Source organism: Eubalaena glacialis, chromosome 2 (genome assembly GCF_028564815.1).
Source record: "Eubalaena glacialis isolate mEubGla1 chromosome 2, mEubGla1.1.hap2.+ XY, whole genome shotgun sequence".
Classification (NCBI taxonomy): Eukaryota; Metazoa; Chordata; class Mammalia; order Artiodactyla; family Balaenidae; genus Eubalaena; species Eubalaena glacialis.
This window is the reverse complement of record NC_083717.1, coordinates 147777289-147880116: the sequence shown is the minus strand read 5'-3', so window position 1 is coordinate 147880116 and position 102828 is coordinate 147777289. Positions and strand designations below refer to the sequence as shown.

The 102828-nt window shown below is 35.9% G+C and overlaps 3 protein-coding genes across 4 annotated transcripts; 1 reads left to right on the top strand and 2 right to left on the bottom strand.

The window, feature by feature from the left end:
• Positions 1-27908: 27908 nt before the first annotated feature.
• Positions 27909-42307, top strand: GNPNAT1 (glucosamine-phosphate N-acetyltransferase 1). Of its 2 annotated transcripts, none has more exons than XM_061182567.1 (6): positions 27909-28158; positions 35975-36142; positions 37149-37211; positions 38728-38855; positions 39786-39847; positions 41142-42307. In XM_061182567.1, the coding sequence occupies exons 2-6, from the start codon at positions 35989-35991 to the stop codon at positions 41287-41289; spliced, it is 555 nt and encodes a 184-aa protein (XP_061038550.1). In that variant the 5' UTR covers positions 27909-28158; positions 35975-35988; the 3' UTR covers positions 41290-42307. The 2 variants fall into 2 exon arrangements, with proteins under 2 accessions (XP_061038550.1, XP_061038549.1); XM_061182566.1 differs by having other exon boundaries at positions 27909-28168.
• Positions 42308-46669: 4362 nt separating this feature from the next.
• On the bottom strand, positions 46670-80619 carry STYX (serine/threonine/tyrosine interacting protein). Its single transcript, XM_061182565.1, has 11 exons — positions 80293-80619; positions 69606-69638; positions 68112-68165; positions 64246-64343; positions 61369-61429; positions 60933-60969; positions 60464-60503; positions 60321-60371; positions 58132-58204; positions 49925-50018; positions 46670-47437 (listed from the first exon to the last, which is right to left on the bottom strand). Exons 1-11 carry the CDS (start codon positions 80347-80349, stop codon positions 47364-47366), a joined length of 672 nt encoding a protein of 223 aa, XP_061038548.1. The 5' UTR covers positions 80350-80619; the 3' UTR covers positions 46670-47363.
• A 1974-nt stretch (positions 80620-82593) lies between these two features.
• PSMC6 (proteasome 26S subunit, ATPase 6) lies at positions 82594-101366 on the bottom strand. Its single transcript, XM_061182564.1, has 14 exons — positions 101233-101366; positions 100149-100228; positions 100013-100052; positions 99715-99767; positions 96927-96994; positions 96201-96315; positions 94316-94403; positions 92579-92640; positions 92368-92491; positions 91939-92000; positions 90250-90370; positions 90026-90106; positions 85945-86016; positions 82594-83087 (listed from the first exon to the last, which is right to left on the bottom strand). The coding sequence occupies exons 1-14, from the start codon at positions 101357-101359 to the stop codon at positions 82969-82971; spliced, it is 1212 nt and encodes a 403-aa protein (XP_061038547.1). The 5' UTR covers positions 101360-101366; the 3' UTR covers positions 82594-82968.
• Between the last annotated feature and the right edge of the window lie 1462 nt (positions 101367-102828).

The window sequence follows — 102828 nt, the reverse complement described above, 5'->3', positions numbered from 1 at the left end:
AAAACTACAGTCTGAGATGGCTTACTGGACAAGTTCTATTAAATATTAAAGAAATAAATAACTCCAAAATGTTTCAGGGCTAGTGTAACATATAAGTGAGAACCTATAGAAACAGTAAGAGAAAGGACAATTACAGGACAATCTCATTCACAAACACAAATGCAAAAATCTTTAGCAAAATAATAGCAAAGCAAATCAAACAAAGTATAAAAAGGAAAATCTAACATGACCAAGTTGGTTTTATTTCAGAAGTACAAAGTTGGTTTCACATTAGAATAAAAACCAAACAATGTAATTTACTACATTAACAGATTAAAGTGAAAAATCATACAAATATCTCAACAGATGCAGAAAAAAGCATTTAATAAAATTCAACATTTGTGACTTTTAAAAATCTTAGCTAAGTAGAAATAGAAAGGAACAACTATTTGACACTGCATTGTAGCTCTTAAACAGTGAAGTAGAGCAAGAAAAAAATATATATAAGGATTAGAATTAAAAAACCAAAACTATCATTATTCATTATTTGAAAATGATATCTAAGTAATTCAAAATAATACTTCAATTAATTATTGTATAGGAAAATCAATATACAAAGTTACTGGGTAGAAAAATCAATATGCAAAATTTATTTTTTTCCTTTATACTTGCAACTCGTAGGTTAAAAAAAAATACCATTTGCAATAGCATAAAATTATGAAAGCTAGGGAATAAATCAAACTCTAAATATTAGATTCTATGCAGAGAATTTATGGAGAAAATTTTAAAAGTTTATTTAAAATCTCAAGAAGACCTGAATAAATATACAGGAATCGGAAGATTTAGCATCATAAAGATGCTAAGCTCCACTACTGATCATAAAGTAAGTGGCACAGAACTTGCTCTTCCACAGTAAACAACCAGAAACCTGGACAAAAGATATGAAACAACTGTTTGCAAATGACAGACAAAGACTCTGATATCTGAGAGAAGGAAAATAAAATGCTCCAGCTTCCTACCTGGTGGCAAATTTGAGACTACAGCACAGCAAAGAAAAACTCAAACAAAGCACAGTGGTCTCACTAAATTGAGGAGATAGAGACTGGATTTTTGGGAGGGGAGGGAGCTGGAATTTGTGGGACAAAGTATCAGAGAGGAGGGAGCTATACAGAGAAAGAGCTTCCAAAATCTGCACAGGGGTCTTCTTGAGTCTTTGGCTGAATACCAATCTGCACAAGCACAGAATGAAACTCCACAAGGCTGGGCAAAGAACTACTACCAGAGGCTGTAAACTGACCATTTCTCAGCACACAGAAGATTAGAAGATGTTCAAATTCTAGCCAACCAGAGTAGAGAGACCTCACTGAGCCATAGGGCAATCAACAGAAACCCTGGAGGGGGTCACGGCTTAGTATTAAAGCTAAACTAGCCCTTGAATAAAGGCTATTCTAGGCACACTCCAACAAAGCTTAAAATAATCCTCAATTATCAGGTTGACCCACAACTAACCTAAAGATTAACCTGTGCGCCAAAACAAACTTCAAAACTCTTTGAAAAAAGACAACAAAAGGCAAACATTCAACAGCATAACATTTATAATCTATGATATCAAACAGAAAATCACTAGACATAGAAAAAAGTAACAAGTTCTGAACCAGAAAAAGACCTGAAAATAATATATATAAAATATTATATATGTAATTTTCATATACACATAATATATACATGCATGTATTGTATACACATACATACACATTTTTTTGTTCCAGCCCTTTTCACTTTGACTTAACTTCAGTGCTAATACCATCAGATTTCCTGATAATGCAAAAGTGATCATTTCATGTACATAAAATTTAGTTCCCTCCATGTTTACAATCAAACAAAAACAACATAAATATTAGTGAGTATGGAAAAGGACAATCAACTAATTTTGCTTATTTATGTGTCTTAAGCCCTTTAAGACTAGTTAAAAAAAAAAAAAAGATAAACTTTTTTCTCCCTATGTTTTCTTTGGCTTTACCTATTCCCAGTACATTGTCCTTATCCCAGGGGTATGCATCTAGTGGTGTGCTGGAACTGGCTCTCACCAGCTCCGGAGAGCCAACTGTTAAATATTCAGGAATTTCGCAATCCAATTGCTAAACTGTTGTAAGCTTGAAATCAGCTATTTCATTGGCAGCATTTAAACTCCCCAAATTGACAAACAGTACAAATCAGGGCTTTATTTCATCATGCTGATCTGCTGGTACACTACTGTGTGTTTTTCAGTTTAAGAAGTATCCCCTAGGGAGTTCCATGGTGGCATAGTGGTTGGATTCCAGGCTTTCACTGCTGTGGCCGCAAGCCGTGCGGCGCAGCCAAAAAAAAAAGTACTGTATCCCCTAGAGAGTGAGCAAACTATGGCCTCCAGGTCAAATCTGGTCCATCGCCTGTTTTTGTAAATAAAGTTTTATTGGAACCCAGCCATACCCATTTGCTTACATACTGTCAATGGCTACTTTTGTGCTACAACAGCAGAGTTGAGTAGTCATGACAGAGACCACAAAGCCTAAAATATTTACTATCTGGCTCTTTACCAGAAAAGAGAGGGTAAACAAAAGCTATATCGAGCAGAAGTACTAGTCGGACATGGCAAATAATAATAAATTATAGTTTGAACAGAATTCATCAAAAGCTGCCATCTTGGAAAAGTTCTTTTTACACATTCTGATATACAAAAAACTTAAAATCCATAGCCATTCTTGTTAATAGTCTCAGATGTCTAACAGTAGTATACATTTGGTAGCCTAATCCCAGGAAATACCATCATCAAATATAACTCTTTCATTTTTGGTTTACCTAAGCAGCTTTGTACAAATATGTAATATTCTCTAATAATGTATATCCAATGATGGTGCCATTCTCTGGTTTTCTTATCTCAAAGATCCTACCAAGCATGGTCATACACAGTTTTTGTTGTCTTTATAATTTGAATCAACATTTGTATAAGAAGAGATTTGGCATAAAAATCGAAACTCCCGATGTCTTTTGAAAAATCAAAATATCTGAAAACATCAGGGCTACTTTCCTGTGACAAGGCGCAGCTACCCACTTTGGAGGAGACATAATTTCCAAAGTACCCATCACTCCCTATTAATTTCTGACACCTAAAACCTTCCAGTTCACTCGTTTATATTTCTTGTCTCTGCACCACCTTCTCCCATCCCCAAGGCAGCTGATTTCACCTGTTCTTCCTCTCTACTTCCCAGTTTCTTTTGCAAGTTCTTTTCCTTCATCCATCTCTTAAACATTAGTGTTTCCTAGGGTCTCGTTTTTGGCTCTCTTCTCACCTTTTGTAACTCTCACTGGACAACCTCATCTATACCCGCCATCTGGACTTGAACTACCAGGCCCAGCGATAAGGTTAAAGAGCACGGACAGCAACCTTACACTGGTAGGGATCACCAAGAATTTTCAGTCTTTTTTCTCTAGTCCTGACCTCCTCTCTGAACCCTTGTTCCACCTTTCTATCTATAGACATCTCGCAGCAACTAAGACAACATGCCCAACACTAAACTATGAGCTCATTTCCCAAACCAGTTCCTCATTATTTCCTCGTATTGTTTAATCACACCATAAACCACTCAGTTATCCAAGCCAGACTCTCGGGATTCACCTGTGACTCTTCGCTCATGTTCATACCCATATCCAATTTTTACTAAGTCCTAGCAATTCTATTCCATTAATATGTCTAAATATTGCCCCGTCTTGTTCGTTCCCCTTTGAATTATTTAGTTCAGACACTCCTTACCTTCATGTAGAGCTATAACAATAACTTCTTAATTTGTCTCCAAGCTTCTTGTTTTGACCCCCTCCGATTCATTCTCCACATTGCTGGCAATGTACACCTTCTAACAGTGCAAATCTGATCATGGTGCCTCTGCTTAAGCTCCTCCAGTGGCTCCCCATCACTTATAGCATCAAGTCTAAGCTCCTCTGGATGAAATATCTAACTTCTAACAATCTTTACAGCTTCATTGCCCACCACTCCCCCACATGTGTCTTGTACTTCAAATATCCTGCACAATTTGCAGTTACTAAATGAGTCATGATATTTTTCACCCCCATCTTTGCATATAATGGTTTTTTTTGTTTGTTTTTTTTGCTGCCTGGGATGGATTTTTTTCATTCTTCCGTCTGCTTTTTAAAGTCCTGCATAAACTCCAAACTCAGTTCAAATGTCACATCCTCCAGGAAGATTTCTGTCATCTTCAGAGTTAAGTGTCTCCTATTCCCACCTCTTCTAGTGAACTTTCCACATTGTTCTAATGATTATTTATTTTAGTCGAGGAGACAGACAAGCCTATGGAACTGTTCTTTCATCAGTGGTGAGGAGTAACTATGCCAGCTTCACTCTCTCAACTGGTACATAGTTCAAGATTTCTTAAACTAGGGTCCCCAAATTCCCGATTGTTTTTAAAACAGTTGTTTACCACTTATAAATGATTTCTCATCAGAATTCACAATTAAAAGGTATTTTTATACAAAAAGCCTTTTTAGCTTATTAAGTCAATATTTCTCTGCTAACATATTCTTAGAGATTTACAAGGAGTATTTATGGGAGGGCTGTTTGTTTCTCAAGTTTGAAAAACACTGTTCTGAATAATTGGCTGAGGTATTTATAACCACGTCAGTTTTTCTCTATAAAAATCTAAGTGATCAGTACAGAATAAAACCCACACTAACCTCATTGTCACTACCTTATTTACGGTATACTATTCACAACCACCTTTTGAGTACATCAGAAGTCAGCATTAACAAAATTGACACGTGAATGAAGTATGTCTTATAGGTTAATACTTCTTAATTTAGAAATTCGAGATGTTTAGGAACAGAAGGAAGTAGATATGTTTAAGAAATATGATTATCAGCATTCTAATCTAAATTAACCCTATCAACCAAAAAATAGGATGCAGTAGTGCAAATGAGAATTATATCACTGTATTAAAAGAAAATCTGGGCGAGTGGGGAAAGACTGGAGATATCCTTTGGAGAGAGAGAGAAGCATTAGTTACAAATATAATTTTAACCATTTGAGTGCAAGCTCCACACAGGGTGGGACTCTGAGCATCCCTGTTACCTGCACCGAGGGCATCTCAGGTGGCCACTGCTGAAGTGGAAGCATATTTCCCTCCTTCTCTATCCTTGGTAGCCAACGATTTCAAATTCAAACCACTGAATTCAAACCATTCAGTTGACAAGGGGCTGGGAGTAGGTGGTGAGTGCAGCACAAGTCAGGTGTTGCACCAAACTAAGGAGCTAGCTAACTCACTCACCAACCTGGCCCCGCTACCACACGGGAGAAGTGGGCTCAGCTGTCCCTTCGGAGTGTCTCCATGTGGATAATGCCTCAACCAACAAAAAATTTTCCCTTTACCTCCCTCCACCTTGTTTTTTGTTCTTATTTTTTTCTTGAACTCCCCGCTTCCTTCCTTTACCTCAAAATATACAGGCCCTATCTCCTCTGTGATCTTTAAAATCCTAGACTATTCCCCTCCTCCAATCCAATTTTCCCTTGCTCAGTAAAGACACAAGGGGTCATTCCTTCAGTAGATATTTCCTGAGTGCATACTGGGTACCTGACACTGTGACCAAGAGAGGCTTACTTCCTTTATAAGGGTGGTGTTTGACCCACAAAGTCGACAGACAAATTAAATAATTATAAATTAGTACCATGAAGGAAATAAATAATAATGGGAAGTGGGGTACCAATTGGATGGCCAAGGTAAATTTCTCTGGGGGGGCTGAGAGCTGAAAGATGAGAAGGAGCTAGATTTTGCAAGGGATGCTGGAGGAGAACGTTCCGGGCAGAAGGAACGACTTGTTTGAAGGCAAGAAAGATCTTCACCTGTGAGACAAACTGAGCAGTAAGGTTTGGCTGGAGCACAATGAGAGAGAGGAACAAGACGCAGGACGAGGGTGGATTAGAGAGGAAGGGACCAGCTCACCTCAGGCCTTATGGGCCAAGGTACCGAGTCTGACTTTCAAGAGCCATGGGACCCCATCAGAGGGGTTTTGTTGGAGGGGAACTGCCTGATCTAATTTGTTTTGAGAGGATCATTCTTGCAGCTGTGGAGAACAGATTTGAAGGGGGCAAAAATGATATCTGATAGAACAGCTAGGTACATTTATTGCTTTTTAACATTAATGTGCATACAAATCACCTGGAGATCTTGTTAAAGTGCTGTTTCTGGCATGAGGGGAGGGGGAGGGCGTCTGAGATCCTGCATTTCTATAAAGCTCCTAGCTCCGAGGCTGATGCTCTTGGTCTATGAGCCACACTTTAAGTAGTAAGTTAAGTAACTGGGAGACCTTGCAGTATCCAGGTGAGAGATGACAGTGATTAGGAACAGGATCACGGCAACAAAGACGGAGAAAAGTAGGTGTACCCAAAACATACTTCATGCTGGATTGGAAAAAAGAAACATCAAGATAGGTTGTAACCTTCTCCTTCCACCTTTTTTTTTTTTTTTTTTAAATGAGAATTCTCACATTGGGAGGTTGGACTTTAGGTCAAAAGCTCTCACTAGGACTATGTAGAAGACTCATCCAAATGCTAGAGAAACTTCTGGACCTTACTATGCCAAAAGAGCATTTCTTCTTCATAAACGTGCATTATAACATCTTTTCCTATTCACATTTATTGGGATTGCCATTCCCAATCACTCTTCCTACTTCCCAGGACTCCCTACCCCTCTACAGCAGAAAGTATGAAATTAATAATACCCAGGGGCTTCCCTGGTGGCGCAGTGGTTAAGAATCTGCCTGCCAATGCAGGGGACACGGGTTCAAGCTCTGGTCTGGGAAGATCCCACATGCCACGGAGCAACTAAGCCCGTGAGCTACAACTCCTGAGCCTGCATTCTGCAACGGGAGAGGTCGTGACAGTGAGAGGCCCGCGCACCGCGATGAAGAGTGGCCCCCGCTCGCCGCAACTGGAGAAAACCCTCGCACAGAAACGAAGACCCAACACAGTCAAAAATAAATAAATAAATAAATAAATAAATTTATTTAAAAAAAAACAAAAACCCAGAACAGCAGTTCTCACAGTGTGATCCCCAAACAGCAGCATCAGCATCAAATGGGAATTTGTTGGGAATGAAGATTTTTGGACTCCACCTTACACGTACTGAATCAGAAGATCTGAGAACGGATTCCAGAAATCTGTGCTTTAACAAACCCTCCCGGTGATTCTGATGCTCATTCAAGTTTAAGAACCACTGAATTAGAAGATTAGAAAATATTAGTGTATATGTTAGTGGACATTAACATCATGGATTCAGGATGTTTCTGAGTGAATCTTTTGGAAAGATAAGACAAAGAAGATAGAACAACTTTAACCAAACAAATTAGATAACCTGGAAAAAACAAAAACAGGCCATCTGAGCCTCTTAGATTATGTGTATGGGCAGCTTTCACTATTACCGTTTGCCCTTTCTGTGTGTTACTACGATGACAAGAAGAAAATTAGGAAAGAAAAAGAAAGCCCTGTCTTCTTCCCTTTAAAATAAATTGTTTAATAATTTTCAGCTTAAGCGGGTATTTGATATTTGCTTTGTGCCTCTCCTTTCTTTTAGCCACAATTATGAATTAGGGGTATGAGGATGGAGGAATATGAGAATCATCTACGAAGCTTTCTCAAAATATGTATCCCCCTCCCCTCTCCCTTCCCCAACTGAGATGCTGATATAGGAGTGTGGGTGAACTGGCACATATATCGGAGGAATCTTCCTTGTGGTTCCAATCTACTTCCATCCTTGACTCTCTCCACATCCCCCACCAGCTCTCTTAGCCTCTTCTCGATGCAGGAGGAAGTATCAGGACCACCAAATCTGTCTTCTGTCTTCCTGTACTTACTAATATGCACCTACTACAGCTTTAGCACCATGCTGTGAGGTATGGTCTCAGCCCTGAAGGCTGTAATAGTCTACATAAAAGAAACAACCAGTGAAAAGCATTAGACTAAATGCAATCAGGTGCTATATTGTGTGATGGAGACTTCAAGACTATGAAATTTGGAGAACAAGAGCTAGGCTTCACGTTCACTTTCACAACGTTATCTTCTCACCTTGGAACATTGGGGCCAGATGGTCTGAGCTGCCAGAAGGACAAACATATAGTCACATTCCACTCATACATATAAACAAAAACAGCAGAAGGGAAGAGTACTTTGTGAAACACACCTGAAAATTACAGATGCATTAGGGCCAAAGCAACCTGAGAGAAGACAAGAAAAGTCTTTTAAGAGCCACTGTTGAGCTTATGTGTATTTCATGTTTCTCCTTTCCTTTCTTGTTGCCTGATCCTTAACCATTTTGCTTCTTGTTTATTCTTTCAGTGGTGGATACGTAGGACAGGGGAAATAGCAAATAAACTTTAGTATACTATATCTTGTACTCTTTAATAATAAAAGGTATAGTGACGAGAACATTTCAAAGTGTTAGCTAAGCTTTGTGTACGGATATGGATGTGAATTCCAAGATACATTGTTAAGTTAAAAAAAAAACAAAACCCAAGGTGAGAATAGTGTGTATTTATGTCATTTCTGTTAAAAGGGTGAAAAAGAATATTTATATTTATGTATAAATGCTTTGGTAAAGATACACAAGAAACTGGTAACATCAGTTGCTCCTGAAAAGAGGAATTGAGTGACGGGTAGACAGGGTTAAAAGGAGAGTTTTCACTGGATACCCTTTTGTTATTTCTTGAATTTTGAACCATGTGTTTGTATGACCTATTTTTAAAAAACAAATAACCTTTTTTAAGAAAATTGGCAAAGAGGAGATTTAGGAATCTCAATGCTTTCTTCTAAGAGGTTTCATGGTATAATAGAAAGAGCGTTGTTTTGGGAGTTTAAAAAAAAAAAACAGATCTGGTTCCCAAACCTGGTCTGCTACTTACTACTTTTGTGACCTTGGCCAAGTTCCTTAAGTTAGCTGAATCTCAGTTTGTGCATTAATAAAATCAGTATAACAAAAGCTACTTTGTGAGGATTAGACATTATATAAAACTGCCTTGTGCTTACTAAATGGTAGCTATTATTCTGTGGATTTCAATTATCCCTGCTATTCATTTCTACCAATTATGTGTTGGATGTTGATTAAAGGGAACCTGAGGTATGAAGGAGGTCTAAGAGAGTCTTAGTTTACAGATATCAATTAACTACCTTTGGGAGAAAACCGATCGTTCTTTTAAAAATTGTATTCAGGTGCTTTTTGGGTCTTTGGATATAAAGTCCAAGGGCTTTTTAAGGCTTCTTAAGGACTATTTCAAGAGATCAAGCAAGCAATGGCATTTAATAATGGCCAACTCCATAACGCAATTTCGTATTGGTTCTCCCTCCTTCCTTGCTTCACTCTTTTTCTTATTCCTGTTTCTTGGACCGGCTTGCCCTAATAAAGTGATAGCACATAAGCCTTTTGCCTCAGGCTATGTATACTTGCTGGGGAAACCCAAGCTAAGACTGGGGCCTGCCTAATACTATTGAAGAGAGTCTGGGACTGTGCAGCAGGTACTATTGGTGCCCTGACCATATGCCTTCAGGCCTCAACATTAATAGGGCTTGCTTTCCTGACTGCCAGTATTTGCATCTCTTGCACTACTAGAGAGCTTTCTTTGCCACCCTCAACAAATATTTTCTGCCATTCTGTGGGGTGTCTTTAAATTTCTTGATGGTATAGTTTGCCCTATAAAGGTTTTAATTTTGATGAAGTCCAATTTATCAATTTTTTTTTTTTTTTTGGCTGCACGGCACGGCATGCGGGATCTTAGTTCCCCACCCAGCGATCAAACCTGCGCTCCTTCCATTGGAAGCACGGAGTCTTAACCACTGGACAGCCAGGGAAGTCCCTCAAATTTATTATCTTATCACTTGTCCTTTTGGTGTTTTTGGTATCTAAGAAATCATTGTCTAACTCAAGGTCACTAAAATTTACTCAGTGTTTCTTCTAGTAGTTTTATAGTTTCTTTACACTTAGATCTAGATCATTTTTGGTTAATTTTGTGTATAGTTGAGGTAGGGGGTCCAGTTTTATTCTTTCATATGTGGATATCCAATTGTCCCAGCCCCATTTGTTGAAAAGACTATTTTTTCCCCATTGAATTGTCTTGGCATCCTTGAGGAAAATCAGTGGACCACAAATGTAAGGGTTTATTTCTGGATTCTCCATTTTCTTCCATTAATCTATATGTCTATCCTATGCCAATACCACACTGTCTTGATTACTGTAGTTTTGTAGTGAAGTTTGAAGTTGGGAAGTGTAAGTTCTCCAATTTTGGTCTTCTTTTTCAAGATTGTCTTGGCTGTCATATTTGCCTTTTGATTTATACTTTTTGGCTCTTCTTTAAGAAATCCTTTTGGACTCCAAAGCCATAAAATATTTTTCTATGTGTTTTTCTAAAAGTTTTATTATTTGCCCTTTTCAGTTAGACCTTTGATCTATTTGGAATTTATTTTAGCACATGGTGAGAGGTAGGGGTCTAGCATCACGCATTTAAATTGTATTAACACTTTTTTTTAAAGTCCATTCTTTCTTCAACTGATCTGCAAAGCAAGCCTGTTACAAATCAATTTTCCATTTAGGCAGGGTTCTGGTTGGGTGTTCTATTCTGTTCCGTTGGTCATTTTTTCTACCCCTGAACCAGCATCACCCTTCCTTAATTACTACGTATTTTAATAAGGTAATCTGTAGGGCAATTCTGCCCATCTTGTTCTTCTTCACAAGTGTATTTTTGGCTCTTACATATCAATTATGGATACAGCTTGACACATACATATACACACACAAAAACTTCATTTGGATTTTGACTGAAATTGCACTGAATCTATAGATCAATTTAGGAAGAAATTATTTTAAGAATAATATTGAGTCTTATACTCAATAAACATGATACATCTCTTTATTTCCTTACATTGGGCCACAGTGTGGTAAAGTTCCAGGGGTGTCTCTCATCCTGAGATCCATTTAGATCTTCTCTCCTTTATGCTACCTGCCTTGTTCCTGAGCTTAAAGAGAATGCTTTCAACATAACAAATTAAGAATAATGTTAGCTGCTGTATTTGGTAGGTAACTTTTATCTGGTTAGAAAGGTCCTTTTTATTCCTTGTTTGTTAAGAAGCATTTTTTAAAAATCGTGTGTTGAATTTTATCATACATGCTTTGTTTCTAATATTAAACTAATCCTGGATTTGTGAAATATACCCATCCTGGTGATGATGTGTTATCACTTTTACATACGTCAGATTCCATTTCCTAACTGAACTTATTTAAGACTTTCACTATTAACATTTTCACTCTGGTCAGGACAGGTCCTTTACCGTCTTAAGTTACACTGACATATTGATATCAAAGTTATATCAATTTTATAAACAGAGTTGGGGAGTTCATCTCTTTTTCTATTCTCCGATATAGTTTATATAATATTGGAACTGTTTGTTACTTGACTGGTAGAACTCTGGGTCTGAAGTTTGCTCTGCAGGAAGATTTTAATTGACTGACAATGTATTTCATGGCTATAGAACTACTTTTCAGAGATTCACTTTCTTCTTGAGATAGCTGGAGGAAGTTATATTTTCTAAGACTATCAATTTTCATCTAATTTTCAAAGTTTTTAGCATAAACTTGTTAATATCTTATCTTTTTAATGTTGGAAGCATTTCTAAGCCTCCTTTTTCATTCCTATTATTGTTTACTTGTGCATTCTCTTTTTTTCTTGATGAATCTTGCTAGAAGTTTGCTGTTGTTATGACTCTTACATTGGCCTTGTATAAATTTGTTTACATGTTATTTTCCTCTCTTATTATATTACTGTCTCCTTCCATACATTTTGTTTATTCTGCTGTTTATTTTCTAACTTCCTAAGTTTTATGCTTTGAGCATTAATTTCCAGCCTTTCTTCAATTCTAACAGAAGGAGTTAAGACAATAAATTTCCCCTGAAGCTCTGTTTAGCTGTCATTTTTCACTTACAGAATTTCCACTTAGTTCTGTTTTTCTAGTTTCCATTTCTCTACTGAGATTCCCCATCTGTTCACTCACACTTTTCAAGAAAAACTTCATCTTTTGCTTTAAACCCTTGAACATATTTATAACAGCTGCTTTAAAGTCCATGTCAACTTATTCCATCATCCAGGGTCACTTATGTTTCTATTGACTATCTTGTCTCTTGATTAAGGGTCACATTCCCCTGCTTCTTGAGTTACTTTTCTAAGAGTTTCTTCCTGTATGTGGAACAATTTTGGCTGCTACACTGTGAGGAACTGTATGATACTGTCTTTCTTTAAAGTGTGTTGAGTTTTTTTTCTGGCAGGGTTGTTGATTACACTGATTCACCTCGATCCTACGCTGGTTTTGTCCTTAATGTAGGGCATGGACCTTACTGGAGTTTCAATTGAATGTTCAAGGTACTCAGTAAGATCCCTCCAGTCTGAATGGATTGGATTCCACACTCTTTCAGCACTGGTATTTCTGTTACGTTCTTAGTCTCCTAACAGTCACTACTGGCAGGCCTCACATGGTCTTGACTTGCATATGGGCAGTCCAGCACGTAGCCATAGTCCTGAAGATGACCTCCTATGAGATTACCCTCTTCACATCTCTGTCATTTTGGGTATTCTGACCCACAAATTGCAGCCACCTCAGCAGCCCAAATCTGACCTCTGCCGCTGCTCTGCACTTGGGCCCACCTCCCTGTACCACACATCAAAAAGCGCTCCCGTTCAGAAAGGCAAGGCAAACATGCAGGTCACCTCCCATGTTTCCCTTATGTTAAGGATCATTGCCCTGTGCTGTTGTCCACTGCCTGAGAACACTTGCTTTGTATATTTTGCTACTTTCATAGTTGTTTGTGACACAAAGCTAAGCCCAATATTAGTTACTCTAGCATGTCTAGAAGCAGCAAACCCCATCATTTTTTAATATGCAATATTTTTATCATTCAGTTTAAAGATTTTCAAATTCCCATTATTTTCTTAGTGGTTCATAAGTATGTTTCTTAGGCACCAAACATGAACTTTTAATATTTTTTCAGTGCATATTTCTTATTTAATCCCAATGTGATCAAAGAAAGCAATATATATGATACCATTCTTTGGAAATTTGTGCAGACTTCCAATATTTGGTCACAAATATTCCGCTTGAAAATGTGTATTCTGCAATTTTGGGGTGGAATGTTCTATATGTGTCCATTGAATCAAGTATATTCATTGTTTTGTTCAAATTTTCTATATTCTTGTTGATTTTTTTTTTGTCTGCTTGATCTTTCATTAAGAAATGGGTGTTAAAATCCTTCATTATGATTGTGGGATTTGTCTCCAATTCCTTATTGTTCCTGGTGATTCTTTTATAATATCTAGTGACCTCTTTATTTTTAGTAATGCTCTTTGCTTTAAATTCTTACTTTTTTCTGATATTAATAGATTTATACTAGCTTTTCTATTTGCCTGATATATCTTTTCCATGCTTTTGTTTTCAACCTTTCTATATTCTTACTTTTAGCTATAGCTTTTGTGAAGATTTGTAGACATTCAGTTCAATCCTGTTTCATTACTGTGAAACAGGTGTCCCCCAGCAACATTTGGCAATAATAGTTTGTCATAAAGATATGCTTCTTCCTTCATAATAGTTTTCTCATTTTTTGTTCAGTTTTGGAAATTGGTAAAACATAGGGAAGATTAGCAGCTGGAGGGTAGAAAGTGATTGAGTATATTAGAATGCCACGGAGAAAAAAAAGTATAATAAATGAAGAAAATTCAAACTGTGGGAGTGATCTTCAGATGAAATCAGACATTACATGAGAGATTTAACGATAAGAGAAAACAAGAAATTATGGTTTTAGAATCTGTAAGAAAGGGTAGGCTTTAAATAGTGCAATTTCAAGCTAACGCCAGTACAACACCCAATGCCTGGACTAAAAGGATCTGAAATGCCCATGAACAGGACTGTGAAAGACCACTAAAAGGATATAAATATCCAAAACTTATAAAGCAAGACTTGGGGATCAAGTAATAAGCATAATTTTGATGAGAACCTGTACTTGCATATCTATATGTAATCTGCACCTGAGATTTTTGTATTCTAAATGGCTTATTGTATATGCTATGTGCTGGTCAACTATGATTCACGACTCTCCTTCCCAAACCTTCTCTTCTTCCAGTATTCCTTATTTAAATAAATGACATCCCCCCGTTTGGTTAAGCCAGAAGTCTGGAAGTAGCCTTGATTCATCTTTTCCTCGCAATCAAAGCCTATTGATTCTGTCTCTTAAGTATCTCTTGAATCAGTCCACTTTTTCTTCCTCTTCTCTTCCAACTTCCTAACTCATTTCCTCTAACTGCCTCCTAACTGGTTTCTCCACATATATTTGTACAGCATCCTCTCCTCCATTCTGTACATAGCGCCTAGAATGATCTTTTAAAAATGCAAGTGACTATGTCACTTCCCTGCTTAAACATATAAAACAAAAAAATTAACAAACAGAAAACTTCAATGGCTTCCCTCCTATTACTCTCAGAATAGAGACCAAACCTACAATAAAGCCTCAGAGATCTGGCTCCTGTCTCTCTCACTGCAGCCCTGCTGGCTTTCCTTTCAGTACTTCAAAATCAGTTCAGTGCTGTTCCCTCTGCCTAAACCACTTTCCCCTCTATTCTTCGCCCAGCCCACTCCTCCTCATTTTTCTTGTTTTAGCTTTGATATCTCTAAAATCCATTCTGACCTCCCAAATAGGTTACATAATCCCCTGTTGCTACTGCACAATCTCAATGCACTTATAGATGCTTGTATAATGTTGGTGGCCCTTGCTCTCTTAACAGTTCCATGAGGGCTGGACCTTGTCTATCTCATTCCTCTTTGGATCACCAGTCCTTAGCATATTACTTGGCACATGGTAGGATCTTAATATTTAGCAAACGATCAACACACGAAAAGAAAGAAAGAACGAATGATCATTGAATAGAGAATTTGTGATATGGTAAAGGAGTATAAAGCAAAGCTCGAGTCCTCAGGTAGAAATCTAAGGAAATTCTCCCTTCAGAGGAGGATTAGTAATTAACATAGGAAACAATCTTTTGAAGGGCCACATGAATGGTTCTTTTATGATTCTTTATTTTTCCCTTTGTTCGGGTTTCTGCCTGGAAGAACCAGGCTCAGGATTTTGGTATACTCAAACCATACCAGTAAAATGCAGAAGGAAGGTAATCTGTATCCCTGTTTTTCAGATGAGGCAATTAAGTTCAGAGATCAAAATTACTGTTCACGGTCTCCAAGAAATTTTGTGACCTTTGAACTAAGATGATGCTATATGTTTCCTGCGTTTGACATTGAGGTATGGCCACTATTCTAAAACTGTTTTTATGATTAAATAAGGCCTGTGAGTAGACAGTCTGATACTGAGAAATTAATCATTCCAAATCCTAAAAGTGTCTCCAACTGAATGTCAGTGTAATGCAGTAATCCTTCCTTCCTGAGGTAACAACATTGTTCTCAAAACGGAGATCGTGCCTCATAAAATACATCATGACTACGGTGAACTGAATTCTGAAAACAAAACTTTTTAGGCACCAGACTTCCAAGTTATCTGTGTCACCGAAGTGCAATTCTCTCTAAATTTGTAATTCTCTTTTCCTTGGCCCCAGCTCTTCCAAAATAGCTTCTTAGCAGCGTCATGCATTTTCCTTTAAACATGATGCTCTGGTTGTGTGGCTAACACTGACCAAATTTGCCCTTGACGAGAGTCTTCCTCACTGCTTGACCAAGCCTGTCACCACTTCCCTTAAATGCAGGGGTGTTCAGTGATCTCTCAGACACTCCTCCTTGGGGTCTGGGTGTGGCCTCACAATCTAGCCAAGTCAGTTTGAGAGAGTCCAGTAAACTCTTTGGGCTGAACCAGGCTGATTTCATTTTTTTGCTTCAGTCGTTATCATCTAATTGTTGAGACACTTGGTCATTTTAAGGAAAAACTGACAGAATTTACTCAAAATGTTTGTGCAATGTAGCCTAGTTCCATGGCAACGGAAAGCAAATCACTGAAAGAACAAAATTTTTAGTGGAAGAATCATGATAAGAATATGACTAAGAAAAGTCTCTATTCAAACTATACCTCACATCGGCCAATTACTTGAAAAAAGTACCTAAAGTATTTTTGAGCCAGCTCTCTAATCCTCAAAACTTTTAAATTGCTTGTGGATGTACTATTTCGTGCAGCTTACTTTTTTCTTTCTTTTACATTCTCAACACAGCAACATGCTGTAAGAATGATTAGGGACTGATGTTGTATTTAACAAGGTCATCACTAAGTTTTATTTCTCAATCTATAATTTTCATAGAGAATGTATCATACGTCTAATCACATTAAAGGAATGATAGAAAGGGAGATAAAAAGGTAATGATTAAGCGTTTAACAAATAATAAGAAAAATAAGACTAACATACACAAGTATGCAGGGATAAACAGCAATATGTAATCAAATGCTAGATTGTTTAGTACCCAGAGTTAGTGAGGATGCAGAGAAATAAACAAGTTAAAACATTGTTTCTGAGGAAGTAAATTGATAAAATCTTTTTTTTTTTAATTGAGAAGGTCTATTAAATTTTCTATCATGATTTTGTTTTTCCAAAATGCAGGTATAAAATTTGGATGTGGGTTTTACAACCAGGGCTACTTTTTCATCTTTAACTTTTTTTCATGGAAAATTTTAAACACATATGAAAATAGAAAAATGCATTTTCATGTACACATCACCAAACCTCTAGAAATAATCACAAGGCTGACTTCTTCATACCTTTCAGAGTTTAACTCAAATCACCTCAAAGAGGCCTTCCATGATCATTCTATTTAAAACTGTATCCTCAGAACATCCTCTACATTTCCCTTATTTCCCACCATAATACTTATTACTTTCTAACATATTATACTTTAAAAATATTATATTTCCTATCTATTTGCAATGCAGTAAACTATATGAAGGTAGGGATTATCAAATGTTTTCTTCATTGGTATATCCCGTACCTAGAACAATGTCTGACACATGGAAGGGCTTAATAATGAATGAATGAATGAATGAATGAATATGTACTGATATGGAGAGATGTCCATGATAAGTTTAAAGAAACCGAAAAATTGCAACACAGTTTGAGTAATATTATACCATGCTGAAGGGAAAGAAGTAGATTGTGACAGAGGTAGTAGTACTCACCAGATATTCTTCACTCCACACTCCACATTTCCCAGCTTACTTGCAGCTATGACCAATAAATTGTAATTGGATGTGGAGAATTATGGGCTGAGGCAGTAAAAAGTCCATGTGAGATTTTACAGTCTATTTTCACTGCTATGGTGACTAAAGGGGCCTTGTATTCCAGTGTGTGACCACAATGTGGTGGAATCTCCCTACCCTGGGTCCCTGAGTGACTGCACGGAGAAACCATCCTGCCAATCTGTGTAAGACATGCAGCATTGGCAGGAAATAAACTTTTGTTGTGTTAAGTCACCAAGACTTTGGGGGTTGTTTGTTATTGCAACATAATCTAGCCTATCGGGATGAACACATGTACAAAAAATTGTATTCATTAAACACTTAATGAATAGTTAAGCAGGAACCATTATCTTACATATTATCTTATTAAACCCTCACAAATCCCTGTAAGCCAGTACTATTACAATGAGGAAACTGAGGCAGCATGAGGACAAATAACTGGTCCAAGGCTGCCAGCTAAATGAAAAAGCTGGAAATGGAACCCAGGCAGTTTGGAGTAAGAGCTACCAAGCTGTTAACAGTAGCTATCCCTTACAAAACAGAAACAGACTCACAGACATACAGAACAGACTTGTGGTTGCCAAGAGAGAGGGGGGAGGGGGTGGGATGGACTAGGAGTTTGGGATTAGCAGATGCAAACTATTATATACAGGATAGATAAACAACAAGGTCCTACTCTACAGCACAGGGAAGTATAATCAAGATCCTGGGATAAACCATAATGGACAAGAATATGAAAAAAAGAATGTGTGTATGTGTATAACTGAGTCACTCTGCTGTACAGCAGGGATTAGCACAACACTGTAAATCAACTACATGTCAATAAAAAACAAATAAACAAACAACAAAAAAAACAGTAGTTATCTCTGAGGGCAGGGTTATGGGGACTTATCACTCTTTGTTCTTCATTTCTGCAATGTTGCAAATTTTTAATCATTCATTACCTTTGCAGTAGGCAATAAACAAATAGATAAATTATGTTTAGATACTTCAAGACTATGAATTCAGAGATGGAAGTCAAGTGACCACTGGAGCTTGGCATAATTAAGAAATGTCTAAAAATGGCCCTCTACCATCTATAGGCATACCTGGTTTTACAGGTGAATTTCAGCAAATAAAGTGAATCATATTATATTTCACAACAAAACTGGATTCGTTTCGTAGGAGAAAAATACCCCTATATATTTTAACTTTTGGCAAGGAAGGAATTAATAAAATGGCCACGCCCATAGCAGGATGAATGTTGTAGTTTTGGGGATGTTGTGTGGTTTTTCCCGTATTGCTGTCTGTCCCTCACTACCTGCAGGGGATAGGTTCGAGCATCCCTTGTGGACACCAAAATCCGCAGATGCCCAAGTCCCTTATATAAAATGGTATATTATTTGCATATAACCTATGCACATCCTCCCCATATACTTTAAATGATCTCTAGATTACTTATAATACGTAATACAATGCAAATGCTATGTAAACCGTTGCCGATGCATGGCAAATTCAAGTCCGGCTTTTTTGGAACTTTCTGGAATTTTTTTTTTTAAGTTTTTGATCCACAGTTGGTTGAATCCATGGATGCAGAACCTGTAGATACAGAGGGCTAACTGTACTTAAGAGCGTTCTTTAAAAGAAAAGCAATAATAATAAAATAATTCCTTACAGTTAAACCTGGCTTTATTAAGTGTATATTTTAAATATTCTATTCAGCCATATTTAAACAAAATATATATGGCATAATATACAATAATCCAGTATACATGTAGTTTTGCTGGCTGCCTAGGCTCTGAATCCCCATTTGGGGAATTGAACAACATATGACTTTTGACAGGAGGAAATTGAAAGGCCAAAATACTGGTCCTCCCAGACTCTGGGCAGCTAACCAGGTTCTTGGGTACCTGGACTCTCTTGGCCTCTATCATTTTCTGAGGCTGGTTCTCGCCAGCCTTCGCACCGATTCTGTAAACTAACAACTCTTCCAGAATTGGTTTCTTTTGCATGGAAGCAAGAACCTGACTACCAACCAGGTAGTAGCTACTGACAGCTATATAATCTGAAGGCACAGTATTAGGAGAAAATGAGCCACCCTTGAAGGATTCAAGAACAAGACAGAAATCTATAATCTGATAATAAATGCCATAAAAGCACTTTGACCAGATTTGAGATACTTTCATATCACCACATTTCTCCCAGGCTTGATCTTTTGTTTCCTCTCCAGGAATTTCTGTCGTATCTGAGTATTCCCTGACTCCACACATAAAACACCTATGCTTAACTCCCATCTTTCATCTTTCATTTATAATATCCCAGTTTCAAAAAGGTGTCATTATGGATCATGATCTACTCAACAGTAAAAATGCTTTAAATTTGTGGTTGAATGTTACAGAAAACAAATCACTGAACTGTTTTTTTAGGTTAGGTTCAAAAGTATAAAATAAAACACCACCTCACCTATAAGAAAATGAAAATTACCTGAGTTTCATTTGCCTTATCTCACAGTATTCATATGAGGATCAAATGAAACAATTTATGATCATTTTTAGAGAATTATTATTTTAAGATATGAACCACATTTCATTAAATCTTAAGATACACCTATTGTAAGATGCACTATTAGTTTATTATATACCACTAAGAAAGAAAAATATGGCCAATTAAAAACTGCAACACATACTTTCTTATCACTTGAACAATACCATTTAGTAAAAGAGCCCTTTATACTTAACTAGACACAGGTTGTTATATCTAGTTCTTGTGCACATACTGAGAGAAAAATATGAATGAAATAAATTGGTTAAGGTAGTCTTAAAACTTCTCATTGAGTCCAACATTCCTGAATCATTTTTCAATTCAATCACTGATATTCATGTTTTCCCACATAATATCAATACCTATTCCATCAAGAATGCTGGCGATGCAGCATTTCTTGTAAGAATCTGTAAAATGTTCTTCTGGTTCAAAATGGCAACACAGGAGAATCCTGAACTCACCTCTCACAGACACACTGAATCTACACCTACACACAGAACAATTTCCTTCTAAAGATATCCAGAAGCTAGCTGAACAGCTCTTACACATTAGAGGAACCAAAAAACCCACATCAAAACGGGTAGGTGAGACACCATCTCACCATAAACCTCACCCCCATGCAGTGACATAAAACTGGGAGAGAACTCACAACTCTCGGCTTCTCCCTGAGGAGCGAAGGGTTTGGACCCCACAGCTGGTGCTACAACTTTTAAGACTTCCACCTCAGAAATGGACCCCAAAACATCTAGCTCTGAAAGCCAACAGGGCTTGCATTCATGAGACCCACAAGGCTATAGGGAACTAATCGAATAGATGTTCTTAGAGTGCGTGGATTCTCGGTGGCTAATCCTCCAGGGCCCAGTGCAGAGGCAGCAGGCTGAAATGCCCAGTCTCTCCAGGAGAGAGGACTATCAGCTTGTTAATAGTTGCGGCCTGAGGGGCTAGCTGCACTCCTCTCCAGAGACCAGGGAGGCCCATGGGGGTCACCTTCATGCTCTCTCTCTGCCCTGCTCCAGACTGCTGGTGCCTCTGAGAAAGGAGCTCATGCACACTTCTGCCACCCAGGGTTCTGGGACTGCCGCAGAGAGGACACACCTCCTGCTAACCTGGCACTGGTGACCAGCGGGCCTTGTGTTCATGGGTTCAATGGGATGATAGCAAATAAAGAAACAGTTTTAGACGGGATATCCCCCCCAGGGCTCAGCGCAGAGGGCGAAGACAGATACATCTCCTAGTCTTTCCCCGAGGAGGTATATTTACACCTTTAAAATGTGCTGCCTCAGGGTCTGGCTTCCATTCAGTCTGCGTCCTGGTGCTAACTGAGATCCTCCCCTTTGGGACGCTGACAGGGCTTGGCACACCCTCAGCTACTGGGAGCCTATAAAAACACGGAAGGCTGCTGGGATAACCACAAAGGTTTAAGAGAAAAGCATGAGCTAGGGCAGGGCTGAATGATAAGGTGCATCTCCTAAATGAGACCACTCCTTTAAGACTGAGAGAGGTGGCATTAGAGCCAACATAGAGAGTCAAAGAAAATGGAAGACACAGAGAAATACGTTCCAAACAAAGGAACAGGATAAACTCCCAGAAAAAGACCTTAATGAAATGCAGTTAAATTCAGAATAATCTAATGTTGTAATGGTGGTAGGTTAATCACTTATAAACCTAGAAAATAACTACAGCTACTATAATTTGTTAATGTGTACACAAGATAAAAAGATATAAATTGTGAAATCAAAAATATAAAATGTGGGTGGGGGGTAAAAAAGTACAGCTTTACAATGTGTTCAAACTTAAGTTATTATCAACTTAAAATAGACTTAAAAGATATTTCATGTAAGCCTCATGATAATCACAAAACAAAAACCTATAGTAGATACACAAAAGATAAAGACATTTAAGGTTACCACTACAGAAAATCATCCAATCACACAGAAGAGAGCAAGAGAAGAAGAAAGGAACAAAGGAATTACAAAACATCCAGAAAACAATCAACAAAATGGTAATAAGTTCATACCTATAGATAATTACTTTATATGTAAATGGACTTCAGAAAATTCTCCAATTGAAAGATATAGAATGGCTGATGGATTAAAAACAACAACAACAACGAAAAATAAGACCCAAATATATGCTGCCTACAAGAGACTCACATCAGCTTTAAGGACACACACAGACAGAAAGTGAAGATATGGGAAAAAATAGTCTATGCAAACAGAAACCAAGAGAAAGCTGTGGTAGCTATACTTACATCAGACAAAACAGACTTAAAAACACACCTGTAATAGGAGATGAAGAAGGTCTTTATATAATGATAAAGGGGTCAATCCAACAAGAGGATATAGCATTTGTAGATTTACATGCACCCAACATAGGAACACCTAAATATATAAAGCAAATATTAATAGACTGAAAGGGAGAAACAGATAGCAATATAATAATAGTAGGGCACTTCAATACTCACTTTCATCAATGGATGCATCAACTAGACAGAAAATCAATAAGGAAACATTGGACTTCAAAAACACATTAGACCAGATGAACTTAACACACAGTTACAGAACATTCCATCCAAAAGTAGCAGAATACACATTTTTCTCAAGCACACCTAAAACATTCTCCAGGATAGATCATATGTTAGGTCACAAAACAAGTCTCAATAGATCTAAGAAGACTGAAATCATACTGAGCATTTTTCTCTACCATGGTATGAAACTAGAAATCAATTACAAGAAGGAAACTGGAAAATCCACAAATACATGCAGATTAAACAACATGCTACCAAACAATCAATGTGCCAAAGAAGAAATAAAAAGAGAACTCAAAAAATATCTTGAGACAAATGAAAATGGATATACAACATACAAAAATTTATGGGCTATAGCAAAAGCAGTTCTAAGAGGGAAGTTCATAGTGATAAATGCCTACATCAAGAAACAAGAGTGATCTCAAATAAACAACCTAACTTTACATCTTAAGGAACTACAAAAAGAAGAACAAACTAAGCCCTTAGTCAGTAGAAGGAAGGGCATAATAAAGATCAGAGTGGCAATGAATGAAATAGAGACTAAAAAGACAACAGAAAAGATTGATGAAACTAAGCTGGTTCTTTGAGAGGATAAACTAAATCAACAGCTTTAGCTAGACTAACCAAGAAAAAAAGGGGAGAGGGCTCAAATAAGGTCAGAAATGAAAGAGGAGAAATTATAACTGATACCACAGAAATACAAAGGTTTATAGGAGAATATGATGAACAATTATATGCCAACAAATTGGACAACCTAGAAGAAATGGACAAATTCCTAGAAACATACAATCTATCAAGACTGAATCATGAAGAAACAGAAAACCTGACTAGACCAATTACTAGTAAGGAGATTGAATCAGTAATCAAAAACCTCCCAACAACGAAAGTCCAGGACCAAGTTGGCTTCACTGGTGAATTTTTCCAAATTCAACAATTTAATACCTATACTTCTCAAATGCTTCCAAAAAATTGAAGAAGACAGAATGCTTCCAAACAAATTTTACAAGGCCAGCATTACCATGATACCAAAACCAGACAAAGGGCACCACAAAAAAAGAAAATTACAGGCCAATATCCTTGATAAACATAGACACAAAAATCCTCAACAAAATATTAACAAACTGAATTCAACAATACATTAAAAGGATCACACACCATGATCCAGTGGGATTTATTCCAGGGATGCAAGAATGGTTCAAAATCTACAAGTCAATCAACTTAATACACAACATTAACAAAATTAAGGATAAGAATCATATGATTATCTAAGATGCAGAAAAAGCATTTGACAAAATTCAACATCCATTCTTGATAAAAACACTCAACAAAGTGGGTATAGAGGGAACATACCTCAACATAAGAAAGGCCATATATGACAAGCCCACAGCAAATATCATTCTCAATGGTGAAAAACTGAAAGCTTTTCCTCTAAGATCAGGAACAAGACAAGGATGCCCACTCTTGACATTTTTATTTAACATAGTCCTGGGAGTCCTAGCCAGAGCAATTAGGCAAGAAAAATAAAGGGCACCCAAATCAGAAAGGAAGAGTAAAACTGTCTTTATTTTCAAATGACATGGTATTATACATAGGAAACCCTAAAGTTTAAAGACTTCACAAAAAAACTGTTAGAACCAACAAATTCAGTAAAGTTCAGGAAACAAAATCAATGTACAAGAATCAGTTGTGGTTTTCTACACTAATAACAAACTACCAGAAAGAGAAATTTAAAAAACAGTCTTATTTACAATTGCATCAAAAGAACACAATGCCTACAAATATATATATATATATATATCCAAGGATGTGAAAGACCTGTACACTGAATACTACAAGACACTGATGAAAGAAACTGAAGAAGTCACAAATAAATGGAAAGATATTCTGTGTTCATGGATCAGAAGAATTAATATTGTTAAAATGTTCATACTAACCAAAGCAATCAACAGATTAAATGCAATCCCTATCAAAATTCCAATGGCATTTTTCACAGACATAGAACAAATAATTCTAAAATCTGACCCCGAAAAGCCAAAGCAATCCTGAGAAAGAACAAAGTTTCAGGCATCACACTTCCTGATTTCAAACTGTATTACAAAGCAGTAGTATCAAAACAATATGGTAGTGACTTCCCTGGTGGCGCAGTGGTTAGGAATCTACCTGCCAACTCAGGAGACAGGGGTTTGATCCCTGGTCTGGGAAGATCCCACATGCTGTGGAGCAACTAAGCCCATGTGCCACAACTACTGAGCCTGTACTCTAGAGCCCATGAGTCACAACTACTGAGCCTGCGTGCCACAACTACTGAAGCCCGCATGCTCTAGGGCCCATGTGCCACAACTACTGAGCCCGCATGCTGCAACTACTGAAGCCCACACGCCTAGAGCCTGTGCTCCGCAACGAGAAGCCATCTCAATGAGGAGCCCATGCACCACAACGAAGAGTAGCCCCTGCTCACTGCAACTAGAGAAAGCTGGCACGCAGCAACAAAGACCCAACGCAACCAAAAATAAATAAATAAATAAATTTATTAAAAAAACAATACAGTATTGGCATTGAAAACAGACACATAGATCAATGGAACAAAACAAAGAACCCAGAAATAAACACATACATGTATGATAAGTTAATTTACAACAAACAAACAAGAATATGCAATGGGTAAAGGATAGTCTCTTCAATAAACAGTGCTAGAAAAAGCGACAACTACATGCAAAAGAACGAAACCGGACCCCATCTTACATCCTACACAAATATCAACTCAAACTGGAGTAAATACTCAAACATAAGACCTAAAACCATAAAACTCCTAGACGAAAACATGGGGGTAAGCTCCCTGACATCAGTGTTGGCAGTGATTTTTTAGATTTGATACCAAAAGCAAAAATAAACAAGTGGGACTACATCAAACTAAGAAGCTTCTGTACAGAAAAGGAAACCATAAACAAAATGAAAAGGCAACCTACCAAATGGGAGAAAACATTTGCAAACTATATATCTCACAAGAGGTTAATATCCAAAATATATAAAGAACTCATACAACTCAATAGCAACTCCCCCAAAACAAAACAAACAAAAACCCTCCAAAAGACAAAACCCCAATTTGATTAAAAAATGGGCAGTGGAGCTGAATAGACAGCTTCCAGTGTAGACATATGTAAGGCCAACAGGTGTATGAAAAGGTGCTCAATTGTCACTAATCATTAGGGAAATGCAAGTCAAAACCATAACGAGATATCACCTCACACCTGTTAGAACGGCATCATCAAAAAGGCAGATAACAAGCATTGGTAAGGGTTTGGAGAAAGGGGAACCCTTGTGTCCTACTGGTGAGAATGTAAATCGGTGCAGCCACTATGGAAAACAGTATGGAGGTTCCTCAAAAAATTAAAAATAGAACTACCATATGATCCAGCAATCCCACTGTGGGTATTTTTCCGAAGGAAACAAAATCTCTATCTTATACATCAAAAGATATATGCACCCCCATGTTCATAGCAGCGTTACTGACAATAGCCAAGACATGCAAACAACTTGTGCATCCACTGACAGGTGAGTAGATAAAGAAGTTTAGGCACACACGCACATGGTGGAATATTACTCAGCAATAAAAAAGAAGAAAATCTTGCCATTTGTGAAAACATGGATGGACCCTGAAAGCATTATGCTAAGTGAAAAAAGTCAGACAGAGAAAGACAAATACTATATAATTTCATTTATATGTAGAATCTAAACAAGACTAATTCATACATAAAGAGAACAAATTGGTGGTTGCCAGAGTAGGGGGATGGAGGGTGAAATGAGAGGAAGGTGGTCAAAAGATACAAACTTCCACTTATAAGATAAATAAGGTCCAGAGATATAATGTGATATATGGTGACTATAGTTAACAATACTGTACTATATATCTGAAAGTTGCTAAGAGAATAAATCCTAAAAGTTCTCATCACAAGAAAAAAAATCTGTAACCATGTGTGGTGATAGACGTTAACAAAACTGATTGTGGTGATCATTTCCCAATATTTACATATATCAAATCATTATGTTGTACACCTAAACCTAATATAATGTTATACACCAATTATATTTCTATTAAAAAAAAGAATCCATAAAATAAATAAAAATCACCAGAGGACACACCAACGGTTCTATTAAACTAGAAGTTGACATTGTCACCTGGCTACCTTGGGCTGCTCATTGCAACAGTCAAAGAAAGAGGGTCACTGTCTGGTCAGAGTGACTGACTTTGTTGAAGAGGAATTGGGTTCCTATGGCACAATGAGGGTAAGGAGTAGTATGTCTCAAATGCAGCTCTTTTGGGGTACCTCTTAGAACTCCTGTGGTCTCTGATACATTTTATAATTAATTGTTTCACTCTGATAAATGACAAAATTTACAGGGTTCTTTTGCTCAGGAGGAGCTCATTGTAAACATAGGGCCAGAAGTCTGAAAGAAAACAAGGCTATATGTTTCTTAAGATTAGTGGTGTTTATTTTTGTTTATGTCTTAATTCTTTTGTATGTTTAAGGGTAAAAACAAGGATAGATAGAGATATTTGAAGTTATGAGAATACATCAATCAGCAAAAGAGTTATCTGAAATTTAAGTCTCACAAATAAGCAGAAAATATTATTTCTGGCAGACTATATATGGTGTTAATTCTTTGCACCGTATTAAGAACAATTTCAATAAGTTGAAATTTATGGTACAAGGCAAGGAATGGGAGCTACTAGTTACGTAACTTCGGCAAATTACTTAACATCTCTGAAACTCTTTCCCAATCTGTAAAATGAGGGCACGTGCTAGTTAGGTAAGACGCTTTGTAAGTGGGAGTTCAGAGAAAAGTCAGTTTTCTTCTCCTAACCCAGGGTTTCTCAACTTCAGCAATACTGACATTTCAGGCCAGGTAATTCTTTATTGTGGGGAGCTGTCCTTTGTATTGTAAAACATGTCGCAGCGCGTGCCTGATCTCTACCCATATCTACCCTCTATCATCTGGAGAGATGCCAGTAACACCTCTCTCCCAGACTTGAGGTTGAAAATGACCACACATTGCCAACTGCCTCCTGGGAGGCAAAATCGCCACAGCTGAGAATCATTGTCCTAACCCCCGTGTTCATCCAAAAAGGATCTGAGCGAGAAATAAAACGTAGTCTCGGAGTAGAATGCAGGGGTCCCACCTCACAGAGGCAGGATGTGTGACTCAGAAAACTGGGGATGAGGAGCTTCGAGCCTCCAGCGAGTAGCCGAAGTCCTAATCAATGAATGAACTGACTACGAAGGGAAGGTGCAACGAGGGGCAAACGAAGAGGGCAAGAGGCCGAGACTCTGGTCTCTGAGAACCAAAGATGCACACACTCGTCACCACTTACAGTGCTTAGCTGACTCCGAGGCAAAATTATGTCCAGTTAAACCGAGACGCTGAGGCCGCGGGGTAAGCCTTAGGGAGCGAGGAGCAGGTGCCGCGCGGGGCCGAGATTCCTTGCCGGCATTCGTTGCCGGCACGCCTACCTGGTGGAGTCCCCGCGTCGTCTCCGCCACCGCCTCACGTGCTGACGCCGGCCGCAGGCCCCGCCCCCGCCCGGCCCCAGCCTCTCGACCCCGCCTCCGCCCGCCGTCGCCTCCTCCGCCTGCGAGCGGCCCTGCGTAAGCGGGCAGGGGCGGGCTGGAGGTGTCGGTGCTGCCACGTCTTGGCCGCGGCTCGCGGAGCGGCGGCCTTGCGGGAGACTGTAGCGCCGGAGGTGGAGGAGGTGGGGCTGCCGCTGAAGCCGGATGTGGATCTAGTGCTGTGTACCCGGGTGGGTGAGAGTCCGACGGGCCTGGAGAGGAGCGCCGACTGCAGGTCTCTACGGGTGAGGGGGACCGGGGGTCGGGGAGAGAGAGCGGGGCCCGGCCGGATGCCCTGGGTGCCGGCTTGGGCCTGCCCTTCAGGTATCAAACAGGTGTGACTGCTACCCCCGAGCGAGGCGAGCTAGGCCCTGTCCGGGGCGGGGGGAGGTTCCGTTCGGGGAGCCGGGCATTTATCTTCGCTAGCTGGGTGCGTATGAGGGCGTAGAGGGCAGTTTGGAGCAAGTTGAGCGGACACACGCGTGGAGCAGAGGTTAGGGGTGATGGCCAGTGGTCCAGCCGTGCAGGAGGTGGCCCTAGCAGGCAGGAACAGAGACTGGGGTCGAAACTAATTCTTCGTTCGTCAGGCTTTAGCGTGGGGGATTGAGACAGTTGTTCACAGTCTCTGCCGCCATCGGTTTTGAAATGGGCACGAACGCCTCTGGCCCTGTTTTCCACCGTTCCTTTTCGAGTAGCACCCCACGGCGGTCAGGAGCCACTTGAGGACATAATTCTGCTCCGAAGATCACCTGTACTGACTAAATCGGGGTTTTCACCGCAGGAAAGACGGACATCCTTGGTCTCTTCCGGGGGCTTCTACCCCTAGAAACACTGAGTACTGTGATTTCTCTTATAGAAGCTGTTTATGTAAATCAAACTCTTAAAATTTCAAAAAAATTGAAGGGCGACTATAGTTTTGTTAGGATATACACTCGTGAATAAATCCTAGAATGGATCTCAAGAAATCATTTAGGTCAGTTTCATTAGGCAGGATTCACTGACATTTTTTAGAATAGGGGAGACACCTCCCTGTCTGGCACGATGATGTAAATATTGGCTTCTATGGAGTATGGTACTGTAGAGCTCAAGACGGGAGAACAACATCGGAGGATTTAGTCCCAATTCACTCATTGGCTGTGTTACCTTGGGGTCAAGTACTGAAAGCTCCACGTGCTCCAGCTTGCTCATGGGTAGACTGGGAATAATGCCTAAATCACAGGAATCAAATAAACTATCAGGAAATTTTAAAATTCTCAGCTGAAGTGTAGTTGCATAATTTAATAAATATAGCTAGGCCTATTAAAATCATCACCGAATGAAGTGTTCTTTAGATTCACAATTCAGTCAGATTACTCTTGAAATAGTTATAAAATGTATGTAGACGAACCCCAAAGTCTCAAACAGCACACGGGCCCCCTTCCTGCTTTTTTTTTTTTTTTTTAATAAATTTATTTATTTATTTTTGGCTGTGTTGGGTCTTCGTTTCTGTGTGAGGGCTTTCTCTAGTTGTGGCAAGCGGGGGCCACTCTTCATCGCGGTGCGCGGGCCTCTCACCATCGCGGCCTCTCTTGTTGTGGAGCACAGGCTCCAGACGCTCAGGCTCAGCAGTTGTGGCTCACGGGCCCAGTTGCTCCGCGGCATGTGGGATCCTCCCAGACCAGGGCTCGAACCCGCGTCCCCTGCATTGGCAGGCGGGCTCTCAACCACTGCGCCACCAGGGAAGCCCCCCCTTCCTGCTTTAACCATGTACTGAAGTCATACAGTAATGCCCCGAAAGCTCTTGAGATATATAAAGGCCATTTAGATTTGACCTTAGATTATGTTTTTTAAAATTTTTATATCAACTTTTGAAATCTTCATTCCCAGTATCTTATTACTTGTTGCTCTCAGTTGCTTGATTCTAGCAGCAGCTAGAATGTGTATTCTAGCTGGAATACATGTGTATTCTAGTGTATTCTAGTGCACTATAGATGCTGAGAAACCTGTTGAAACTGTGTCCAAAGAATGGTCAACCGACTGAAAACCTAATGTGATCTTAGTAAAAATGAATTTGGTGTATGGTTTTTGTGATATCACTTGTAGCAGTTTGGTAATCTTTTTTTCTTCTAGATTTTCTGAAATGTGTTCTCCAGATAAGTCTTATACCATTCGTTATTCATTCACTAGGCATATTTATTGGGCTAAGGTTAGGCATATATGGGCCTTTAAATGCTTGTTAACTTGCTTGTTAAACAGAAAAGGTACTTGAGAAATACTTAAGAAGGGTTAGGGTTTACTTTTTAAAATTAATCTAAAATCTTCAAAATAAGACCCCAATGAGGGAATTCCCTGGCGGTCCAGTGGTTAAGACTCGGCACTTTCACTGCTGTAGGCCCAGGTTCGATCCCTGGTTGGGGAACTAAGATCCCACAAGCAGCGTGGCCAAAAAACCCCCAAAAAACAAAACCAAAAGAAACAAAACAAAATAAGACCCCAATGATAATGGTGAAATTCAGCTTCAAACAACTGTGCGGTTCTGTTTACTGAAATTTCCTATATTGTGGTACCTGGGGGCACTTTAAGATGCTGAAAATTATTTCTTTTGTAAACCAAATAAATTTACCTGTTTTGCTCTTTTATAAATGCTTTTGAAATTTAGTATCAAATCACATCTTACTTTAACTTGCCCAGCATATTAATTGGGCACCAGCAGAATTTACTATATGGGGACAGAATAAGATAAAAGAAGGTAACCTTAAGTATGGCTCTGTTTTGTAAAATAGCTCATATAAACATTTTGATATTAATTTTTTTAAAGATTTTTTTGATGTGGACCATTTTTAAAGTATTGAATTTGTTACAATATTGCTTCTGCTCTATGTTCTGGTTTTTTGGCCACGAGGCATGTGGGATCTTAGCTCCCTGACCAGGGATCAAACCTGCACCCCCTGCGATGGGAGGCAAAGTCTTAACCGCTGGACTGCCAGGGAAGTCCCTTGATACTAATTTTTGATTGCTATAAGAATATGGATTCTTATTTCTATCCAGAATGCATTAAGTACTTTAACTAGCCTGAAATTCTTACTTTCCAAATGTAAGTGCTGCTTTGACTAAATTTTAAACTCTTGCACAATGAAGTAGAGAATTCACCTTCACTAGTGCCTCTTCAGTACTACAGAGTATAGAGTCTGGAGTCATGCAAGAATGGTTGCATAATTTGTGGCAACTCGTGAAAAATGAAAATGCAGGGCTCTTTGTTTAAAAATTATTAAGAATTTCGACAGTGGCAGCAGAGAATTAAGTGCGGGGCCCTGTGTCCTTGAAGCTGGCCCTGCTACCTGGTTGTAAATCCTCACTGTTCCTTATTTGCTCTGTTATCTTGAGCTAGTTACTGTGCCTGCTTTCTGGTCTGATACATCTTTCATTGTATTTTCATTTGTATATAAAGTACTCAATAAATATTAGCCAGTATCATTTATTTTTATCATTCATGGAATAAGACCATCGATTAAAGAAAAGCACAGGACAATATTAGTATTTACTGTTTAAAATTCTTTAAAGGCTTCATAATCCTAATTCTTCTCCTGTGTACCTCTCCCCCCCTCTCTCAGAAATTAACCCTATTTTGCGAGTTTTCTAGGCACATTTCATTGTAAACTCAGGCAACTTTATAGGAAGAAGAAATCTAGTTAACTTTAAATTATCTTAATGTCCATCCACATTTCCTTTTGAGCTTTCTTTAAACTTCATGCTTACAACTGTATGTTAAATAGCATGAACATCAAAATGTTTAAATGGTATGTTGTCTTGAAGAACTTAAATTTGTAATACTTTCTGACTTCTGCACTTAATGAACACATTTTACTTTATTGATAAATATTTAGCCTGTTTATCTGTATACCTGAAAAACAATGTTGTTATCCATCTTTCAGATTACACCCAAAAAGTACACCCAAAAGCCTCAGGGGTCCAGTTATCAGGGACAAATACTAAAGTGCATGCACTAAAGTTAATCTACAAAAAAATCTGTTTCTAGTGGACCATAAGCTTGTTAAATTTTATGAATGATTGTTTTAATCATCACAATTTCCTTTCCTTACTATTCTTAGATCCAGGCATAGTTTTTACAGCATAACATGATCTGAGTCCTTTTTGAGGGAAAGAAAACAAACCTCTCAGTATTCTACATAGTAACTATTATTTTTAAAGTTCTTTCTTTCCTTTCCAAGAATGCTAACTTTCAGTTTAACATAAACATAATAATCTTTTTGTAGCTCCTGTACCCAGCACAGTGCCTGACTCATGGATTAATTTAAAGGTGAACAAAGTTAACAAGAACGTATAAAAATAAATTTCAAATTAGTTGCTAACTGAAGTATCAATGTATCTTGTTGAACACTTGCCCTGTGCCAGGCACTGTTAGGTACTTGTATACAGTAATTCATTTCTTCCAACAATTTCATCTCCATTTTACAAATGAGGAAACATTCTCAGTTTAACTTCCTTAGCCATCATCACACAGTTGACGTTTGAACACCAGGTCTGACTCCAGAGCTCATGCTCTTTCCATGTCTAGATTTCAATTTCAGCTTTGCTAATTCTGTGACCTTGGGCAAGTTACTTAACTTGTCTACACCTGCATTTCCTCATCTGTTGAAATGCAGATAATAATCATCCCTACCCTGTAGGATTGTTATAGTAAGTGAATTAGTAATGTGTAAAGTTCTTTGAACAATGCTGGCACATAAGTGCTGAACAAATGTTAACTTCTATTATTACATCACAGTACCTTCCCAAAGCCTCTGCTATACTGCAGCAGAGTATATATATATTATATATATATTACCTATATATAATAGTTACATAGGGTTATACAGTTTAGTCGACCTTTAAGGAAAAGTTAAGAATAGTTGCCCTTAAGCATATTGTGACTTATGAAATAGGGAACATCTGGGAGTTGGGTTTTGGGGGAAATTGTTCCATTAATAAGTGGACTTTAATTTTTCTGGTATTGCTTTCTTGTTTTATGGTAGTATGTTATGGATATATATCTTTAAATTCTTTGGTTCAAAGAAGTAGAGGCAGGTATCAAATAGAATACAGTTGACCCTTAACAACACGGGCTTGAACTGCAAGGATCCACTTATATACGGATTTTTTTCAATAGTAAATATTATACGACACATTCCAAGTTTGGTTAAATCCACGGATATAGAACTGCAGATACAGAGTGCCGACTATAAGTTATACATGATTTTTCGACTGCACATTTTTGTGTGGAGGATTGGCACCCTAAACCCACGTTGTTCAAGGGTCAACTGTGGTTTCTTTAGCTGGGCGTGGGCTTACAAATCAAAGTTGAGGGTTGCCTTACAATCTCCTAATAATTGTTAGGAAGACTTTCCTCCAGCAGCTCTGTTCCACAGAAGTGTGCCCCACCAGCCTTTTTTTTTTTTTTTTTTTTTTTGGCTGCGTTGGGTCTTCATTGCTGCGTGCAGGCTATCTCTAGTTGCGGCGAGCGGGGGCTACTCTTCGTTGTGGTGTGCAGGCTTCTCATTGCAGTGGCTTCCCTTGTTGCGGAGCACGGGCTCTAGGCGCGCGGGCTTCAGTAGGTGTGGCTCGCGTGCTTTAGAGCGCAGGCTCAGTAATTGTGGCACATGGGCTTAGTTGCTCCGCGGCATGTGGAATCTTCCCGGACCAGGGCTTGAACCTGTGTCCCCTGCATTGGCAGGCAGATTCTTAACCACTGCGCCACCAGGGAAGCACCGCCGCCCCCCCCACCCCCCCAAGCCATTTTTATGCTTCATATGTTTTTCATTCTATCATTATCTTATTTAGTCTCAGTTTTATTAGACCACACCTAATAAGAACCTGACCATTTCTGAATGTTCAAAAGAGAGGAAAATACCATAATTGATCATTTTTCAATAGCATGAAAAACACTGGCTATTTTTTTTTAACATCTTTATTGGAGTATAATTGCTTTACAATGGTGTGTTAGTTTCTGCTTTATAACAAAGTGAATCAGTTATACATATACATATATCCCCATATCTCTTCCCTCTTGCATCTCCCTCCCTCCCACCCTCCCTATCCCACCCCTCTAGGTGGTCACAAAACACCGAGCTGATCTCCCTGTGCTATGCAGCTGCTTCCCACTAGCTATCTATTTTACATTTGGTAGTGTATATATGTCCATGCCACTCTCTCACTTTGTCCCTGCTTACCCCCCCCCCCCCGTATCCTCAAGTCCATTCTGTAGTAGGTCTGCGTCTTTATTCCCATCTTGCCCCTAGGTTCTTCATGACCTTTTTTTTGTTTTTTAGATTCCATATATATGTGTTAGCATACTGTATTTGTTTTTCTCTGACTTACTTCACTCTGTATGACAAACTCTAGGTCCATCCACCTCACTACAAATAACTCAATTTTGTTTCTTTTTATGGCTGAGTAATATTCCATTGTATACATGTGCCACATCTTCTTTATCCATTCATCTGTTGATGGACACTTAGTTTGCTTCCATGTCCTGTCTATTGTAAATAGAGCTTCAGTGAACATTGTGGTACATGACTCTTTCTGAATTATGGTTTTCTCAGGGAATATGCCCAGTAGTGGGATTGCTGGGTCGTATGGTAGTTCTATTTTTAGTTTTTTAAGGAACCTCCATACTGTTCTCCATAGTGGCTGTATCAATTTACATTCCCACCAACAGTGCAAGAGGGTTCCCTTTTCTCCACACCCTCTCCAGCATTTATTGTTTCTAGATTTTTTGATGATGGCCATTCTGACCAGTGTGAGATATCTCATTGTAGTTTTGATTTGCATTTCTCTAATGATTAATGATGTTGAGCATTCTTTCATGTGTTTGTTGGCAATCTGTATATCTTCTTTGGAGAAGTGTCTATTTAGGGTTTCTGCCCATTTTTGGATTGGGTTGTTTTTTTGATATTGAGTTGCATGAGCTGCTTGTAAATTCTGGAGATTAATCCTTTGTCAGTTGCTTCATTTGCAAATATTTTCTCCCATTCTGAGGGTTGTCTTTTCGTCTTGTTTCTGGTTTCCTTTGCTGTGCAAAAGGTTTTAAGTTTCATTAGGTCCCATTTGTTTATTTTTGTTTTTATTTCCATTTCTCTAGGAGGTGGGTCAAAAAGGATCTTGGTGTGATTTATGTCAGAGTGTTCTATGTTTTCCTCTAAGAGTTTGATAGCATCTGGCCTTACATTTAGGTCTTTAATCCATTTTGAGTTTATTTTTGTGTATGGTGTTAGGGAGTGTTCTAATTTCATTCTTTTACATGTAGCTGTCCAGTTTTCCCAGCACCACTTATTGAAGAGGCTGTCTTTTCTCCATTGTATATTCTTGCCTCCTTTATCAAAGATAAGGTGACCATATGTGCGTGGGTTTATCTCTGGGCTTTCTATCCTGTTTCATTGATCTATATTTCTGTTTTTGTGACACTGGCTATTCTTAAGCTGCTTAGATGCAGCTGAGAAACTTACAGATTTTTAGAAAGACTGCTGTGAAAACAAAATCCAGTAGATAGTCTTGGTGTGAATCTATCATAGCTGAGACCAAATATTCCAGTGAATGCAGAGAATTTTCTGTTCATGGTTCATAATTTTTAAAAAAGTTACATGCCCAGTAAGTCTTCTTTAGTGTCAGGTAAAACTGATGAGTTACTCCTTAGCCCAATAATAAAATCCAATAATGTAAAAAAAAAAAAAAAAGAAGAGCGAGTTCCTGAAAAGTCAGCTATTCACAGTGCTACACTAGTAGCACTGACCCAGAGGAAAAAAATGCTTTAAAAGTCCTATTAGAAAATGGAGTTTTCAAGTGTAAAACTTCTAAATTTAGTCACTTGTTTACTGTCTGATAGAATCTGTGAGTTTTCTATAGAGCTCTAGCTGTGGCATTTGATGTTAGAGTCAGGATAGGCTAAAATAAAATATCTTGCATACCTGTTAAAGAATTTTTCTAATTGCATTAATTTTTATTAAGAAGTTGACATTCTTGACAATCAACAATTTTCTATTAAACAAAATGCCTTAACATTTAAAATTTTATTTTAGACCTTACTGCAAAGATGAAACCTGATGAAACGCCTATGTTTGACCCAAGTCTACTCAAAGAAGTGGATTGGAGTCAGAATACAGCTACATTTTCTCCAGCCATTTCCCCAACACATCCTGGAGAAGGTTTGGTTTTGAGGCCTCTTTGTACTGCTGATTTAAATAGAGGTATGGACTCAGTTTACAAATTCTGGTTAGACTTATAGTTAGCGTTCTGTGTTCTCCACAAACATGACGACGATGCCTATAATTTTTAAAAATACTATTGGACTTTTATTTTTTGTGCTTAAACTTTAAAGTGACTGAGAACTCAATTCCAATGTGTATAGACCAGATGTTACTGTATTACAGTACTGTATTACAGTATTTCAAATGACTTAAGTACAACAGTGTTCCTTCCTAATTAAGCAGCCAAAAAGGGGAAATTATCTTGTATAATGACACATAAGGAAGAATCTTCTCTAAGAAGCTGGATGGGGAATGAGGATAAAGATAATTTGCCTTGGATAAGGTGCAAAAGGTTTTGTCTACACGTATTCCTTTTTTTAACATCTAAATTCTCCAAAATGATTTCCTTAAATTTCAGTAATCAAAAATCAACTTTTTACAGTTTTCTTCTTGGTAGGAAATCTTAAGAAACTATTATATTTTGGTCAAATTAATTATTGGGTGTATAGAAGTTAAGATTCTCAACATTCTATGCTATCCACATTAATTTAACGTAACATTAATGAAATTAATCAGGAATCTTTAAAAACTAGTCTCAACAATGTTATTTATATTTTATTTTACAAATAGTATCATATTTGGTCATAATGAGAATCTTGCATTTTTAAGTAAAACCAAAGCACATATTTGGGAAAATTTGGCATCCCTTGCGTAGAATGTAATGCAAATTACATTGAAAACTGTACATGCTGGTTCTGTAAATATTGAGTATTAAGGTCAGCACTATTCCAAAAATCTTATGCAGGCAAAAACACTGGTAAAACCTATTACTATTTGTTTTACGTAGTGATAATAGAAAGAAGAATGGGTTTCAGTTTAATCTTTTAAAATAGTTCATTACATAAAGTTTTGAAAAAATAATTGCCCACCAGCTAGACATATTACTTCTTTTGATATATATTTCATTTGCTGTTCTCATGACTTGAAATCTGTTTTTCAAAACTAGGTTTTTTTAAGCTACTAGGTCAGCTGACAGAGACTGGAGTTGTCAACCCAGAACAATTTATGAGTAAGTCCTACAGTCTCTTTTTCCTGAAGGAAAAGAAATAAAGGGAAACAAGATTTTATTTTTGTTTAGAGCTCTGTTCAGTGTCTACTTGTGGTTTTGTTCAAATAGCTAGAAGTTATTCAAATAACAAATTAGCTATTTTCTTATTTAAATGTTTAATGTGGCTGAACTGTTTTAGAATGCAAATGTAGCAACTACCATGTTTTACAAAATACCTGGCTACTTTTAGATAATTACTGTAGTATAGAACCTGGGTGGCAGCCTTAAGAGATTGTTTTTTATTGTAGTGTTTACCTTTCATGTGGTTAGGTCATTTCACAGAAATTTTATCACCCAATCAAAAATGTAAGAAAATACGTTCTAAATTTATTTTTTGGTTCATTTATATTGAATTTTAAGGTTGGCAGGTATCTTTTAGTTCATCCCTCCCCCTTTTTAATACATATGAGAGGCTGGAAATTAAAAGAGAGGTCAAATGACTTACCCAAGATCACAGGTAGTTATTGGTAAGCAAAGAACTACAACCTTCCTGACTCCATCCAATGCTCTTAACAGTGTCTTCCTATTTTCTTCATTTCCTTCAATAGGTAATTTTATTTTGTACTCTATATGACCTTCCTGAGATAAGGATTATTATTTCTTGATTCTCATTGTTTCTTTTCCTTCATTGAATTTATTTCTTCCCACTCCAGACCCATTACTAGAACAAGACTGTGGAAATAAACAGTATGTTGAGACTGTTAGGCTCAGTTTTTATTCCTGAATTCTTCTTTGCAGGCCTATCAGATTAGATGAGAAATCATGTTATTTCATCAATATAAGTACTAAAAGTCAATTTGAGGGGAAGATATTTATTCCACTTTTGCTCCTGTTTGCTATGTGGCTTTGGGAAAATCTGGGAAATGAAGACTTATTTTTTTATCTACTTCACAAGGTGCTTTCAAAGCAAACAAAAATGATGATTCTATTTCTAAAACAGGTCATGTAATCATGGAACACTTGAGAGCACAAAGGGAAAATTGAAAACTACTTTGTCAAATTATTTTAAAATCAAAAGACTAAAAATTAAAGAATGGAGACACATAAACATTCTCTTGTTAAAATTTGCAAAGAGTTTTGTTCTGTGTGAATATCTGTTAAGTGAAAAGGTTAAAGGAATCAATTTAAAGTTAACTAGTAATGAAGATATGAAAGTTTTCATTCACTAGTCACAGAAATGGCAACATGCACAATTTATTTGTATTTTAAGTGCTGTTCATCTAAAATAGCTATATTAGTCTTACTTTATTTTGCTAGAAGATTTTTTAAATGTATGGACTATGTTCCAGTTGATACTGATTGCTGATATTTCAACTACTTGGTCATTTTTAATAATTGATATTTTCTTTAAAATTACTGTGGTAAAATAGCTATAAATATTCAATAATATTTATTGAAGTAAGCTAATTCTAGTATTTTTCTGGCACCTAATAAAGTTTAATGTCTACCACATAACACTGTTTTCCAATTTCCACAGAATCTTTTGAGCACATGAAGAAATCTGGGGATTATTATGTTACAGTTGTGGAAGATGTAACTTTAGGACAGATAGTTGCTACAGCAACTCTGATAATAGAACATAAATTCATCCATTCCTGTGCTAAGGTATGTGTTCATATTAATGCTTATGAGTAAAATGGATATGTGTTTTCTAGCAAAATCGACTTTGACGTTCCATTAGGCAAGTCTGTTTTCCCACTGCTTTTTATTGTAAAATGAGAGAGCTAAATATTGGCTAGAATAGAAGTTTTGCTTCTTAGAAATCACTTAGTAACAGTCAATTTCCCATTGTCTTCTAAGAGTTATGAGGAAGAAAATGTGTTAATAATATGAATTGTTTGCTAAAAATTGTTCTGTAAGGTGTTAGAATTGGTATAGACATAGAGAAATCAAGTCAGCATCGTGGAATTTGGCAGTAATGTTTGGAATCTCTAATGCTAATTTTTTTTCAAAAACAATACTTTGAATATACTACATTAACACAAATTCCCATCAGTTTCCCAGTGGTAAAGGGTTCAGAATAATATATTCTGTTCTAATTGTGACACTTCTAATGCCTGTAGAGTTCCTTCACTCCTCATGACTCACATGAAATAGTAAAGAAAACAAAACCAAGGTAATCCAATGAGAATATGATAGAAAACACTTGGAATTATTCTGTGAAGTATGAATTTTGGTGTGGTTTCTGTACTAGAAATTAATAAACTGTATTTGGATGTCTGAAATAAATTGCAATTAAGCAAGGAGTAGGATGATGGATGTAGTACGTTCATGACAAGATTACATTTTGGTGATGTGGATTCTGAGACTTGCTTTAAAATAATGGGGTGGGAAGGTTTAAGATACAGACAAAGCAAAATTAGGCCACAAATTGATTCACTGTATTATCTCCTCTATAACAGTAAGTTAAAAAATTTTGCATTTTGCAAAGTTAAGGTTTACAAAACATTTATCAATTAATTCTTACCGTCACTTGTTGATTTAACTAAAACTAAACTACATGCTTAGTCCTTTAAACACTGTAAATATTTTCAGAGAGGAAGAGTAGAAGACGTTGTTGTTAGTGATGAATGCAGAGGAAAGCAGCTTGGCAAATTGTAAGTAGGCAGAAACAAGGTAACCCTGGATAAATCAGATACTCTTTGTGTTTCAGTTTACAGTTTCTTGCAAGATACTTTTTAAAAAATGTTTTCCTGTTTGAAGTTTTTTAAGCATCATTAATTATGAACTCATTCTCACTCCATAGCTTAGACTGAATTTAATGAAGAAATAAGGTATTTTTATATAATTTTTACCATAAAGTTTGGAAATTGGAAGTGTACTGTTAAAACAGCAACACCTTAGTTATTAACTTTTAATAGTAGTACTCTTATAGTAGTAGGAAACAGAAACTTTTGGTGAGCCAAGTAATTTGTCCGTTTCTCTGTCATATTTAAAAACAAAGGAAATGTTCTCAGTTACGGAAGTTTTAGAACCATGTACTGAAACAGCCTTCACAGTGTAATCCTCTATACATTTATCTAAATCTTTTAAAGTAAGTTTCATAGGTTTATTGCCTATTTATAAAATAGAACTTGCTTTTTAATATTATCCCTTCTGAGTTTTAAGGAATTTGCTCAGTAAATATTAAGCACCTGCTATACGCCAGATGCTACTCAAGGTATTTGGTGTACATCAGCGAACGAAAGAGACCCATTTCTAGCATTTCTAGTCCATGTAACGTAGTCATGCCTTTTATAATTGTGTAACTTCAATCAAGAGGTTCTGTCTTCGGAATAAGATTTTTCAATCTATACAACATGAGAAAACCCTTCAGGTAAATTTTTGTAGATCTTTCCTAGTTTTTATAAAGATGTATACATTTTTGCTTTGTTTACACTTCATATTAATTAGACCAATCCAGAGTTAACCTAATACATTCTTTCACAAATATTTAAGTAACTTTAAAAATGATAAAGAACAAAGCAATTATTTACCCATTTTATGTTGGCTATTCCTAAATAGTTTGAATAGATCTAGAGAAAAAGATTAATTTTGGCCATATTTTTTAAAAGGTTTCTAGTCTTTGGTGTTAATATTAATTTTAAACCTATTTTTAAAGAGGGTTTAGGGTGAGTTCAGGGTTTAGGGTAATATTTGTTCTATTTATTAATGGGCTGGAGATTACTAAAGTATATTTGAAACAAAATCAAATGCTTTGGGTGATTTAAATGTTTAACCACTTACAATTTGAATATTTAAATGAATATAGTGGGAAAGGCCATGATCTAATAAACCTATTTGTAATACAAACTTGAAGTTTTATGTGATATTCACTCACATTGTTACTAAAATCCATTTTTATTAACAAATGCTCTATGCCTTGCCTACCTTTTTTTTCTTTAATTTCAGGTTATTATCAACCCTTACTTTGCTAAGCAAGAAGCTGAACTGTTACAAGATTACCCTTGAATGTCTACCACAAAACGCTGGTTTCTATAAAAAGTTTGGATATACAGTATCTGAAGAAAACTACATGTGTCAGAGGTTTCTAAAGTAAAACCTTTTAAGAAAGACATCTGTCAAAGGAGCTGATGCAACAAGGCTACACTCTCTTCCTAGAGTTAAAATATTTTGTTGCTGCAACCCAGTGACCTCCATAAATACTGGATAGAAAAAAACACTGTAATACAAGTATAAAGACATTTAGAAGATTACTTTGGGCTGGTGAGACATGCTGAGTTTAGATTACAGATGAAATTATCAAGGGGATGATTTTTAACCAAAGGAGTATATTTTTAACTTGAATCTTTTCTTGCATTGTATTTTTCTAAAGTTTGGCTTTATTTCTTAGTAGTCAGTATAGGTAGTACGAAGTTATATGTCTGCTATCTGTACTGCTCATTAAAAAAAAAAAAGCATACAGTGAATAAGGCTGTTTCTTATCACATTCATAAAATTAATATTTTTTTTCAAAGAAATATATCTAAATACCACTTAGGAGTGTATCATTTCACATATATTACGTGAAATTGGATGTTAGATATATTATAACTAAATGTAGTTCAGTCCAACATTTGCTGATCCTAATACTATACTGGCAAACAACCTGGTGAGCCTTTAAAATAAGGAGAAATGAAAATTAACTTCTTATAAAATGTGACAATTTAAATGTACATCTAAAAGTTGATATAATTCTAATGTAGCTGAAGTACCACCTGTCTTATATGTGAAATATAATAATTATTCATTTGTTTAAAATATCTAAGAGAAATATAAGGTACTTTTTAACAGTGAATTAGTAAATCCTGGCATATTATGTATTTCTAAGCTGATTTCTCATTTTTCCAGGGGTGTCCGAGCCTCTCTTCCGAGTAACATTTTTATGAAAATGGATTACAAAATTGAGTGGAGTATTTTAAAATGTATCATACTGCATTTATTACATTCTTAAAATGTTGATGGAAGCTTTTCTATTTAATGTGATTATAATGGTACTATTATTCTGGTCACTATCCTATTTTGATTTTATTTATTTTAATTTTTTTTAAGTTAAAATAAGAATTAGATACTTCACTACTGGTTCGAATCTTTTACGTTTCATGTTACATTAAACCTGTTCATATGAATAGTCTTTTGTTAGAATCCGAATGTTTTCTGTGCTTTTCTTGAGTTGTCTATTGAATTATTAGGTCAAGTCATGGTTCATAAAATCTTAGTTTTGTGTACCCTTTGTAAAAAGGAGCTTAGAAAGTAAAGACCACCTGTTTGTTTCTCATCCCTTTGATTCACACCTACCTCAACTAGATTTCAGATTTCCCTCCATGCAGTAAAGCTAAAGTTGGCTTTCTAAAACAATAGAAATTCTTCACCAACAGAGGGTGTACTACTCACCTGCTGATGACATAGGCAGATGAATTGATCTGTCCCTAGTGAAAGCAACAAAGCTAAGTTTTGCTTTTTTAGGAGTCCTGTAACCTTGGTAACAGCAGCTTTACTAGGTACAGTCTGGTAATTTAAAACCTATGTTAACAAATAAACCTAATAGGGACTTCCCTGGTGGTTCAGTGGTTAAGACTCTGCGCTCCCACTGCAGGGGGCATGGGTTCGCTCCCTGGTTGGGGAACTAAGATCCCGCATGCTGTGCTGTGTGGCCAGGAAAAAAACACCACCAAAAAAAAAAAAACCCTAATAAAGGGCAAAATTAAATGCTTTATTTCATTTCTTACCACTGAACAATTTGAAGTAAAACTATAAGGTGGCTATTTCAATAAATCCCTTTAAATAGTGTTCTTAAGGTCTTATCTTAAATCCTCCCCTATAGGAAATAAAGTTGTAGGTAAGGTGTAACACATAAAAATTCTATCATTGAGGAAACCGATGATCTGTATTTAGCTTTAGTTAGCCAGAGAAAATTTGATTTTTCTAAGCCATTTTGTGGGTAAAATTGAGTATGAAAAAAACCTGCATAGAACATTTCAATATATACATTTTTGAGCATTGTTTACTTTTGAAAAGGTATAACGAAGTGGCAATTGTGATTTTTATTTTGCTCCATGTATTTTATATATTTGTATTTCACTGACTCTCAAGCAATTTTTTTTCTTTTTTACATGTAACATTTGGAAATCTGGATGCATTTTTATGATCAGTGGCTTGTCTTAGTTTATTCAGCAATATTTTTTGCCTTTTAGTAGGATCAAAAAGATGGTGTAGTGATGCTAATGATGATGTCTTAGATTTGATGAGGAATATTATGTAGGTAGGCTAACAAGGGGAAAACTAAAAGCAAAAAGTTTTTTTTTAATGAGCTGGAAGCTGTTCTATGGATGGCCTTACCCTTTCCTTCAGTCACATATTCCCTCACTTTCAACTCCAAACTTGTTCAATTAATTGTTTAAAATATACTTGAGCTGAAACTTGGGCCTTCCCTGTACTGACCATAATTTTTATGTGTGACCACAATGTTTTAGAAAATACTCTTAACTGCTTCTCAATAGCCAATGTTCATTCATCCTTCTTAATCTGTGTGGGACTAAAACTGGGTTACTTTTACCTAGAAGACAACAATCTAAGTAAAGAGGTTCTGAGGCATAAGCAGTATAAATGAGCTTTTCAATCTTTTTGAGGTATAATGGCACACCAGTTTTAATACAACCACCAATCTTCACAAAATAATTTTAATACTTTGTGCCTGAGCTAGCAGCATCTTGCACTGTGACATTCCTATACATACATAAGCATTTGATCCAAGTACAGATGTTAAAAGCAGAGTAACTTAAGCAATTGTCTGTACAAAGGTAAATAGACACTGTAGGTTATTTTTCTTTTTGAATCATTTTTGCTGCATAGTAAATTGCAATTACATGTCAGTATAATGTTACTGATCTACAAAATACACTTTGAACTGTGAGGTATGGCAACTCCCTATGAGAGAGAGCTAGCATGTAAACCTGAATATTTTGAGTGATTTTTTTTTTTTTTTTTTTAGCTGCCATGGATGGATAAGACAAAAAAAAAATCCAGCATTCAAAGACCCTAGAAACTTATTTTTCTAATCAATAAAAAAAAATAAAATCTATTAGTAATTTTCAGCTATTTCCTATCATTTACTTATTGGAGCACTGATGAATGGACAAAATAAATATTGAAGTGAAGCTAAGTTTGTTATGGAATTATGGATTAAACAGTTATCTGAAAAAATAAAAGTCTGCCAGGTAACTGCTCATTTACTTTACATCAAGTTGAGATTTTGATATATATCTCTATATATGCACCCCAACTTTATAATTCAAGATTGCAGTTAAATACTTCTAATTCATTTAAATTACCATGGTAATAAGACAATTATAAACCTTATATTTAAAAGGACATGCTTAACATTTTCTGACATTACTTCTAAACTCAGATGAAGCACAAAATCCTCCCAAAACAAATAGTCTGCTCTGAAAGTTAGGTGGTTGAGAGTTGGTAGCAAAGGGTATCATGGTTTAATACTTCCACCACAGAGGAGATACAAATAAACAAAGGTAACTGCTGTTTAAACATCTGATAAGAAATTAACAGGAACCAATGGACTGAAATTACAAGGTAAGAATACTGCCATTCCAGTTTGAATATTTTCAATATTCAAGTTTCATACTTTCAAAATGGACAATAAAGCAGTTCTCCTATGTTTTGATGCAATATTTTAAATTCTGTGCCCAGGTTAATATTTAATGTTTAAAATTGGGTGCTGGGTCGCTCATATATTATTCAAATATTCTAGAAAATAAATCATGATTGGTTAAATGTACTGTAGTTAGCTATCACAAAACATCAGTGGAAACAGAGGAATTATAGAAATGGAACCAAACAGAAGAACAGGAAGAGCTACCAGAAGAACGAGTTGAACACTGGGTGGAAGAATGAACCCAAGATAAAACAAACTTGCAGTATTCTTATAGAAAGAATAAACTTTTTGTCCATATTAATTTGTACTCAAGAAGATGACAGTCCTTTTTTCTAGTGTTTGTGAGAGTCTTTAATATACAGTGCTGGGCAGGCACTTTAGTGCCAACATAAAAATTACAGTGGTTAGAAAAAGTGGAAAATTACCAACTGTAAATTAATAACCAAACCTGTACTCTTGGCCAGACTACTAGAGAGGATATGTGTATTTAAGAAATTAATTTAGAAAATCTTAACTGCCTCATTTTTAAAACCTAAATGGACTATTACGAAGATTCTTTTAAGCCGTTTTTGTGGAATGAAGCATCACAGATTATTAGTTTGCAAAAGAGATCTTTGCTGACCTAAGCAATAGTGATCTATATACAGGAAAGTTGTATTTTCTGGCACTTCACCAGCTGGAATTTCTGAACACTCAATGCAAATCGTGACTATACTAGACCACCACACCCAATGACCTAATCACACAACAGAATACAAGACTACAATGGGATTGACAATATGCTGTTATTTTAGGGTGGTAAAATAGGGAAGGGAAGGGAAATCAGAAGAGGAATACCACCTGGGGCAGCAGAATTAATAAAGCAGTTTTGATTCACTGCCACTCTCCTGCTATGCTGGATAAAAAAGCTTTTACTGTATTATTACACGTTAGGGAGGAAAGCGAAGTAGGTAACTTGCTACCTACCTTACAAGTCCCATCAGTAAAGCACCTCAAGAGAGGACTGAGAAAAGTGAGATACAAAGGAGTTTTGTTTGTGCTACCCTAAATCACCAACTATAAAAAGTTAAAAACACTCCTCTCCTCCCCAACATCATACTTAAAATAGCAAAAATGTTTTTCTTAGAACAATTTTTATATGTATAAATAAAAACATGCAGAACCTAGGATCCATAAAGTGACTTTGCTAATGCAAATTATGGGGGAAATTTGGATTAACGCAATGCCAAGAATGGATTACAACACTAATTTATAATACACTGAAGTCTCCCACAATCACTTTTCCCCAATAAATGCATCCTCAAAGAAAAGCATTTGTCTGAGCCAGAACAATCTCACAGAATCATTAAGACAACATAAAAATGGAGTAAATGCTCCATATTCCAAATAATTTACTAAGGTTTCTTCAATCCTTAAGACTTTCAGTTTGAACTAATTTATGGTTTAAAAAAAAATTACAGAAAAATGTTCAAAACTTTTCACTGTTCTACATACTAATTTAGAGGACATGAGGATTTATTTTTTATATTTTCTAATGAGGCAAGGCACTTTTCTTTTTTGGGCTTTGTTTAGGAAAAAAATAGTGCTACACTGGTTTATTATATTCTATTTAGAACCATTTTGGACAAAGAAAAAACAGGCTATACAACTCAAAAGAACAAACACAACATTTGGCTTTTAAGAATGCTAAAGGAAAGTCACTTGAGTTTAAAACTCTCCTTGTTTTTTGAGCATCTGGTATTATAAAGCGAAACATTTTCCTTTGTTCATTAAACTTTTTTTTTTCTATAGGATAAAATTAGGAAGGTAGTAGGAAAAGAAGCAATACTTGGATCATGTTAAAGTAAGGACAGTTGGCTAATGTCATGATTTAAAGATTATTAAGATGGGATCAAGAAGTTTAAAAAAATTAAAAGATAATTAAGCTACTGAATTATATTAAAAAAGAAATGTGGCAGATTCCTGCATTTGTTAATGTTTCTGTAAGAGGCTCCATCATAAAATTGAACTGTAAAATTATTTTTAAAATGTAATACGTAGAACACAAAATGAATTTTTGCAAACTTTAGGAAATTCTTTTGTTATAAATTACCCAGATTTTATAAACAAGTCCCCCCTAACTTGCATTTTGTTTAAAGTAACAACTTTATATCATACAAATAAATTTCAAGTATGAAAAGTGCATTATTGCAATAATACCTCTTTGCAAGTCCAAAATTCTTGGTTTATAATAAAACTGTAAAGAATTAAAAAAAAAAAAAAAGAATAAAACCATCAGTGCCATCTATTGCAGAACTCCGACATCTTAAAATGTTGCTCAACAAGTCGCAGAGAAACACATCTGGAAGCAACATGTAATTGAAAAGAAACTACTGTGTTTTTACCATTTTATATTATTACTGTCTGTAGTATTTTCTCCTTCCCAAATAGAAATTCACATCCTCTATACTGTTGCTCTTGAATCAGCCATTCTGCGCAGTCGCCACTTGCATGTTTCCAAAATCATCTTCTTCTTCATGTGTTCTCTTCAAACTGCCTAAAAGTTATTGCATGAACATAACATATAATGGGAACTTAAATAAATTTATTCATTGGAATGTTACAACTAGCAAAAGCTTCATTTTTCATGAAGTGTTACCATATATATGACTATGAAAATTCTATGACTGAATTTTTAGTAAACTTGTAAATTCTTTTGTTATAAACTACCCAAAGAACTTTATATCTTCATGACATTTTCCCTCTTAAGAATTAAGTATTAAGGTATTTTATATAATGAACATTAATTTTTAAATAGTTTGAAAATAGAATTTTTAAAGGGATAACGGTTCATAATTGTTTGGTTACTGAGTTTATGTTTTTTAGGCTCCATAAACATGTGACTTAGGACACTGTACATTTGTACAATTTTATTTTGTAGATGTAATTATCCTTTTGCTTCCACAGATGCTGCCAAAAATATTTTTTCCACTGAAACTGTGATTTTATTACCAACAAGTCTAGAGTTGGGAGAAAGGAAGCATGTAGCAGATAAGAGATTTTCTTTTATCTACTCTTCACATCAGAGTCTGTTAGTACAGAAATTTCCCACACAGAATCAGAGCTATCCCCATATGCCCAACAGTTATAATCAAGAAATTTTGAGTCTCAATGGAGGAAAACTTTAGGGAACAACTGAACTGGTAGAGGGTTTACTGTGTTATCTGCCTAACAATTGCATGACCTTAAACTTATGCCCTAAAGGTTGTGCTAAATCATGGTAATAATGTTAATACAGAGGGTGGATTCCAACAGAAAACTAATGTTTCACTGTAAGATTAAAATTAAGGATAGAAATATAGTATTGATGGAATAGAGAAGAAAATATGCTAGCCATAAGTCTAAATACAGTGGTTGTAACAGTTTCAGATGCAGTGTTGCACCTGCATTCTACGAAGGGAGGTAAGAGACATAGGTAACTAATACAAGGCAGAAAGTGAGGAGGTACAGATAAAGCTCCATGGCAGTTTTGAATAACTAGAGATTAGAGGAAGAGTAAGTTAATCATCATGTTTTCTTGAGGCGATGACATCTGAACCAAGTTTTTATGGACAGAGAGACTGAAGGTGATGCTTTCTAGGTGGAGAATAGAAGACACGCACAGGAAACCATTAGTAGTCCCATTTTCTGGAGTGCATATACAGAGGTACAGTGAGAGATACAAATTAAGATCAAAAGGGCCTTTAATTACTACCTATGATGTGTTTTCTTCAGTAGAAATGATGCCAATGGGGACTTCCCTGGTGGTCCAGTGGTTAAGACTCCACACTCCCAATGCAGGGGGCCCGGGTTCGATCCCTGGTCAGGGAACTAGATCCCACATGCATGCCGTAACTAAGAGTTCGCACGCCACAACTAAGGAGCCCGTGAGCCGCAACTAAGGAGCCCACCTGCTGCAACTACAACCTGGTGCAACCAAATAAATAAATAAATATTTAAAAAAAATTATGCCAATGAAGACTTTTATACAGGAAGAATATCACTATTACAACTATCTTTCACGAAAGTAAGTCTGGCCACAATGTACAGAACAGACTAAATAACAAGAGTTGGAATAGGAGGCCAATATGGACCTGAACTTGACCGAAATGAAGGGTACTATAAAAGAGGGAGGGAATTCTAGGTACTGAGGAAACAGACCATCCCATTTTGGAAAATGATTAGATAGAAGTTGCAAAGAGTCAATGACAACTGGGAAGTTGAGCCTGAAGGATGGGTATATAGTATTATCACTAAGGAAGTACAATATAGTGCTGGACTTGTGGAGCAGATCACCAGTGTTAAATTTCCAGGTCCAACACTAACCAGGTACGTAACCTGTTTCTCCTAACTTACAAGGTTGTAGGTTCAAATAAGACTGAAAGGAACTCTGGGAGAGAAAAACCATAAACTAAAAAAATTCCATGAATGCTCTAATAAAAAGAAAGGAGACAAGGGTAGCAAGGTCTTGGAGAGGATGGCAAAAGTTAGGATTTTGAGAGCATGCCTGGATCATTAACTTTTAAAATGGGGGAGGGGACACTGCAATAGGGAAAGGAGAAAGGATTCAAATACTTACGGCAAGAGAAAAACTGAGGTAGCTTACATTTAGTCACCCTGCTTTTACTTACTAACCACCTTTCATTTTTAATAAGACCACTTAAGTGTATTTAGGGCCTCATCTCCAGACCCCTCTTATTATTTTAATCTTTGCAACACAGTTATACTACTTAAAGATTTAAAACTCAACAAAGTAGAAATCTGATCTTCCAACCAACACGTTCTAATTAACTAGTGGTGTACACACAGAAGCTCAATATAATACATATTTAATTATAAAGTTAAAATTTGAAATTATTTTAATTCAATAGTCCATCCAAAAATTTTCTAAACAATTTAAATTGTTCAGTGTAACTTGTTAATGAGCAAAAGATGCTTCTTCTCTTCTATTCTTCACTACCATCATCTTTCTTCCCAAATTTCTCCAAAATGAAAAAATCCTTACCTGTGGTGCCAGAATGAACAGATAACGACCTTTCTATCTGAAGTGGCGACATCATCTGTATTGTTAATTTCGCTAGGTAGATGGCTTCATATTCCTAGAAAAGATTTTAATTAACCTGAATATACATTTAAATTCTTGGATACGCAAAACAAAACAAAATTTTAAAAGTGGTTAATGCATACATTATTGGTATGCTTAGTTTATATTGAAAACTCTGGTGCCATATTGCTGTAAAAGAAAGGCTTAAAATTCCTATCTTATAATTTCACATTTATTGATGAGATTATAAATCAAGTCAAGCAAATAGCTTGCACTATGGCACTGTACACTGAACTGCCAGTCAGTATGTATTCTCTGCCACCCGGCATAAGCTATATGATCTCTGACTTCATCTGTTAAAACACATACATACCCCCAAAACCCAAACTGGCAATCTCATAGAATGATTGTAAGAATAAAAAGAAATAAAATATTTTAAAAAATCAGATTAATATAAGGCATTTAATTGATTCAAGCATATATTTGGTTCTAATTCCTTAAAATCAATAGTCCTCTACTTCCAGTTAAAGATGGAGTAATAAAGGCATTCCTATCCCTCTCCCCTTTCTGAAAACAAGAAAGAGAGAACTCCTTATTCGAAGAAACTAGGAAACATCCATAACCCTGAATATGAGAAGAAAGAAGAGAAAAGTAAGGAATTAATTATCAAATAAGTCAGGATACTGGCTACCTTTATGATGGGAGAAAGAGAATTATGATTAGAAAGAGGCCTCAAGAGGGCTTTTGGGATTCTGGCAAACGTTCAATTCTTTACCTGGATGGCAGTTACATGGATGTTTATTCGCACTTTATGCATTTTTATATATGTGTATTATATTTCGCAATAACATTTAAAAAAAATGGAACCAGACTAAGCTATGCACAAAAGATGCCTGACTGCGGATATCAGACAGAGTGGGTACAGCTGACAAACCTAACAAGCCCTTGCCTAGTATGATACAGCCAGGAAGTGTGCGTGGGCTGTGGGAGGAGGAAGGGCATATTAAGCAAAACGTGAACATCCACACCTGGCATTTCTGCAAGACGCAAGCGACGTGGAGGAGAAACTGGGTTGCATGTTGCCAAGCATCTGCTGATCTTGGTCAGCTGAAAGTAAAGGCTAAACCATTGATTCTCAAGCCTGGCTATACCTGAGAATCACCTGAGGAGCCTTAAAACCTGTAGGTATATAGTCAGCTCCTCTCCTCCCCCCACCAGAGATTCTCATTTAACTGGTATGGGTAACGTTCCCCAGGTGATTCTAATGTGCATGCAGTGTTTAGCAATCTAAACAAGAAGAACCTGTGACAAAAGAGGCTCTTTTTTTCCCCACTCGCTAAGTAGAGTCATTACACTGGAGAAAAGTGTTGGTGAGAAAGTCTTCCAAGACAACTGGGAAAATTTAAGCTGCCTACCTTTCCCCACCACTCCCCTGGTCCCTTTCCCACAACTTTATTGTTGGGCAAATAGCTTATCTAAGAAGAATGTCTCCAGTTCAAAGATGACCAATATCAAAAAAGAACCAATGTACGTCTTATGTAAAGATGTTTGCAAGGGAAAGAAAAGCAACATTATAACCAAAAGTCTATATATAAAGAACACTGCATGAAAATTACACCATGGAGCAGGTGAAAATTATAATTCCCCATGAAATCGATGAGAATACGGCATTTCTGAAACGAGTTCAAATAAGAGATAAAAGGATTCATGGAAGAAATAGGACAATAAAAGAGATGACTGCCATTTCCTACCATTTCAGAAAACAAACAGAACGCCCCTCTTAATCCTAGTTCCCCCTCCAACTACTGTTTCATTTCTGTTTTCCCCTTCTAAGCATAATTCCTGGAATTATCTATTCTTGCTGTTCACATTCCTCTCTTCCCATTTTCCTTTCAACTCTGAGCAATTATGCTTATCTTCCCCCCTCCACAAAAATTGTCAAGGGCACCAATGACATCATGTTCCTAACCTAATGTCAATTCTCAGCCCTTATCTTATTTAACCTATTATCAATCTTTGAAATGGAGGGTCATTCCCCACTCTTCTAACACCTTCGTCACTTGACTTCCCAAACACCAGACCATCCTGATTTTCTTCCCAACTCACTGGCCACTCTTTTCAGCCTCCTCTGCTGATTCCCCATCTCCACAATCTCTACATGTTGGGAATACATTAAGGTTCTGTTTTTGAAATCCTTCTCTATCCACACTCACTTCTCTAGTGATCTCATCCAGTTTCAAAGCTTTCAATAGCATCTATATATTGATAACCCCTAGAAATACAGTTCTTTCTCATGAAATCCAGGCTTATATGTATACCTGCCCACTATCTAATAGCTCTCTCAACCTTAACATGACCAAAACCGACTCTTGATTTTACTCCCTTCCAATTTCATGCAGTTTCTCCCATACAAGCAAGTAGCAGTTCCTCTTCCAGTGTTCAGGCTACAAGGCTTAAATTCATCCCTATCTCTCTTCACATCCAATCCATCAGCAAATTCCATCAGCTCTACTGTCAAATAAATCCAGCATCTGATCTCTTCTCACCTCTCCCCCTGCAACCACTTTGATTCAAACCAACACTCTCCTGACTCCATCACTGCAACAGCCTCTTAACTCGAGCACTTGCTTCTGCCCAAACCCCAACAACCCCTACAGTATATACACAGTATACTATATTCAACACAGCAGCAGGCAATCTGAAGTTGTTCCTTCACTTAAAATAAAAGCCAAAGGCCTTACTTATAATGGCCTATAAACGTCTGTCATGTGGCCCCTTACCTCCCAGCTTTAATCTCCTACCGTTATTTGCTTACTCTGTTGCAGCCACACTGACCTTCTTGCACTTCTCGAAAATACTATGCATACTCCCATTTCAAGGCACTTGCACGTATATTCTTGCTACCTAGAATGCCTTCCCCCCAATATCAGCACAGCTTGTTCTCCTAATTTCTCCAGGTCTCTGCTCAAATATCATTTTTGCAATAAGGCCTTTTCTGATCACCATTTAAAAATGCAATTCATGTCGCATCTCCTTATGTGGCCTTATTTCTCTCTCCCTTATTTTTCTCTGTGACCCATTACCATCTGACCTACTACATTTTACTTTGTTTACTGTTTAATTCTCTCATTAGAATAAGTTTCATGAGGTCGGAGATTTCTGTCTATTTTGTTCTCTGCTTTACTACCATTGCCTAGAACAATGCCAAATAAACATTTGATGAAACAATGAAGTATGGGAAAGGGAAGAAAAGCTTGAGAAAAATCAAGCCAAAAGAGAAAAGAACAAAGTTGAAAATAATTACAGAGAAAATGGCAGATATGGAAGAAAAAGGGAACCAACATAAAATATGTCTCTGGGAGAAAAAACCAGTCAAATTAAACAGAACAACAAAAACAGAAGCCAAATACATAGTAGAAGAAAACTTTCTGAAATAAGGGAAGGTGTGAATCTGTAAGTGCTAAGGGCATACTAAGACTGAGAAGTTAATATAGAACAATCAACAAGATATACCTTGATAAAGCATCCTATGTTCATCCAGACAACACCTCCTCCTCCCAATCAAGTCTTTTAAGGGGGAAAAATTTTTTAAATTAGGCTCCCCTCAGACTTCTCTGGAGCAATATTCAATGTCAGGTCTGTGTACAAACCCATAAGGGAAAAAGTATTAAACAAAAAATTTTTATCTAGCCAATTGTCATTCAAACATAAGAGCAACAGAAAAATATTTTCCAAAATGCCAGGACTTACGGAATATAGTTTCCAAGAACTCTTCTTGAAAATAATGCTCAAAGACAAACTCCAGTAGTTGAATAAAAAAGCTAGAATCCTATTTAAATGTAGAACTAAGGATGAACAACTAGAAAATGTGGTTATAGGATAGAATATAAATATTATAATCTGTTAACAATGTAGAAAAAGTATAATCTTTTTTTTAAAAAAAGGAGATGGCAGGACATATAACAGGAGGTAGTTTAAGTAGATGATCTTATATTGCTAAGTAACAAGAGGTATAATATTTAAATATCTTTAAAGGTGTAAGAGGTAACTCCTAGAAGAACTAAGACTAATAACAAAACAGGTAGTGGAGGGGAAGGAGGAAAGAAGTAGAGGTATATAAATTTTTATCTTTTATAGTGAAAATCAACTGATAGTTATTTAAAGGTGATAACTCAAGAAACATATGCATATACTATAAAGTTACAATTGTGCCCATTAGAACTAAAAACAATAAATTTAAAAATTATCAAAAGAATACAAACATACAAAGAATTCATAAACTTTATAGTGAAAAGTTTAAAAAAGATGCACTTAACAGAGAAAGCGTGACATGAAATAAAAGGACAGACAAAAGTATATATCATTTTTAGTGCAAGAAAGTGGGATAAATTCACCTATTAAAGAAAAATAGTGATAAATCAAATAGCAAAATCCAGCCATAGACCATATATAGGAAATGCATCTAAAACAAAGTGATTTAGAAAGGTGGAAGAAAAGGAATGAAGAAACTCACAAGGCAAATGCAAACAATATTACACAAGGTTAATTTCAAAGTAAAATAATTGAATGGAGGAATAATAAATATATAACTACAATGAAGACCTAACTTGAATTTTATCTACCAAATAACACAGTACCAAAATTGGCAAAGAAACTAGAAGAACTAAAGAAAAAATAAACAGAAACATAATAAAGTTAAGGAGTTTCAATTCACCTCTCAGCCCAAGACAGACGAAGCGAACAAATACTATCAGCCCTCTATGCACGGATGCAGAACCCACAGATACAGAGGACTGACTGTACTATGCCATTTTATATAAGATTTGGAATTCACGGGGCGGCAGAGGGGGGGTGTCCTGAAACCAATCCCCCACGGATACTGAGGGACGACTGTATATTGAGCTTTATGCCCTGAAAACAGAGAATACATCTTCTTTTCAAGTGCCCAGGAGACAGTCGTAATAACAACTGTATATTAGGCCACGAAGAAAACATTAAAAAATTCAAGAAGTAAATAGTATTAGAAATGAACAAAAATAGAAAATAAACCTTGTCACCTATATATTTAGTTTAAAAAAAAAAAACCTCTCAAACAAATGTTAAGTAAAAAATAAAATCAAAAGTGAAATCACAGAATATCAAGCTATAACAATAATAAAAATATTGCATAGCAGAATCTATGTACGATATGTAGAATATGGCTAAAGCAATGCTAAGAGGATAATTCATGGTCTTGAATTTCTGAAAGAATGAAAAACTAAGCTTTCAACTCAGGAAATTCACTAAAGAATAACAGCAGCAGCAGCACAAACAACAAAAACCTAAGGAAAGCAGAAAGCAAGCAGAAATTCAAATACAGAAAATTTATATAAACTAACCAGATCAAGGAAAAAAGAAAGCACAGATACACAAAATTAGAAAAAAAAATGGAAAAATATTTTACTCAATTTTATCTCAAATCCTATGAAATGAACGATTATATAGGAGATTATGAAACCATCCAAAGTGACCTGAGGAGTATATGAAAATCAGACTTAACCTACCAAACGAAGAAAAGCTGTCCAAGAATTGGTCCACCCTCAAAATATACAAATGAATGAAATAATGAATAACTGAATTAAATTAAAAAATCAAGGTCCAATGATTTCACAGGTACCAAATATCAGAACACCACGAAGCCCATAACTCCAATCTAATTTACATTGTTCTAGAGCACATAAAGAGGAAGCAAGTTTCCATTTTAAAAATGAGAATCACGTGATAAACACCCAAACCAGAAGAGAGTAGTATAGAAAAAAATTACAAACCAATATCACTTATTCAACTAATTCCAAAATCTTAAAAAAAATACTGACAAATAGAATCTAGCAACACATTCACGGAACACAGTCTACCATAACCAAGTGAGATCCATTTGTGAACCAAAATGATGATTCAAAATTAAGAAATCTAGCATAATGTGATCCAATAATTCAACTCACCATATTAATGGCTTAAAGGAGTAACACTACAGTCATTCCATAAAAAAAAACTTTTTTAAGCTAAAAATCAACATCTATTCCTGGTAAAATCTCTTTACATAGGCACAGATGAATACATACACACACACACACACACACACACACAGTGCAATACTAGAAGCACTGACATTGAAATCAAGAATAAAGTACAAGTACTATACCACTATTACTTATCATGGTTCTGATACAACGACCATCCAATGAGAAAGAAAAAAAAATTAGAAAAGTTGCAAAATTATTATGATTTGGAGATGAAAATCTAAGACAATCAACTAGAAAATTTTTCAGAATTGTTTAGAGTTTAATAAGGTTGCCAACTGAAAACAATAAAAATCGATAAAAAAAAAAATAAATAAAAAAAAAAATAAAAAAATAAAAAAAATAAAAAATAAAAATCGATAGCTTTCCTATATACAAGTAAGCAATTAGAAAACATACTGGAAGAAAAAAACATTTTATTTATAATGGGAATAAAAGAAAATAGGAATAAATTTCATAAGAAATGCATATATTCTATATAAAGAAAACTTTAAAACACTAAAAGACACAGAAATTGACTTGAATAAATGGAACATACTCTTAGAGAGGAACATACTGAGAAAAATTTAAAGGTGTCAATTCCTTCTGAACTGTGAATGTAGAGATAATGTTATTAAAAACAACTACAGGACTCTTTCCAGTAAAGTTCACACCAAAAAATAAGTGTTAAGAACATGCCAGGAAAATTCCAGAAAAAACATTAATGAGGGGATCTTGATTAAATTACTTGATATAAGTAATATAAATTACTTACATAATATTATAGTATTTAAAACTGTTTGATACAAGTGCAGCAATAAGCAGATCAATGGAACAAAATACAAGGTCAGAAACAGACTCAAGTATAGATTAGAATTTGGTATATAATAAAAATGGCATTTCAAATCAGTTGGATAAAGATAGATTTTCTTAATATACAGAGTCCTTACAAGCCAATGAGAAAAAGACCAACAACCTGATAGAAAAATAGGCAAATCATAAGGAGTTGTCACTTTTACCACCATGATAACAATGATCAAGAAGTTTCATAAAACACTTTCACTATTGGTATTGATTAGGTATGGGTAAACAGGTACCCCTTGTTTCCTGAAGCCTTTTTAGAGGCAATTTGGCAACATCAAATTTCAAATGCCCTCTGACCCAGCAATTCTACTCTGATCAATTATCATACTGGTGTATTCACACATGTAAACAAAGATGTACCTACCAGGATATTCTTTCCCGTGTTGTTTAAAATCATGAAAGCCTGGAAACAATCTAAAGGTCCATGTATAAGCAACTGGTCTTATATAACTGCGATACATACATACATCTATGTACATATACACATAAAAATATTATGCAGGTAGAGCTATATATGATCTTCAAGATATACTATTAAGGAGACTTACTTTTCAAGTATTCTTCTTAGGCATTATTGAATTTTTATTTTTTTAACCGTGAGTATTTTTTTCTCTTTTAAATGAAGTAAAAACTAAAAGTGAATTAAAAATAAAAATGAAGTAAGATTTAAAGTTTGGTAACTGAGACAACCCATTTTGTAGTGCTCTTGATGTCTCAATGTGAGATTTATTCCTGCATAACTGGATGGAATCAGCCAGAGCACATTCTTCAACCTATGATTTTCCTTCTTGGAAAAAAATTAAATAAATTAATCAGATAAATTCACAGGTTTACTTTACTGTCTTTTTAATGCATCTTCTAGGCATCATCAAATGTGAAAGAATATGGAAAAGATAAAGCATATAAAACAGAAAAGGCTGCTATACGTAATACGTTTAGAATCAAAACTCTCTTATGCTCTGTATGTGTGATTAAAATAAAGAAGTAACTGAAGACATTTCTAATATCAATTATTTTACTTTAGGTTGAAAAATGTGCCTTTAACTCTTTTTTTCTTGTTAATGGTATTAACAAGAAAAAGGTAGCTTTTAAGAAAATATTGATAATTTTAAATACAGATGTAAACTTGAACAAAGAATCAAATTAATCAGATTATGGCAATTTTTAAGTATTTACAAAGTAAATACTACAACTAAATTACATGAACATAAGATTTTAATTATCCTACTTTCTGACTGCCTTAAAGAGGAAGAAGAGAGAAGTTACCTGAAGCTGATGGACAAATCCAGCATTAGGATTAATACAAAATCTTCTTTCTTGAACGTAAGCAAATGCATCTCTGAAAACAAAAAAAGAAAACTAAGGCGATAATATTATTTCATGAATTAATCTCAATTTTTCCACAATTTATCTAAAATACGAACTTACCTAACAATTTACCTAAAATAGAAAATCATAATCATACAGCTTGTACTACAGAGAGATAGTGAATTGTAGTGGAAAAACCGAAAGCATGGTCAGACTAAGTATCACAATTCGTTTGCTTCCCAGCTGTGTGTCCTAGGGGACACTTCTCAGCTTCTCTAAGCTTTATTTTTCTCATCTGTAAATTAGGCATTATAATAATTCCTATCTTGGAGCACTACTGTAAAGATGGAAAATAATAAGTATAACACATCGTGTACAGCATCTGTCACACAGTACATGCTCAGATATTATTACTGGTTAATAAATGAGAAGTATAGGGACTTCCGTGTGTTGTTGAGATAAAAGTGCCTAGAATAGTATCTGGCACATGGCAAAAACCCAATAAATGGAAGTTATTTTCACTATTAATATTATTACTGACACATCACCAAATAATAAAGAGAATATATAAAACAAAATCTAGCACGTATTACTCATTTTCAGTTAAATAAAAGCATTTGTATTCAAATAATATTTAAGAATTAACTCTTTTAAGCAAACTTTTCCATTATAATTTTAAGATAAAAAATACCAAATAAACTAAAGCATTTGGGACTTCCCTGGTGGCACAGTGGTTAAGAATCTGCCTGCCAATGCAGGGGACACGGGTTCCATCCCTGGTCCGGGAAGATCCCACATGCTGTGGAGCAACTAAGTCCATGCGCCACAACTACCAAGCCTGCACTCTAGAGCCCGCAAGCCACAACTACTGAAGCCCGCGCGCCTAGAGTCCGTGCTCCGCAACAAGAGAAGCCACCGCAATGAGAAGCCCACGCACTGCAACGAAGAGTAGCCCCCGCTCGCCGCAACTACAGAAAGCCCACGTGCAGCAAAGAAGACCCAACGCAGCCAAAAATAAATAAATAAATAAATTAATTAATTAAAGATAACTTGGGGAAAAAAAAAAAAACTAAAGCATTTGAATGTCTACTATATGTGAGGCATGTGGATCCAATGCTGAACATAGCTCAAATGGAGAGGGTTAATTGGGAACACAGCATTAGAATGGAGAGATTGATAGGGGCATGTCATGTGAAGTTTCATTGGCCATGTTAAGAATTATTAAGGATCAGAAACATTTGAAAGCTTTTTAGGGTAAGGTAACATATGATCAGATTTATCTTTTGAGAAAATCATTCTCACTGTGGTGTGGAGAACAGAACAGACTAGAGAAGGAAAGAAAACATGAGACCACTAAGAAGGTGACTACTGGAAGAGTCCAAAGGAAACATGACTAGAGCTTGGATTAGGGAGATTAAATTATGATAAAGAGAAAGAGCCAGATTCAAAGAATATTTTAGGACAAAAAACAGACAGGATTTCGTAAAGGATCAGTTTGGGACATGAGGAGTGAAAGAGAAGGAGGTATCAATGATTACAACAGATTTCTAACTTGTACAAGACACACTAAGAAAGAAAATACTGTACATTGGCCAGCTTTTTTGGTTTGTTTTAGGGTGAAAAGCTCATCAGCCTGTCTTTCTCTCTCTCTTTTGTCTATGCAATATGCTTGGAAAAGATGATTTTGGATAAGACAAACAATGAATTGTGAACAGACACTAAAACAATTCTTAGGTAATTTTTCATCCAACTACTGTTAAAGGAAAACATAATAAATTAATCTTTTAAACAAAGCAAGCTATTACATCTTTGTCTAAGAGTTTTTAAACTCAGATTAACCAATTCCCTAGTAGTAAGCAAGCAGTTTTCCATGGGTTATTCCAACTATAATTATCTTTGGTTTTTAAAATAACAAGAGTTAGCACTAGCTCCATAAAATAACAAACATTAGCCTAAGTGGATCTATACAAGGTAGACACGCTACAAGGATTAAGAGACTTAACCATGCGATAAAAGGGCCTGCCTAATCAAACGTGACTAGATGACAAAATCAGGAGATTATTAACTTAAAGCTCCTAAACCGTCTCCATTAAGCTTTATTTTAATGAGAATCTAAACTGTGGCTAGGTTTCAGAGTACTTTCTTACCTGTACTTCATTCCAAATGTTTCCATAATGTATGCAATAACAAAGGCAGCACTGAAGAGGGGGAAAAAATTTTTAGAAAAAAACAGAAAACACAACTCATTAATTAAATGCAAGAGAAAGAAAGATTATCTCTAACTTCATACCTCCTGGAGATCCCTGCATTCCCATGGACAAGAACTTTTCCTGAAAAACAAGAAATAGTTATTCTGATAGAAAGATACCTGATTCAGCAGCTAAAATATATTGAAACTATGTATCGTACTACAATAAATCTTTTCTTAAACATTTTATGTATTTTATATGTACAACTTGGATACTTATTAATTTTCAAATCCTTGAATTTATATATATTAACTGTGTGGCGATTACAGTAGACTTTTAGGTTAAAGAGATTTAAAGCTGACCCAGAACATGAAAAATAGTTCTATAGAGATATTTAAGAAAGCCTATCCAAATGAAACAAAAAGTTGGGAAAATACAAATTTGGGAAGTCTATTATACATAAATGCAGAATATGAAAGTTGTAATTAAGACGAATACTAACTAAAAAATTAACTATCATAAATAATCTCCTAAAAATAAACATAAGCTAAGTAAAGGAATATTATTTACCTCCACTTTGTAAGCTCCCATCAATAAATTCTTTAGTCTGAAGGCAAAAGACAATGTGTTATAATAAAACATGTGGAGTAACATAAGCATAAAATACATACATACAGTGAAACATATTGAAAATAATTTCCTGATTATTTATATGAATAAAAATTACCTTATGTCAAAAATCTCCAAAATGCTACAAATACAACTATTACAAGTTTAAATATTAGTTTGAATTTAAGAAATTTGAAGTGTGATTTCTCAAATATTTGGAGATCATAAAAAGGTTTTAAAAATAATAAATTTTTAAAAAAATATAATCCCACAATTTTCAGACATAACAAAGTAAAAGTAGTATAGGAGAAAATCATGTTTCATTAAGTTTTAGAACCACAGTTAAGAGGTCAAATCATAAATAAATTTTAAATGATATTAAAATATTGATACCTACCATGGGGAAAAAACGTATTATATTTTCAACTGGATTATCTGCAATATCCAAGACTAAATATCTGAAAATAGAATATTTTGTGATAAGCACATTTTCAGATAAAACTCTCTTCATATATAAAAAATACGAAAATTTCTTGGCAACCATGAAAATAATGCAAAACAATTTTCAAAATATCATATTCCCAAGAACCGAGCCATAGATTTTATACTGCTTGAAGGCACAGATAGCATTTAAAGCCTTAAATAACACGTTAACATTTCTCTGATATCTTAGTATAAAAAAAAATCTATCTGCTTAAAATAGAAAAATCACAAGTAGGAAGAAACCTTCCTCTAGATCAGAGTGGACCTGGAAAATAAAGACAAAAATTGCCTGTTTTCCTTATTGTTATTCTTCTATTTCTACCAACTTCCCTAGGACTAAAAGATTTTTCTCTGGATGGCCCTGCCACCTTTCCTCACAACCCTAGAAAGGACAATTCAGAGGAAGCCCAAAGTCTGAGAGAGAAGAAACTAACCAAAATAGAAGGCAGCAGTCTGACAGAGCCGTGAGTCAAACATTCATTGTTTGAACTAACCTTCAGTAGAGCAACAAGCAACAAAAGACCACCTGTCCTGGAATTTTACACCTTCAAAAACATTTAAAATAAGTCATTTTAAAACACTAGCCTTATTTTGTGAAAAACTTCTATTTCTGGAAATTCCCTGGCGGTTCAGTGGTTAGGACTCGGTGCTTTCACTGCTGGGGCCCTGGGTTCGAACCCTGGTCAGGAAACTAAGATCCTGCAAGCCGCGTGGTACGGCCAAAAATAAAAAATAAAAACTTACATTTCTAACCTATCCAACACCACCTATTTATTAACACAACTTAGTTAAGTAATTAAGTTATAAAATTTAAAGTCAATATTGCTTTAATGATCATTTTGGTGGCAGCAACTTCAATAAATTCAGGGCTTATCACACAGAAGCTGTATCCAGGACATTTTGGCACTAAAAACAAAAATTCTATACAAATTAGAAAGCTATATAGTATGGCATTTTAAAATATAACATTTTCATTTTAATATACACAAGTCTATATGTGTGTATACATAATACACATATACAGTAGAGAAAGTTTAGAAGGAAATATACCAAAATGTTAAAGTTATGTTCCTCTGGGTTGTGGATTTATGGATGACTTTTTAAATATTTTTCTTGGTGTCATTCTGTATTTTCCAACATATCTATAAAGAACAAGTATTTCTTTTGCAATTAGAAAAAATTCGATCTATTTTATTTTAGATTACAGATATTCCCTTTTTAAAACTAGTTTTTATTAACTGAAAAATGTGTACACACAGTAAAAAATTCTAACAGTATAAAGACATCTGCAATGAAACCTAGGTCTCTCTACCATCCCAGACCCTAAATTTCCCTTCTCAGAAGTAACTACTGTCAAGTTTCTAGTCTGTCAGTCCAGAAATTTTCTATGCATATACAAGAATATATGCCTAATGTACTGCATATATTTTTAAACACATGGCTCTGCACCTTGCTGTTTTCATTTAATAAATCTTGAAGATTAGTCCATATGAGCACACATAGAAATATTTCATTCTTTTTCATGGTTACAGTATTCTATTGTGTATTCACACAATATATTTTACAGTCTCTTATACTGATGGACATTCAGGTTGCTTTCATTATTACAAACAATAGAGCAGAACATTAAAACAGTTTTAACATATATGCTTTTATACAAATATTTCTAGAATGATATCAAAAAAAGAGTTAATAGTAGCTGCCTCCTAGCTAGAGATAGACTAGATAGCTGGGTTTAGGGGAGGAAAGAGACATTTTCCTTATATACCTTTTTGACCCTTCGGCCTTTGTATCATGTGTAATATATGCTTTATTTTTTTAAATGAAGCTAAAACAAAGAACATTAAAAACCATCAGATGCTCAACCTCATCATTTTAAGATAAATTAGAAAGGCAAATTAAAACTACACAAGACACCTTTTTTACTCCAGGAGATTGGGAAAAATTAAAAATGTTTTATAATTTTGTCTTAGAGAGATACCAAGGAAAGAGTCCCTCTCATTTACTTCACACAGTGGGAATGTAAACTGATACAACTAACTGGAGGGCAATCTGTAACATCTATTAAAATTTAAATGCTCATGTTCTTTAATCCAGCAATTCCACCTCTACAAATTTATCCTACTGATATATTCACATATGAATTAAATGATATATACAGGGATACTCATTACATTAGCAAAAGTCTGGAAACAATCTAAATGTCCAACAAGAGGAGATGGGTTGAATAAATTTTAGTACAGTAATACAATGGATTACTGTGCAACTTAAAAAGAATAATGCGGGAGTTTCCTGGTAGCCTTGTGGTTAGGATTCTGGGCTTTCACTGGTCAGGGAACTGACATCCTGCAAGCTGTGCAGTGTGGGGGGAAAAAAAAGAAGAATGCAGCTAAGAAATAATATGAAGCAATCTCCAAAATACGTAATTTTTAAAAAAAGCTAACTTGATCTGTAAGAATATGTTTATATATGTAACATACCTCTGGAAACATACTCAAAATCAACGGATACCTGCAGGGAGGAGAACTGAGTATCTAGGGGACAGGAATAGGGAAACCTACTTTTCAGTATACATGTTTTTGAACATTTAGAATTCCACATTTTGTGCATGAATTACTTTTAAAAAATATTTTAAAGGAAGTTTATTCTTTAAATGATGTACTGTATGACCCATCTTTATAAAACATATATATACAGGAGAAAAATCCGATATAATAAAATCAACTTGAAATAAAAACATTACATGTTTGCTACCCTTAACATTTTTATAAATTATAGCAACAATTCTTACCTAAATAATTGTTGAAAGTTGGGTTTAATAAAGTTTGCTTCAATATTTTGTCTTATACATATTATATGAGTTATTCCATGTTTCTGTAGTATAGGTAGCTGTAAAAAAAATAGGGAGAGAAATAGTTTAAAATACAAAACATCATCTTATTGTAAAACAGATATTTGAAAATACACAGGACTCAACTTTAGAACTAATGTAGCCACGTCTGAGCTTTAAGTACAGGGGATCAAAGCTAATTTCATAATAACATACCTGAAGTGATCAGCAAAATATTTCAATGATTCAAGGTTAATACACTACATGTCCTCAAAAGGCTAACAGGATTATTTTATATCTATAATTTTAGAGCTTGATATGACCTTAAAGATAATTTATTTGGGAAACAATACTACACCTTCATTATATACCTTATTGTACACTTTGACCTTTGTATCATGTACTTTATTACATTATTATACTTTATTACTTATTTATAATTTACATTTATATACTCTTTATTATTTATTTATAATACTATATAGTGGTTAAAGGCATGGGCTTTGGAGTCATGAGAGCCCAAGCTCTATATCCCAGCTCTGCTAATGACCTGAGCACTGTGGCTCAATTTTCTCACGTGAAAATAAGGAAAACCCTACCTATTCACTGAGTGGTTGTGAGAATTATATAAGAAAATATGTTTGGCATACTGCCTGGAACACACAGCAAGGGTTTTCAGTTAATGGCAGTTACATATATTGACTACAATTTTTATTTTTTAGAGAGGACTACTATGACATAAACAGTTGTTCAACATCACTGATTTCTAGACTACTCCCTGCCTCTCCCAGTACACTTTTTCTACTATAAGCCAGAATTAAGTTATACAATTCACAAAACCTAATTAACCTTTTAGGGTTTAAAAATTCTCTTAAAGTTAAAACTGGCAACTCCAAAGGATATTATATTCTGTGGTGCTTTTGGGCTCTACATTTAAAACAATTTAACATGACAACTCTAAGAACTATCAAATAAATTTTTATTTGCAAGTGACTATAGGTTTCAGTGAAATTTACAGGTGACATGTTATTTTAATAGTTAGAATATAAATTCCATGAGAATAAGGACTTTGTTCACCGATTCATGCTAAGTATGTATAAAACAGTGCCTGGAACATAGAACTTGTTCAATAATTATACGTTCAAGAAATGAATGAACAAATCATGAAGAATCAGAATTAATAACCTTGAGTTTTTTATTTTCAGTTTATAATCTTATATATTTAATTCCCTTTCTGTAATAAACAGTCCAGAACAGCAATACTAATAATTCATGAAAGAAGTCAAAGAATAATTTCTATTTGTTATAGACTGAATGTTTGTGTCTCCCTAAAATTCCTATGTTGAAGCCCTAACCTCCAAGGTAACAGTATTAGTTGGTGGGGCCTTTGGGAGGTAATTAGATATAGATGAGGCCATGAGGGTGGAGCACCCATGACGGAATTAGTACCCTTATAAGAAAAGGAAGAGACATCAGAGCTTCGTCTCTCTGCCATGTGAGGATACAGCAAGAAGGCAGCAAACCAAGAAGAGGGCCCTCACCAAAACCTAACCATGCTGGCACTCTCATCTCAAACTTCCCAGCCTCCAGAACTGTGAGAAATAAATGTCGGTTGTTGAAGCCATCCAGTCTACGGTATTTATTACAGCAGCCTAAGCTAAGAAAATGTGGTTTTTAAATGTTAATTTTTGCAGCTAGGTTTCCTATGTCTGGCATAGATTAGAGTTCAATTATCTTTGTATTTCCTGAGTACATCCTGAGACAGTGGAAAGGAGGTAAGCATTTGGTAGGATTAACAATGAATCAATGGGGACTTCCCTGGTGGTCCAATGGTTAAGACTTCACCTTCCAATGCAGGGGGTGCATGTTCGATCCCTGGTTGGGGAGCTAAGATCCCACATGCCTCGTGGCCAAAAAGCCAAAAAAACGTAAAAAAAGAAGCAATACTGTAACAAATTCAATAAAAACTTAAAAAAAAAATGGTCCACATCAAAAAAAAATCTTAAAAAAAAAAAATAATAAATCAGTGTTCCGTATTCACATTTACGGAAACTCCAAAGTAAATTCAATATTCATTCCTTTGTTTATGATTGATCTATGATATGTGAAGTTTTCATATCTACTCTATTAACGTGAGAAACTACAAGAAAACATATATAAAATTAGAGATAAAAACATGTTTTAACAAGCCTGGAAGGCACATTAGATTACTAAGTGAAAAACAAACCTTAAGATAGAACCCAAAAGTAATAGCACACAAAATAGTTTTTATTTTTCAACAGACTTTCATTTATACAAAGCAAATTATGACCTTATCTCATACCTACAAACAACAGAAAAATTTAGAAAAAGAAATGGTTCACTACTTACAAAGAGCCTAAATATGTCCCTTTTATTAAAACTGTATTTGAATGTAATAAAAGATAGGCTAAACTAAGTGAGTTTATTAGAACAGGAGTTTATTCCCTAAGGTTTCTTTATCTCTGTTATTCTTTTGTTATTTTTTTGGATAATGAAATGAAAAGAAATATGGGCTGTACTATAATGACTCATGGTGGGAAATAATCAAATTGTGCCATAGAAGCTTTTCTTCAGTCTAATGAGACTATGGTGAAATTAGGGGGAAGAGATTTTGAGACGACAGATCTGTAAACAAACATTTATAAATTAATGTGAGAAAGAGTATAACAGGTATATTTATAAAGTGCAGTGAGAATACAAAAAGCAAATAGTCTAAAATCATCCTGAAGGCCAGTATTTGTGAATATTACATTATTTGCGCATAACTTTGTTTTTACAAAGTAAGTCACAGTTAATTCTATAGTTATCTACCATATTCTTTCCTTAGTATTTATTTACATAGATATTTTTTTATCCACGCCCCACCTTTCCAACTTAGCTGTAGGCCATCAAAATGACTAGGGTTACTCTTAGATAGTCCTCAACAGTCAAAAAGCCTTCCAATACCAAAAGGAATGACATTAACTTTAAAAAACTCCCAATCACCAAAATTCGTAAATACATCAAATTATTTCATAAAAGCTTTAAATTCTACAGTTTTTATAAAACCTACTGCAGGTAAGTATCATATACAAGAACACTGACTTCTAAATAGGCAGGTTATTAGGGAAAACATTTGTGATATAATGTTTCACATTATAATTCAGAGAGAATTAGCACTGTCATAATTCATAGGGCTGAATCCTCTAGAAGTGACAATAACACTGTTACATATATTTGAATGAGATCTACCCTTTTAACTGTGTAACTGAAGAAATACATTTCAGGTTAACTATATAGGACATCTAGATATATAGTACAATACTTTACAACCTGGAACATCCATACCTCTAAAGTCTGGAAGAACAGAAGATTTGCGTCACTTCAATTAAAATATGTGGGTGTGTACGAGTGCATTCGTATACACTCGTGCATGCATACTCTCTTACCCTTTAACTAAAATGTTAAATAACCTTATTTTGGGATTTAATTGTATCTCATATTTTTCAGAAACTATGATTAGCAATTACAGATGTCTAACATCTTAGAGGGTAAATAAATTATTAAAGGTCAGTTTTTGGTAAGTCTTTTAAATACACGGATTTCATGAGGAAAAAAATACAAAAACTCATTTGTGATTTGTGCTTAAACATGAGAATCACTGGTCCAGTAAAATTTAGAAAGAAGTAGGTGCTCCAGAGTGACAACTACTGTTAATATGCAATATCGGTGCACCCTTCCTCAAATAAAACTGTTTCTACTAAAAAAATTTACTCCAAATAGTTGGTTAATAAGTTCTCTTGATGAATCTAATCTAAAGTTCTTACCTTGCTTTTCATGGCAGAAGAATATGGGCCTAAAAATAATCCAGGCAAAATTTCCTAGGAAAAAAAATTGAGCTATTTACCATCAGCAATTTAAATCTATACAAAATATGTACCATATAAATGGATTAGCTGAGTGTTTTCATAGCTGTTATAATAATTTGCTAAAAAGCCTGTTATTTAGGGAGTATTTTCTAGCCACACTGAGCAAATGATTGGGAAGAGAAATGCAGATGTGCTTTATATAATCAAATGACACATTTAAAGTTTAAATGTAGTTCTGAAAAGTCAGGTATTTGAACTTCCATAGTGCTTTTTATAAGCAGTTTGAGTAGAATTACTATATTGTATTGTTGTCTTTTAGATTACTAAAACACTCCTAATTTTACTTCTATTCTCTGCTATAGTTTAGAAATAAAATAGGTATAAAGAAAATCATCCCTTTGGAATTACACGAAACCTTATTCAGTCAAATCAAAAGTAGTACAAGATAAAACAAGATTACAACTTTTACCTATGTAAAGTATTATTGCAGAGCTTAAAAAAAAAAAAAGACTATTGACTATTGACAGAGTCTCAGCAATTTAAATAAATAACTTCTGAATGGTGAATTAAAATTTATTCTATGTGAATTCAATATAGAAAGCTTTCAGTGTGAATTCTATGTGAATTCAATATAGAAAGTTTTTAGTATATAGAGTATATATCATACTCTATATACTAATATAATTTTGTAGTTCGGTTCTATGGGACACCAGAATTATTTGTGTATAGGTGTGATTTCTTCTAATAGCTTCTTGTGGGCAGAAACTAAATTTTACTCATATTTGCATTCCCCATAGCACCAAGTAAAATGCCCCACGGGTAATCACATATTTTTAAAAAGTGAATTTTCACAAAGAGAGAAAGCAAACAGATTTTTAGAAGTCAAGGGATTCCTGAGAAGGGGAAACATTGCTTGATCTTGGGAGTAGCAAATTTGAAATGCAAAACAAAAAAAGTACTGCTATGTGGGTTAGCTATCACTAATTCATTCATTCCATACTGTGAGTATTCAACTCAATCTTCTGTAGAACTTCACTATGAAAGTTGACTGGGAATCAGACACAAAGATGAGCAATTAGTCAAAAGGGTGATGTGCTTTACAGTCAACTCTCCTGAGTTTATCTAAGCTAGACAAACACAGAAAGTAAACTGCTTTCAGAAATAATACAAATATTGTACCCAATTTTTCAGATGAAGAAAAACAAAGTGACTCATTAAGCACAAACATATATTACTATGCCCATGGTTCTAATCTAAGAAAGAAATTTCATCTCCCATCTTTTTAAGAGCCACGATTAACTTTAAATATGTTAATATTTAAAATACTCAGTGATGAACCTACAGATCATGAGTCAACAGGACTCAAATCCTTTGTGAAATCAGGTTAAATTATTTAACAATGATAGTAACAGTAATACAGGCTGGCTGGAATAAATGAGAAGGTTGTCATACCTGCATCTCTCGTCTCATAGGGTAGGTCCACTCCTTAAAAATGGAAGGAAAACATAAGAAAAGTAAATAACATTATGAAAAATGTCACCCAATTAAAAGTTAAAGATGTAATATACAAGTGTATGGATTTTTTAAAAATACATTATACTTATAGAACAGTCTATAAAAATAGCAGATTCAATTGGCTTCACAAACACCTGAAAATTTAAGTGACAAGAAAACGATTAAGGTAATTCTTTAAATAATTGGGCTTCCAAAATTATGATTATGTTACTTTATAATGGATGGAATAGTTCAATAATAATAAGGATAGGTATTCCAGAAGTTTCTCTCAAAAATGATCCTCTAAGTCAGAGATGTCAAATAGACTTTTTGTCATTCGTGCCAACTCTAACCAACTGGCAGTGGATAGCTAAAACCCTGTGTGGAGAAAGACTCAAGGAAGGAAAGAGTGCTGTGGTCATTGAGCAATATCTGCAATGATGAAAGAACAGAATGTGATAGGTATTTATTTGCCATTCCTGATCTAAACTGCCATTTGCTCATCAAACAGCCTTTCCCATATCTCACTTGGGCTTAAGGTTCTGTCTAGTTCAAGTTCCTTTACAGATACACTTCACCAAAGTACAGAGTTCATTCTTGGAATGCAGACCAAGATAAAGAAGTTGGAAAATAATGCAAAATGCCAATGCAAAATGGCAAAAGACAGAAAATATTTTAAAAGAAAAAGAAAAAAGCTATTACAGGGAATTGAAATGAAGAATCAAAAATAGTACAGATAGTCCTCATTTGTAAATGCACTACATTCCAAAAGTTTCTAGCTTGGTTGCTTAAAACTCAGAATTATAAATAGTAATTAGGTTTCTAAAGTTAAAACTGCAAAAAGTTAAAAAAAAAAAAACCTTTTTATTTTGAAATAATTTTAGAATTACAGAAAAGTTGAAAAAAATAGTACAAGGAATTCCCTTTACCCTCCATCCAGATTCCCCAAGTCAGAAAAGTATTTTTAACATATAAGGTAGAAATGTTATATCTCTGTAATGGAAAGAGAGAATAGTACTCCTACAAAGACAGTCAGCATTTTTTTTAAAATAGAGAAACAAAATACATTTTTCGTTTTTAATCTTGAAAATTGGTCTCAGCAATGTAGTAGAAGCGGACTATAAACCCTGAGAAACTATCTATGAAATGAGTGTTAAAATATATTTTTAAAAGTATGTTTAAATGCACAGCTGAACTAAGAAGTGAGGGAAATCCCCAGAGAGACACACACTCATAAACACAAGAAAGCACAAACCCAGCAAGGATAGTAAGCACTGAAACAGAGCATACTGAGAAGATCTGCTAGTCTTTTCAGGGCCTTATATTTCTTTCTGTTCTTTTAAAATGTAGGTATAAAAGAACTTATAATGAGGTGTTAAAATGCCCAAATCTGAATGTAGAGCTCAATCAATTTTTACAAACATACATACCCACTCAGATGAAGATTTCCACCATCCCAGAAAGTTCCCTCATTCTTCTTCTCAGTCAATATCTCCTGTTTTCAGAGGTGACCACTAACTTCCATCACTACAGATTTTAGTTTTGTCTGTTCTGGAACTTCATGTAAATGGAATCATACAGTAGTACTATTTTATGTCTGGTTTATCTCACTCAGCCTAATGTCCGTGAGATTCATCCATGTTGTTGTGTATGTCAGTAGTTTGTTCCTTTTCATTGCTGTGCAGTATACTATTGTATAAATATTCCACAATTTACTCACTCTCCTGTTGGTGGAGATTTAAGTAGCTTCCAGGTTTTGGCAATTATGAATAAAGGTGCAATGAAAACTCTTTTATATGCTCTTTGGTGGACATATGCATTTATTGCTCTTGGATATATAAGTGGCAATGGAATGACTAAATCACAGAGTAGGCCTATATTTGGCTTTACTAGACACTGTCAAAAGTTTTAGAAGAGCAATTTACACTCCCACCAGGAATGTATGGGAGTTCTAGTTGTTCCACATCTTCATGATGGCCTTAATTTTAAATGGCACGGCACATGAGACAAAGCCCAGGACCTGCTCAAAGTCAGATCATGACCAAAAAGCTGGGACCCCCAAAGGGCAACACCCTCAGTGAAAGATAAAGTGGAGGGAGTGGGGCCTCACTTCATCCCCATAAAAATGAGTACTCTTGCCTTTCCTAGCTTTGGTTCTGAGTAGGTGGTGGTGGTGGTAGTAGTGGGGTGGGGTCTTCCTAACCAATCTGGTCTTCACTCAGGTTTGGCATTGGAATGCAATTATCTTTGTGAGGCCAAGTGAAAATTTAATGTCAAGTGGTCCTGGGTAAATAGTGTCTATGGGTTCCTGGGAGAAGCAAATGCATTTTCTCTCTGGAGGAACATACCCTAAACCTAGATCAGAAATAATTCAAACAGATAGGTTCCAATGAACTCGCAATATAAAATTCATTAAAAAAAAAAAGAGGAAACGTATCACCATGAAAAGCGATACAACTGAATCACAGCCACAAAGACGGCAGATATTAATTACAACAACGAAAAATACAGCACATTTAATATATTTAAAGAAATAAGAGTACCATAAGTATGACCAAAAATTAAGAAACTAATTTTTAAGGGAGCCAAAAGGAATATGTAGAACTGAAAAAGTACAACTGAAATGAAAAGTCAACAGATAGGCTAAACAGAAGGACATAGAGAGAGAATCTGTGAGCTGGAAAACAGAACTAATGAAATGACCTAAATTCAGAGATGGAAAATATGAGCAGTTAATAGACATATAAGATAGAATTAAATGGTCTAACATCCATAGAATCTAAGTTCCAGAAGGAGGGGTGAGAAAATAAAGGAGAGATATTACACCAGATATTAATGAGAATTTTCCGAAAGTGGTTAAAGATACCTCAGAAATAGGCGGCCCAGTAAATCCCAAGCAGGATAAAGGAAAGAAATGCACAGGTAAACAGTGAAACAGCAGCACAGCAAACACAGAAAGGAGAATTTCTTTTTCCAGACTAAAAGCAAATAGAAGACTGGAAAAGAATAGAGGCCAGAAGACCTACATATATGCAGTCAATTACTTTTCCTGAAAGACACCAAGGCAATTCAATGCAGAAAGAAAAGTCTTTCAACAAGTGGTGCTGGAACAACTGGATAAATGTCTGGAAAATAAAACGAATCTTGATCCTGACCACACGTGTGTGTGCTCGCATGCACACGCATGCGAGCACACACACAAACATCTCATCTGTCTTCATTGCTGTATCTATTTCCAGCACTTGATGACAGTACCTGGCACATAGTAGGCACTCAATAAATAACTGTTGAATGAACGGAAAAAAGTGTGTGTGTGTGTGTGTGTGTACAAACATAAGTACAAAAATGATATAACTTCTAGAAGAAAACATAGGAGAATATCTTTGCAACCTTGGGAAAAGGAAAGATGTCTTAAAGAGGGCTCAAAAGGTACTAAGCACAAAGGGAAAAAACAATTTAGTAAATTCGATTTCATGAAAATTAAAAACTTCTGCTCAAGGAAATACACTGCTAAGAAAATGAATGATCAAGCCACAGACTGAAAGAAAACATTTGTAATATATACCCAACAAAAGACTTGTATCCAAAATACAAAAATACACACCAACAATAAAGTGAAAACATAATTTTTAAAATGGGCAAAGAAGTAGACAGACATCTCATTATGGAAGATATCTAAATGGCCAATATCACATGAAAATGTGCTCAACATTAGGGAAATTCAAATTATATTAAAACAACAAATTCAAATTCAAAGCACAAGATACCATTACATATCCACGATTGACTAAAGTTAAAAAGTGACAACACCAAATGTTAGTAATGACGTGGAGCAACTGGGACTTTCAAACATTGCTGAGTATAAAATGAAATGTTAATAATACACTTACTCGATTAATCTAGCAATTCCACTACTAAGATTTACCAAAGAGAAATGAAAACATACGTCCACAAAAAGACTTGTACAAAAATATTCAAAGCAGCTTTATTCATCATAACCCCAAATAACCCAAATGTCTATCCATGGTATACTCATACAATGAAACAGTACTCAGCAATGAAAAAGAATCAACTACCCATAAACACAATATAGATGAATTTCACAGGTATTATGTTCAGTGAAAGAAGCAATAAACAAAACAGTCCATTTTGCATGATTCAATTTATATGAAGTTCAAGAACAGACAAAACTAAACTATGGTTACAGAAATCATCATATTCGTTGCCTAATGTGGGTTGGGGTAGGGGTTGCCTGGAAATGGATATGAGGTAACTTCCTATGTTGGGAGAAATGGTCTACATCTTGATACAAGCAGTAGATACACTGGTGTATATATTTAACAAAACTCACTGAATTGTACACTTAACATCCGTGCATTACACTCTATGTAAATTTTATCTCTATTAAAAAAAGAGAGCATCCAGACAAAAAAGACAGATTACATATAAAGGAAAGACAATTTGACTGACCCTGACTTCTCAACTACAAGAATGGAAAGACAGAAGACAGAGGAACAATACATTCAAAGTGGTGAAATAAATAATTGTTAGTTTAGAATATATATTGAGAAAATCATCTTTCAAGAACAAGAGTGAAATAAAAGACAATTCCATACAAACAAACAAAAGAGAGTTTACTACCAGCAGACTCTTATTAAAGGAACTTCTAAAAGATGTTTTTTTGAAGAAAAGGTACTACTGTCTCTATTTTACATTTCTATTTTAGGTACAGAGAGCCTACATAACCTGACTTCAAGTTCACGTAGTCTGACTCTAGAGTCCATTCTCTTAATCGCTACACTACACAGCCTCTCAATGTAAGAATGAACTATAAGGCAAACATATAGTTATATTTAAACAAATACTGACTACATAAAATAATAATAATGATTAGTTTATAGCGATTAATAGAATAGAAAAAAGTATATAATTTACAAGCCAGTAGAGGGGGAAATGTAATCAAACTGTACAGACTGAATGTTTACCTGCTTTTTTAACTTACCAATATGTTACAACTTTTTTATATTGAAAAACTGTTAAAGAAGTTAGGTCAAAGATTCTTGTCATTTTAGTCACAGAACCGCTAACCATTGAACACAGTGCCTGCCAGAGAATAAGCACTGAGGAGATCCACGGTACTAGATTCTATGGATCTTATTTCTTTCTCTTTTCTTTTCTTTTTCTTTTTTTTTTTTAAAGATTCTCTAGTAGTCTAACAGTCAGCCTTATCTTCCGGAAAAAACTGGTCAGAGCTGTGAGAAAGAAGAAAGCGATAAAAGAAATGTGTACTTTTGAGTTTACCTAAAATGAAATCTCTACATTATGTGTGATGAAAGAAGAAAAACAGAGGAACATATATAGGGAAATGGTGTACATATATTCCAGGGAATACTACGCAATATGCCAGATGGCACTTAAAGCCACAGGATAAACATGTGCTTCTTTCTGATGTATCAATTTTATCAGAAGTTTTGTTTTTTGTTTTTTTGTTTTCCTGGAGAAAAAAAGTATTTTCACTGACCACCAATTTAAAACATTAAAACAAACATGAACATATGGAATAGAATGCAAAATTTACACGAATTTTTAAGTGAAACAGGCTTCAAATAAATTTTGAGCTTCTCATAAGGTTGTATTCAATAGAACATGTATGCTGTATTTATAGAAGAAATATTACAGGAGTAAAAAGCAAGCTGTATAGAAGAGAATGAAAAATTACTCCTATTCACAGAACAGACAAGCATGCAGCCTACTTTAGTGAGCATGACTTGCTGTAATAGGCAATACTCCTGATCTCAGGAGTTTACCCTCTTTGTTTATCTAGCTCTGACTACTACCTACAGAACAAATCTTAAACCTGCCTTGTCTACCAATTCTGCCTTTAATGTACTACATCAAGATTTTGAAAGTCATTCATGCTTACAGTCGTGCTCTACCAGACACATATCTGTCTGAACATGTCTCTAATAACCAAGTCTTGGGTGTATCACACTCAATCTCAACCTGCCCACAGTTCCTAAAATCCATCAATTTAGAGATGGGAGTATTAATGGGTCAGACTCCCATTATAACTGCCAATGATCTATTTTGAATTACTATTGTAGATAATTAGTAGAATCAACTTCCCAAACTTCAATGATTAGCAAAGCAGTCCAACTATATTTCTCAAACCAAAGCAAGCCTGCTAAGCTAAAATATCCTTAATTGTGAAATACACCATGCTTCTGACAGAAATTCACAAGTGAAAATCCTTCAATCATCAATATGAGATAGAAGGTACCACATATTAAAACACCTTTCAGGCTCTCTTCTTCCTTCTCAAGCAAATGCAGTTACATGATCTATAAAATCACACTTAGGGGACAGGAAAAAATGCTATAAAAATGTTCAAAGACCAATAAACAAATAAATAAATTCACCAAAGGACACGGGCTGTAACCTATAAAAACTTAATTCTTATCATCAGATGGATTAGGGTGGTTGAAACATGTAACTTTTAGAAATACCAAGAGGATTTTTTTTTTTATACAGGTTGGGGGAGTTCAGGAAAAAACAAAACAAAACATCAGAATACTATACCTGAGCTGGTACACTTCACAAAACAGAAAAAGTAGTATTACAGTTTCTCTCCTCCAAAAAAAACAGTCCTCTTCAGAATAAGCTCTTTCCTTTAGTTCCCATGCCTAACTCAAGCTTTAGTTAAACCAAAGGACCAAAAGAGATTTTTACTCAAAAATGAGAGGGTTGGGGGGATATGGAGAAACAGGGGCATTTAAGTAAGATGCTTCTAAATCAGTTATTCCTAAACCTGGCTGCCATTAGAATTATCTAGCTCCATCTTAAACCAATTAAATCAGAATAGGGGCCCAGGTATGGTTATTTTAAAAGTTCCTTGGGTGATTCTACTCTACAGTCAGGTTAAAAAAGCACCATTCTAAACTTAAAGGAGCTAGAAGAGGGATCCTCAGTCAGACACATTAAGCAACTCCTATTTTTGATTCTGTACTAAGAGAATCAAAAGAGAAAAGAAAATGGAAAGGCTAACATTTAAGTTGCCAAACTGCAGCTGAAAAAAATATCTCACTTTCTATCTGAAAAGAAGGTAAAACATTAATTCTTGAATTATAAAAGCAACAGCCCTAACTATGTAACTGATTTGTTTAAAAATTGTTACTGTAAGCTGCTCTTTTTTTCTTCACATGTAAAAAAAACTACTGTAATCTTGCCACAAGTAAGACTCTACTATTAATACTAATCAAGATTCTTTCATTAAGTCAAAAAACATTCGTCAAGCTTATGATATATATCAGACACTGTTAAATGAAAGAAACAGTGGCAAATAAGACAGAAATTTATTGGTGACCAAGCCTCCTTATGAAACTTTTAGGCTATAGTGGAAAATAGACATTGATCAAAATTATAAGTATGATAACTGTTACAAAGGTAGGTATAAAAGTAAAAGTAGCAAGTGCTACAGAGGTTTTTAAACCTGGGGGATTGAACTAGTCTGGAGAATGGGAGAGGGGACAGGAGGAATTGGCAAAATCAGGGAAAGTTTCTCTGAAGAAATGATGCCTCAAGTGAGATCTAACCCAACAGCAAATAGTTAATGAGGAGAGGGCAAGGGGAATGCTGGCAGTTATGGTAGGGGAAAATAGTAACGTAAAGGTCCTGAGATAGGGGGAAAACATTGAAGCATTCCAGAAACTGAGAGAAGATGACTATGGATAGGGCACACGGAGAATGGAGCAAGGGGAAGAGTAGCTCATAATGAGATTAGAGAGGCAGGTGATGCCAGTTCACACCGGACCATGCTGATGACGTTAAGGGTTTGAACTTCATCCTCAAAACAATGGTTCTGAAAAACCTAGGGGCAGGAGAGGAATAAAGATGCAGACGTAGAGAATGGACTTGAGGACACGGGGAGGGGGAAGGGTAAGCTGGGACGAAGTGAGAGAGTGGCATGGACATATATACACTACCAAATGTAAAACAGATAGCTAGTGGGAAGCAGCCGCATAGCACAGGGAGATCAACTCGGTGGTTTGTGACCACCTAGAGGGTTGGGATAGGGAGGGTGGGAGGGAGACGCAAGAGGGAGGAGATATGCGGATATATGTATATGCATAGCTGATTCACTTTGTTATAAAGCAGAAACACACCACTGTAAAGCAATTATACTCCAATAAAGATGTTTAAAAAAAAAACAATGGGAAATCACAGCAGTTTTAAAGGAATGATGGTCTTTTTGCAAACCGATCTAAACACAGCTAAATTTCTGCTAACAACTATCCTGTAAAGAGTGCTCTAACCAGTATTTCACGAAACTTAGAAGTAATATTTTTATAGAAGTGACAGGATCATCAAGCTACCATAGCCTGATCACAACAATCATTAAGAGCCTTCACTGAAATCTCTGTACTTGAATTTTTTTTTTACTTAAGCAAGATTTGGATTGTGATTGGTAGTGCTTCCTATGTGGAAGGAACTATGCTGGCTGGTCACCATAACCATGTAAAACTGTTTGCCACTTTTATGTATCTCACTGGAAATTAGAAAATTACATTCTGTTTTATTAGTCAGTTTATCATGAGTAACTATATGCCCTATTTAATGGTTATTTACAGTTTTGTCTGTCCAGAACGCATCCTCCATCTTTCGTGAAATGCTCCTACCGTTTTGGTGGGAGGGCTACTAATGAAAGCTTCACTCCCCTAGGTCAGATGCTAGGAAGTGAGCATCTGACCTAGACTGGACCCCTCACTGTATTCACCCCTTCCTGGCTCTCTTGACTGATCCAAAGGATGGGCATATGACCTAAATTGGGCCAATCTTCTAGATTTTAAACACTGAAGCTTAGAGAAAGGCACTTTTGTTCCTCAATGTGTATGCTGTAAGCATATGACCCTCGAGCAACTGATGGCCAAACTCCATACCTGTGCAGAAGCCCAAGAAAAAGAACACAGCCTGACAGAAAGTAGAGACAAGCACTAATGAAAGGCAGGGGCAGCTCTGATGCATTATAATACCACCTAGTCAAGTCCCTAAGACCAGCTGCACTCCAAACTTTCTGGATTTAGTTACTTCTTTTCTTTTTTGCTTAAGCTCCTCTGGTTTTTGTCACTTGTAACCGAGAGATAACAAACATCTAGTGCTATGAAATAATGAATGAACTGGCTTTCAGTAGATAATATCATTATGTACTAGGTTTAAGCATTACTTCTGTCCGACACAGGAAAGAAGTAAGCTATATTCCTCCTAAGATATTATAATCTTTGCAAAGATAAGATATATTATTTACACAATAAAAGATTAAATACAAAGTCTGTAAACATTTTAAACTAGAACTATTAAGCTTAGAACAGGGAAGAATTGAGGTGCAGTAAAAAGGACAATGAATTAAGAATGAGGAGACCAAGGTCCTCACTTGTGTCTTGCGCTAGGCATATCATTTATTCTTAGTAAGCTACAATTTCTTCACCTGAGAAGTGGGAATGCTCTACATTATTTCTTAGGTTGCTGCCAGTGATGAAATTTCTGAATCATTTTGAGGATATAAAAGCATACTCTTCATTCACATGATTCCATATAAAACAAAGAAAAAAGTGTAAATTCATTTTTAACCTAACCTAAATTCTACTTCTTTTCCTACTTAAGAGTCTACTCTTAAAACATGAAATTCTCAAGGATTATTATCACAAGCAAAAGATCCGCCCCCGATAAAAAACGTGAACCACAAATGAAGACACTCAATAGAATGAATATTTGGTATAAATTGAATGATCTCTTAAAAAAAGAGATTTTAGATTTCTTTCTTTCTCGATCCTACTAAAGCATATCTGAATATCATTGTCCTGTTATAATTGAGTCTTCAGAAAAATTCTAATTTAGTATTCTGCAATACCATAAAGTATTCTAAACTAGGAATAGATGGGAAAAAACTCAGTACAAACGTTAGGGAAGGAAGAAGTAAGGTGGGGTAAAAAGAACCCCAAATTAGAAATCAGGAGAACAAGTTATAAAGAATTTTATTCCCCATATTAACTTCCCTCCAAAGGGCAAGGTTTTGGATTGAAGTTCTCAGATTCGAACGAGCTAGCTTTGTGACATTTACTCTGCTGGTCACGGCTTGCCTCAAAAACACCAAAAACCAAACCAAAACAAAACAAACCAACTACTTCGGGAAACTTTTTGAAGGCACACTTAGCGAGTTCAGGGCCCACGTCTATTCCACACGTGGGGCCGTGTGTCCCACAAGTGAATCGACGACACCAAAGATTACCCCTCAAAAGGAGATTAAAAACATTACCCTCCCATTGCTTTGGCAATAAAAGGGGAACCTTACTCCAAGTAAGGCCTCGACGCCGAACCTGGGGGGAAAGGGCTGCTTTTGCTCATCTCATTGAATTCAGCTGACCAGACCCGGCTCCGGCGCCGGAGACTCAGGAGGGGAAGAGGAACTCAGTGACTGGGGTCTGGGCTGACGGCCCCGGAGGGCGAGGCTCCGCCCCTGGGTCCCGGGACGCCGTCAAGAGGCAACAGGACTCCGGGGAGCCGGAGGCTTCGACGGTTGGGGCCTGGGGTCGCCCCTCGGCCGAGGAGCCACAAGGGGAGGCCTGTTAGTGGCAGTCACCGACAGACTCACCTCGGCGTCTTCTTTGCACTGTGGGAGCGAGGGGAACTCCAGCTTCACGTCCTCCATGGTCCCGGCCCGCGGGTTTGTGGGTGGGGTGGGGTGGAAGTGGGAGTTACCCGCCGGCCCGACACTCGGGCTGGCAGTGGCGGTGAAAGGAAGGAGAGAGGGTAGACCGGAGGACTGACGGGGAGGCAGCGGGCTTACAACTAACACACGCAGACTAAAGGGTCCCAGCGACTGCGGCGGCGGCGGTGGCGGCGACGACAGCCGGGAAGAGGAGGGCTGCGCGGCTCGTGCCCGGCCGCCATGCTGCTGCCGTCTCCCTCCCCCGCCGAGTCTCCGCGCCCCTAAGGCCGCCCAGGCTCCCGCACCAACATGAGAGCTACAACCGTCTCCCCTTTCCACCCCGCCCCCCCCGCGCCGCCCCAGCCAATCCCAGCCCACGCTCGCCTTCGGCCCGCCCCCCCCGCGGCCGCCAGGTGTCAGAGCGCCGCCGCCCCACCCCTTCGCGAGAGCGCAGACGCGGGGGGGCGGGGCCCCGGAGGCGCAGCGGCGGGAGCTCACCGGGGGTGGAGGAGGTGAGACTGCGGTAGGAGGGAAAGCACGAAGGACGGTCCTGGGAAAGGGAGTGGGATAATCCGACTCAGCTCTGCCCTTTCCGGATTGGACGCAAATCCCTTCTTTGGTGTAAGAACGGGGAAGACATCCTAGCCACCATAAACTGGCATACGAAAGGAAATTATAGTTTTCTCCCCTCTCAGAATCCTGCGCAATCTGGTGAGGTTATAACCCAGAGTAATGAAGAGTTCACCTGAAAATTACGTTATGCCACAGAGAGAATGAATCACCAGCACTTTTAAGCAAATCGAAACGGTGTACTTTTAAGAATACTTGGGAATATGACAACTAGAAAATATCAAGAAAAAATGGCAAATAGAAAAAAATCCTAAGAAATAGAAACAATTGATAGCCCACTAATTTGTACATAATACTGAAGAAAGGTCTCTTCCTTTAATTCTAAGCTTATTAACACTTCAACGTATTATTAAACTATATGGCTTTCAATATCTTTTTAAAAGGAGTTTGAGTCAGTTAATACTATATTGTTAATACAGTTCAGGTATATACTACTTTCTCTGGGCTTAGGGAGATAATGTTATCTTTTTTGTTTTTAAACAGATGAGGAAAATCAAGCTTAGAAGTGGAAGAACCCACACATAAACTTTCAAGATTTGTACACCAAACTGATTCTTTAAAAAAAACACCACCACCACCACCAAAGTAAAAAAGCGAGATAGTCATTCATTAACTGAATTGCAGATTACATTGGATAAAGTAAAAAGGACCACATGGATATCTGACCTAGACCTGACATACTATTACTTTTTATAGTCATATTTATGAAATACACTACTAAACATATATAGAAATAGAACTGTTCAATAATTTGAGTATTAATTAGATGGCTAGTTTGAGGCCTCCATTTTCTCTACCACTATGTAAACTGTTCTCTCCCTTTTAGTTATAAAAAGGCACACATTACTCTGCTAGCAAGTTTTTAATTTGAAGAATGATTATATTACCTGAGTCATGTATCATTCATTCTTCAGTGTTTATGAAACTGAAGACAGTTTCTTTTTTTTAACAGCACCTTTAATAATAACATAATCTTAATTGATGCCCAATGATGATTTCCTATTGTAATTTGTTAAGCTTTAATTACCACATAATATGAGAAAGAATCGTGTATAGGTAACGGAACTTTTGTTTTGAACATTTCTGACATCAACATCCCCTACATCAGACCCTTAGCCTGGTATCCATAGATACCTAGTGTCCATGGGTGAGCTTGGGAAATAATAAATCTCGTAAGTTTTAATATATGCAAAATTGTGTGTATGTATGTGTGAATCTTTCTGAGAAGAGTGTACAAACCTCCTCAAAAGGGAACTATCATCTCACATAAATCAAGAAAACCAAGTCACATTTAAATAGCAAATGTTACTTTTAATCATAATCTAAAAAATGGTTATGGATGTGCATGTACTATTTCAATTAACTATCACACAGCTTAATCATAGTAGGTGGAGAATAAATAAAGGCTTTCTGGAAGGAGGAATATATATAGACACACATCTATGTTACATATAACAAGATGCTCTCATGAACACTGAGTATAGGTACTGTTTTAAAATAAAATTCAAAAGTCTACGATCTAAACCCAACTTCATCTTGGTTATTAAATAGTTTAGACCATAGTAAATGTAGTCTCATAAAAGACAAGACTATATGTAGGAGAACTGAATCAAACAGATTTTATTAAACTTTTTAGGATGAGGAAAACAAATGATATAAAATAAGTCATAAGAAATGCTATCTGGTACTACTGTCTCAAACCATTTTCAAGGTTTTACAAAATACACAGCAAATACGAAAAGCTTCAACATACTCTTCTTTTATAACTTCTGCTGCAATAAATGCAACATTACCAAACATACAAATTTCTTCCATACTTCTTAAAAGTAGAATTACTGAATTACTAATTTTTACAATGTTATTCATACACATTTTTATTCATACTCTGTTAATGAGATCATTTTTGCCAATACATACATTATTTTCCTTAACTTTATTTTTACATTAAGCCAATATCTGTCATGCAGCCATCAAAAATCTTACAGTAAATTACACAGGTTTGTAGTCCAATTTAGACTCTAGCTTCTTAGAATCAGCCACTTTTCTGACTGCTTTCATGAAGTCTTCCTGTACTACAAAATCATGATCAGCACGAATTGCAAACATACCTGTGGAGAATAAAACAACATGACTGCTATATTTAATATGTGAATTACTTATTATAAGAAAACTAAGGGAGAGGGTAGTTGAAATGGGTGAAGGTGGTCAAAAGGTACAAACTCCCACTTAAAAAATAAATAAGTCCTGGGGATGTAATGTACAGCATGGTGACTATACTTATTAATACTGCATTGTGTATTTGAAAGATGCTGAGTAGACCACAAGAAAAAAATACTTTTCTATGTGTGATGATGGAATGTTAACTAGACTCATTATGGTGATCATTTCATAATATATACAAATACTGAATCATTATGTTGTATACATGAAACTAATATGTCAATTATATCTCAAAAAAACTTTAAAGAAAACTAAATAATGTAATATTATTCTATGGAATAAATGTGAAGGAGCTTAGATGTATTACTTCTCAGCCAACAGTTCTAATTTCCTAAAAACCACTATTATTGTTCAATTAATTTCCGTAACTATAGTGAGCGCTATTTTCCAAACCAAAAGCTAGAAAACAGTGAGACAATTATCTGTATACTTAAATTCCACCTCACACAGTCCCTGTATCCAATGTCATCTTGAAAAAACAAAACAGAACAAAACAAAACCCAACTATCAATAACACATACACATTTTAGGCAGAAGTTTCCTAAGTCTACAGGCAGCAATCCCCTGGAAGCAGGGGGCACATGTATGGTTCGGGAAAACACAAAACACCTCAGTAATTTTGATAGCTTTTCCTTGTTAATAATCAAAAGCATAGAGAATAAGAATTAAAGAAAGTCAACAAAAATCAGTGTCATTATTCATGTGAGAAAATTTACCTTTTTTATGTACAAATTGGTATTTTATATGACTTCCATATTCAAATATCACCATTCAGTTTTTGCTTTCAAGTTTTTGACAAGTTACTTGTCAAATACTACTTGGCAAGGAGGTAAAAGGTTTGTTTCTGGTTTTTTTTTTAAACATTAGTTGTGTCATAGATATGGGTCTCAGATTTTGAGACAATCCTCATTTCATGATAAGTTTAAAGCTGGTAAGTTATCACTATCTACTAATTAAATGAATCCTACTACTATTTTCATTGAGGATCTGCTTATACTGAATTTTCACTAACATAAAATGAGTGGGTTGCAATAGAAAATTGCAAGGGTTACTTCCTGTCTTCCCTTTCAAGATTTCTACATAAGGAATCTTGGCAATAGTCATTCTATGCTGTCCTCAGAAATCAGGTGAATGGAAATGACTGGTTTTTTTAATAGTGAAGTTTTAAAACCTGTTTAGAAGGCTGTAACTAAATTAGGCAAGTTATTTTTCCAAACCTTGTGCATATTACTGTTTCCAAATCATTATTTAGTGAATGAGTGAATCTGAGATACATTCTAATCCAAAAAGGATGACAATCTCAGGATTTGAATGGAAAAAGACAACTATAATTGAATCAAGTATATTTTAACTCACAGAAAGATATGTTAACAAAAAAGGCTTGAAGACTAATAAAAAGAAAACTCAAGAATTTCAGTATGTCCCCAGATGAGAAGTTTAAAAAGCTTAAATTTTAATCCATACAGAAGTTATAGTTCTTTATTGGAAATAGCTAAAAATAAACTTTTAAAAAATATGTGGAAAAAGAGAGAATATAATTTAATGGTATCAGCCTTTAAGATTTCAATACTGCTTTTGTTTGGATTCCATTTTCACCAAAGCAATCTTCTAATAATTATTTGGTCTAGTGTAGATTTTGAAAGGAGAATGTCATAAGTTACCCCTAGTAGTTCAGGCTACTGACTGCTTACCTCTTAATATTTTTGTTTACTAATAAGTCTTTGTGAGCATGATTTATGTGATTTGTACTGAGAGTTTCTGGACCTGCAGATCTTTGATCCAGCTACTGAGTCACAGTATACCCATGAAGATACTCCTATGGAGAAGCCATGTCTGAGCAGCCTCTTTAAACACTGTCTGTTGAATTTACAAGAAATGTTAAAATAAGGCTAAAGGTGATATGAAAACAAGAGGAAATCACATATTGTAATACTTAAAAACTGTTCATATGCAACCTATGAAAGTCAGTAACTATAAAATCTACTGTAGATATTTTTTTAATTTTAAGATTCTGTGTGGAGGACAAAAACTAAATGACTGTATGTATGGTTTTAAAGCCACTTGGTACCGGAAATAAAAATAAAATCACACAATCCACAGAGAAAATTATACTAAAAAACTACTACATTTCCACAAGTTGAATGAACACAAAATTCATAAATCAATCTTTCAAAGGTAACTACTGACAGGCTAGTATCAGAAGGCATGTCATCCATTTTGTAGCAGATACCCCCAGTGCTGGCCCAGTCAGATTTCAGCCACAGGTGTGGCAGATAGCTCTGTACAGTCTCAGACTTACTCCAGGGGGACAGCATGCTATCACTATGCATGTCTTTCCACATTCTACCCTAAGGCATCCATAAGTGCAAAGGAGTTAACATCCCCAAGGGCAAATCTCATCCCACGGAGGAATGGAGGATGACAGCTGGTAAATAAATGCTCTAGTCTCCCATATTTCAGCCAGATAATCCTGGAAAGAATTCTGTATGTTTCTCTGAGGTCTCATCAGAACCAAACCCCTCTTGCCTACAACAGTTACTTCAATGATGCACCCTTATAACAGCTTTCCCTCTTCCCATCTCACTTGCCCTATTCTCTCCTACTTTTTGGAATCAATTTCCCAGAAAATAACAAGCACTCAAATCCTTGCAAAGCTCAGGCTCTGCTTTTGGACAAACCCAAACACATTTTTAGCAAATTAAACAAATCAAAATCGATAGTAAAAACTGTACTTTAAACCCTTACCTGCTTCAGTACAAACATTTCTCAGGTCTGCTCCATTAAAGCCGTCTGAAAGCTTCACAATTGCTTCATAATCTGTTTAGGAAAAATACTGGAAATCAGTTAAAAAAATAATAATAGGAGACCTTTTATTGATTTATTCCCATACAGAAAATTTAACTTAAGAGCTTGCTTTGAATTTAGTCAGCTAGGCATCATCTCTATTAACATTCCACAATATTAACAACTAAAATCAATACTTCTGTTAAGTAAACCAGCACCAAGCAGAAATAAACATACTTCTAAAACTCTAAAACCAAGAAATATCAAGATCTGAAAGCACCTTAACCTGTTTCTACACAGAGAAACTGTTAAGCGCATGTGAACTTTAGATATGTCAAGCTATGACTCTTATTAAAACTGTAACCAAGTATCTAATTTGAATAAATCTAGAATATTCAAAACCAACTGTAACCACAATGGAATTTAATCACATAAGGCAAATATAAAATATACCAAAAATAGTCTTCAGACATCATTTTATCATACAGCATTTTTAAATGCTAAACATTGGCTAGCTTTTCTGGTTTCTGTGAAAGCTCCAAGTGTTGAGGTATCAGATCTATGATAACAGTAATAGTTAAGTGACCTTTCTATCCACGTGACAGACGAAACGAAGAGCTGCTGCTGGTTTAAGGCAGCAGTTACGGACTTGATGTAGAACAGCGAGAGAAGAGACACATAGGCTACTACAATGTGAAAAACTGTGATAAGACACCCTTGTCAGGCAATCTGGAGTATGTCAATCTCTATTTGAAATCACACAGATAATTCATTAATTAGTCTTCATTCAGGTTCAAGTTCATGTAAGCTTCTGGAGAGCAGAAATTCCTAAGGTTAGCACAGCATCTGGCACCTAGCAAGAGCTCAGTATTGGAAGAAGCTGGTAAATTCAGCTCAGTCTTTCCAACTCAAAACTTTCACATGAGTAATGAGAAAGGCAATGGTCAACTATTTGTAATTATTTTGGACCACTAACTTTTTTTTTTTTTTTTTTTTAAAGGCTTGTCTTTTAAGGTAGGGTACTTGGTCTCCACGTGGCAAAGCACTTTTATTTATTTATTTTATTTTTTGGCTGTGTTGGGTCTTCGTTTCTATGCGAGGGCTTTCTCTAGTTGTGGCAAGCGGGGGCCACTCTTCATCGCGGCGCCCTGGCCTCTCACTGTCGTGGCCTCTCTTGTTGCGGAGCACAGGCTCCAGACGCGCAGGCTCAGTAGTTGTGGCTCACGGGCCTAGTTGCTCCGTGGCATGTGGGATCCTCCCAGACCAGGGCTTGAGCCCGTGTCCCCTGCATTGGCTGGCAGATTCTCAACCACTGCACCACCAGGGAAGCCCAACCACTAACTTTTAAAAAGTTTTTAAAGTTGCTTGGCAATTATACTAGATGCCTCTAGTCCAGGGGTCAGCAAACTTTCTGTAATGGGCAAGACAGTAAATATTTTAGACTTTGTAGGTCATATGGTCTCTGTCAAAACTACTCATTTCTGCCACTGTAGTGGGAAAGTAGTCATAGACAATATGTAAATGAACAGGAGTGGTTGTGCTACAACAAAACTTTATTTACAAAAACAGAAGGCATACAGAATTTAGCCCACAATAGAATACATGGCTTGCTGGCCTTTACATGAGTCCGGTCCCTCACTTCTATAGATAACTATTTTGTAATTTCTCCTCTGTCCTCAAATCTCTAACAGTACTTTCCCATTTTCACTCTTAACTTGCTTTCTATTTCACTGAGAGAATAAAGGTATTCAGAAGAAAAATTCTCTAAGTACCTGCCATATTTAAGAACCTGTTATCATCAGCATCTATATATGCTGCCTCTCCTCCTATTCTCCTGAGGAGTCTATGCTCATAGACAAAGCCAACCTCTCTTCAAAAAAAAGCACATTATCAACTTGTATCTCTCTCCTAGATCATTCCCATCAGCATAAAAAAGTGTTGTAAGTTCATGCATCTTAAAGAAAACTCGAAGTCCTAATCTCCATTTCTGCTGCAGCTCCATTTCTTCTCTTCTCCCCTTCACTAGAGAACTCCTTGAAAGAGGTGTCTAAACTCAATGCCTCTTGTCCCCACCTCTCTGATATCCATTTGAACAAGGCTCTCACTCCTACCACTCCAAAGAAATTTCTTTTGATAAGGTCACCAATGATCTTCACATAGTAAATCCAATCTCAGAACTCTTCTTATCAGACCCATTGTCAGCATTTGACAGGAAATTAGTCCCTCCCTATAATATTTCTTCATTTATTCTCCAGGACACCATCAGGTCCTGGTTAACTCCTATCTCTGTGACTAACCTTTCTCAGTCTGCTTTGATGGTTCTTCCTCTCAACTTTTTTTTTTTTTCCTCTCAACTTCTTAATGCTGGAATTAGCTCAGTTTTTGAATCCCTTCTCTATCAACATTCTCTTCCTTGGAACCATTTTTATGCTGATATTAGCCATATTTATAACTCTAGCACAGACCACCCCAATGAACTATTGATGAACACAGAATTACTAATCAACATCTTTACTTGGCTATCTAATTGGCATCTTAAATTAAATATCGCCAGAATCAAATTCCTCATTCTCCCTTTAAAACCTAATCTTTCCAGTCTTCCCTTGCTTTAATTGACGGCAATTCCATTTGTTCAGTTGCATGAGTAAAAAACCTAAGTCTTCCCTGGTTCTTCTCTTTAGTTCACACCCTACATCCGATTCATTAGCAAGCCCTGTCACCTCTATTTTCAAAATATGTCCAGAATCTCATTATTTTAAAAGATTTTGCTACCACCTTGGGCCAAGCCACTATCATCTTTTGCCTGCATTACTGAAATAACCTCCTAATAGATCCTCTTGTCTCTATCCTTGTCCCTCTAGCTGCAGCCAGAATGATCTTATTTAACGTAAGTGAATTTTGAAATATTTACAGATGAAATGATAATGACTGGAATTTGCTTTTTAAATATCCAGGGGAAGGTAAGAAGTGGGAGAGATTACAGATGAAACAAGATTGGCCAAGAGTTAATTACTGAAGCTGGGGGATGAATTCCTGATAAGATTATACTCATCTCTACTTTTACATATTTCTAATTTTCTGTAATACAAAGTTAAAAATAATAAAAAGAAGGTCATATCATTCCTCTGCTCACAATTCTCCAATGGTATCCATTTCACTAAAAACAAAAGCCAAAGTTCCTACACAATGGCCTCAGTAAGGCTCTACACAATCTGACCCCCATTACTTCTATGATTTATTTCACTTGCTACCATCCCAATAACTCTGCCACAGAGACCCTGACCTCTATGCTGCTCCTGGAATGTTCCATGCACGCACCTACTTCAAGGCCTTCTTACTTGCTGTTCCCTCTGCATGATTTTCCCCCAAATATCCATACTTAGCTCCTTCACCTTTTAGGTCACTGCTTAAAAATCACCTTGGTAAGACCTTCCCTGTGCTTCCTCCTCCCCACCTCTATTCAAAAATGTATACATTCATGCCTGCTCCTGGCATTACCTATTCCCCTTTCCTTGCTTTATTTTTCTCAATAGGACTTATCATCATCTAATATACCATAAAGTTGACTCCTGAACAACATGGGGGTTAGGGGCGCCAACCCTCTGCACAGTCGAAAATCTGCGCGTAACTCATAGCGGCCCTCCACGTTCACGGTTCTGCATCTGTGGATTCAACCAACCCCAATCAGGTAGTACTGTAGCATTTACTAGTTAAAAAAAAAAATCCACGTATAAGTAGACCCACGCAGTTCAAACCCATTTTGCTCAAGGGTCAAGTGAATATTTTACTTTCTTCACCTGTCTTTCCTGACAAGAATGTAAGTTATATAAAGGCAGGAATTTATCTGTTTTGTTCATTGCTATATCCTCAGCACTTAGAACAATTCTTAGCATACAGCACATGCTCAATAACTATAAGCTAAATTCAAGACCATCATGTTTCCTGAATTTAAAACTAGATTTGGTAGACTATCAGTGATATCCAATAGCATTTTACTTCATTTACCAAATGTAAATATATATAAAATAGGTTATTTACTTACCTATTTCACCATGCTTTGTAATGGGACCTGCATGGATTTTCAATATATCTAACCTTGCTTGTTCGTTTGGTAAATCAATATCTGAAAATAAGAAAATTATAAGAAATTCTTTTGCAGTCAGGTTTTTTGTTTTTTAAATAAAGTAGGGGGTGAGGAGGAGATATGGGAAGAGAAATGGACATAGACAAAGGGAAATGGACAGTAGGCAAAAAAGCTTAACTCACGTATTTTTCTATCTAATCTGCCTGGACGAAGCAAAGCAGGATCCAGTGTATCTGGTCTGTTTGTAGCCATGATCATTTTAACTCTATGTAGAGTATCAAATCCATCCATTTGATTCAGTAGCTAAGAATATATTTGTGAATATAAATCAAAGGCACATTTTATAAAACATCCCAACCATTAAAAAAACACATAGCACACACCTTTTATACGCCTAAGACCATGAAATGTATTGCTTACAGATACATATGTGATGTGCAGAATGATCATTTGATGGAATCATATTTTTTTCTCTCTCTTACATAAAGGGATATATTTTCCATCCTAAAAGTTCCAAGATAGATTATTTAATGCTTTTTTTTTTGGCCGCGCCTTGCAGCATGCAGGATCTTAGTTCCAAGACCAGGGATCGAACCCGTGTCCCCTGTAGGGGAGGCACGGAGTCTTAACCACTCAACTGCCAGGGAAGTCTCCAAGATAGCTATAAAAAGGTACATAGTTGAATAACCTATCAGATAGTTTTAATAAATCTGAAGGCATCCATCCAGTCAAGAATTATGAAACTAAGTTATGTGGATCTGATTTCCAATGTTCGAATTTTTTTGTTACAATTACTTTTAAAATAATGTTTCAAGAGCTTATGGTATGCCAGACATAAAATTTACATCAGGATAACTGGAAACAATGATTTTCTACAAACTTGATAATAAATCCATTAAATATCTTTTCAAATAATTCTACTATACACAGAAATACTGAGATACCTAACATATTTCCTTCAAGTCCTAAAGTTTTCTTGAATAAATGTTGAAAAATCTAACTGCATTCAACAAACTCTTTAAAACAAAGCTAGCCTGACAATATGTCTATTTCTTCATGCCAATATGTCTAACATACCCTAAGTGTTAGCTAACAACATATCAGCTACATGAATAAAACTAGTATCTGCGTTTTTAAAAAAATACCTCAATTTAAGGCTTCTAATAGACTCTACAACAAATTTTAAAATACTGTCTTTTCTGAGCAGACAATATAATTTATAAAAAACAATTTTCAAATACCCTTACTGAGACAGAAGTTGACAATGCATTACCTATGCTACCTATCTATTTATAGGAGTTGGAAAATGTGTTTGGAATCTTGCCATCACTTTCACAGAATTTGGAGTGGGAAAAGACTTTAATATACATTTCAATATCCCATCATCCATCTTCAATAATCAAAACTATTTTAGTTTCCTTTCATTCTCAGCAATAAAGAGAGGAAAGTATTAGTAATTTTTAGAGCAGCCTCATACATAATTACAACTCATTTATTGCCACTAGTTTTAATATATTTGTCACTCATAAAATAGCTGAACAAAACTAACACAAAATCACATTCACAATGTAAGTACAATATATAATTTAATTATTTAAATGGCCAGTCTGCTCAAAAAATGTAGAACGGTACAGCTGTAAATCAAATGAAATTTTGTAGATATCCCTATTATTTTCTAGTACTCATTTTCTTACTAGAGATTGTGATAAAGAAAAGTGTTCATTCCTGTCAATACTGTACTTTCAAATTTCATACTTAAGTGCATTCTTCATTTAAACCATTGTCCATATTTTGACCTTCAAATATCCAATGTTCACTTCTTCACTTTATTAACATTGATTTCTTTATAAACAGGCTTTACCAAATATTACCTCCATTAAAGTTCTCTGAATCTCTCTATCAGCTGAAGTACCCTCAGAAAACCGACGACCACCTAAAATAATGATGTGGAAACTCATATGCATTACTCCTTTCCTCTTTAAGCATCATTTAAGAAAATATGAAAATGATAGTGTCTGGGGTTTAAAACATTAAGATGAAAATTAACAAGAATTACACTGACAAAATTAGAATTGATTTTGGTATAATGTTTATCGTTTTCTCAATGTTAAAGGTTATTTATTAAGAGTGGTTAAACTTTCTTAAGAATTTTTTTAAAGTAACATTCAATTCATTTTGCTACTTCACACAAGTTGCAATTAGAGGTGAAAAGAGAGGGAAAAAGTTCTTTTAGAGTTAAAAAATATTCCTAACAGTTTCAAGAAAAGTTTAAAATAAATTTTAAGAAGTGTTATTCTTACCAATAGCATCTATTTCATCCATAAAAATGATGCATGGCTGATGGTCCCTGGCATAATTAAACATTTCTCGGATCAAACGAGCACTTTCACCAATGTACTTGTCTACAATAGAACTAGATACAACCTGATTAAAGGAAAAACATTATGGTAAACATAGGACAATTCAAATAAAATTTATTTTCAACAGCTACAAAAAGAATCTTCCCTTTACCTTTAAGAAATTGCAATCCAACTGGCTAGCAACAGCTCGTGCCAAGAGTGTTTTTCCTGTACCTAGGAATGACAAACGAAGTCCTAATTTAATGGAAAGTAAAACAAATTTTCAAAAGCCTTTAAGAATGTAATCCTTTGAATAGCAAATTTTGCAAAATGGAAGCTAAGTCTTAAATAAAAGCATTTAAAATCATTTAAAATCCCAAAGCATTTCCACTCTCAATATTAAAATTTTAAATTTTATTCAAAATATCCCTTCTAATTTTATTTTAAGCAAACTGAATACATAACTTTAGAAATATATCAAACCCAACTTACAAATAGACCACGATGGAAACTTGTACATTCAAATACATTGGGCTATACTGAACAGAGTGGACCTTTGCCTACATATGATATTGTAATATCAAGTATTTATTTGGAAACTACTGATTCAGTGGGTTATGAAAATCTTCCAAATACTGGCATTTTCCATTATATAATATTAAAAAATCACATTTGTTAATACCATCTCCAATCTCATCCTGTCTTGTATTCACAAACACATTGGAAAGTTGTCAAGCTCATAGTACCGGACGTGAAGTTTTCAAAAACTCAATTTTCGCTTGAAAGCTCAAATTTTATCACAGGCTACAGATGGTGTCAGTTGTTTAACAAGATTGGCTAACTTCATTCATTTTTTTAAAAAAATGTGTACAGGGACTTCCCTGGTGGCACAGTGCTTAAGAATCCGCCTGCCAATGCAGGGGACATGGGTTTGATCCCTAGTCCAGGAAGATCCCACATGCCACGGAGCAACTAAACCCGTGCGCCACAACTACTGAGCCTGCGCTCTAGAGCTCGTGCTCTGCAACAAGAGAAGCCACCGCAATGAGAAGCCCGCACAGTGCAACAAAGTGTAGCCCCTGCTCGCCACAACTAGAGAACGCCCGCAGACAGCAATGAAGACCCAACACAGCCAAACATTAAAAAAAAAAAAAAAAAAAAAAAAAATGTGTGCAAGGTAACCAATAACCAGTCTGATAATCGACTGTAAATTATCCTTCCAAGTAAAAATGCCATTCCGTGAAAAGCAGCTAATTCAGCAGGCAACTCAAATAATCGCACAAATGCTTTTCCTGGAGATATCTATCTTATTCAGTATGCAACAGAAGTACTTTATATGTATTTTCCATTTCATCACAGAATACAAGACATTATTCAAGGATCAAAAGTTAATATTTTTAATCCTTTAGCAAGGACACTTTAAAGTGAAACTGACATCTTTTTTTAAAAAATACTGCAAATGTGAGTGGCCCCGAAGACAATGACTACTATACCATTTTGTGCCACTGACTTAATTGATTCACGCTATGGCATGAGTAGCTTTACCCTCATTGCTTTGCACCATCAGCACAGATGTTAGTTGCCTTTTTCTTTTTCACTGTGTTGACATCTGAGTATTACAAGAGTAAGTTTTGACCTTGCAGAATCCCTGCAAGTGTCTCTGGGACACCCAGAGGTCTGTGAACCACACAAGACCATTGCTTAGAATCACATGGCATGTTTAGATATATATATCCTACGAAGCACAAGAGGACTAAGCAAGACTAAGAAAATAGACACACATCCCCAATCCCTTCCTTACTCTGAACAGAATGAAGGCTGGAATTGTCACATTAAATATCTCCATCTCATTTTTTTACTCCTTCATTCATTCATTCGCTCAGTGGGGCAGACATGATTTAATACCAACCTGGTGGTCCATATAACAAACAGCCTTTTGGAGGTATTATTCCTACACGTTGGAATAATTCTGGGTTTGTAAGAGGTAATTCTATTACCTAGAAAAGAAGTTGCATGTTTCTTAAAAAGTTAGTAAAGATTTTGATGTACTTTCAAATATTTTAAGTAAACTATCAGCAGAGTTACGTACATACATCATAATTCATAATAGATCTAGAATTCAGTGCTATGTAAAACCATTTATATTAGAGGTTTTTCTTCAGGTAGATGTAAGATATCTCTTAAACCTAAAAATCTTAAAATATTTTTTAAATTAATTAATTAAAAAGCATGTGGTAATTTGAACTATTTATTATTTAACACACTTGTTAAAATAACCACACACTTGCTTAGAGTGATGGTTGCACGGGCATATAATCTGTCAAACACATTTGAACTGTACACTTAAAAACATGTGAATTTTACTGAAGGTAAATTATGCCTCAACGAAAAAATTAACACTACAAAAAATCAGTTAAGCAAAAAAACAAAAAGATTACACTACTGTGCATCTGAATACAACAAAAAATAATTATAAAATGGGGAACTTTGGTAAGATATAACTGCCACTAAGAGAAATGGTACATAAAATTTTCTTATGTCATAGTAGTCTTAAAAAAAACATAAATTCTGCTCTCAATGTTCTAAAACTGATTAAAAGAAAGAAAAGTGGAGAACAGCAAAAGTGAGGATTTGACTGCCCAGTTTAAACTCTTTACTTGAGAGATAAACCTCTACTGAATAACTCTGTCCATAAGGTATGATTAAGACACGCCAAAATTGTGAGAAATTAATATTCGCAATTGTCTGCAGATGGATACTGCATGTCCTTGGTGTGTGTGCGTGTGTCTGTGTGTGTGTGAGAGAGATTCATTCTGCTCCTATGGCTGATGCAGCAAATCACTGTAAAAGATTTCACTGTTTCATGAAGCACTTGTTCTTCCTCTTTTCATTAACTACAATGTGAAAAGAATAGGCTTTTATTTATGCTTAGGCCAATGCTTCCTCAAGTATGGTTAAAAAAAAAAACAACTTGGTGTCATAATCACCTGGAATGCTTGTTTAAATGCTAATTCCTGTGCCCCACCCCCAAGCCACTGCATCAAAACCATGCAGAGGGCCTAGGAATCTGTATCTTTAATAAGAGTTCCAGAAAATTTAAAGTGCTGAAGTCTGAAAACTACTGGTTTAGGGCTTAAATCAGATAATGTAAGCCATTCCAATTAATCAAATTCATTCCTGAGTATTTCCATCCTAAATTAAGATGAAATCAATACAACAATATAATTTGCTTAAAAGAGAATTGTTAAGAAGCTATCTGTGCTGTGAAGCAAGGCAACCCTGATTTGATTCTTCATCTAAGAACTTAAAGTTTAAGCCACGCTAAAGCCAATATTTTTCTTAAATGACAGCAAACAGCTTTATCAAAATAAAATATTTAAGGCACAGATAACTTACTCTATTTAAGGGCAACAGGAAATCAATGAGGTTATGGGAAAAACTACATTACACACACTATCCAAATGTGCTCTGACCCAACTAAACTACTAAGATAATCAAAATACCAGATGGTATGGGCATTGGATTACATCAATTATTCTTAGCTTTTTTTCCTTCTTTGTCATAAAAAGAGCAGGATTTTTCAAACACCAAATTATCTCCAAATTTAACAAAAACCCACAATTTTCATAGCTAGACATTCAGTGCTATTCTTCTCTTGGCAAAAATATTATATATGTAATATTCAGTAAACACTATTTGGACAAAGTGACTTTACATCCTCTTTCTCCCTTCAGGCATTTTAAAACCCGTACTACTTCTTAGTAAGTTCAGAGAATAAAGCACACACTACAAACCTCTCGTAACTCCCGAATCTGTTCTGACAGCCCTCCAATCTCAGAATAAGAAACATTCCCGGGGTCCTCATGAGACATGTTGTAAACCAGTGGGTCCACCTCTCTTGGCAAATACCTGTAATGATAAGGTGTGCATTTTTCTTTTAAAAGATGTATTTTCTCTCAGCCTACAAATAGAGTATAAATGACTTGCTTATGCAAGCACCTGTAGGTGATCTTAGAAAATCATGTTGGGACTTCCCTAGTGGCGCAGTGGTTAAGAATCTGCCTGCCAATGCGGGGGACATGGGTTCGAGCCCTGGTCCGGGAAGATCTCACATGCCGCGGAACAACTAAGCCCATGTGCCACAACTACTGAGCCTGAGCTCTGGAGACCGCAAGCCACAACTACTGAGCCTGCGTGCCACAACTACTGAAGCCCATGTGCCTAGAGCCTGTGCTCCACTACAAGAGAAGCCACTGCAATGAGAAGCTCGTGCACCGCAACGAAGAGTAGCCCCCGCTCGCTGCAACTAGAGAAAGCCCACGCGTAGCAATGAAGACCCAACGCAGCCAAATAAATAAATAAATAAATTTATTTTTTTTAAAAAACATGTTTAAATTAATTTGAAATTAGTAGAAGCAGAAAAGTGGCAAAATATTCAGGGATCTCAAGAAGCATATATTTTGGATAAAATCTTCCCTCCATGAAAATAAGATGTAAACTAAATAGTACAAGAAACCTACCTCATGATAGTCAGTGTAGTCATATCCAAAGCAACTCTTGTTCCTGGCTTCAGCTTACTTTTGTCAAGCTAATTGTGTAAAACAAAAGGTGTTACACAAACACTTGAAAAGGGGAATAACACTCTAACAAGAGCATAGTTAGAAGCCAAATAATCATTTTTACCCTTCAGAGAGAACACTACTATTAGATTATATTAGATTATAAACACCATGCCCAAGGGAAGGGTTTATAAAAAGTAGTAATTCAAAGTTATTTCCTTCTGCTCCTTAAAAGAGTGCCCTTTTGTGCAATCTCAGTGTGAAATGAGAAATCACTAATATACAAAGTCTGAGGTGGCAACAACCTTGTTTTTGAAGAAGGAATTGACTGCAATATTTTACTTTCAAAGGCTCACTATTTAATATAGTTTTGGTCATTATTTTGATTTAGGCACTGTAGTACAGTGACTTTGGCAATTGGTACCAAAGCATTTATACAGAAATCCCTTAATGAACATTTGGGGGGGAAGGAAAGGAAAGCATCTTAAAGGTATGTCCATTAGATTTATTTTAAAAACTATAGTTTTGGGAAGAATGTGTTATGTGATCATAGGAGACAAGGGGGATATGCACTCTATTTTCCCTTAGAGATTTTTTATTAAAATTCTAAAGAACAAACAAAAAAACCCCAGCAACCTTCATTCATGCCTTTGCTACATGCCAGACACTATGGTAAATATATTACTGTACATATTAAGTTGAATCATACTAAACAATTTATTGGCATATTTAACTTATTTGGATAGAAGTGGAGAGAATCTATCCAAATAGATTCAAATCACTCAGGCTGTCACTTGTCAAAAATAAAGTTATTTTTCAAAAAAACTGTAATTTTTCAGTTTTTTCGAAAAGTGCAAAAAGAAATAATAAACTGCTTGCCAATACAATTTCAGAATCATACAAATTACTGACCACTTTTCACAGGATTTTGCAAAGAGCACTTAGTTTAGGATTTAGAGCCAATTAAAATGAAGTGAAGATATGCTAAATACTAGGTTTAATATAATGGATTAAACTAAGAATAATTGCCAGGTACAGTAGTCCTCCCCTTATCCACATTTTCAGTTACCTGAAAATATTAAATGAAAAATTCCAGAAATAAACTAATCCTAAGTTTTAAATTTCATGCTGTTCTGAGTAGCGTGATGAAAGCTATGTCCTCGGTATGTGAATCATCCCTTTGTCCAGTGTATCCCTCCCGTCTATCACTTCGTAGCCCTCTCAGTTATCTGATCCACTGTCTTGCTGATTTAAGTACTTGCGGTCAAATAATCCTTATTTTACTTAAGAATGGCCCCAAAGCACAATTGTAGTGATGCTGGCCATTCAGATATGGCAAAGAGAAGCCACAGACCGCTTCCTAATGAAGCGGGGAAAGTTCTCGACTTAATAAGGAAATAAAAATCATATGCTGAGGTTGCTATAATCTACAGTAAGAACAAATCTTCTATCCATGCAATTGTGAAGAAGAAAAAAGAAACCTGTGCTAGTTTTGCTGTCACGCCTCAAACTGCAAAAGTTACAGCAACAGTGCATGACAAGTGCTGAGTTAAGATGGAAAAGGCATTAAATTTGTACAAGATATTTTGAGAGAGACCACATTCACATGACTTTTGTAACAGCATATTTTTTTTATAATTGTTCTATTTTATTATTATTTTTGTTAATCTCTTTCTGTGCATAATTTTTAAATTAAACTTTATCATAGGTATGTATGTAGAGGAAAAAACATAGCATATATAAGGTTTGGTATATGCCCAGGTTTCAGGCATCCACTGGCGGTCTTGGAACATATCCCCCACGGATAACGAGGGACCACTGTACCTGAAAAAGAGCTTAAATAGAGATGAATATGAAGTTATTTCAACATTTACATCTATAGGGAATATATACTCTGGCTTTTCTAATATTTTCCAGTTTTCAAATACTCTCTTGCCCCTTATACAACCACAAAATATCTAAGAAATGTCAACTTTTGGCATCCAGAGGGCCCTGAAAGGGACATAAATATCCTCTGTCGGATTAGGCATCTGAAATTTTGATTTAGAAAATGTCATCCCACTTATATGCTAGGCAAAATCTTAAGACTGAATTTAGTCCCTAGGAAAAATTCAATTCTATAGCCATGTCATATCAATGTTTTAAAACCTGAACCTGACATAACAAATACTCAGTTTAGAAAGCTCTTCCAATGAGTTTATAAGAATTCGCTAAAGACACTTCCTAAAGAATAGGGTAGTAAATAAATTGGCTTCAGAGGCTACTAAATGATCCAAAGCCATTTGTCGGCGTTTTTTGATGACTGCAAGATAAAATCTGGAGTTATTTCAATTTGCCGATTCTAATTTAAATGAACTCATACAAAATCAATTTAGCCTATAGTAAAGTCTATAAGTAATATTTTTGAATGTTTAAATATAAAATATAATTTATAAGGTCTAATACTTTTAAGTCCTCTTCAAAAAAGACACTAAAATAAAATAATCTGAGATTTTTTTCACTTCTAAAATTCTTTGATTTCTCAGTGTGCAGAGCTGACTGAGGCAATGCAATAGAGCAGAAAAGGAGAGACTACCGGGAGTCAAACCCATGGTTTGAGTTCAGGCTTTGCTAATAATTAGCTATACCTGAACAAGTCACCTTTGGGAGTTATGGGCATAATGCCTGACCTGCTTACCTTGAGAATTAAATACCTTATATGAAAGCGCTTTTGTCAACTATAAAGCACTATAGAAATGTAAAATGTTACCTGTCGACGACAACCCACAACATATCTTGGTCCATTTGTAGCTTTAACAATGACTAGAGGAAGAAAATGAAAAAACAAATTGAAAAATAGAAAGTAAAAAATAAATACACCCACATTGATGGCAGATTGAGTTTTATTTCTGTTCTCCAAAAGACAAGAGTTGAAAGACAACTTAGTCTATGCAAGAATATCATCTACCTTCATTACAGTCATTAAAATAATAAGCATTTCAAAAGTTGGTGGTGGGAGGGAGGGGAGTCTGCTCTTTTTTTCTTTACTAACAATCTAATACACTTACATTTTTCTTCAGTTAATTGCTTAAGTACTTCACCCACAATCTAAGAAAGAAAGAAAGAAAAAAAAGCATTACTTTTTGCCAAGAGCTAAAAAAACAAATCACCATCACCCTCTACACCCCAAACTCCATTACATACCTGCCCAACACTTTGTAGGGCCTTCAGATCATTTTCAGACTTTTCATACTGCTTGGTAAGTTCTTTTAATTGTTCCCTTACTGAAAAATATAATTTGAACATTTTAAACTAAATAATCTTAGCGAGTTTAAGTCACTAAGTCTCACTTTATTTAAGTTTATTTAAGTCTATTTCACTTTACGTGTATTTTATATCCACTATATCAAACCACAAAAAAAAAATAATGCCGTTTGTAGATGACATGTTTAAAAACGAAATGTTACAGAGAAAGCACCATGTTTTTATTTTCTTGATCGGCAATACTTACTTGTTTGAGCACATATTAGGTTACATTCGTAACAGATATTGACATTCTGACACTTCCGGATTTGAGATTACAAACCCGAATGATAAAAGAGTTAGACCCTTCCTCACTTCACCTACCCACATGAACTGTTACTCTTTGGCTTTCTAAGCTAAATAAAGTGCCACAGAATTATACAGTTAAGGTCTTCCTTCATTATTTAAACCATTCAGGTTTGTCAGTGACGGTGCACTAAGAAAAATTATAAGTACTCTTTTGGTTCAGGAGTAAGGGAAAATTGTGTGCCTTGCAGAGTAATTCAAAACACGAGCAAAGAAGACGACTATGATTGACCGATGGACCCCTTCTCTCTTAAACTCCGCGTTCGGCTTTCCATTCCACTAACAAGCCAACTACCCGAGTCTCGTCTCTTGCTTGAGCTTCTTTGACTCAAGTCTCTTTCCGCCTCCGGGTCCCGGGACTCCACCAACACTGCACTCCTTGCACTTCAACCTGGAAACATCCCTGACCCACTTCTTCCCCACTCCCCTCTGGTCATCTTCCAATTCCATCTCAGAACTGGGGATGTTCTCTCTGTCACCTGGACCAGACTGGGCCATTTCCACGCCCGAAGAGGCTCGGCTTCCGAAGCTATAGCCGGGGATGACAAAGCGCCTTGTCTCCGGACTGAGGCCTTCTCTCCTCGGGGCTCGGTTGCCGAGCTCGGCCAAAGGCCTCCGCTTTGTCACAGACAGGAGCGGGTCCAGGCACGAGATTATGTGGAAAGAAAGGTGCACTCACACTCCTTGAGACGGCCGTCGATCTCCTTGTGCTCCAGCAGCTTCTTGCGGTAGTCCTGAAGCGCCTTATCTCTAGGGTCCGCCATGATGAGAAGCCGCCGCTCATAGGGGATGCCGGGAATGGCCATGGCCGCCCGGGCGGGGGAAGGGGCGGGGCGAGACAGGAGAGCCTCCCTGGAGGGGCGGGTTCGCGGAGGACACCGCCCCTTCCGGTTTGCCCCGCCTCTGTACTCCACTTCTCCAACGTCTGCGTCTCTCTGCACTAGGGCGCTGGCGTGCACCGAAGGAGACCTCCGGATACACCATCCCCTGCAGGTCAGCCTGGGTAGAGCAAGGGCGCTGTCCCCTGAGAGGCCTTGGTATTTTTAAGTCACTGCTGTTCTGGAACCACAAAAGACGTTGTAATAAACCAAGATGAGAATGAAATAGGGAATATATACATATCTCTCTAAAGAGCTCTGATGGCTTATCGGTATAACACAGATAGCCTACTGGTATAACCCAATACTATCCAGGATCTCCAGGTACAGAAGGAGTAGGCTATTTATTCATTTATTCACTCAGTGAATGAGGTACTAAGGGTTCGATCTGGTGGGAAGATAAAAAAGTAATTTCAAAGTGTAATAAATACTATACTATAATGAAAATAAAACATGGTGGTGTTATAGAGTAAGGTGAGGAGAACTAATTTAGGACAGATATCTGAGATAAGGAGCCAGACATGCAACAAACTGGAGAAAAACCTTCCAAACAGAGGAAACAGCAAATGCAAAGATCTTAAGGTGAAAAGGGGCTTGGCTCATTTCTTGGAACAGAAAGAAGGCCAATGAGCCCAGAAGGGGGCGGGTTGTAGAGATGAGGGGCACAAGATAAAGATGCCTTCTTTCTGTGCTTTTGGACAAATTAATCTCTCAAAATCTCTGTAGAATGAGCATAATATTTGTACCTATCTCATAGGGATGTCATGAGTATTAACATAGTGTGCTTGTAAGCTATCAACACAACATCTGGCACATAGTAAGCATTCAGTAGTGTTATTTTAAATTATTTATTTTAAGGGTAGTAATGACCTCAGTTTTTGCGGGACAGGTCCACATTGCTGTACCTCTTGCCAGCACTACTCCTAGGGAGAATTTATTGCTGTTCCAAAAGAATCAGTCACATTCCCCAGACTCCATTTGATCTCATCTTATCCAGTGGCCCTGGATGTTTGAGTTTAAATAGGTATATCTTATGTATACATATAAATTGCAAATTTAAGTGAATTAAATTACAAAAAAAATTATTAGGAAATTAAAAGATGCCTTCAAATTTATCAGGAAAAAATCTTATGGATATTGTGTGAATATTCTATTCTGTTTTTTCTAAATATAACTGGTAATTGCAGTTAGACAATAAACAAGGAAGGTGGATTGAGCAGGGTTAGTCCCTTCTCCCACTCAGCTGCAACTATTCTGGTCAAACTATACCAAGAGTATATCACCTCTGACATCAAGAAGTAAAGAAGAGAGGATGGGGCAAAGAAAAAAAATATATATATATAGCTCAGTTTGATTCAATTCAATAAATATTTATAAGCACATACTAGTGTGTTATT

What these genes read in the sequence shown, in the direction of transcription:
- GNPNAT1 (XM_061182567.1), top strand. Translation starts at nt 35,989, where the DNA reads ATGAAACCTGATGAAACGCCTATGTTTGACCCAAGTCTACTCAAAGAA. An exon ending in TACTGCTGATTTAAATAGAG is followed by an intron (nt 36,143 to 37,148) that starts GTATGGACTCAG and finishes TTTCAAAACTAG; the next exon opens with GTTTTTTTAAGCTACTAGGT. An exon ending in GGAAAGCAGCTTGGCAAATT is followed by an intron (nt 39,848 to 41,141) that starts GTAAGTAGGCAG and finishes CTTTAATTTCAG; the next exon opens with GTTATTATCAACCCTTACTT.
- STYX (XM_061182565.1), bottom strand. Translation starts at nt 80,349, where the DNA reads ATGGAGGACGTGAAGCTGGAGTTCCCCTCGCTCCCACAGTGCAAAGAA. An exon ending in AACTTTCAACAATTATTTAG is followed by an intron (nt 61,430 to 64,245) that starts GTAAGAATTGTT and finishes TTCTATTTTCAG; the next exon opens with ATATTTAGTCTTGGATATTG. An exon ending in TAATACGTTTTTTCCCCATG is followed by an intron (nt 60,970 to 61,368) that starts GTAGGTATCAAT and finishes TTTTGCCTTCAG; the next exon opens with ACTAAAGAATTTATTGATGG.
- PSMC6 (XM_061182564.1), bottom strand. Translation starts at nt 101,359, where the DNA reads ATGGCCATTCCCGGCATCCCCTATGAGCGGCGGCTTCTCATCATGGCG. An exon ending in CCCTACAAAGTGTTGGGCAG is followed by an intron (nt 100,053 to 100,148) that starts GTATGTAATGGA and finishes TTTCTTTCTTAG; the next exon opens with ATTGTGGGTGAAGTACTTAA. An exon ending in TTGTGGGTTGTCGTCGACAG is followed by an intron (nt 96,995 to 99,714) that starts GTAACATTTTAC and finishes TTACACAATTAG; the next exon opens with CTTGACAAAAGTAAGCTGAA.